Raw genomic sequence first — 134,730 nt, 5'->3', positions numbered from 1 at the left:
TGCACTCCGGCCTGGGCAACCAGAGTGAAACTCCCTCTCAAAAAACAAAGAAACAGGCCGGGCGCGGTGGCTCAAGCCTGTAATCCCAGCACTTTGGGAGGCCGAGACGGGTGGATCACGCAGGTCAGGAGATCGAGATCATCCTAACACGGTGAAACCCCGGCTCTACTAAGAAATACAAAAGTAGCCGGCGCAGGTGGCGTGGCCTGTAGTCCCAGCTACTCGGGAGGCTGAGGCCGGAGAATGGCGTGGAACCCAGGAGGGCGGAGCTTGCAGTGAGCTGAGATCCGCCACTGCACTCCTAGCCTGGGCTTACAGAGCCAGACTCCATCTCAAAAACAAAGAAACAAACGCACAAAAAAACTCCAGGCTATATCCCTGGAGGAGAAGAGAGCCCACGGTCCCCGGAGAGTTCCCGGAAGAGGCCCCTGTGTGTCCGATGAGGTCACAAAGCCCCTCCACCAGAGGCTCCTCCCCCCAGCCCCTGCTGTCCACCCTGGCAGGGCCATGGCCAAGGCTCGAGTCTCCCAGCCTGGGGCATCTCCACGCTCTGTAACTCTGAGCTCCAGGCACCCGTGAAGCCCCAGGGGCCAAGGCTGGTGGGCCGGGGCTGGGAGGCCTGCACACCTGCGTTCTGGGTCCCTAAACCAGCACCCACCGCCACCATGATCTGGCTTCGAAACAGGAGGCGCCCTGAGCCGCTCCAGGGCACCCCGAAGTGGGTCCCTGTTCTGGGGGAGCTGCAAAAGACCCTCCAGAAGGGCGAATACCTGCCCCTCCGTCCACTGCCCATGTTCGAGAGTAACTTTGTTCAGGTCTCCAGCTCCCAGTGCCCTGGGGCTGAGAGGGGCAGAGGGGAAGCGAGGCCACCCGGGCTGGGGGATTTTGAGAGGGAATGGGATTTAGCCGTCCCTGTGTAGGGGACGATCAGGAGGGAGGCTCAGGCCGCGGGTGCTGGAGGAAGGAATGGTTCCAGCACCTCTCCCTGACTGCCCCAGGTGACCCATCAAGGGGGCCCAGTGTTCGTGAATCACAGAACCAACCGGCTGGCCATGGGCGTGGCTGCCTCCCTGCCAGGCCTGGTGTTGCCCGACATCTTGCTGATCGGCCAGCCTGCCGAGGACGGGGACTGCTCGGGCCTCGTGCTGACCAGGTGCCGCATCCCCCAACCCCTTGGCCGCCCCCTCTGCCCTTCCTGCTCTAGACGCTCCCTTCTGCCTCTCCCAGGATGATCCCCCTGGACCTCGTCCACCTCTGCGTCCATGACCTCTCTGCCTGGCGCCTGAAGCTGCGCCTGGTCTCGGGCCGCCAGTACTACCTGGCTCTGGACGCCCCCGACAACGAGGCAGGCTTCCTGTTCCATTGTTGGATCCGCCTCATCAACCTGCTTCAGGAGCCGCCTCCCACCTGGGCCCCCAGGACCATGTGCACGGCCCCCCTGGATGTGCCCCTGGCCAAAGCACCTGCCTCCACCTGGCACCTGCAGGTGGGACCCCAGCTCCACAGCCCAGGGCATGGCAGGCCCTAGGAACTCCCCGGGCACCTGCAGGTGGGACCCCAGCTCCACAGCCCAGGGCATGGCAGGCCCTAGGAACTCCCCGGGCACCTGCAGGTGGGACCCTAGCTCCACAGCCCAGGGCATGGCAGGCCCTAGGAACTCCCCGGCCAGATCCACAGGGGACTGGGACCAAGAGCCCAAAGTCTAGGTCGGGGGTCTGGGCCCCTGACTCAAGGGAGGAGGGGCTGGGTCTGGACACCTGAGTCGAGGGAGGAGGGCCTGGGGGCCTGGACTCCTGGGTCTGAGGGAGGAGGAGCTGGGAGTCTGGACTCCTGGTTCTGAGGGTGGCGGGTTGGCAGTCTGAACTCCTGGGTCTGAGGGAGAAGGGGCTGGGGGGACTCCTGGGTCTGAGGGAGGAGGGGCTGGGGTCCTGGACCCCTGGGTCTGAGGGAGGAGGGGCTGGGTCTGGACTCCTGGGTCTGAGGGAGGAGGGGCTGGGTCTGGACCCCTGGGTCTGAGGGAGGAGGGCTGGGTCTGGACTCCTGTCTGGAGGGAGGAGGCTGGTCTGGACCCTGGCCCGAGGGAGGAGGGGCTGGGTCTGGACTCCTGGGTCTGAGGGAGGAGGGGCTGGGTCTGGACTGCTGGCTCTGGAGGGAGGAGGGGCTGGATCGCAGGGTCCTGGGAGCAGGAGGGGGCCTAGACCTCTGGCTGGGTAGGTTATGGAGATGTGGAAGCCCAGGCCCCTCCTGCCTCCTTCTGTCTCCGCAGGACCAGCCCGTCAGCAGACATGCAGGTGAGCAGGCCCTGCTGTTCTTCAGGACCTCTGGGTGTCGGGTCGTCTCCCCCAGCAGGGACGGAGTTGCACCCTTTGGCTCTTCCCCCTCCCTTGGTCGGGGCCTGCACAAGCTCCTGGGGTAGGTCCTCATGCCCTCCCCTGGGGTCCCTGATCCAGGATGTTTTCTCTCTTCCCAGTCAGGGTTGCTGAGCACAACTTTCCTTGTAAGAAGTCTCTGGTGGCCACTCGGAGACAGAGGAAGGCCAAGGTGAGCTGGCGGGGCGGTGCGCGCCCTAGGGGCTGCCCCTGTCTAACCGTCCCTTCCTCACCCGTGCCAGGCACTCAAGCGCAGTTTCAAGTCTCAGGCCGTGGGCGACTCTGTGCCCCTCATCTGGTCGCAGCTGGAGCATGCCGACGTCGGGAAGAAACCTGCAGAAAAGAAGTGGGCGTGGGGTCTTGTTGCTGGTGGGTGGGTGGGTGGGAGAAGGTGGGAGACCCCAGCCCAGATGCCACCAAAGTCCCACGGTATTGCTCCTGCAGGTCCCACCCAGACTTCCACCCCGACAGAACTCACACCCAAGCCCACTTTTCTGGTAAGATCAACCCACCCCACCCCCTGCCACACTGCGTGGCTCTGGTTCCCGCCCCAAAGGGCTCAGACTGCTCCCCCATCCAGAGAAGACCAGCATCACCATCTGGACCATCTTCAGCATCATTTCCAGCACGGCCAAGCAGACACAGTCCTCTCCAAAGGCCAGCCTTATACCCGGGCCGGGGCCCAGGCCCCAGAGCTGAGGGAGGAGGGCTGGGGGCCTGGACTCCTGGGTCTGAGGGAGGAGGGGCCGGGGGCCCGGACGCCTGGGTCTGAGGGAGGAGGGGCCGGGGGCCCGGACGCTGGGTCTGAGGGAGGAGGGGCCGGGGGCCCGGACGGCTGGGTCTGAGGGAGGAGGGGCCGGGGGTCTGGAAGCCTGGGTCTGAGGGAGGAGGGGCCAGAGGTCTGGACTCCTGGGTCTGAGGGAGGAGGGGCTGGGGTCTGCTCTCCCGGGTCTGGGATCTCCATGCATCCTGACCATGCATCCTCTCCCCTCTGTCCATCTACAGGCCTGCACAACTGCATCTGAGGAGGCCACAGGCCAGGGACCTGTGGTTGAGAGCCCTTCGTACTGTGTCTCAGCTGACAGCCCTGATTGCTTCTTTCTGGGCTCCTGCAGCTCTCTGGACCCGTGCCTGTGGCATCAGGACATGGAAGACCTCATGGATTCTGAGAGCAGCACTTTGTCATCTGCTACCTCTGGCCTGGCTCCCTATCCCCCAGCTGCCCGCCTCTCCACACCCTACTCTTCCATCCCCAGGGGCAGGGAAAAGGCCAGGTCTATGGGCTCCCACCAGGGGCAGGGGCCACCACCCTGCCAGAGGGGCCCTGTCACATCTTGCAAGGCACCATTCCTCGTTGACCAGTCCCAGACGCTCCCAGCTGTACCTGCTTCCTCGTGGACGCCCCCACCTGGATTGGCTCCTCCCCAGAAGGTCTCAGCTGCATCAGCTCCTCCCTGGAAGGCCTCAGCCGTACCTGCCCCACCCCAGAAGACCCCACCCCCATCTCAGAAGGCCCCATCTGTACCTACCATTCCCCAGAAGGCTGTGTCCCCCACTGCTCCAAAGAGGAAATCTCTGCTTCTCCCTGTCCCGTCCCAAAAGGCTCCACAGACCTCACCTCCCCAATACCAGATGGCACCGGGCTTGCCTGCCTCACGGGGGAGGCTCCCTGGCGACGTGTTGCCAACAGGAATTCCTGGAAGAGCTGCGCTGGAGAGAAGCCCGTCTGGAGGGAAACCGGAGCCAGCGGTGACGGTGGGCACCCAGGAGACAGACGTGGTGATGACGACTCAGGTCAAGTCCCTGGAGTCGCCCTTCACCGTGACCAAGAAGGAGTCCAAGGACATCCTGGTTAGCAAAACCCAGGAGGTGACCCTGGAGGCCTTCAGGGGCCAGGGGAAGTTGGAGGACCGGGCCCACTTGGCGAAGCTTGAAGAGAGGTCCCTGGACCCGCCTGGCACGAGATCCAAGGAGCTGGAGCAGCGGAAAAGATGGGTCGAGACAAAGGAGCGGGCCGTCGAGGGCCCCTCCCAGGAGCTCAGCAGACCCTTCTCCGTGGAAACGCTCACCCTCGCCAAGCTCACGATCTTGGCCAACTCCAAAGAGCAGCGCGTGAAACCCTCTCTGGTCTCACTTCCCTCCTGGCTCTTGGCGACTTCGCAGGCGTCCGCCACGTCAGTGATGGCTTCAATGCCCTTCCACCCAGGCCAGCTGTCCTCACCGGAGGGGAAGCCAGTGGTGGTCAGAGAACAGCCAGAGTCGCACACTTGGGTGAAGGAGGGCAAGCAGCAATGGGGCGAGAGTAAAGGGTCACCCTGGGACCCCGAGGGGCCGCCGCCCAAGGTGCCCCTTCGCTCCAAGCCCACCTCTGCCAGTCCCAAGAGGGAAGGAATCTCCCAGGCGCCTATCCCCCTGCCCGCCTCACGGTGGGAGGGCTTACCGCCATCCCCCCTCTCGGAGACCCCCATCTCAAAGACGGAGGCCACAGCCAAGGCGTCCCAGCAGCCCAAGAGACTGTCGCAGGAGCCCGTGAAGATGCCAGCCCAGCACCCCCTGGCCACTGTGGGGTCGTCTTCAGAAATTCTTTTGCCCATGCTCTTAGAACTTGAAACTGTGAGGAACACGGCCACCAAGGCAGAGGAAATACAGGAGGAATCGGGTGTCTTTAACCTTCCACCCAGGTAGCGGGGGTTAGCAGCTAGCATTTACTGTGAGCTCTGCTGTTTATGAGATAGAGACGATCACTCCCTCCTTTCCCGTTTTTTTTTTTTTTGACAGGGTCTCACTCTGTCACCCAGGCTGGAGTGCAGTGGTATGATCTTGGCTCACTGCAACCTCCACCTCCTGGCATCCTGCGTAGCTGGGATTACAGGCGTGTGTCACCATGCCCGGCTAATTTTTGTATTTTTAGTAGAGACGGGGTTTCACCATGTTGGCCAGGCTGGTCTTGAACCTGACCTCAAGTGATCTGCCCGCCTTGGCCTCCCAAAGTGCTGAGATTACAGGCGTGAGCCACCACGCTCGGCCCCCTTTCACTCTGATACATAGTGAGTGCCGACTCTGTGCCAGGCATTGTTCTAGGCAGTGGGGATACAGCGTCTGACCATGGGGCTGGTGGTGGTGGGATGTGCTCTTGGCTTCTAGCAGGTAGAGACCAGGGATGCCGCTCAGCATCCTATAGTGCACAGGACAGCCCCCACCACAGCCCAGGTGGTCTAGGGAGGCCTCATTGAGCTGGAGTGGTTTGTGTGAAGACTTGGAGGAAAGGACGGAGGAAGCCATGAGGCCATCTGCAGGGAAAGCATGCCAGCAGAAGGAATGGCCACTGCAAAGTCCCTGAGGCAGGAGTGTTTGTAATGTGCTGGACCACGGGGATCCCAGGGTGGAAACTCGGTCAGAGGCGCAGCAGGGGGACGCCCATCACGGAGGACTTTGCAGACAATTTTAGGAACTTTGGCTTTGACTCTGAGCGAGCTGGAGGGTTTGGAGCAGAAGAATAATGGGGACTGATTTATGTGTGAAGAGGCTGCCTCTGGCTGGGGCGTGGAGGATGTAGAGGGGGCAAGAGTGGGCGCCTGGAGGACAGGGTGGAGGCGGCTGCAGGAACCCAGGTAGGAGATGATGGTGGCTTGCACAAGACGGGAGGTGATGGAGGTGTGGAGAAGCGGGGGACTCTGGAGATGCTTTGAAGAGTGAGCCAATAGATTGCTTCACGGATTGGGGTTTGTGATGTGAGAGAAAGGCTGACTTGAAGACGGCTGGGAGGATGTGGGTTCGAGATGCCCAGAGCAGGCGGCGGCAGTGCAGGGGAGTAGGTTCTGGGAGGCGCTCGGGAGCACCTCTCTTTCGGACACCTTGATTCTGAGGTGTCAGGGAAGATGCAGGGTAAGCAGTTGGACACGAGTCTGGAGCTCAGGGGAAGCAATTTGGGGAGTCACTGGTGCACAGACAGGTTAGCTCAGGCTGTGAGATTGGAGGAATTCACCGGCGAGTGAGTGGAGATGGAGAAAAGTCTGAGGTGTTTGGGCAAAGAGGAGCCAGAGTCAGGGAGAGCAGAGCAGCCAGAGACGGGGGCATCTCAGCACCATGTGGAGACAGCGACAAGGCAGGGAGGGAACGTCGGTGTCAAACGCTGTGGTCAGGTGAAGGAAGCGGGGCCTGGGGTCACACCTCTGGATTTACCAGTGTGGAAGTGATGTGGGGGCTGGGGTTGAAGTCCTGATGGCAGCAGTCAGGAGAGTGTGGAGAGAGGGGCGTCTCTAGGCTACAACACCTCAGAAACACCATGCCAAGTGAAAGGGGCCAGACACAAAAGGCCACAGAGACCCCATTTCCATGAAATGCCCAGAACAGGCCAACCCGTAGAGACAGAGAGTGAATGGCTGGAGGCCAGGGGCCTGGTGTGGAGGAAGGGGAGTGGCTACTCATGGGTTGGAGGTGAGCGCTCTCACCAGGCTAGAGTGCAGTCCCTCTAGAGACAGAGTCTCTTGCTCTCTCTCCCAGGCTAGAGTGCAGTGGTGTGATCATGGCTCACGGCAGCCTCAATCTTCCTGGGCTCAAGTGATCCTCCTGCCTCAGCCTCCAAAAGCCCAGCCAAATTTTTGATTTTTTGTAGAAAAGAGGTCTCTGGGGCTGGACGTGGTGGCTCACGCCTGTAATCCCAGCACTTTAGGAGGCCGAGGCGGGCGGATCACAAGGTCAGGAGATAGAGAGCATCCTGGCTAACACGGTGAAACCCCGTCTCTACTAAAAATACAAAATATTCGCCGGGCATGGTGGCGGACGCCTGTAGTCCCAGCTACTCGGGAGGCTGAGGTAGGAGAATGGCGTAAACCCTGGAGGTGGAGCTTGCAGGGAGCGGAGATGGTGCCACTGTACTCCAGACTGGGAGAGAGAGTGAGACTCAGTCTCAAACAAAACAAAACAAAACAAAACAAAACCGAGGTCTCACATGTTGCCCAGGCTGAAGTGCAGTGATGCCATCACAGCTCACTGCAGCCTCAACCTACCCAGGCTCAGGTGATTCTCCTGCCTCAGCCTCCTGAGTAGCTGTAACCACGGGCATGCGCCAACGCGCCTGGCTAACTTTGGTATTTTTTGTAGAGATGGGGTTTCACCATGTTGTCCAGGCTAGTCTCAAACTCCTGGGCTCAAGCAATCCTCCCGCCTCCGCCCCACATACTGCTAGGATTACAGGGATGAGCCACCGCACCTGGCCGGGATTCTTAATTCCTACATTTGGCTGCCAGTGTGACCAATCCTGAGTCAGGCCTGATATTAACCAGGCAGGAGGGAGAGAAGCTTAGCAGGGTTCTAGAGGTGAAACCACCTGCCCAGATTCCTAAGCCAGGCATCTGCAGCTCTTTTTTTTTTTTTTTTTTTTTTTTTTTTAGTAGAGACGGGGTTTCACCGTGTTAGCCAGGATGGTCTCGATCTCCTGACCTTGTGATCCGCCCGTCTCGGCCTCCCAAAGTGCTGGGATTACAGGCTTGAGCCACCGCGCCCGGCCCATCTGCAGCTCTTAAAGCCCTGGGCACCCCTCTCTCCCTACCCTGTCCCCCAAAGTTCTCTCTGCTTGCTTTCTCCCTGCAGCCTGCAGCACTCCCAGCACTTTGAGTAGCTGGATGCGGGGGGTGGGGCTCAACCCCAGTCGGAAACTGTCCGGAGGAGCCCAGCGCTGCCAGGTACCCTTTAAGACCCTGGAGGTGGGGGGGGGGGGGGGGGGGGGCGGGGGGGGGGCGGGGGGGAGGAACGGGGGGGAAGGGGGGGTCCCAGGAGCCCTGACCCCACCGCCACTCTTTCCTCTTAACTCCACAGGCCCCCAGGGTTCTGTGCGCACCGACTGTAAGAAGCGGAATGTTGAAAGGCCGCTTGGGGGGATTCGCCCCGTCCGGTAGATACCAGAACTATCGATATGCCTTTATATATTGGGGGACGGGGGCGGGGGCGGGGCGAGCCCGTGGAGCCGCCCAACTTCGCAGAGATTAAAGCTTGAGTCTGAGACTCAGCAGGTCGCACCTCAGTGCCTGTGCGCGCGGGTCCCCGAGGGGGCGTCAGGGAGCGAGGGGTGGGTGGGGGCGCCCCTACCAGGCCCGCGGCGCACGACTGCTCCCATTGGCTGGGGCTCGGGCGTCCGAGCCAATCTGGCCGCGGGTGCGTTTCTCCTGAGCCGGGGGGCACCGCACCCCGCGGACTCAGAAGCCAGCGGCACCCGGGGACCGTCCTACAGCAGATCCAGTGGCCGCCGACGTCAGGCTGGTGAGGGCACGACGGGTGGGGTTGAGGGGCGGGGGTCCGGATGGGGGGACGGGTCGGAGCGAGGGCGCCCCCTCGGCGGCACGGAGTCCCCGTCCCGTCCCGCAGAAGTTGCCTCCTTCTAGGATGTTGGATGTGGAAGCCCAGGAGCCCCCCAAGGGGAAATGGTCGACGCCGCCCTTCGACCCGCGCTTCCCCAACCAGAACCAGACCCGTAACTGCTACCAGAACTTCCTGGGTGAGACCTGCTCAGCCAGGTTATGGGGGGAGCAGGGTGTGACGAGGGAAGGCAGGGAGGGCCACTCCCACCCGAAGTCCCGTGGAGACCGTTAGGGCGGGAGGCAGGGCGGGCCTGGGCTGGTGGGGGCGGGGCTGAGCTGGGAGGGGCGGGGAGAGGTTGGTAGGGGCGGGGCCGGGCCGAGAAAAGGCGGGGCTGAGCCGGGAGGGGCGGGGCGGGGCGGGGCGAGGTTGGTAGGCGCAAGGCCTGATTTGGAAGGTGTGGGGCGAGGTAGGTAGGGGCAGGGTCTGGCTAGGAGGAGCAGTGTGAGGGAGGTAGGGGTTGGGGCATGGCTGGGAGGGGCGGGATGGAGGCCTCGGGGGTAGAGGGAGGCGGGGCGAAGCGGGGAAGAACTGGGAGGGACCCAGTAGTGGAAGGGCGGATCCTGTCCTGGAATGGGCGTGGCTTGTCGCGTGACCCCGCCCCCCACAGACTACCACCGCTGCCTCAAGATCAGGACCCGCCGTGGGAAGAGCACGCAGCCCTGCGAGTACTATTACCGCGTGTACCACTCGCTGTGCCCCACCAGCTGGGTGAGTCGGCAGAGGGGGCGCCGGGCCAGGCGTGGGGAAGGCTCGGCTGAGGCTGAGCCGGCGTCCCGCTCCCTGCCTTTCTGCTTCCCAGGTGGAGAGCTGGAATGAGCAGATCAAGAACGGGACTTTCGCCGGCAAAATCTGACTGCCCCGGCGCGGCCTCCTCTGAAGATGCAGTGACCCTGCATCTTTTTGTCTCGCGGAGGCCCGGCCTCGGTTATCCACCCCTACCTCCCAGTGTCTAAGCCACGAATAATGTTATGCTGTTGCTGATGTTCCTTCTTCATGCCCAGCCAGCGGTGCGTCGTGGTGGTGGTGGGGATCCTCCCTGTGCCTGTGTCCGGGCTAACACTGCTTTTTCTAATAAGGGGCAGGTGAAGGACTGCTGCTCCATCAAGCAGAGACGGCAGTCAGGGCCCTAAGATAGGAAGCCGAGTGCCTCCCGTCCTTTTCCCTCTCCATTCCAGCAGGTAGATGCCTCATGTTGACAGCTGTGAGCCAGCTCAGGGTCCCCAGTTCTCAACACTGTCCCACCTAGATGACTCCAAGTGTTCCTGCCTCTCAATCACCACACCTACCTCTCACCTCAGTCTTTCCCCTACTCCCTTCCTGCCTGCACCATCTCCCCAGGCTCCTTCCCCATCCCACCCCGATCCATCCCATCTGGGATCCTGAGGGGTCTTCTTTGTACCACCCAAAGCTGACTCCATCCCTCCCTCCCCCACTCTCTCTGGACTCTCCACCACTCCCTTCCCACCTGGCTCATTCCCCTCCCAGAACATCGAGAGCCCCATCACGGGAGCCAGCTTATTCCCAACAGAGTCCCCTGGTGTCCACCCTTTTGGCACCCACACCCACAGCCAGGAGTAGCAGCCTGCTCGGTTCTCCAGTGCATCAGGCTCACCCCGCACCCCCACCCCGCAGAGGCCGCTGTCGGTCTCTCCTACCACACATATCGCCGCAATTTCTCCCGTGACCCCCGCCAGACTGCCAGCACCCAGAGGACGCTCAGAGCTCCCTCGGAATCATTCTCTACTCCTTCCCCATCCTGGCACAGATCCCTAGGGTTCTAGCCTGGTCCTGCGGAGGGAGCTGTGAGACCAGTCAGCCTGGGGTGCTGGTTTTCCCAACTGGTGCTCCCTGAACTATCAGCCTCCCAAAGGGGCTCTTAGGAGGGGGAAGTCCCAACCTCTGACTGAAGCGGCCCTCTGAGGCCCTGTTCAACCCCAGGGTTCAAAGGTGACTACAACTAATCATGACAACTTGCAGGGTGACCCTAGACAAGCTTCTTGACCTGTGTGAACCCAAGGTTCCCCAAGGCAAGCTAAGATGGCTCAGGGCCCCATTATCAGAGGAGGTGGAGCTGGGTGAGCTCAGAGGACTGACTCCATCCTGCTCCCTGCTCCATGATAACCTGTCCATCACCTGCCCTCCACGCTGCCCAGGACACACCCTAGACGGGCCATCTCCCAGGATGACGCCACCTCTGAGATCTTGGCCTCCTGACTCCGTCTCTGACCACAACCCGAGAATGGGGTGAGGGTACAGGGTGTGGACTCAGCTACAGGAGGGCTTCCTGTTCATGCAACGTCCCCAGAGCCTTGCCGCAGGCACAGAGGCGCTGGTAGAACCACGGGGGCAGGACCCCTCTCTGAGTCACAGAATGGAGCTAAGTTGGTGAGGTCACCCAGGTAACATCCCAAGCACAGGGCACCACACCTGTGCAGCCACAACTGCCTCGTGACCTCCCCAGAGCCGTGTCTAGAACCCATTTTTGCGCTGTTGGCCAGCCTTCCTTCTTCCTCCCCCTCCCATCTTCTCTTCACTGCTTCCAGACCTCATCTCAGCACATTCTCACACTCCCGACCCCTTCTGCAGCTGCCACTGCCCCACTGATGCCTGAGCCAGGGGCAGGGGCAGACCTGCCCGGCCTGGCCTACAGCCTGGTGGACCATCACATGTGCAAACTCCAAACACCTCCAACATGTGCTCCAGCTGGCTTTCCCTGGTGTCTAGCAGCCGCGTCCTGAGACCCCTAATGCCAGCCTCACAGTCTCGGCAACCTCCCAGGTCAGAGAAAACTGAGGCCACTCCACTTATTCCTGCCCCCACCCAGAACACCTGCATCCTTGTTCGCTCAACCTCCTCCTCCCCACTTCTTTCTCCTCCTCCAGCCCCATCTCTTCAATCCTGCCATCATCCCCTCCCTCTGCAGTTCTTCCCTCAGAACCTGCTCCGTCCTCCCAGCCTCCAGATCATGGATCCTGAAGGCCACCTACTCTGCCTCTCCTACTCACTGTCCCTTGGCTCCTAGGGGCGCAGCTTTGCCCCCTCTCTCTGGGTTTCCCTCTTCCCCATCCTGAAGGTGGCAGAGCCCAAACGGTTCTGAAAATGAGTTCGGTCCAGGCCCTGAAGCTTACTAACCATGTGGCCTGGGACGAGTTCGCTAGCCCCTTCGCACTGTGGTCTTTTCATCTGAAATATGGTAACAATGACATAATAATGACACCTCCACTTCCTAGGGCTGTGGGGAGGACGGCGATGTGAAAACATACCAAGCAGAACGGTGTCTGGCTCTGGCTCTTCTCAGTGTGTGGGGTCTCTAGCCAGAGAGACAATCTGAGTCACTCGAATCAGCATGTCGGCTCAATTCTGGTGCCCCATCTCGTACTGGACAGTGGGACTGATCGACCGGACAGACAGCCCAGGGATGGCCCCAGAAACCGGTCCTGGAGCTCTTGGAGGCATCTGGTTGACTAGCTTGCAGTCAGAGCGCGCCCGCACAGGGAGACACGGGGTCAGGGTGGGGAGTCCTTGGCTAGGGCCCTGGCTGCCTGCCAGCCAAACGCTGAGAGCAGTTCTAGTGCCACACACCCAGGTCAGCCCTGGTTGTCAGGGTTTCCTGTTTCAATACACTTCCTTCCACCTTCACCTACAGCCACCAGCCTCCGAGTTCCTTGTTTCCCTTGCTCTGGCCTCCAAGTGTATGACGGGGTTCTCAGGCCCAGGCTTCGACCAGAGGACCCTCCGCCACCACCGTTTCTTCCCGTCCTTGAGCTACCTTGGTGAACTCATGACCCCAGGCCCCGGCTGCACCAGGATGCCCCCAGGTCCTGCCAGCTGGGAAGTGCCAGCATGAATTCCTCAAACTTCGTGGAAGCCAGGGTCCCCCGCAGCTGAGGGACCCTCCCCAGGCCGGCTCCTGTCTGCGTGGGTGACATGACTCTGAGAGCGCCCGAGCCCCTGAGGCTGTCCCGACCATCATGCTGCAACAAGGATAGGGAATGATCACTATGGTCCTGGCGTCTCCCCTCCCCCACCACTCCCCAAGCACCACTTGAGCTGCTGCCCGGCTCAAGCCAGAAGCTGACTCTGGCCCCCATGGGGACATCAGGCAAGGTCTGGAGACATTTTTGGTTGGGACGGAGGGATGTTCCTGGCATCTAGTGGGTGAAGACTAGGGAAGCTGCCCAACATCCTGCAATGCATAGGAGAGGACACGCCCTGCCCAGAAACACCAGCTCGGCATGGCAGCAGCGTGGAGGCCGGGAAACCCTGATCGCCAGTTTCTTAACGCCCTCCGCCTCCCGGGTTCAAATGATTCTCCTGCCTCAGCCTCCCGAGTAGCTGGGATTACAGGCATACGCCACCATGCCTGCCTAAGTTTGTATTTTTAGTAGAGATGAGGTTTCTCCATGTTGGTCAGGCTGGTCTGAAACGCCCAATCTCAGGCAATCTGCCCGCCTTGGCCTCCCAAAGTGCTGGGATTACAGGTGTGAGCCACCGCACCTGGCTTGCCCCTGGTTTTTAGCCCTTTTTGTTGGGGGTGGGGCGGGGCAGATATAGAAACTTGTGAGAATGTGATGAACGCTCTGAACTCCCTGTAAAAAACGTGCACTGAAGATTTCCGAAGGTTCCGGGAAGTTCCGACGTCCACCCATGAGTCCTCAGCTAAGACTCCCTGCTCTGCTGCCCTCTTCTTCTAAGAGCTGTTGCAATAGCACCTGAATTTCAGAAACAAAAGGCCGGGCGTGGTGGCTCACACCTGTAATCCTAGCACTTTGGGAGGCGGAGGCAGAAGGATTGCTTGAGCTCACGAGTTTGAGACCAGCCTGAGCAACACAGTGAGACACAATCGCTACAAAAAATTTTAAAAATCAGCTTGACGGGGTGGCGTGCGCCCGTGGTCCCAGCCACTCGCGAGGCTGAGGCAGGAGAATTGCTTGAATCCAGGAGACGAAGGTTGCAGTGAGCCGAGATGGCGCCACTGCATTCCAGCCTGGGCCACAGAGCGAGACCCTGTCTCAAAAACAAAAAACAAAAAACAAAAAACAAAAAAAAAAGGAAAGAAACGAACGGCATGGCTTCAGTTCATTATTCAGAGACAAATCCCTGGGGACTGCTACTGGAGCCATCTCTCTGCCGTTTAACTTTGACGACCTGGAGCTCTCTCCATCCTTATTTTTAACATGAGAAAGAAAACAAACAGGGTTTAGCAGGATTTGCACTACAAGAAAGAGGAATTTTCTCCCTGCAAAAGAAATAGAACAGGCCATATTATCCAATGTATCTAAACGAGTTTTAAAGTAAACAAGGTTTGACCCGTTCTCAACTGCCCCCTTGTCCCCACCTCCCAGGGCCACTGCAGAGGTGCTCATATGGGTCTCGCTGTGGCCTCTCCTCCCCCGTTGCTCCCTCTCCACCAGGGGCAAGGAGAGTTCCCTGATACCTGCGGCCTGGCCTCGTCCACCTCCACAGTAAGCTTATTCAAGGCTGGCAGATGTGGAGGTGCACAGGGGGGTCCTGGAGCCAGCAGGTGACCTGTAGCTGCCCAAGTAAGACGGGCTCGGTGGCCCCAATGAGAAAAGTGTCTGTGAGAAGCTGGAGGTACCTGGGATCAGGGAGTGCTCACGGTCAGCCACTGTTAGTCCTTTTGCAAAACAAGATTACAAGGAGAGTTAAGACGCCCTGGCAAAATCCAGATCCTGGATTGGACCTGAAGAAACAAGATTCATCATCCTGGTCTCAGACACCACAAAGTCCAAGATGCCACAGCTGAGGAAGGCCCCATCAGCGCCGCCTCCCCCAGGCCTGGCTCTGGTGTCCTGGGCAGCCCCCACACCCCCACTCAGCCAGCCCCCACCAGTCTCTCTCTGTTTGGACTGAGATGTGGGAGGGGCCTCTCACTGAGAAGTGCCAGAAGGGAGAAGGGCCCTCAAAAGCCCTCAAGTCCCCATGTGGCCTTGACAAGTCACTCTGCTTGCTAAACCTTGTTGGCCTCGCCTGGAAAATGGGAGGACCCGCTCCCAGGAGAGGATGGGTCTGAAGGCATTTTTATAAGCACAGCCCGAGTGGGGATGGGGCTCCAGCCTCAGTCCCCCTAGTCTGTCACCCTCCCAAATCCCTCTCCCGACAGCTCTCAGGGCCGCAGACGTGGGCTGCCTCTTCCCCTTCTCACCAGCACAGCTGACGGTCCCACCCTCCCCATATCCCTTGAAAACGTAAGCCAAAACAAAACACCGCCAAGGGTGCTACTTATAACAAGGTTTTAATAAAATAAAAAGTTCAAGTGCTTCCAATCCCCCAACATACCCCTTTCTGGTGTGGGGGAGGGGAGGGAGCCCCCCACCCCGATAGCACCAGGATAGCACCATGAGAAAGATGAGGTCGCACCCGGCCTCCCTGAGACCCACAGGGGGTGGTGAGGGGAACATGCCCCCAGACACCCCCCAACCTTCCCCCCCACTGTAGACAGCTGCAGAGCTGAGAGCGAACCCAGTCCCCTCGTGAGGACAGTCTCCGGGGAGTGCCACCCCCCGTCAGTTCCACCTCCTCCTGAGGCCTGTACTTTCGGGGAGATGCCGTGGGTGGCCCCTGCCCCTTATGGCTTAGCTCCCTGGGGAGGAAGGGGCTGAGGGAGGCGGACGGCTCCTGCAGTCCTGAGGCTGGGGCAGGGGTGGGAAGGGCAGCAAATGGCCAGGGCTCCCTGTGGGAGTGGGGGTGGCTCAGGGGTCAGCAGTCACAAAGGGTCAGGGGTCAGATCCCTGGGGGCATCCAAACCAACCCCGTTCCAGGGTCAGAGCTATGCTGGAGTCAAGGGTCAGCTCCCTCCCAGAGGTCCAAGGGCTCCTTCTGAAGGTCCTGGGGAGTAGCTAGGAGAGGGACCCTCTCTCCCTGCTGGGCCTCCCCGTCCGGCCTGTCACAGCTCTTCGCCGTCGACATCTAGGTCGATGGAACCGTGGCTGACCACCAGCCGTAGGCGCTTGGGTGGGGAGAAGGGGGCGAAGGCGAGGGCCTGCTTCGGGATCAGGATGGGGCCTGGGGTCCCAGCAGGGGCTGGGGTGGCTGGTGGGGCTGGGGCCAGGCGACGAAGGTCCACACGCACCACGTAAGGCAGCCCATAGCGCCGGGCCCAGTGCCAGTCCTGCTGGGGAACCCAGCGGGCACGGGGGGGCTGGCCCAGGGCCACCAGAGCCTCTCCTCGCAGGCGGCAGTGGGGGCCACAGCCTCCCCATCGGTGCAGGGAGATGCGGGCGGCGTGGTGGGTGGAGAGCACTGGGGCCCTCCGGGGCCGGGGGCGTCGGCGCTTCCGGGGCCGCACTCGGGGCTGGGGCTGAGGCAGCCACTGGAGCCAGAGGGGTGAGGTGTCTGGGCGGGCGCTACAGGCTGGCAGGCGCAGGGGTTGGCAGGCAGCTGTGAAGGTCCAGGTAGCAGGGAGAGGAGGAATAAAGGAGAGGTGAAGTCAGTGCAAGCTGGGCCGGTCCTCCTCTGGACAAGGAGGCGGCTCTGCCCTGCACTCCCCAGAGGAACCATGTAGGCAGAACTGCTCAACAGCGAGGCCTGCCAGGGGCTGAGGGTGGGAGGGAGGGTGCCAGGCTAGGCAGAGAGCTCAGAAGAAAGGAGACAGATGACCAAGAGCACACAGGGTAGGGGCTGCCGGGATAGCAGGGAGGGGTGCTCACCACAGAACGGGTCCCGGCGCAGTGGGGATGGGTGCAGGCAGACCCGAGAGCCCAGCAGGCCCTGTCGGCCGCCGCTGTCCAGGCCTTGCAGCCGCCGCTTGGTCTCACGTAGCTGGTACTTGTCCAGGGGCCGTGGTGGCAACGCAGGCTCCCTAGGTCTCGTTCGGAAAGCTCCTTCGCCTTTCCTGGGAGATCGAGTGGAGGGGAGATGAGAGGCTGGGGTTGAACACACTCAGGGATGGGCCCCGAGGGTGCATTTCTGGGCTCAAGAAGCCCAGATGCCTGGGGCAGCCAGCCTGTCCTGAACCCACCCGCCCTTTGCCTGGTCCCCACCTCTCACAGGTGTAGCATTCACAGTGCTCATTCTTCTCGCCGAAGAAGCCATCGCCGTAGAAGCACGTCACCTCGTCCCCAGGCTCGATGTCCCGGAGCACCTTCACACAGGCGGCGTTCCCATCTGCAGGCACAAACTGAGGGCAAAGCCCACTCAGCGCCCTGGCCCAGGGCACAGGGGAGGGCTCACCCATGCCCCACGCCTGGCCGGACACCCTGGCCCTGAGCGTCCTCTTCTGGAATGGGGCAACAGCCGAGCCCCTAAAAGTGGCATTCGGAGGCGGCTGCCTTGCCCAGGGCCTGTCCTTTGCCTGTAGCCCCTGGACAATCCACCCACTGGCTGGTTTCCACCCCTCCCTGCAGGACGATGATCTAACCTGACCTTCTGGCAGCATGCCGTGCCAGCAGTGCTGACCGCTCCCTCCAGCCTCTGTGGCCTTGTGCCAAGCCCCACCTCTTCTGCCACACCCAAGCCCATCCCCTCCTGAGCTGCCTGCCCCCCACCAAACTGTTCCTTGGCAGCTGAGGTCTGAGCTCTGCCTGCCATGGGCTGCCCCCACTTCTCTGAGGCCCGCCTCCACTCCACAGCCCAATCCGTGTGGGCTCTGGCCCTGCCTTTGGGATCATTCACCCAGGAGCTGCCCCACAGGCTCCTCCCGGGCCCCACACAGCTGTGCCTCCCTCCCTGTTCCCCGTCTAGAAGGGGGCATGACCACTGTCCACCCAACTGTCCATTTATCCATCCACTCAAGACTGACATTTGCCTGGGAGTAGCCCTCGCCACCTGCCTGCCTGACGGCCCCCAGACCAACCGGCCACTACCTCCTAAGTGCGTCACCTCCCACATCCTCATCCTCCTTGCCTCCCTGAAACCCCTACTTGAGTCAGCCCCTCATCACCTCTCTGTGGCCACCCTGCCTCCAGCCTCTCCCCTTTCTGCCAAGCCTCTTGCACATGGGCCTCCAGGGTGACCTAAAACCCAAGCTTCCCATTAAACACCCTGGGGGGAGCTTCCGTGGCTCCCTGGCCCGGGCCACAAGGCCTTGCTGCCCGACCAAAGCTGTCATTGGGCACCCCCAGCCCTCTGGTGTGCCGTGTCCTGCTAGACGCCCTCCTTTGCCCCTGATTTCCTTTAACACCTAGGGAAATTCTGCCTCTCTGTCGATGCCCAGCATGGCGTCGCTTCTGTGAAACCAGATGGTTCTAGATCGCTGGCGAGCTGGCCGCCCTCTCCTGTGCTCAAGGTGGCTAGCGCACACTCGCCCTGCAGAGCCTCTCCAGGTACCGCCTTTTGTTTCCATCCCACCCAGCGTCTGTGTGTGGTGCCAGATCAGGGCCGCGCATTCACTGTCCAAAACCCTCTGGCACACCTGACCAGCCTGCAGTGTTCCTGGGCAACCAACCCCAACCGAGATGAAAAACCAAAGGCCAGGGGTAGCATAGCCAGGACCCCAACTCAGTTCTGACTCTGGAGCTGAAGATCTGGACCCCTTTGTCATGCCTCCCGGGGCGCCCCCCCGAGGTCTGCGCTCCAGAGGGTGCGCCCTCAATGCCTTCCTGGAGCCGACCCTCCTCATTCCTTCCGCTTCCCGGCTATAGGACAACCAGCGGCCTCTCCTCAGTATGTCTGGACAGCATCCTGAGTCGTGACCCCTGACCCCTGGGGCGCTCTGGCCTCCCTGCTCCTGACACCACAGCTGCCTGTGTTGCTCCCTGCAAGGCTGGGAGCTCCCACCACAGGGCCCTGCCTCACTGCCACACTCCCTGCCCAAATTGGCACAGCTCCCAGCTCAGTTTTCAGAGAAGAAAGACGGCCAGCAGCTGGCAACCAGGGTTCCAGCGCAACTGCACAAATAGCCAGGCAACACTGGCCAAGCTGGAGCCCCTTTCTCCTTTTTGGTAGCCTTGTGACCAGATACCCACTCTGCTCCTTCCAGGACCCGTGGGAAGCCGTGGAGACAGGGGGCAGCATTTGGCTCTTTTTTTATTTTTATTTTTGAGACAAGAGTCTCACTCTGTGGCCCAGGCTGGAGTGCAGTGGCGCGATCTCGGCTCACTGCAAGCTCCGCCTCCCGGGTTCACGCCATTCTCCTGCCTCAGCCTCCCGAGTAGCTGGGACTATAGGCACCTGCCACCACGCCTGGCTAATTTTTTGTATTTTTAGTAGAGATGGGGTTTCATCATGGTCTCGATTTCCTGACCTCATGATCTGCCTGCCTCGGCCTCCCAAAGTGCTGGGATTACAGGCGTGAGCCACCACGCCTGGCGAGCATTTGGCTCTTTACTGACCAAAAACCCTTTCCCCAGGCCACAGGCACCCTTTCTTCCCACGTGGCCACTCCTCCCGAATCCCAGGGCCTTACCTTGCAGTTGGGTTTGCAGTCTGGAGCCAGTCGGGGCAGGAGAGAGAAGAGAGGTGGGTGAGCTCAGAGCTCAGTCGCCAAACCCTCCCACTACATCCCTCCAGCTCCGCTTGGCCCCATCCCATCCCGCCCACCCACCTGCCTGACCCTCACCATGGTTGATGAAGGCGGCTGGGCCCAGCCACAGCTGAGCACTTCGCTTGCGGGTTGAGTACATGATGCTGAAGTCATTCTCACCAGCCCTCAGCAGCCCCTCATCCGCCTCCCGCAGCTCTGCGATGCAGCCCACCAGCAGCTCCAGCTTCTCATTCTTTTTCCTGCCAAGAGGCCAGGGGGCGGGGCTGTGGGCAATGCCTGGCCTCCTGCAGGTGCTCAGGGGACTCGGGCCTCCGGCACAGAGGCACCCAGGGAGCAGGGACTCCTGTGCACTGGTGCTGGCTACTGGCGATCCGTCTTCCAGATCCTCCTCTTCCCCTCCCGCCTGGGTGGGCTTCCCTGCTCCAACCTCACAGGACCCTTCTGCTGAAAGCCTTCAGGACAGCACACACACAGCAGATACAGCCCCCATTCTCCCCCCTCACTCTCATAGCACCTCCTGCTCCCAATTCCCTCCTGTCTGGACTCCCCGCTACTCGCCCCACCAGACCCTCAGGCTGGTGCTTCCCCTCTCAGTGTGAGCCTCGCCCTGGGAGCACTTGCTCATTCCTCGCAGCTCCCCTGCAGCGTGTACCAGCCGGGACCAGCGACTGCATGTTGACTTGTCTGCCACCCGCCTCCTCACCAGACTGTGAACCCCGCAGGGGCAGGGTCTTCTCACTGCACTCAGGGGTGTTTAACATGTGGTGGGGGCTCAGGTCACGATGAGGTAAGGACAACGCACCCCTAAGCAGAAGCCTAGTTCTTTCCTGGAAGCCCCAGGAACCCTGGGGTCACATCTGGGGTCTCCCGCTCCAGCAGCACCCTGGTATCCACAAAGGGGTTCCAGGATTAGCCCCACTACCTTCCTAGGATGCCCGGAGGACCAAGCACCTCTCTTTTCCCCGGTTGGCCAGTCCATGAACAGAGGGTCTCTCATCCCCTCTGAGCCCTGTCTCTTCCAAGGAGGCCCAGAGGGAGTCCTGCCCTCTTACCAAGCACGAGTGGACACGATCTTGGCCCCGTTGGTCTCCATGGAGTAGCGCGTGCAGGGCAGGATGGTAAAGCCACTTTCCGGCAGGAAGGCACGGAGGTAGCGATAGACCTGGTGAGGGTGAGGGTGGGGGTGAGGAGGTGGGGCAGGGGCATCTTTGGCCCTCTCTCTCCAGGAATCTAGGCCTGCTCTGCCACTGACTCACTGTGTGGTCTCGGGGGCCTCGTGTTCCCTCTCGGGGCCTCAGTTTCCTCATCCGTCAAATGAAGAGGTTGGAGTACATCTCAGAGGGCCCCCCCCAACTCTCCTCTCCTAGGATTCTCTGAGCCTTGCCTCAGATGGTCCCAAGGGCTAGGAAGTCAGGGGGCCCCAGGGGCTGCCCTGAGGGACTCTAGAGCGTCTGCCAGGCAGGACCAAGCCCGGTGAGCAGGGAGGACACGCGGTGAGGACGGGGGAGGGGAGGGCGCCCTCACGTGGGTCTTGAGGGCAGCCTCCTGCCGCGGGCCCCGGCTCTGGAAGTAGTGGGCCGTCCAGCCTCCCAGCGTCAGGGCCCGGTACGCAGCCTCCAGGTCCCGCTGCCTCAGGAAAGTTTCCAGCGCTGAGCGCAGGTGCTGCTGTCGCCGCAGTGGGGGCACAGGGCTGGGGGAGAGGGCATGCCTGGGTCCCAGGGCCTTCCCGGGCCCCGGCCCCAACCCCCAGTTGGAGCTGAGGGGAGGACCAGGCTGAGGAGAGGGCTGAGGGGCGGCAGTGGTGCAAGGGGAGGGGTCCTGACCCCTCGGGCCCGCCCTCGCCCCCAGGCTGCCTCACCTGACGTTCATCTTATGGGTGCGGAAACCGAGGTAGGGGTCCAGGACGAGGCTGGTGGCCAGGTCGTCGTTCTCGCACAGTTCTCGTGCTGTCACTCTGTCCGGCCCCATGGTGCCCTGCGGACCATGCTGCCTCTGGCAGAGAGCAGGAACAGGTGAGGGCAAGGCAGGCGCGGGGAGCCTGGCGTGGTGCTGACTCCACTCCTGAGCTACTCAGAAGCCGTGGGGGACGCTGGCGAGCCCCACAATCTCATCTGCAAAATGGGGAGAAAAGCAGTGCAGACTTCACCGGGCTGCTGGCGAAGATGGAACGCAACAAGTACTTCTGAGAGTAGGGAAACCCCAGAGCCATGTCAGCCATCACCTTAGCATCTGTATCCCCTCTTGCTCTGCAGGGCAGACACAGGCCCCGTAAACACACAACCCCACGTGCACACGCACACGGGCACCAGGCACACCCATGCACATGCAGACTGACACACGCAGATGCCCCTGCCCATGTGCACAGAGACCCCCCACACACACCCATCTCTGTGGGCCCAGGGAAGGCTGACTGACTGGCAGCCGGGATCACCCTAAAGGCTTAGCAAGGTGGGGAGCCGCTTCACCTCTAGCCCTCAAGGAGGAAAAGTCAAAGCTTCCCGCCAGCCCGAGGTCCCGCCCTCCACCCCCACCACGACCCAGCCTCGGTCTCCGCCCCCTGCCTCCCCGGCAGCCTTCGGGAGTGGTCAGGAGGCTCCGGGTGAAGCCCCAGGCAGCCTGGAGGCGGGTGAGGGGAGGGAGGGCAGGGGAGGGATCCCAGCACCTGCTCCCTCTCCAAGGATTCCAGGGGAGGGGGCTCAGAGGACAAAAGCAGGGGTGGGGTGGGGAGCAAAGGAAGACTATGGGGAGGCAGCACAGGTCAACATTTACAAAAACATGCTTTTAAAGCGGAGCCAGGAGAGAATGGAGAGATGAAGGAAACCACCCAAACCCCTAACCCGGACGGAGGCCAGCCTCGTCCCCGCACCAGGGCACCCCAGGCTCATCTGCGCCAGGGAGGGGAGGAGAAGGAGCGGGAGCTGCAGAGACGGCTGTAGAGGGGTCGGGGACAGACTGGGAGGCTGCAGAAGAGAAAGAGGGGGCGCTGCGGGAGGGCGCCAGGGACGGCGGGGAAGCTGGAGAGGGGACTGGGGGCAAGGACAGAAACGCACATCGGTGGGCACGGTAGGAGGCCAGGCGGGGCAGAAGGCTGCAGCCAGGCCTGGGGGCGCTCAGAGGGGTGTGAGGAAGGGAAGGGGGTGCCAGGGAGGGCAGAGTGCGGGGAAAGGCCTAGGGACCTAGGGAGGAGCCAGATGGGAGACCTGGGGGGGGGGGGCGACCCAGGGACGGTGGAACAGATCCTGGGTGTCCAGTGACTGAGGGGCCTGAGAGGGCCGACAGGGGCCTAGGGATCCAGACGGGGCTTGGTGGGGTCCTGGGGAATCCAGGAAAGGGAGACCCTAGGGAAGGGCCTGGGGGCCCAGGGAGGGGCCTGGGTGGGCGGTGAGAGCCCAGGGCAAGGGACCTGGAGGGTCAGAGGCCAACCTCAGGGTCCAGGGAGAGCCAGGAGAGGGGGAGAGGGGTTAGAGAGAGGTTCTAGGGCACAGAGAGACCTAGAGGGTCCAGGAGGAAGCCTGGAGGGTGAGAGGAGGTCAGGGATTGGCCCTGGGGGTGCAGGGAGGGCCCAGGGGTGACAGAGGGGTCAGGGAGAGGCCCTGAGGGTGCAGGACGAGGCCTAGGGGTGCAGGGAGAAGCCTGGAGGGTGAGGTCAGGGAAAGGCCCTGGGGGGTGCAGGAGAAGGCCTGGGGGTGCAGGGAGAGGCCTGGAGAGTGACAGGAGGTCAGGGAGAGGCCCTGAGGATGCAGGGAGGGCTGTGGACGTAAGAAGGGGGTCAGGGCCCGGGTGAGGAAGCACAGGAAGGAGGCTGCGGTGCCGCGAAGCCCGAGGCCCGGCGAGGGGCCGGGAGACGTGGGTGCCTGGACACGAGGAGGGGCCGGGCGGGGTGGGGGGCAGTCGGGGCAGGGGGCGACTGGGAGCCAAGGCGGCGCGGGGCTGGGGCCGTGAAGGGGCTCAGAGATCGGGCCCCGCGCCGCCCCTCACCCGCTTCTCCTCCTCCTCCTCCTCCTCCTCAGGCGCCCGCGCCGCCGCCGCCAACACCTCCCACTGCCTCCTTCAGCTCTCGTCAAACACTGTCGCCGCACCTCCCATCTGCTCGCCGGGCCCGCCCCGCCAAGGCCACTGAAGTTTCTATTGGTCACGGCTACCGCCACTCCTCCGTTGCTACGAAGCTCCGGCGCTCCCATTGGTCAAGCCCCACTCTTTCCCCGCCCGGTCCTCCTCAGTACCCAGATAAAATCCCGCCACGCCCCCGCCGCCGTCAAACGCCGCGAACTGTTGTCAGTGGATGACATCGCTGTCCCTCAGTCTCTCTCACAGCGACGTGTCCCGCCTCCTTTCCCACTGCGGCCTGAAATCGACGCACTCATTGGCCGAAAGCGCAGTCGCTCCGGGCGAAACTCGGGTTGGGTCGGGTTATTCAGGTCCAAGTGGAAAGAGGGCGGGCTCTGCCAGCACCAGCAGTCGTATATGACTGGCTGGCCTTGGGACAGCTCCTCTTTCCATTGGGTAAGGCATCCGTCCATCACCATAGAGTTGCGGCCTCCCTATTCTCTTTCTCCGAAGAGAGCTTCAGCCGCAGGAGGGAGAAAGCCGGAGCGGGCGGGAGGAAGGCGGTGACTGTGCGCGCACCGCCATCCCTCTCCCCTCCCGCGCCGCGAAGCCTGCGGTTACTAAGGCGACGAAACTTTATTGACAGCTCTGCCTGGCTACAAAGGGCTCTTCAGTCTCTCTCCCTCCCAGACCACTGTCTCTCTCCCTCCCTCCCCGTTTACACCGCTGCGTTTCGGGAGTATCCACAGCCACTCTGTGGGACCTTCCCGCGATATGAACGGGGTCGGATGGAGGGGAGGCTGAGGGAGGAGCAGGGGCTTTTGAGACAAGCCCTGACTCCTGGGGCGCTCCCCTGGGGCACCCCCTAATTGGGATCACCCCCTACCTCAATCCTGCAGGCAAACGTAACTAACAATTCATCATAATTACGCCCAGAATAATAAGCTCCGCACTCAGAACAGGCGGTCTTTGTTTGCTTGTTTGTTTGTTTCGCCACAGCCATCCTTCGCTTAACGACACTGATACCATCTGGGCAGTGTGTGTTCAGGCGATGTCGTCATCCTGCCAACATCCTAGAGCAACATCACTCACACCTACGTGGCAGGGCTGCGGGCACCTGGGCTGTAAGGTGGCCGGCGGCTCCTGGGCCACACAGCTGTGCGGCAGGTTACTGGCCGGTAACACAATGTAGGCGCTTGTGTGTCTACTCATAGAAAAGGTACCGTAAAAATTCGGTATTACAATTTTATAGGATCACTGTCAGACATGCGGTTCACCTGTATAGCTATAAATAGTGGGCCCTTAAAACAATGCATGGCACAGAGTAGGTGCTGTTTTTGGGGGGTGTGTGTGTGTTTGAGACAGAGTATTGCTCTCTTGCCCAGGCTGGAGTGCAGTGGAGTGATCTCGGCTCACTGCAGCCTCCGCTTCCCAGGTTCAAGCGATTCTTCTGCCTCAGCCTCCCAAGAAGCTGGGATTACAGGCATGCGCTACCACACCCGGCTAATTTTGTTTTAGACGGAGTTCCCGCTTGTTGCCCAGACTGGAGTGGAATGGTGCGATCTCGGCTCACTGCAACCTCCACCACCCAGGTTCAAGCGATTCTCCTGCCTCAGCCTCCCAAGTAGCTGAGATTACAGGCATGCACGACCACACTCGGCTCTTTTTTTTTTTTTTTTTTTTGGAGACGGGGTTTCACCATGTTGGTCAGGCTGCTCTCGAACTCCTGACCTCAGGTGATCCACCTGCCTCAGCCTCCCAAAGTGCTGGGATTACAGGCGTGAGCCACCGTGCCTGGCATGTATTGTGTTTTGAGACAGGGTCATCCTCTGTGGCCCAGGTTGGAGTGCAGTGGTGGAATGATGGCTCACTGCAGCCTCAACCTCCTGGGTTCAAGCAATCCTCTGCCTCAGCCTCCTGAGTAGCTGGGACCACAGACACATGCCACCATGCCCAGTTAATTCTTTAATTTTTTGTAGAGACAGGGTCTCTCCGTGGGCTTATTCAAGTGATGCTCCCTTCCCTCTCTCTCTCTCTCTCTTTTTTTTTTTGAGACAGGGTCTTGCTCTGTCATCCAGGCTGGAATGCAGTGGTGTGATCTCGGCTCTCTGCCTCCCAGATGCAAGTGATTCTCCTGCCTCAGCCTCCTGAGTAGCTGGGATTACAGGTGCCCACCACGATGCCCGGCTAATTTTTGTATTTTTAGTATAGGTGTGGTTTCACCATGTTGACTAGGCTGGTCTTGAACTCCTGACCTCAGGTGATCCATCTGCCTCAGCTTCCCAAAGTGCTGGGATTACAGGTGTGAGCCACTGCGCCTGGCCTAGGCACTTTGTTAATATGTACCAAATGAATGTATGAATGACCAACCAATAAGGATGAAGCTGATAGTCTCTGCGTTGCTCTGTGACTTTGAGGAAGTGACTTGCCATCTCTGGGCTTCAGGTTCCCATCTATAAAACAGAGACCATACACTTGTTTGGCTTCCAGCTTCCCACCCTTTGTTCATGCTATTTCTTCTCCAACAAGGACTATCCCTTAGCCCCATGCTTTACCTCCCTAATCTCTCGTGAGCTCTGAAATACTCCCTAACTCAGGCAGGCACCACTACAGCTAAAGTCGACCACACCTTTCTCAGGACCATCACTTTGGCCAGGACCATGCTGGCAGAAGGGAACTGGGGCTGGAGACTTGCCATGGAGCAGCCAGAAGAGACAGAGGTAGACAGAGGTGGCCGTACAAGGGAAAGGTGATGCCTGCTGTAACTCTCTGTTCATCAGTGGGGAGAGACAGGTGACCAGCTCCAGAAGAGAAAAGCAGCCTTACCCAGGGAGGGGGAAATGGCAAGCATAAAGGACTCCATAAAAACCTCAGCTAACTGGAAAAGTCGTATCAGTGTGTATGAAGTACAGTCCTTCTGCTAGTGGGTGGGCGTACACTCTAGAGAAACTCTCCGACTTGGAATAAAGAGATAAACGCAAGAATGCTCGCTATCCTGTTTGTAACAGTGAGGAACTGGAAATGGTCTCCGTGTCCATCTCCTGAACAATGGATACATGGGTCCTGGTGTATTGATACAGGGGAACACCATAGGTCAGTGAAAGTAGATGCACCAGCATCCCATATATTACCAGAAGTCTACAATGGCATTGCAGAAGTCTACAATTGCATTGACACGAAGTTTTAAAACACATAAAATGGTCAGGCACGGCTGCTCATGCCTGTAATCCCAGCACTTTGGGAGGCCAAGGCAGGTAGATCACCTGAGGTCGGAAGTTCGACACCAGCCTGGCCAACATGGTGAAACCCCGTCTCTACTAAAAATACAAAACTTACCCAGGCATGGTGGTGGGCGCCTGTAATCCCAGCTACTTAGGAGGCTGAGGCAGGAGAATTGCTTGAACATGGGAGGCAGAGGTTGAGGTGAGCTGGAGGTTGCAGTGAGCCAAGACTGCGCCACTATACTCCAGCCTGGACAACAAGAGCGAAATTCCATCTCAAAAAACAAAACAAAGCAAAACAAAACAATGGTTGCATATGGATACATGTTGCAAAAGGATACACACATGAAGGGCGTGACTAACACAGGATGGGAGAGGGAAGCTGCGGCCCTTGAGGTGGAGAGGAAAGAATGCAGTTGGGAAAGCTACACAGGACATTGGAATTTGTAAATTTTGTTTAAGCCCTGCGGTGGAATCCATGCGTTCATTATATTTTTCTTTTTTCTCTATTTTTTTAACCACACCTATAACAAAACTGCATTTCTTTCTTTTTCCCTTTCTTTCTTTCTTTTTTTTTTTTTTTTAAGGAGTCTTGCTCTGTCACCCAGGCTGGAGTGCAGTGGCACAATCTGGGCCCACTGCAAGCTCCGCCTCCCGGGTTCACGCCATTCTCCTGCCTCAGCCTCCCGAGTAGCTGGGACTGCAGGTGCCCACCACCAGGCCCAGCTAATTTTCGTATTTTTAGTAGAGATGGGGTTTCACCATGTTGGCCAGATTGGTCTCGAACTCCTGACCTCAGGCGATCTACCTGCCTCGGCCTGCCAAAGTGCTGGGATTACAGGTGTGAGCCACCGCGCCTGGCCTACTATCTGTTCTTTTCTGTTTTTGTTTGTTTGTTTTTGTTTTTTTAAGAGATGGAGTCTCACTCTGTCACCCAGGCTAGAGTGCAGTGGCATGATCTCAGCTCACTGCAACCTCTGCCTCCCGGGTTCAAGCAATTCTCTGCCTCAGCCTCCCAAGTAGCTGGGATTATAGTTGCCCACCACCACGCCTGGCTCATTTTTTTTGTATTTTTAATAGAGGTGGGGTTTCACCACCTTGGCCAGGCTGGTCTTGAACTCCTGACCTCATGATCCACCTGCCTTGGCTTCCCAAAGTGCTGGGATTACAGGCATGAGCCACTGCGCCTGGCTACTGTCTGTTCTTTTCTACAAGTCAGAAATATTTCATAATACAAATAAAATTTGACACATCAATTCCACCTCCAGGGTTTTATTCTTTTTTGTTTTATTGACACGAAGTCTCATTCTGTTGTCCCGGTGAGCCAAGATGGTGCCATTGCATTCCAGCCTGGGTGACGACGACGACAAGAGCAAGACTCTGTCTCAAAATAAATGAATAAATAAATAAAATAAAATAAAATAAAATAAAACCTTCAGACCTCCTGAGAACTCACTCATTATGATGAGAACAGCATGGGGGTTCACCATGATTCAATTTCCTCCACCTGGTCCTGCCCTTGACGTGGGGGTTATGGGGTTTCAAATTCAAGGTGAGATTTGGGTAGGGACACAGAGCCAAATAATCTCACTCAGCATTGTTTAAAAAACAGAAAAGTAGGTCGGGTGCGGTGGCTCACGCCTATAATCCCAACACTTCGGGAGGCCGAGGTGGGCGGATCACCTGAGGTCAGGAGTTTGAGACCAGCCTGGCCAACGTGGCGAAATGCTGTCGCTACTAAAAATACAAAAATTAGCCAGGCGTGGTGGCGGGTGCCTGTAACCCATCTACTCAGGAGGCTGAGGCAGGAGAATCATCTGAACCCGGGAGGCGGAGGTTGCAGTGAGGCGAGATCACGCCATTGCACTCCAGCCTGGGCAACAGAGCAAAATGTCTAAAAAACAACAACAACAACAAAAAACCCAGAAAAGAATGTCCAACAATAGGAGATGGTTGAACCAATTCTAGCATATCTCACAACATGGAATAATATGAAAGCTATTACTGAACTCTCTTTTTTTTTTTTTGAGACGGAGTCTCGCTCTGTTCCCCAGGCTCTGGGGTGCAGTGGCGCGATCTCGGCTCACTGCAAGCTCCGCCTCCCGGGATCATGCCATTCTCCTGCCTCAGCCTCCTGAGTAGCTGGGACTACAGGTGCCCACCACCGCGCCCGGCTAATTTTTTTTGTATTTTTAGTAGAGACGAGGTTTCACCGTGGTCTCGATCTCCTGACCTTGTGATCTGCCCGCCTCGGCCTCCCAAAGTGCTGGGATTACAGGCGTGAGCCACCGCGCCTGGCCAGTTTTTACTGAACTCTTACCACACAGCAGCCGCTTTGCAAATAGCCCTGTGAGGGAGGGGCTGTTGAATGCTCATTGTACGGATAAGCAAAGTAAGGCTTACAGAGATGATGTAAGTGGCCCAGAGTTAACATCCAAGTCACAGGACTCCAGAGTCTGGTGCACTTTGCACTCCCGATCTCCGGGCCGCACTGCCCAGAAAGAAACCAGCTGCTGATAGCTGGCGGGGTGGGTCTCAGACTTCAGTTGGCATAATAAAATAAGAAGGAATGACTCATGCTGGGACACGGATGGCCCCTGAGAACATCACGCTAGGCGAAGGGGGCCAGAGACGAAAGGCCACATTCGGTACGACGCCATTTCTGTGAAATGTCCAGGATAGATAAATCCATAGAGACACAAAGCAAATTCATGGTTGCAGAGGCTGGGGCAAGTGACTGCTAACAGGTACGGGCTTTCCTTTTGGGATGATGAAGAAGTTCTGCAACTAGACAGTGGTGATGGTTGTACCTAATACCACTGAATTGTACACTTTAAAATAGTTAAAATGGGGCCGGGTGTGGTGGCTCATGCCTGTAATGCCAGCACTTTGGGAGGCTGAGGTGGTTGGATCACCTGGGATCAGGAGTTTGAGACCAGCCTGACCAACATGGCAAAACCCCGGCTCTACTAAAAATACAAAAAATTAGCCGGGCACGGTGGCAGGCACCTGTAATCTCAGCTACTTGGGAGGCTGAGGGAGGAGAATCACTTGAACCCAGGAGGCGGAGGTTACAGTGAGCCGAGATCACACCATTGCACTCCAGCCTGGGCAACAGAGAGAGACTCTGCCTCAAAAAAATAATAAAATAATAAGTAAAATAAAATAGTTAAAATGCCGGGCGCGGTGGCTCAAGCCTGTAATCCCAGCACTTTGGGAGGCTGAGACGGGTGGATCACGAGGTCAGGAGATCGAGACCATCCTGGCTAACACGGTGAAACCCCGTCTCTACTAAAAAATACAAAAAATTAGCTGGGCGAGGTGGCAGGCGCCTGTTGTCCCAGCTACCTGGGAGGCTGAGGCAGGAGAATGGCGTGAACCCGGGAGGCGGAGCTTGCAGTGAGCTGAGATCCAGCCACTGCACTCCAGCCTGGGCGACAGAGTGAGACTCCGTCTCAATTAAAAAAAAAAAAAAGTTAAAATGGTGTGTGTGTGTGTGTGTGTGTGTGTGTATATATATATATATATTTAGAGACATATATAAGTGTTTCTCTGTTACCCAGGTGGAAGTGCAGTGGTGTGATCATAACTCACGGCATGGCCTCACGACATTGCTCATGTACCTACCACTGAATTGTACAGTTTAAAATAATTAAAATGAACATTCTAATCCATTAATTAATTTTTGAGACAGGGTTTCACTGTGGAGTGACACAGTCATGGCTCACTGCAGCCTTGCTCTCCTGGGCTCAAGCAATTCTCCCACCTCAGCCTCCCAAGTAGCTGGGATTACCAGCACATGCCACCACACCCAGCTTATTTTTAAATTTTTTGTAGAGATGGGATTTCCCTATTCTGCCCAGGCCAGTCCGGAACTCCTGGCTTCAAGCAATCCTCCAGCTTCAGCCTCCCACACACTGGGATTATAGGTGTGAGCCACAGTGTCTGGCTGTAAAACGGTGAATTTGATGTTTTTTGTGTTGTACCACACACGCAAAAAGAAAAAAAGGTAGGGTGTGGGGAGTCAAAGTCACCTTGAGAATGTGATTAAAATACAGATTCCAAGGCTCAGCCTCAGGGGAGACCTGGTCAAATATTCAGTCATTTTTTTTTTTTTTAAACAGGATCTCACTCTGTCACCCAGGCTAGAGTGCAGTGGTGTGATCCTAGCTCACTGCAGCCTTGACCTCCTGAGCTCAAGCCATCCTCCTGCCTCAGCCTTCTGAGTAGCTGGGACCACAGACATGCACCACCACATCTGGCTAACTTTCTTATTTTTTGTACAGATTAGGTCTTTCCATGTTGCCCAGGCTGGTCTTGAACTCCTGGGCTCAAGCAATCCTACTGCCTCAGCCTCCCAAAGTGCTGGGATTACAGGCATGAGCTACTGTATCTGGCCCTATAAGTATACTTATTGTATACTATATAGTAATTTATATACACACAAGGACCTATATAGCTATATCTATATACATATATGATTGCACAAACACACACACACACACCTCATCGTTCTCCTGCTCAGATTTTGCAATGAATTGATATTTTGTGGTAGCCAGCTCCCAAAATTGTCCTCAATGACCCCCTAATCTCCACTTTTTCTTTTTTTTATTGAGACAGCGTCTCGCTCTGTTGCCCAGGCTGGAGTGCAATGGTGCGATCTCTGCTCACTGCAACCTTTGCCTCCTGGGTTGAAGGGATTCTCCTCTCTCAGCCTCCTGAGTAGCTGGGATTACAGGCATGCGCCACCAAGCCTGGCTAATTCTAGAATTTTTAGTAGAGATGGGGTTTCACCATTTTGGTCAGGCTGGTCTCAAACTCTTGGCCTTGTGATCCACCCACCTCAGCCTCCTGAAGTGCTAGGATTACAGGCATGAGCCACCACGCCCAGTCCCCCATCCTCCACTTGTGGGATTCATATCCTTGTGTAGCTCTTTCCACCTCGAATAGTGCTGAGCTGTGTAACCAACAGGATATTGCAAAAATGATGGCGTGTCAAAAGTTAGATCCTAAAAAAAGGTCTGTGACTTTCACTTTGCTCTCTCTGGGATGTCCACATCAAGAGGACGTTGCAGGACTGGCACGGTGGCTCACACCTGTAATCTTAACACTTTGGGAGGCTGAGGTGGGTGGATCACCTGAGGTCAGGAGTTCGAGACCAGCCTGGCCGACATGGCAAAACTCTGTCTCTACTAAAAATACAAAAAATAAAATAGCTGGGCATGGTGGCGGGTGCCAGTAATCCCAGCTACTTGGGAGGCTGAGGCAGGAGAATCATTGAACCCGGGGGGTGGAGGTTGCAGTGAGCCAAGATTGCACCACTGCACTCCAGCCTGGTACGAAGAGCGAAACCACATCTCAAAAAAAATATATATTAAAAAAGAGGACATTGGAGCTGCCCTGCAGAGAGGTCCATGTTTCGAGGAACTGAAGCCTCAAGCCAGCAGCCAGAGAGGAGCCGAGGCCTCCCACTAGCTCGTCAGCCATGTGCTCGGGCCACAACGGCAATAATCCCCCGGCGTCCATCAAGTCTTCAGGTGGCTGTGCAGCCCTGGCCCATGTCTTGACTGCAACCTTCGAAGCACCCCAAAGCCAGAATCGCTCAGCTAAGCCGTTCCGAAATTTGTGACCCATAAAAACCAGGTGAAGTAAGTGTTTATTGTTTTCTGGAGTTGCTGTGGTTAATTAGTACACACCTAGATTAAAATCTAACTTTCTAGGCTGGGCGCAGTGGCTCACGCCTGTAATCCCCAGCACTTTGGGGGGCCAAGGCGGGCAAATCACAAGGTCAGGAGTTTGAAACCAGCGTGGCCAACATGGTGAAACCCCGTCTCTACCAAAAATACAAAAATTAGCCGAGTGTGGTGGTGGGCGCCTGTAATCCCAGCTAGGTGGGAGGCTGAGGCAGGAAAATCGCTTGAACCCAGGAGGCGGAGGTTGCAGTGAGCCGAATGTACCACTGTACTCCAGCCTGGGCGACAGAGCGAGACTCTGTCTCAAAAAAAAAAAAAATCTAACTTTCTTACAATGGCCCCCTGGCCCCACCCAGTTTCCCCCCTCATTACCTCTCTCACCTTATTGGAACTCTTCTTCCCACCACTCACCCTGGTAAGGTCCCATCCACCTCCTCGCTGAAAGCTGCACTTTCCACATTTCAAGGCCTCCCCCGTTCTCTCTGCATAGAAAGTGCTGTCCAAAGATATCTGCAGGGCTCACTCTCTCACCTCCCTTAGGTCTCTGCTGAAATGTCACCTTACCTGGGAGGTCTCACCTGACTGCTCTGACTAGAAGAGTCCACCCACTGCCAGCCAATGCAGAGCCCCTTGTTCAACAATTATTAAGGGCCGGGCATGGTAGCTCACGCCTCTAATCCCAGCACTTTGGGAGGTCGAGGCAGGTAAATCACCTGAGGTCAGGAGGTCGAGACCAGACTGACCAACATAGTGAAACCCCGTGTCCACTAAAAATACGAAATTAGCCACGCATAGTGGCGCACGCCTGTAATCCCAGCTACTTGGGAGGCTGAGGCAGGAGAATCACTTGAACTCAGGAGGCGGAGGTTGCAGTGAGCCGAGATCATGCCACTGCACTCCAGCCTGGGTGACAGAGCGAGACTCCGTCTCAAAACAAGCAAGCAAACAAACAACAAAAAAACAATTATTAAGAATTTCAAGCTGGGCACAGGGGCTCACGCTTGTAATCTCAGCACTTTGGGAGGCCGAGGTGGGCGCATCACAAGGTCAGGAGTTCAAGACCAGCCTGACCAACATGGTGAAAGCCCGTCTCTACTAAAGATACAAAAATTAGCCACGCGTGGTGGTGCACGCCTGTAACGCCAGCTACTTGGCAGGCTGAGGCAGGAGAATCGCTTGAATCCGGGAGGTGGAGGTTGCAGTGAGCTGAGATCGCACCACTGCACTCCAGCCTGGGTGACAGAGTGAGACTCCGTCTCAAAACAAACAAACAAACAAAAAAGAATGTCAGGGCTGGGCACAGTGGCACACTCCTGTAATCCCAGCACTTTGGGAAACTGAGGCAAGCGGCTCACTTTAGCTCAGGAGTTCTGAGACCAGTCTGGGCAGTTGACGAAACTCTGTCTCTACACACATTAGCTGGGTATGGTGGCACGTTTGTAGTCCTAGCTACTGGGGAGACTGAAGTGTGAGAACGTCTTGTGCCCTGGAGGTTGAGGCTGCAGTGAGCCATGTTGATGCCACTGCACAGCAGCCTGGGCGACACAGTGAGGCCTTGTCTCTAAAAAAGAAAAAAAAAAGAAAGAAAGAAAGAAAAAGAATTTTAAGATGACGATAGTAGAGGTTTTTTTGTTTTTTTTTTTTTGGGTGTTTTTTTTTGAGACACAGTCTCACTTAATAGCAGAGCTTTATTTATTTACTTATTTAGTTATTTATTTTGAGATGGAGTCTCACTCTGTCGCCAGGCTGGAGTGCAGTGGCATGATCTCAGCTCATTTCAACCTCCGCCTCCCAGGTTCAAGCAATTCCCCTGCCTCAGCCTCCCGAGTAGCTGAGATTTCAGGCACCGCCACCACGCCCGGCTACTTTTTTGCATTTTAGTAGACATGGGGTTTCACCTTGTTGGCCAGGATGGTCTCAATCTCCTGACCTCCCGATCCACCCGCCTCGGCCTGCCAAAGTGCTGGGATTACAGGTGTGAGCCGCCGCGCCCGGCCGATAGCATAGCTTTAAATAGGGCAAGTCGCTTCTGGGAATGGGACCCCTGGTGGCTACACAGGTTGCCAGCCCACGAAGTTGGAGCTGTGTAGGACCTCCCCCTGGCTACCACTACCTATCTATTTATTCGTTTGTTGCTGGAACATAAATGCCAGGAGGGTAGGACCTTTGTCTTGTTCAGAGTCGAGTCTCAATATCAAAAAGCAGTGCCTGGCATATCATTGGCATTAGATAGAGATTTGATGAATGAGGCCGGGTGCGGTGGCTCACGCCTGTAATCCCAGCATTTTGGGAGGCCGAGGTGGGTGGATCACGAGGTCAGGAACTCAAGACCAGCCTGACCAAGATGGTGAAACCCTGTCTCTACTAAGAATACAAAAAGTAGCCGGGTGTGATGGCAGGCGCCTGTAATCCCAGCTACTAGGGAGGCTGAGGCAGGAGAATTGCTTGAACCCAGGAGGCAGAGGTTGCAGTGAGCCAAGATTGAGCCACTGTACTCTAGCCTGGGTGACAGAGCAAGACTCAGTCTCAAAAAACAAAACAAAACAAAAAAAGATTTGCTGAATGATTCAATGACGAACCCAATGCAAGTATTCAGATCCTGAATAAAAGAGGGAATATTAGGTCAAAAGAGGATGGCTATCCATTGAATGGGAGAAAATATTTGGAAATCATTATATCTGATAATGATCGCCTTATAATCCAGAATATATAAAGAATCCTTAAGCCAGGGACGGTGGCTCACACCTGTAATCCCAGCACTTTGGGAGGCTGAGGCAGGCAGATCACCTGGGGTCAGAAGTTTGAGACCAGCCTGGCCAACATGGTGAAACCCTGTTTCTATTAAACACACAAATACACACACACACACACACACACACAAGCCTGGTATGGTGGCAGGCGCCTGTAATCCCAGCTACTCTGGAGGCTGAGGCAGGAGAATCATTTGAACCTGGGAGGTGGAGGTGGCAGTGAACTAAGATCACGTCACTGCACTCCAGCCCGAGCGACAAAAGGAGACTCAGTTTCTTTTCTTTTTTTTTTTTTTTTTTATTTATATATGTGTCGGAGTTTCATCGTCTCTCCCAGGCTGGAGTGCAGTGGCGCGATCTCGGCTCACTGCAAGCTCCGCCCCCCGGGTTCACGCCATTCTCCCGCCTCAGCCTCCCAAGTAGCTGGGACTACAGGCGCCCGCTACCGCGCCCGGCTAGTTTTTTTTTTTTTTGTATTTTTAGTAGAGACGGGGTTTCACCATGTTAGCCAGGATAGTCTCGATCTCCTGACCTTGTGATCCACCCGCCTCGGCCTCCCAAAGTGCTGGGATTACAGGCTTGAGCCACCGCGCCCGGCCAGGAGACTCAGTTTCAAAAATATATATATATATATACAAAAAAAAAAAAAAAATTAGCCAGGTATGGCGGCAGGGGCCTGTAATCCCAGCTACTCCGGAGGCTGAGGCAGGAGAATCATTTGAACCTGGGAGGTGGAGGTAGCAGTGAACTGAGATCGCGCCACTGCACTCCAGCCCGGGTGACAGAGCGAGACTCCATTTCAAAACAAAACAAAACAAAACAAAACAAAATTAACCTGGTATGACAGCAGATGCCTGTAATCCCAGCTACTCCAGAGGCTGAGGCAGGAGAATCACCTGAACCTGGGAGGTGGAGGTGGCAGTGAACCGAGATCGCGCCACTGCACTCCAGCCTGTGTGACAGAGTGAGACTCCACCTTAAAAAAAAAAAAAAAAAAAAAAAAATTATTATGACTCAATAATAAAAATACAGACAACCTAATTTCAAAAATGAACAAGGATCTGACATTTCTCCAAAGAAATATGCAAATGGCCAATGAACACATGGAAAAATGTTCAACATCGTAAGTCACTAGGGCAACATGAATTAAACCCACAAGGAGACGCCACTTCATACCCACCAGAGTGATCACCATCAAAAAGACACATCAAGTGGAGGACGGTGGCACAGGCCTGTAATTCCAGCTACCTGGGAGGCTGGAGGATCTTTTTTTTTTTTTTTTTGAGACAAAGTGTCGCTCTGTCACCCAGGCTGGAGTGCAGTGGCGTGGTCTCGGCTCACTGCAACTTCCGCCTCCCGGGTTCAAGCCATTCCCCTGCCTCAGCCTCCCGAGTAGCTGGGACTACAGGCATGTGCCACCATGCCCAGCTAATTTTTGTTTTTGTTTTTGTTTTTGTACAGATGGAGTTTCGCCACGTTGGCCAGGCTAGTCTCCAACTCCTGACCTCAAGTGATCCGCCTGCCTCAGCCTCCCACAGTGCTGGGGTTACAGGCGTGACTCCCAGCCAGGCAAAGGGATCTCTTGAGGCCAGGAGTTCAAGGCTGTAGTGTGCTGTGATACTACCTGTGAATAGCCACTGAACTCCGGCCTCGGCAACAAAGCCAGATCCCGTCCCTGAAAAAGACTGTAATTTAGTTTTAAAGAGACAGATAATAGGCTGGGCGCGGTGGCTCACACCTGTAATCCCAGCACTTTGGGAGGCCGAGGCGGGCGGATCACAAGGTAAGGAGATTGAGACCATCCTGGCTAACACGGTGAAACCCCATCTCTACTAAAAATACAAAAAAAAAAAAATTAGCTGGGCGTGGTGGCGGGCGCCTATAGTTCCAGCTACTCGGGAGGCTGAGGCAGGAGAATGGCAGGAACCGGTGAGGCAGAGCTTGCAGTGAGCCGAGATTGTGCCACTGCACTCCAGCCTGGGCGACAGGGCAAGACTCCGTCTCAAAAAAAAAAAAAAAGATCATACCAGGCACTGTTGCCGATGTGGAGAGATTGAAACCCTCATGCATTGCTGGCGGGAATGCAAAATGGTGTAAATGGTGTAGACATTGTGGAAAGCAGTTTAGCGGGTCCTAAAAATGGTACTATATGACCCAGCAATTCTACTTCTAGGTGGAATGGTGGCAGGTGCCTGTAATCCCAGCTACTCAGGAGGCTGAGGCAGGAGAATCGCTAGAACCTGGGAGACGGAGTTGCAGTGAGCCGAGATGGCGCCACTGCACTCCAGGCTGGGCAACAAGAGCAAAAGTCCATCCCAAATAAATAAATAAATACATAAATAAAAGAACATATGAGCAAATGGCTGGCTAGACAGGCAGGTGGATGGATGAGTGGAGAAATAAGTAGTTGGAGGAATGCACAAAGGCATGAACATATGCACAGATAAATGGATGTTTCAGGAGAAAGTTGGATGGGTGAAGATAGGGATGGATATTCAAGGGCATTGCATGGCACATAGGAAGGAAGCACTTTTTTTTTTTTTTTTGAGGCCAGTCGCTCTGCTCGCCCAGGCTGGAGTGCAGTGGCGGATCTCAGCTCACTGCAGCTCCGCCTCCCGGAGTTCACGCCATTCTCCTGCCTCAGCCTCCCGAGTAGCTGGGACTACGAAGCGCCCGCCAACTCACCCAGCTAGTTTTGTATTTTTTTAGTGAGCGGGGGTTTCACCGTGTTAGCCAGGATAGTCTCGATCTCTGACCTGGTGATCCACACCGCCCGGCCTCCCAAAGTGCTGGGATTACAGGCTTGAGCCACTGCGCCCGGCATTGAGATGGAGTCTGGCTCTGTCACCCAGGCTGGAGAGTGCGGTGGTGCGATCTGGCTCACTGCAAACTCCCGTCTCGAGGGTTCCGCCATTCTCCTGGCTCAGCCTCCCAAGTAGCTGGGACTACAGGCGCCCCCACCACACCCAGCTAATTTTTTTGTGTTTTTAGTAGAGACAGGGTTTCACTGTGTGGCCCAGCCAGGATGGTCTTGATCTCCTGACCTCATGATCCGCCGCCTTGGCCTCCCAAAATGCCTGGGTTACAGGCTTGAGCCACTCGCCCGGCCAAAGGAAGCAAATTTTACGTCAGACAGACTCCAGCCTCACTCAGTAGCTGAGTGACACTGGGCGTATGGTAGCCAGGGTGGCTCTCTCCCTTCCTGAAAGGACTTGATCAGTTGGGAGGACTTCAGCTGGTCTCAGGCTCAGCGGTAGCACCTTCAGCAGTGTTTGATTTGGATTGATGTTACACCTTCTTTTTATACAGCCTTGACCAATGACTAAGCGTGGGGTAGGGACTAGAGCCTGGCCATTTCTTCCCAATGAGACACCTCTAAAGTCAAATATTGCTAAAGTGTTTGTTTATTCAATTTAATTTTTGGCCAGGTGCAGTGACTCAGAGGCCTGTAATCCCAATGCTTTGGGAGGGCTGAAACGAGGAAGGATCATGAGTCAGAATAGCATCTGACTAACCTGATGGCTTCTCATCTACTAAAGCTAAAAAAAAAAAAAAAAAAAAAAAAAAAATTAGCGAGTGGTGGTGCAGCTAGCACATTAAACTACTCTGGAAGAGCTGAGGCAGGAGAATCGTTTGAACTTCGGGAAGTAGGAGGTGCAGTGAGCTGAGATCGCACCACTGCAGCGATCTCAAGTGGAAGGACTTAATCTCAAAAAAAGTAAATAAAAAAAATTTTTTTAAATTATTTATTAATTATTTATTTATTTATTTTGAGACCGAGTCTCACTGTGTTGCCCAGGCTGGAACACAGTGACACGATCTCAGCTCACTGCAAGCTCTGCCTCCCGGGTTCACGCCATTCTCCTGCCTCAGCCTCCCGAGTAGCTGGGACTACAGGCGCCTGCCACTATGCCCGGCTATTTTTTTGTATTTTTAGTACAGACGGGGTTTCACTGTGTTAGCCAGGATGGTCTCGATCTCCTGACCTCGTGATCTACCCACCTCGGCCTCCCAAAGTGCTGGGATGATAGGCGTGAGCCACCATGCCTGGCCCACTCTAAGCATTTTGAAGTACAATTCGGTGTAGTTTAGCACATTCACAATGTTGTGCAATCATCGCCTCTATTTAGTTCCAAAACAGTTTCATAACCCCATAAGGAAACTCCAATTAAGCAATCATTTCTCATCCTCCCCTCTTTCCATCCCTTGCAACCACTGACTTGCTTTCAGTCTCCATGGACTTGTGTATGGGTGATCTTTGCACCACATCTCCCAGCTGACCTGACTGGGGTTCTCAGAACTGCACATGGTCTGTGATTCTTCCACTCTGCCCTTCTCCAGTGTCAGACCCAGACCCACTCACGTCACAATCTGAAGTCTCTTCCAGCCACTCCTGGTCTTTCTCTTCCTTTTTTTTTTTTTTTGTATTTTTAGTCGAGACGGGGTTTCACCATGTTGCCCAGGCTGGTCTCGAACTCCTGACCTAGCGATCCGCCCACCTCGGCCTCCCAAAGTGCTGGGATTACAGGCTTGAGCCACCACGCCTGACCTTTCTCCTCCTTTATGCTTCACCAACCTCATCCCCAATCAATCTCTTGCATTTCTTTTCTCTCCTTCCTTCCTTCCTTCCTTCCTTCCTTCCTTCCTTCCTTCCTTCCCTCCCTCCCTCCCTCCCTCCCTCCCTTCCTTTCTTCCTTCCTTTCTCTCTCTCTCTCTTTTTTTTTTTTGACAGAGTTTCGCTCTTGTCGCCTGGGCTAGAGTGTAGTGGCATAATCTCAACTCATGCAACCTCCACTTCCCGGATTCACGCGATTCTCCAGCCTCAGCCTGTTGAGTAGCTGGGATTACAGGTGCCTGCCACCGCGCCCAGCTAATTTTTGTATTTTTAGTAGAAACGGGGTTTCACCATATTGGCCAGGCTGGTCTTGAACTCCTGACCTCAGGTGATCCACCGGCCTCAGCCTCCCACAATGCTGGGATGATGGGTGTGAGCCACCGAGCCCGGCCAGACAGGCAGCCTTTTAGGGTCTCACGTGGATAACCCCAACAAACCCTCACAATTGCCTGAAGGCAGACCATCACGATCCTTGTTTTTCAGACAGGAAAACAGAGGTCCGAGACCCTCTATCCCTAGAGGTGTACATCCCCTCCCTGGGGAAGGTTCTGAGACCTCTGTGTTCCTAGACTTCTACATCCCCTCTCTGGGGAAACTTCCAGGCAGGGGACGTAGACATCTAGGGATACAAAAATAAAAATAAAAACCAGTTCCCACCACCAGCCAGAAGCGGTTTCCTCAATATGAAAGTGCAATGTCATCTTTCTTAGAGGAAAAGCACAGCCTCTTCCCCTCGGCTGAGCCAGGCCAGCAGCCTAGCTTCCGGAAGGACCCTTAAGGCTCCAGATACCCAAACTACCCGTGGCCAGTGGTGACAGGGGCCTAATTCCCAACTTGAAAGTAGCCCGACAGGCTGGAGCCCTGTCCCCTAGCCTCCCCGGGAGGGCCCAAGCAGGTCACATAAGCACCATGGGGACACCAGTGAGCCAAACCCATCTTTGTGCCAGGACACCGAGTTGGGTATGGAGACTCAGAGCAGGGACAAGTCTTCCTTAGGATCACCTGGGCTTTTTCTTTTTTTTTTTTTTTTTGAGACGGAGTCTCGCTCTGTCGCCCAGGCTGGAGTGCAGTGGCCGGATCTCAGCTCACTGCAAGCTCCACCTCCCGGGTTTACGCCATTCTCCTGCCTCAGCCTCCCGAGTAGCTGGGACTACAGGCGCCCGCCACCTCGCCCGGCTAGTTTTTTGTATTTTTTAGTAGAGACGGGGTTTCACCGTGTTCGCCAGGATGGTCTCGATCTCCTGACCTCGTGATCCGCCCGTCTCGGCCTCCCAAAGTGCTGGGATTACAGGCTTGAGCCACCGCGCCCGGCCCACCTGGGCTTTTTCATCTTTATTATTATTAATATTTTGGAAGAGGAGTGGGACTCAGCCAGGTGGCAAACACAGGGCAGGGCAGGAGAACAGTGTCCAGGGCTGACGGAGGAGCAGGTAGCATGGACGCCTCCCTCCCCTGGGCTCCCTCATAGCCTTGTGTGACTTCCTCTAGGGGAGTTGTCACCTGCTGATTATCTGTGTTGCCCACAGACAGGGACCCCACTGAGGGTCAGATTCATGTCTGGGCAAACGGAGACTTCCGGAAAAAGAAGCCAAAGGAGGATGACCAGACCCAGAGGAGAGGCGTTTGGGGGCAGAAGGGGTGAGGGGAACTTGGAGACCTTTGCTCTCTAGCAGCCCTACTGGGACAGGATTTATTTTTATTTTATTTTATTTTATATTTATTTTACTTTATTTTATTTTATTTTATTAATTTTTGGAGATGGAGTCTCACTCTGTCGCCCAGGCTGGAGTGTAGTGGCGCGATCTCGGCTCACTGCAAGCTCCACCCCCCAGGTTCAAGCGATTCTCCTGCCTCAGCCTCCCGAGTAGCTGGGACAACAGGCTTGCGCCATCACACCTGGTGAATTTTTGTATTTTTAGTAGAGACGGGGTTTCACTGTGTTGGCCAGGCTGGTCTCAAACTCCTGATCTCATGATCCGCCTGCCTTGGTCTCCCAAAGTGCTGGGATTACAGGCGTGAGCCACCGTGCCCGGCCACCCAGCTAATTTTTTTGTATTTTTAGTAGAGATGGGTTTTCACCATGTTGGCCAGGCTGGTCTCGAACTCCTGACCTCAGGTGATCCGCCTGCCTCAGCCTCCCAAAGTGCTGGGACTACAGACGTGAGCCACCTTGCCCAGCTGACCCTGGCTGTTTAAAAAATTAAAATAAAAAATAAAGGAATGAGGCCAGGCGCGGTGGCTCAAGCCTGTAATCCCAGCACTTTGGGAGGCCAAGACGGGCAGATCACGAGGTCAGGAAATCGAGACCAGCCTGGCTAACCCAGTGAAACCCCGTCTCTACTAAAAAGTACAAAAAAAAAAAAAAAAAAAAAAAAAAAAAAACCTAGCCGGGTGAGGTGGCGGGCACCTGTATGTAGTCCCAGCTACTCGGGAGGCTGAGGCAGGAGAATGGCAGGAACCCAGGAGGCAGAGCTTGCAGTGAGCTGAGATCCGGCCACTCCATCTCAAAAAAAAAATAAAAATAAAAAAATAAAGGAATGAAACACTAATACATACTGCAACATGGGTGAATCTCAAAAACATTACACTGAGCAGAAAAGACACCAGAGAGGGGCTGGGCACAACGGCTCCCATCTGTAATTCCAGCACTTTGGGAGGCTGAGGCAGGTGGATCACTTGAGGTCAGCAGTTTGAGGGCAGTCTGGCCAACATGGTGAAACCCTGTGTTTATCAAAAAATGCAAAAATTAGCCAGGTATTGAGGCAGGCACCTGTAATCCCAGCTACTTGGGAGACTGAGGCATGAGAATCACTTGAACCCAGGGGTGGGAGGTCCCGTGACAAGATTGCACCACTGCACCAGCCTGAGCAATAGGAGACTCTGTTTCAGGAAAAAGGGCTTGGGGCACGGTGGCTCACGCCTGTAATCCCAGCACTTTGGGAGGCCCGGCGGTGACGGGGTGTGGCTGGGATCACCTGAGGTCAGGAGTTGAGACCAGCCTGGCCAACATGGTTAAACCCCATCTCTACTAAAAATACAAAAATTAGCCAGGTGTGGTGGTGCATGCTTGTAATCCCAGCTACTCAGGAGGCTGAGGCAGGAGAATCACTTGAACCCAGGAAGCAGAGGTTGCAGAGAGCTGAGATTGCACCACTGCACTCCAGTCTGAGTGACAGAGGGAGACTCCATCTCAAAAAAAAAAAAAAAAAAGAAAAGAAAGAGGCGATGGTTGCATAACATTGGGAGTGCACTAATGTCGCTGAGTCGCACATTTTTTTTTTTTTTCTTTTTTCTGAGACAGAGTTTTGTTCTTGTCGCCCAGGCTGGAGTGCAATGGCATGATCTGGGCTGACTGCAACTTCTGCTTCCCGGGTTCAAGGGATTCTCCTGCCTCAACCTCTGGAATAGCTGGGATTACAGGCGCCTGCCACCACACCCAGCTAATTTTTGCATTTTTAGTAGAGATGGGGTTTCACTATGTTGGCCAGGCTAGTCTCAAACTCCTGACCTCAGGTGATCCGCCCGCCTCGGTCTCCCAAACTGCTGGGATTACAGGCATAAGCCCCAGCGCCCGGCCAAATCGTACACTTTAAAATGGCTAATGTTATGTGGATTTTACATCCATTAAAAGAAACGAGGTGGCATACTGAGGGAGGAGGTGGCTGGGACTTCTATGTCTAAGGGAAGAGTTCTGGGGGCCTGGACTCCTGCATCTTCGGGAAGGAGGAAGGAGTTGGAGCTTGGACTCCTGGGTCCCCAAGGGTGGAGGCTCAGATCTGAGTCCAGGGGAGGACAGGGCTGAGAGTTTGGATGTTGAATATACAAAGCTGGAGGAAGGAAGTTAGGGGCCCCCAAAGCTAAAGTGCTGCCTGTTAGGTTCTAAGGAGACAGGACACAGTGGTTTGGGGATAGACAGCCCTTAGGAAGTGGCCGCCAGACCAAAGGACCCAGGCAGTCCTGCAGCCTGGACTTTGCCTCTGCAGGATGTCTGCCTGAGCCCCACCCCAAATGCCAGCCCTTCTTCCCCAAGCTCACCCAGCCCCACCCCCAGGACTGAGAGCCCCAGGAATCTTGGAGAGGTGAGCATCCCGGGGAGGCCCTGGAGGCTGGCAGGTGCACGGAGGGGCTGGGAGAGCAGGGAGAAACTCCCCCAGCAGGAGAATGTGTGAGCTAAGACTGAGCACTGAAACAGGTGGAGAAATTGCCTGGAGTGGAGGAGAGCTGGCCGATTAGATCAGACCCCCTCCCGTGACTTCTGTTTGAGAGCCAATGGGGGCCCAGAGGCCAGGGCCACAATCTCATGCACCTGGGCCCTCTTCAAGGGGCTGGTTCTTCAGGTGTGAAGGGGAGGAGAGAGAGAGAGAGGAGAGAGAGGAAAGAGAGGGGCCCAGCTCCAGCCCCTCGTTCCCCTGCAGAGCCCAGCATGTGAGGCTTACCTGTCCCTGTCCCTGTCCCTGCTGGCTGGGCTATCTCGGGGTTTGGACCTCATGAATGTCAGAGGCAGGAGGGACTCCAGAGTCTAAAGAAGGAGGGCCTAGAGGTCTGACCCTGGGTTTGAGGGAGGAGGGACTGAGGGACTGGACTCCTGGGTCCTGGGAAGAAGGAGGAGGCCATGACCCCAAATCCCTAAGTACCAAGCCGGGAGGAGGTCAGAAGCTGAAGGTGGCTGTTGGGAGAGAGAAGGAAAAGGGTCAGGTGGCAGCAGCAGTCTTTGTCTGGCTGGAGGGATTTTCGGATGGAGATGTCATCGCTGAGAGCTCCCTTCCCACCCACGCTCAGCCTGCCTGGGGAACTCCAGCAGGGAAAAGGGGAAGGGTGAGAGGAAGGAGAAGGAGAGCGGAGGGGAGGAGGCGGGGTCATCAGGGCTCCGTATCTCACAGACCAGAAACAGAAGCTGCACCCAGAGAGCAGGCGGACCTCAGGCCCTCACTCTTGGGTACCCGAGTAGGTAAGAGCTGGGAGGTTGGACCTCAGAAGCTGGAGAAGAATGTCTGTATTCTAGGAGGAACTGGGGCCCTGGAATTCTGGGTCTTCCAGGTTGGAGAGAGCTGGAGGCTCAGATTCCTGGTTCCTGGGGAGGGAAGGGCTGAGACTTTGGACGCTGAACCCACAAAGCTGGAGGAAGGAAGTTAGGGGCCCCTGAAGCTAAGGTGCTGCCTGCTAGGTTCTGAGGAGACAAGACATGGCGGTTTGGGGGTAGAGAGCCCCTCAGGAAGTGTGGGTCAGACCCAAGGCCCCAGGCAGCCCTCCAGCGCTCCAGCCCGGACTTTGCCTCTGCCTTGGCCTGCCTGAGCCCCATCCCGAATGCCAGCCCTTCTTCCCCAAGCTCACCCAGCCCCAGTCCCAGGACTGAGAGCCCCAGGGAGCTTGGAGAGGTGAGCATCTCAGGGAGGCCCTGGAGGCTGGGAGGTGCAAGGAGGGGCTGGGAGGACAGGGAGAAACTCCCCAAGAAGAAGAATGCGTGAGATAGGGTTGAACACTGCGGTATAGGTGGGGAAATTGCCTGGAGTGGAGAGCTGGCCAATTAGATCAGACCCCCACCCGTGACTTCTGCCTGAGAGCCAAGGGGGGGCCTAGTGGTTGGGGCCACAATCTCATGCACCTGGGCCCTCCTTGAGGGCTGGTTCTTCAGGTGTGAGAGAGACAGGTGTCCTGCCTCAGCCCCGCTCCTTCACCTGCAGAGCCCGGCATGTGGGGCTACCTGTCGCTGATGCCCATCTTCCTAGCTGTCTGGGCTATCTCTGGCGTCTGGATCGTGTGAGTGTCAGAGGCATGATGGACTCCTGGGTCTGAGGGTGGAGGGGGCTGGGGCCTGGATTTCTGGGTCTGAGGAAGGAAGGGGTTGGGGGCCTTGACCCCTGGATCTGAGGGAGGAGGGGCTGGGGGCCTGGACTCCTGGGTCTGAGGGAGGAGGGGCTGGGGGTCTGGACTCCTGGTCTGAAGGAGGAGGGGCTGGGGGTTCTGAACTCCTGGTCTGAGGGTGGAGGGGGCTAGAAGTCCTTGTTTGTTTGGTCAACAGAAGGAAAAGTTGTTGGTGGGAGTCGCCCACTCACTCTGATCTCCCCCCGTAGTTTTGCCATTGCAGTGACCAACAGGACGGTGGACCTCAGCAAAGGCTTTCCCTACATCAGGTAGTCCTGCCCGAGGGTAGGGATTTGGGGGTACTGCCGCTGCAGGAAAGTGAGGGCCCTGGCTTGGACTGCCCAGGATGACCCCTTTGTCTTCCCCAGCATCTGCGGATCCTTCCCCCCTCAGAGCTGTATCTTCAGCCAGGTGCTCAATATGGGAGCTGCTCTGGGTAAATATTGCTTAGCCCTTTGGTTTAGTGCTCCCCAGCCCAGCCAAGCGAGCTCCGAGACGGCTCCTTTCTCAAACTCAGGAGTCCATGCCCCAGGCCCCTCCTTCCCCCAAATCCGGGAGTTTGCCGCCTTCTCCCTCACTTTGCTCCCCTCCCTTCCCTCGCTGGGTCCCAAGAGTCCCGGGTGGGTCGCCCTCCTACTTCCTTCTCCCCTCTCCTCCCAGCCGCGTGGATCTGCATTGTCCGTTACCACCAGCTCCGGGACTGGGGCGTCGGAAGGTGGCCTAACCAGCTGATCCTATGGACGGGTCTTCTCTGTGCCCTGGGCACCTCCGTGGTAGGCAATTTCCAGGTGAGACCCAGTCGGTGCCCAGGGTCTGCCCTCTCCGGCATCTGGAACTACAACTCCCAGCATGCCCCGCGGCCATAGGCTTATTGTCTCGCGGCTGGTTCCCGCGCGGCCTCCTGGGACTTGTATTTTTCTTTGGCCAGTGGCCTTGGACCGGCTGGATTCCTTTGCTTTCAGAATGGGGCACTCCGAGCGAGGCTGTTTGTATGTCGGACTTCTTTGACTTCGAGGAGGTTGGGATAATTTTCTGCCAGCCCCTCTCCCCAGCTCATTTAATGATGAAATTACTGGGCCAGGCGCAGTGGCTCACGCCTGTAATCTCAGCACTTTGGAAGGCCGAGGCGGGCAGATCATTTGAGATGAGGAGTTCGAGATCAGCCTGGCCAACATGGTGAAACGTCCTCTCTACTAAAATATACAAAAAGTAGCCGGGTATGGTGGCAGGCGACTTAGTCCCAGCTACTTGGGAGGCACAGGCAGGAGAATCATTTGAACCCGGGAGGTGGAGGTTGCAGTGAGCCGAGATCGAGCCATTGCACTCAAATCTGGGGGATAAGAGTGAGACTTCTCTTAAAAAAAAGATGAAATTACTGGCTGGGCTCTGTGGCTCATGGCTGTAATCCCAGCACTTTGGGAGGCGAAGGCGGGTGGATCACCTGAGATCAGGAGTTGGAGACCAGACTGGCGAACATGGTGAAACCCTGTCTCTACTAAAAATACAAAAAATTAGCCAGGGGTGGTGGCAGGTGCCTGTAATCCCAGCTACTCAGGAGGCTGAGGCAGGAGAATCGCTTGAACCCGGGAGGCGGAGGTTGTAGTGAGCCAAGACCATGCCATTACACTCTAGCCTGGGCCACAAGAGTGAGACTCAGTCTCAAAAAAAGAAAAGAAAAAAGAAAAAAGAAAGAAAGAAAAGAAAAGAAATTACTGAGGCTGGGCACAGTGGTTCATACCTGTAATCCCAGGACTTTGGCAGGCAGAGGCTTGAGCCCAGGAGTTCAAGACCAGCCTGGACAAAATAGCAAGACTCTGTCTCTACAAAAAATAATTAGCCAGGTGTGGTGGCGTGACCTGTAGTCCCAGCTATGCAGGAGGCTGAGGTGGGAAGATAGAGGATTGCTTGAGCCCAGGAGGTCGAGGCTGCAGTGAGCTGTGATTGTGTCACTGCCCTCCAGCCTGGGGAACAGAGTGAGACCCTGTCTCAAAAAAGAAATGACTGAGATTTACTCATTCTTCATGTTAGGCAATTGACTGAACATTTGGCAGCCATTGGCAGCAGGCTTTCCATTTTGTACATGACTTCATTCCATCTCCATAAAGACTCTAGCTAGGTCTGTCCTTATTGCCCGTGGACCACAGAGAATATATATATATATGTGTGTGTATGTATATATATGTGTGTATATATGTACATATATGTGTGTATATATATGTACATATATGTGTGTGTATATATGTACATATATATGTGTGTATATATATATGTACATATATATACACACACACATATGAGATGGAGTCTTGCTCTATCACCCAGACTGGAGTGCAGTAGCACGATCTTGGCTCACTGCAACCTCCACCTGCCGGGTTCAAGTGATTCTCCTGCCTCAACCTACCAAGTATCTGGGACTATAGGCACCCACCACCACACCCAGGTAAATTTTTTTTTTTGGTAATTTTTTTTTTTTTTTTTTTTGAGACGGAGTCTCGCTCTGTTGCCCAGGCTGGAGTGCAGTGGCCGGATCTCAGCTCACTGCAAATTCCGCCTCCCGGGTTTATGCCATTCTCCTGCCTCAGCCTCCCGAGTAGCTGGGACTACAGGCACCTGCCACCTCGCCCGGCTAGTTTTTTGTATTTTTTTAGTAGAGACGGGGTTTCACCGTGTTAGCCAGGATGGTCTCGATCTCCTGACCTCGTGATCTGCCTGTCTCGGCCTCCCAAAGTGCTGGGATTACAGGCTTGAGCCACAGCGCCCGGCCTTTTTTTGTATTTTTAGTAGAGACGGGATTTCACCATGTTGGCCAGGCTGGTCTTGAACTCCTGGCCTCAAATGATCCACCTGCCTCAGCCTCCCAATGTGCTCTGCAACTATTTATTTATTTATGTATTTGAGACAGAGTCTTGCTCTGTGGCCCAGGCTGGAGTGCAATGGTACGATCTTGGCTCGCTGCAGCCTCTGCCTCCCGGGTTCAAGCGATTCTCCTGCCTCAGCCTCCTGAGTAGCTGGGATTACAGGTGCCTGCCACCACGCCTGGCTAATTTTTTGTATTTTTAGTAGAGATGGGGTTTCACCATGTTGGCCAGGTTGGTCTCGAACTCCTGACCTCAAGTAATCTACCTGCCTTGGCCTCCCAAAGTGCTGAGATTACAGGCGTGAGCCACCGTGCCCGGCAATATTTGTATTTTTTGTAGAGACGAGATTTTGCCATGTTGCCCAGGCGGGTCTCAAACTCCTGAGCTCTAAGTGACCCGCCTGCTTCACGTTCCAAAGAGCTGGGAATACAGAGGTGAGCCATCATACCAGGCCGAAATTTTAAGTATTTTAAAATTTTAATGGAATATTATGCTGTGTATCTGTGAGTCACATACAACTGTTAATATTTGAGAATTTTTCACCTGCAAGACCAATTTTTTGGGGAAATATCTGTCCTCTGCTTTGAGAATGCAAGATTTATTCCACTCATATTTACAGAGCATCTGCTATGTGCCAATCACTGTCCTAGGAATTGAGGCTATAGCATGAACAACAGATTTAAACGCCTGCCCTTGTAGAGCTGACAGTAGCCGACGTGCTTAACCAGCCCATCGCTGGGTATGGAAAGTTGGCGATCACTGTCTACTACGTTGGTGAAAGGCCCTGGCCCTCTGGTGCCCCTTACCCTCCTCCCTTCTCCTCCCAGGAAAAGAACCAGCGGCCTACGCACTTAGCAGGGGCCTTCCTTGCCTTCATCTTGGGTAACGCCTACTTCTGGCTGCAGCTCCTCCTGTGGAGGCTGAAGAACCTACCCCAGCCCGGGGCTCCCTGGATCGGGCCACTCCGTCTCGGCCTCTGCAGCTTCTGCACCGTCCTCATTGTGGCCAGTATCCTCCTTGTATCGGGGGTAGGGGTTGGGGGTGGCTCTTCACCGGAATCGGTCTTCCTGTCTGGCTGTGTGTCACTGGGGACGTCTCTTCCTTTCTCTGGGCTTCAACATTTGCACAGGATTATGGCTTTGTTGTCGAGAAGGCCGGCTTTGGGGTCACGTTGCCCAGGTTGGAATGCCCTGTCCTCCACACACTAGCTGGGGGACTCTTCTGCGGGCTGTTACTTCTTGGTGTCAATGGTTTCCTCGTCCCTCAAATGTGGATAACGACAGGCTGACCTCAGGGTTGTGAGTGGATAGGATAATATGCACACGGTGCTTAGATCTGTGCCTGGCATATAGTGAGTGACCAGTAAATACCGGAAGAATGATATACCAAGAACAGTCCCACGCCGGGCGTAGTGGCTCACACCTGTAATCCCAGCACTTTGGGAGGCTGAGGTGGGTGGATCACAAGGTCAGGAGTTCGAGACCATCCTGGCTAACACGGTGAAACCCCGTCTCTACTAAAAATACAAAAAATTAGCCAGGTGTGGTGGCGGACGCCTGTAATCTCAGCTACTCGGGAGGCTGAGGCAGGAGAATGGCGTGAACCCGGGAGGCGGAGCTTGCAGTGAACCGAGATCACGCCACTGCACTCCAGCCTGGGGGACAGAGCGAGACTCCCTCTCAGAAAAAAAAAGAGACCAGGTCTTGCTCTGTTGCCCAGACTGGTCTTGACCTCCTAGCCTCAGGCAATCCTCCCACCTTGGCCTCTCACCTTGGCTGGGATTGTAGGCATGAGCCACCACTTCTCAGCCCCCTTAGAAATCCCTGAATGAATGGAATACACTGTCTGGGAGGGCTGAGGTGATGAGTGGCTCCAGTGAGAGAAGTTCCAGAAAGCAAGAGCTGTCTCTACTAGGCTGGAGCCTGGAGCCTGCAGGAGCTGGCAGAGCAGGAAAAGGTCTTAAGAAGCTGGTGGAAGGCGAGAGCCAGAGAAGGGATGGGGCAGACCAGGAGAGAAAGGTGCAAGACAGGAGGAGAGGGCTGGAGAGAGGCAGGTAAGGCAGACAGGACAAGACTTGGGGTGACCAGCTGGCCAAGAGGGATGAAGAGGGGGCCGGGAGTGTCTGCTGGGGCACATGAGTGGATGGTGGAGTTGTCATGGAAGAAGGGACACTTGGAAAGAGAAATAGATTTTACAGGGAAGAGGGAAGAGATTAGACTCTGGGAGTGAGCAGGAGGTGCCTGTGGGCCTTGGGTAGCAGGGTGGATGTTCAGGAGAAAGTTGCAAAACACAGTCTGAGGCTGGCGGTGGGGAGGGAGGCGTATTTAGGAAACCCTGTGTGTTTGGAGGGAGGAGCAATGGCAGCTGGGTGTCCTGGACAAGTAGGGAGGCAACCAGGCCCTTCCCTGGGTCAGGGAAGGGAGAGAGAAACTTTTTGGGATACTGGGAATGCAATAGTAACACGGGGGTGCATGCAAAGGAAAGTGTGTGCAAGCAGCTTGAGATAGAGACAGGGACTGGACAGCATCGGAGTTATGGAGGAAGGTGAGAGCTGAGGATGGGGACACCCAGAGATGTCCTCCGCCCAGCGCGAGGGGGCACAGAGACCAGGCTGGGATCCCCGTCTGTCATGGTAGCAGTGTGGCCCTTGACCCTGGGCAGTGATCGTCCTCCACGCCTGCTCGCTGCGCAGTGTCTCTGCGGCCTGCGAGTGGGCCGTGGCCATGCTGCTCTTCGCCCTCTTCGGTCTCTTCGCCGTTGACTTCTCCGTCCTGGAGAGCTGCACCCTGTGTGTTCAACCGTGGCCCAGCCTCAGCCCCCCACCGGCCTCCCCCATCTCCCTGCCAGTCCAGCTGTAGCAGCCACCCTGACCTGGGCCTCGCCCTCACCAGTGAAGCAGGAAAGATGGGGCCAATCTCAGTGCCCCGCACGCAGCAAGATGAGCCACTGGGGATCTCTCCAACCGGCTGGGGCTGCCGCTGACTGACCTGGAGCCGGAGGACCTGTGTGCCAGCGCGGAGGGCCTCTGAACGGCTGGTGGCAGCCAGCATCCCCGTCCCCGCCTTCGGGCCCTGCCCCTGCAATTGGGCACCCAGGAAGTGAGAGGCCAAGGCCAGCCAGCTGTCCCTGATCAAGGCTATTTATTATTATTATTATCTTTTTTTTTTTTTGCCGCCGGCGGAATCAGAGACACGGACGCAGGCAGGATCACGCGAAACCAGAATTCCTTCCGGAGAGCAAATCCGTACAGAAGGTCGTGAAGGGGAGGACCAGGGGAGGAGGGGCCCAGGAAGAGGGGGTTGGGGACGACACAGGGACAGAGGGCCCTGTCCGGATCTGCTAAGCCACCCCAACCAGCTCCCGTCCCTCCCCCACCCCACCCCGCAGAGAGATTGATCCATAAATAAAATAATAAATTAATCAATAAATAAAATAGAAACAGCTCCCCCGCCCCCTGTTCCCCTAGAACCACCCCCAGTTGGGCACGGCCCGCGGAGCCCCATCCCTGCAGGGCAAGGCCGGTTTTTGTGTCCACCCCCCTCCCGACATGTTCCTTGGGCCTTATTTACAGATTCACAGTTGGGGGGCAGGGAAGGGGGGTGGGGGGGTCCCCTCCCTCCCCGGCCCCCTGGGGTCAGGGCAGAGGGGTCCCGTTGGTGGCCAGGAGCTTCTTGTCCTTGGGGGGGCCTCGGCGGGGAGAGCTGCTCAGCTCTGAGTCTGGGCGGCCGGGCGGGGGCTGCAGGCTTCGGGGTGGGGCACCAGCAGGCCGGGTCTGGGCCCCATTTTTCTCATCTGCAAGGGAGGAAGAGGTTTTTCGTGGGTTCCACAGCCCAGGGTTGGGGTTCCCATTACCAGGAGATGGGGGCAGAGTCTCCTTATCAGTCAGTCTCAGTGACCCTGAGGCTCTAGCTCCAATCCCCAGTAAGACCCAGTCCCTCCACCACCTGGCTTTGAAGCCTCCAGACTTGGTTACTCAGAGGACATACCCCAGGTGACAAGGCCTGGCTCCCCTAGGATGGGGGCTGCACCCTATGCCCCTGCAACCCTGGGGCCAGGTTAGTCCAAGGGAGACCTGGGCTGGGCCTGATTTTAGGAGACTCTCAGATTCTGGTTCTGACACTATTTGTTAAGAAACAGCTCGCCAGGGTAGTGCTCGAAGTTCATAGCCAGAGGGCCCCCGACTCCTACCCTGGTTGTTAGAGAGACGTGTACATGGAAATGGGCTCAAGGGAGCCTCCTGGTGGTGGGGGTCTCAGGCCCCTCATGCTGGGCCAGCCTGACTCAGGTCACTCTCTCCTGGGTCCTGAGGCCACCTCCTCTTGGGGACTGGGGTGGAAACACTGGTTGCTGGGTGGTCTCTAGCAATTTCCATGGGACCCAGCATGTTACCTGAGGTCCCCTGGCAGAGACCTCATTTTTCTTTTAAGACAAACTGAGGGGAAGGGCTGGGTGGGGTAGCTCACGCCATGTAATCCCAGCACTGGGAGGCCAAGATGGTGGATCACAAGGTCAGGGGGTGGAGACCATTCATCAGCTAACGGGTGACCTGTCTCTATAAAAATACAAAAAGCAGGGTGTGGTGGTGAGCCTGTGGTCCCCAGCCACTGCGAGAGGCTGAGCAGGAGAATGATGTGAACCCGGGGAGGTAGACTTGCAGTGAGTGACCTGAATGGCCACTGCACTCCAGCCTGGGAAGCTGACACAGCGAACTCGTCTCAAAAACTGAGGGGTGGCTGGAAGTGTGGCTCATGTAATCCCAGCACTGGGAGGGCGAGGCAGGCAGATCATTTGAGGTCAGGAGTTTGAGACCAACCTGGCCAACATGGTGGCTCCCATCTCCACTAAAAATACAAAAATTGGCAGACAGTGGTGAGGGCACCTGTAATCCCAACTACCGGGAAGGGAGGCTTGAGGTGGGAGAATCACTTGAAACCCTGGGAGGTGGAGGTGCAGTGGCTGGTCAGCCACTGCACTCCAGTCTAGGCGTGGGGCAGACTCCTGTCTCAAAAACAAAAACTGGGGGAGCCCCCTGTCACTTGGCAGCCACTGACTTGATCTGCCCCCTGCTCCATTCTCCTTTATGAGACGGGTGGCTGAGCCCCCGGGGTGCCTGTTAGTCCTACATCTTCGAGGGTGTGCCCCTTTTGAGACCCCTGGTTGCTGAGGCCAGCTTTCCTTGGCAATGGGGTCCAGTGGACCTAATTTGCTTTCTGGTTGCCCCTAGCAACCATGAGAGGAGGGTTTCTGCACCTCAGCATGACTGCCATTTGGGACCCAGCGGTCGTGGGGGGCCGTTCTGTGAACTGTAGGATGTTCTGCAGCATCCCTGGCCTCCACCCACAAGAGGCCACTGGCATCCCCCTGCTTTCCCCATTTGAGATGAGGAAAAGCATCTCCAGACATTGCTAAATGTCCCTGGGGGGTTGTGCTAGGCTGAGTAACGGCCCCCTCCGAAGATGTCCACATGCAAGTACCGAGAACTTGTGATGTGTTCCCTGATGGAGCAGAAGAGACCTTGTGCTGTGGGGAAGGTTAGGGACCGTGAGGTGGGGGGTTATCTTGGAGGATCTGTGCAGGTCCCACCGAGTCACCTTTTCCCAGCTAAGTTCGGTCAGAGGGAAATATGGCGTCACTGGCTTTGAAGATGGAGGAAGGGGCCTTAACCAGAGGAGTGTGGGCAGCATCAAGGAACTAGAACCCACAAGGAAACAGACTCTGCCCAAGAGCCTCCCGGAGGGAGCGCAGCCCTCCAGGCACCCTGTGTTAGCCTGCGGAGACCGGGTTGGACGTCTGACCTCCAGGACTGTACAATAATCACCACTTGTGTTGTTTCAGCTCCCGAGGCTGTGTCATTTGTTGATGGCAGCCAAAGTAAACACACAGGGGCGAAACCAGCTCCCCAAGTTGAGAAGCATGGCTGCAGAGCCAAAGCCCTGACCCTGGCACTCAGAGTTTTTGGTGACAAGGTCAAAGCTGCCCTGGCCCCTGGCCTCAACACTGGGCCCTGTTTCCCTTCGACAGGGGTCCGGGGTCCAGGAAGAGGCCTGGGCCCCATGAGGCTGATGCTGCCTGACTCCCCTCAGAGCAGACGGCTGTCCACGTGCCCTGCAATGGGGCCCCGTACGCTGTTTCACCGCATCCCCCGCGACCTTGTTCCTAGGGGAGGGACTGCCGTGGTCTCAGGAATGAGGGCTGATTTCCGGGGCCGGCACTCTCTTCCCTCGAGAATTCTGGCTACCTCTGGTTGCTTGGGCGGGCGCACCCCATGCTGTGGACTGAACACGTCATCCTCCCAAATTCATGTGCCAAAACCCAACCCCTGGGTGATGGTATTAGGCGGTCAAGTTGGGAGGTGATTAGGTCATGAGGGTGGGGCCTTCATGAATGGGGTTAGTGTCCTTAGGAAGGAGGCTCCGGAGACTTCCCTTGCCCCTTCTGCTATGCGAAGACACAGCACAAACGTGCTGTCTGTGACGCAGGAAGCAGCTCTCACCAGACACCAAAGCTGCCGGCGGCTTGATCTTGGACTTCCCAGCCTCCAGAATTGTCAGCAATAAATTTCTGTTGTTTGTAAGTTACCCAGTGTACGGTATTTTCTTATTGCAGCCTGAACATGCTAAGACACCTTTACAACGAACCTCTGCTGTGCCCTGATTGCTAGAGGATTTGAGTCTTTGATGACCAGGACTGGGAGCCCGGGAAGGCCGGATCCCCCAGAGCAAGATCTTGCACATTCTCATGAACTCAGCTTAGAATTCTGATTGTTAGGGACCATTCGGCCCCAGCCCCAGAGTGAGGTGATGTCTGAGACCTGCAGAGAGTGGCCAATTTGTCCTGGGTTTAGACTCAAAGCCCTGCATCCCAGAAACACCCTTCAGTCCCAAGCAAACCAGGACGGTGGGTCACCCTCCTCCCGGACAGAGGTCCAGAACCTCTGTTGGCAGGATGTTCCACGACCCCCAACACAGAGCCTGTCGTCTTCTTAGGGACCCCTGGGAGCCAGTCCTCAGGTTGCTAGGGAGACCCTCCTCAGGCCCCAGCCTCTCGGGGAACCTGCTCACAACTCAGCAGATGAGACCTCAGCTGTGACAATGGTGAAGGAGCCCACTAGCTGGGCCTCCTCTGCAAACCAAACCCCAGAGCACCTGCTCATGCTGGACCTCTTCCCACCACCCACGGTCCCCACCACCCACGGCCCCCTCCACCCACGGCCCCCACCACCCACAGCCCCCGTCCCCCACCTGCCAGGGCCTGCACGGAGGGCTGGTCATGCGTGCTCAGGAGCTGTGCCTGGATGGTCTCCACCACTCGCTTGAACCGACGGCTGGGACCTGGAGGGACAGGCGGGCAGAAAAACACTGACTGGGGGTCCAGGGCCGGGAAGGCCATCCCAGCCTGCAGAACCCAGTCCCTCCACCAAGCAAACCACCCTCCCACTCTGCGTCTCCATCTCCCCTGCTCCGCCGGGGCCACATCAATCCATGGTTTGCAAATGGGTCTGTGCTGCTATTTAAGGAACACAGTCAAACTCACGTACCTTCAACTTCAAATAACAGGTGTTGGTTTCTATTCAAATAGATACTATTGCTGGAGTTAAAAGTTTCTGAGGCTGCCACTGAGCTTAGCAGGAATAAGCACTGCCATCAACTGGTGATGTCTGCTCTGGGCCGACTGATATTAGACAGCAGTGTGCTGTGTCTTCACGCTTTGGCTCTACCATCGTAAAGTAATAGGAAGAGCAGGGCTCTCTCCTCTGAAGTCGAGAGGCCTGGGTTGGGCTGCAGCTGTGCCACAGTGTATTGTGTGACTCTGGCCAAGTCCATTGACCTCCCTATGACTCAGTTTTCTCCTCTGTAAAATGGGTGATTACTAACACCTCAGAGGCTGCTTGGAAGCTTCAAGGAGATCATGCATTCATTATTTACACTGTAAATGCCGGGGAAATGCTGATGAGACTGGGGAAATAGAGGATGGGGTTGTGGGGGGGTCTGTGTGGGGAGGAGGAGCACAGAGAGTCAGCCCCAGCTGAACGCCATCTCCTCCTCTTGTAGCTGCGCTCCTGGGCTCCTACACTATCTGAGCTGTCATGAACGGTCCCAGCTCTGGGCTGAGGGCAGCCTAGCCAAGAGACTCACCCGAGATGAGAGTGAAGGTGACGGAGTAGATGCCGCCGCCTCCACTGCCGTCCCGTCGCGGGGAGGGCTCTGGACCCTCAGAGGAGCTGATGTCCACCTGGAAGCGGACTGGCTTTTGGAAGACAGAGGGGCCGCCACTGGCCTTGTACTCGGCCCTGAAGCTGGTCTGTGACAGCACACTGTGACTCAGGCTGGGGATCTGAGCGAGGTGGGAACACAGGAAGGGGTGAGCCCAGGGAACGGATACCCAGCCCCGCAACCAGCTGTGGCCAAGGAACTACAAGTCCCACGAGCCACTGGAGGGAAAGAAGGACAGGAAATGCACTGGGAGGCCCCACTGCCTGCAAGGACTTGTAGCTTTTTCTATCCTATCAGCGAGTAATGGAGGAATGGCTGGACAACCCAATCCTAATGTCACGAGGACTCTGATAGCTAGGTGACAGCCTCAGACTCCAAGACCACATGAAACACTGCTTGCTCCTTTTACAAATGCTTCCCATAAGCCATATCTGTCACAGAAACTCTAAGTCCCATCAGCCTCTAGGCAAAAAACCACCGACCGGCAATGGGGCAGCCTTAAAATTGCCTGGGAAGTTTCTTTCGCTAGTTTCAAAGCTCGCAGTAGGGGAATGGGAACTCAACAATCCTTGGGGACAGTGCAATTCAGGATCCTATCTCCCCAATTCCAGGCCTCTGGCCATGATAAATCTTTCCTGCCTACTGACTTCTACCCAGCTCTGGCCATAAAACTACAAATCCCAGGAGCCCCAGGAGGAAGCCAGGCCTATGCTAAGGTGGTTAACTGGGACTTGTAGTTCTGCGGTGGCCAGGATCGACGGGGACCCAGGCCCCTCACCGACAGAAAGGCATGGACGATGTCTGCTTTGATGCTGCTGAGAGGTTTGTCTTTTAGCACGAGGAATATTTGTTCTTCTTTGTCCAAGGAGATGAAGTTCCCGAACCAGGAGCGTTTTGCCAGCCTGAGTGGGAGGGGATGGTTTGGAGGAGGGTTAGGAAGGCGCCAAGGGCATGAATCTCCTGCATCCCCACTCTTTCCTTCCCTGTTAGACTCACTCCGGGGAGGACTCTGGCGTCAAGCTGGACATCTCCTCAGCGGTAGGGACTGGTAGGGGGAAGGCAGAGAACGTGGTCAACACCTGTCCACCGTCCCAGTTGCCAGCACACAGGCCTGCACTCACCCCCTCCCAGGGTTCCAGAGCCTGGAGTTGCAGCCTCAGCCAAGCCATCCCTCCTGGACGGGGCTCACAAACCACGGGCCAATGGGAGGTGATCCAGAGCCCCAGAGGGGCGTGCCCTTCAATCGGGGTGCTCCTCCAGAACTAGAGGCCCCACCTCTCCCCCCAACAGGTGCACCTCTGCTCCAAACCCCCTCTTCTCTAGAACGTGGGAATCCAGGCCCCCAGGCCTTTCCTCTCTAGACATGCCAGAAGGACATCCCTGGGACCAGATTTTTAGCCCCTAGCCCTCTCCACACATTAGGACTCAGCAGTTCCTGCCCCCATACCCTGCATCTTGCGCCGGTGAAAGCGAGGGGAGCCCAGGAAGCTGTTGCGGATGGAGTTGAGACGACTCCTCCAGGCGGCTCCCCCGACGCCACCGCCGGGGCTGGGGGGTGGTGTTGTCCCCGGGGTCCCAGTGGGACTGGCCCGGGGCGTGTGCAGAGGCGAGTGCAAGGGGGTTCCGCCAGAGGAGCGCGGGGAGCCTGGGGGGCCGGGCAGGGGTGTGGAGCGGGCACTGGGGGGTGGGGGCTGCTCCCCGGCGCCCCCACCCCTGGGGCCCCGAGAAGGCAGCGTCTGCGTTTTGGAAGTCGGGGAGCCCCCGCCTCGGGCCTCATCTCCAGCCCCAGGCTCCGGTGAAAAGGAAAAGACCGGACTCTGCAGAGGAGAGGAGACTGAGATGAGCAAGGGGACCACAACTCCCAGGAGGCGCTAGGAGACACACACACACACACTCACGGAGGCTGGCCCGGTGCATGCTGGAACTTGTAGTCCAACTATCCTCCTTCCCAGGCACCAGTGCAAGGATGACAAAAGACTTTCTATCATGCTGTGGGCTGAAAACCCAGCCGTGCAGAAACTAGTACACAATGGGCACTCAACTAACTTCTGTAAAATCCCTTCAGGCATGCAATCCTAAGGAGGCAGAAATGGCCAATGGACCAAAATACTTTGGAGGCCTTGGGTCTTTGGCCCTCCAGGGACAAGGAAGCAAGTCTCAAGACTGCACAGGAATTGTAGTTTCTGCTACTCAATCTTTGCTCCATGTCTCCACCCCTTTCTCCTTCTTAAATCCCACTGGGGACCTGGCCTTACCCTTGGGCTGCTTAGAGGGCTGGAGGACAGACCCGTGGAGGCTCCACTGACGCTACGGGATCTGTTTCCAGGATAGATTAAAAAAAAAAAAAATCAGATGGGAGGGTTTCAAAAACCACAGATGTTCCCTCACTTCTACAATCCTTCCAGGTGAGGAAATGAGGCCCAGAAAGGGGAGGTGAATTGTCCCAAGGACACAGCACATTTGAGGTAGAGCTGGGGTTAGAATCTTGAACTCCGAGACCCAGGGATTGTGGATCCGCCTGGAGGGACAGGGGCTCCCACCTCTGGCTGTGCTGGGCCATCTCCAAGGCCCGTCGGGTGGGTACAGGGGAGCCACCACCCCCGGCATCGGTGATGCTCAGGACTTCCATGGACTTCCGCTCTGGCCGCCGCTTCCCGTGACGGCTCAGCATGGGGGAATCCACGCGCTTCCGGGGTGGGTCTGAGGGACAACGGTTTCAACCCAATCAAGAGATGGTTTCACCCAGCTGTGCACACTTACAACTGCCTTGGAAACTGCACAGATGGTGAAACAGGCCTAGAGTGGACAGGGGTTTTGACAAATGTCAAAGAGCAAGTCAAGCAGTCTAAACCTGGAAGCTCAGAGCCTGCAGCCCCTTCTTTCCTTGGGAATCTGGGGTCCTGGTACCCAGCCTCTTCCCCTCTCGAGACCCAGGTGTCTGGTCCCCCAGCCCTGCCTTCTCACCAACATCATTCCGGGGAGGCAGGTCCTGGTCCTCACAGCTGGGATACCGCTCCTTCCGATCCAAAAGCAGATAATATATCATCTTTTCTTGGTTCTCCCTAAGGCGGGGGTGGGAAAGGTGGAAAGAGGTAGAAGAGGGCTGAGGTCGGAAATCAATGCTCAGAGGAGGTCTCCTCTGCTCCCCGTATTCCTTTTTCTAGGTGTCAGTATGGCCAGTTTCTCTGGTTTAGGGTACATCTCAGCTGTGTTTCACTCAATTATAACAACACTGTAACACCTAACATCCAGGCACGTACTATTTGTAACTACTATGTCTATGTAAGTACTATGTGGCAGCATCTATTAATACTTTCTCAGCGTGTTTCTGGGTCGTTTTCCAGCTGGTTCCATCACTCCCAGGCGGGAGCTTCAAACCACGCCCCACGAGAGGCCAGGGTGCCTTGGCCAGCGCTCTGCATGTGCGCAGGGCACTGCTGCAGCTCGCCCCACATGGGTACATGGGTGCAGGGGTCTCGGGGTCTTACTCCTCACTGCGCAGCTCGCGATGCAGCCTCTCGCGGTCCCTGAAGCAGCCCAGGGACGCCATGCTCTCCAGGACGTCGGGATCTAGCTCTCCATTGGATGGCAGGCTCCGCATGGCTACCCGGCGGCCTGGGGCTGGCTCCAGGCACGGGTCTGGCTCGTGTTTCCCGCCTCTGCGAAAGAGGAGAAACACCATTGGGAACCAGGCTTCTGAGATTCAGCATTCTTCATTCTAGACTCAAGGGTTCCAGACCCCGAAATCTGAGTCCAGGCCCCGGCCCCTTCTCTCTCATACCCAGGAATCGAGACCCCCCCTCTCAGATCCAGGAGTCCAGACCCCCAGCCCCTTCTCCCTCAGACCGAGGGGTCCAGACCCCCGGCCCCTCCTTCAGACCCAGTAGTCCAGGCCCCCAGCCCCTCCTCCCTCGGATCCAGGAGTCCAGGCCCCCAGTCCCTTTTTCCCTCAAACTCGGGAGTCCTGGACCCAAGCTTCGCCCCTCCTCCCTCTGACCTCTAGACTCCTTCTCCAGCTGTGTCTTCTTCCCCAGGGCCCATAAGTCCGAGTCCCTAGCCCCTTGCCACTCAGGAGCCCTGGCATCCCACCCCTCCCAGCCGCCTCTACTACTTTGGCCCCTACTCCTACTTCCGCCAGAGACCCAAGAGCCCAGTTACCCCATACTCACAGGTACCAAGGATGTTTCTGAATTTGCTCCAGCTGTGAGGGTGGTGAGTCGTAGAGAAGCAGAAGTGAGGTCGCACGCACATGTAGGCGCGCAAAGAAAGTTGACTGGGGCGGTTTTGGGGTCCCTGATCGTCTCCCCGCCCACCCCACCGGGGGCAGGATGACATATGACGTCGCCCTCTAGTGGCGACTGAGTGCATCGCCCCGCGCACGCGCAGTCTCCGTGTACCCGGACCGGCCGCATTACTTTGCCGCATGCGCAGTGGCATCCTGTGTCTTAGTCCTGCGCCCCCCTGCTGCCTGGGACGCCCCGCTCCAGTCTTGCGTAGCCCCCTCCCCAGTTTGGAGCGGCACTTTGCTGGACCTTGGGTTGCGGCTCAGCTGGCGATCCCAGTCACCCTGGGGGCTGATGGGCAGGTTCCGGAAACCCAAGCTGGGTCTCCCCCATGACTTTTCTAGGGGTTCTCTCTTCATCGGCCACTGTTCCCCCCTCCGCCAGTGCCCCCACAACTCACACTGAGCCTTTTCTCGGGCTCCACTTCGATCATGCCCCTCAGGAGGCTCTGGCAGTCTGGAGGAATGAAGTGGGGCATGTGGAAGACGCCCCGTTTCACCTTCTCCAGCAGCTGGCGGAGGTTGTCGTCATCAAAGGGCAGAGCCCCCTGAGCAAGAGATAACCAGGACCCCTCATTAGCACATTTCACCCTCACCACAAGCACTGGAGGTGGGGAACTACGGTGATCTCCACCTTACGGGCAGGGAAACTGAGGCACAGAGAGGCTCAGCAATTTGCCCAAGGCCCCTAGCTCGTCCGTGGCAGAGCAGGCACTTGGCAAGGAGCAGCTTGGAGCCCCGCTTACGAGGCTAGAATTGCAGCGTGGAGGCTGTTCCTTTTAGACAGGTTTCCCCCCACAGCAGTTTCGAAGGGGTTGTCAGTCATTCACTCATTCAACAAAAGGTGAGCATCCGTTATGGGTCAGGGATCCAGCAGTGAACAGGCCTCTGGCCTTGCACAGCTCCAAACAAATAGCTATACAATGACGAGCAACTGAGTGAGGCTTCTCCCAGGAGATGTAATGGGAGCAGAGACCTGAATGAGGCTGAGCCCTAAATCAATGACTGGTGTCCTTATAAGAGGAGAGGAGGACGCAGACACAGAACAGTCATGTGATGATGCAGGCAGTGATGGGAGTGAAACAGCTGCAACTGAAGGAATGCCAAGGACACCAGAAGCTAGAAGAGGCAAGGAAGGATCCTTCCCTAGAGCCTCCAGAGGAAGCAGGGCGCTGCTGACACCTTTTCTTTTCTTTCTTTCTGTTTTGAGATGGAGTTTCGCTCTTGTTGCCCAGGCTCGTGTGCAATGAGGCGATCTTGGCTGACTGCAACCTCTGCCTCTCCCAGGTTCAAGCGATCCTCCTGCCTCAACCTCCTGAGTAGCTGGGATTACAGGCACATGCCACCATGCTCGGCTAATTTTTGTATTTTTAATAGAGTCGGGGTTTCACCATGTTGGCCAGGCTGGTCTCGAACGCCCAACCTCAAGTGATCCACCTGCCTCGGCCTCCCAAAGTGCTGGGATTACAGGCGTGACCCACCACACCCAGCCTAATTTTTGTATTTTTGGCAGAGATGGGGTTTTGCCACGTTGGCCAGGCTGGTCTTGAACTCCTGACCTCAGGTGATCCACCCGCCTCAACCTCCCGAAGTGTTGGGGTTACAGGTGTGAGCCACTGTGCCCGGCCCCCTGCCTTGCTTTGAATCTTTGCTCTGGGGCTTATACCTGCATGACCTCAGGCAAGCCACTGCTCTGAAAATGGCAATAGGTTGTCACAGCAGCCACCTCACAGGCTGCAGCAGAATGAACTGACCTAGCACATGACAGTGCCGGGCCCACAGTCAGGACTGTTACACGCTGGCCGCTGTGATGCATTGACCAGAGACCCCACTACATCCTGCATTTTGATGTAGCCACCAGCAATGAAGCAGGGCACTAAATCACATCCCTGCTCTCCCGGAGTTGGCCTGGCACACTGCCTGACACACACTGGATGCTCAAGTCATCAGCAAGGGCGGTGGAATGAGCAGAGAAGTTGCATTCCAGAGGGGACAGGTAACAAACAAATGAACATATCATATGGGACGGGAGGGAATGCTTCCAATTGCCAGGCCAAGGGTTGGAGGGAAGCCATGGTGACCCGCCATGGAGGAGCTGCCATTGGACAAAGAGTCATGGGAGGTGACGATGTGAGCCTTTGAGGGCTTTTCCAGGTGTTGCAAGCTCCCAGCTGCCCCTGGTATCTAAGGCCTATGGACGGAGAATGGGGAGATACAGAGAAGGCACCTCTGAATGCCGATCTTGGGGTACAGAAGCCTGGGTTTGACTTCTGGTTGCCTGATGCTCAAGCACGGAGCCTCAGTTTCCTCTGTGAAATGGACACAATGATCCTGCCAGGAGGGGTACGGTATGGATTAAATGTTGTAATAACAGGCTGGGCACAGTGGCTCACACCTGTAATCCTAGCACTTTGGGAGGCCAAGGGGGGAGGATCACTTGATATCAGGAGTTTGACACCAGCCTGGCCAACATGGTGAAACCCCATCTCTACTAAAAATACAAAAATTAGCTGGGCAAAGTGGCGGGCGCCTGTAATCCCAGCTGCTCGGGAGGCTGAGGCAGGAGAATCGCTTGAACCCGGGAGGCGGAAGCTGCAGTGAGCCGAGATCACGCCACTGCACTCCAGCCTGGGTGACAGAGAAAGGCTCCATCGCAAAAAAAAAAAAAAAAAATTATAACAACAATACAATTGATTCTTGTTATTCTCGAGAGTTCTGTTCTATGAAGTCACTGCAAACTCTCAACTACTGAACAAGTCACGGCTACTGGAGGAACTATAGTTAGTTAGGTTCCTTTGATCCTCTCATCACATTTTTGTCAACCAGTCATTACATAACCTTGTTTGTATGTGTTTCTGTTTAAAGACACTTTTCTCTTTTTTTTAAGACGGAGTCTAGCGCTGTAGCCCAGAGTATAGTGGCACAATCTCGGCTCACTGCAACCTCCGCCTCCCGGGTTCAAGAGATTCTCCTGCCTCAGGCTCCCGAGTAGCTGAGACTACAGGCGCCTGCCACCATGCCTGGCTAATTTTGGCTAATTTTTGTATTTTTAGTAGAGACGCGATTTCGCCATATTGGCCAGGCTGGTCTCGAACTCCTGACCTCATGATCCGCCCGCCTCAGCCTCCCAAAGTGCTGGGATGACAGGCGTGAGCCACCGTGCCTGGCCTCAAGACACCTTTCACATATACTGTGTCATTGACGCCGAACTCACGGCCAGCAGCACTGCAAATCATTCCTGAACAGAGCACGCCCATCACGGGGGCTTTCTCCAGAAGGGACATCACGGCTTCCCGTGCTTAGGAACACCAGAGGGTACTTCAGAAGCACTTGGCTTCACGGCCACTTTAAACAGCGAAATCGCCACCAACACCACAAAAATGCGAGAAACGTGACACAAAATAGGTGGCGACAGGGGGATTGTTTACAGGATGAGAGCTGAAACAGGGTCACTTTGACCTCAGCCAAGAACCTGCACCTTGGGTGGCGGCTCAGGTCTCCCCTGCTCTGGGCATGTCTGCCAATGACTGTAAAAGTACCTCCGGGACTGATTTTGGGTTACAGATACATTTTGACAGGTAGGCAAATTTGCAAATATGGAATCCGCAAATGATGAGTAACTACTGGAACAAGAATAAATTACTAGACCAGGCACGGTGGCTCATGCCTGTAATCCCAGCACTTTGGGAGGCTGAGGTGGGCAGATCACTTGAGGTCAGGAGTTCAAGACCAGCCTGACCAACATGGTGAAACCCCGTCTCTACTAAAAATACAAAAGCTAGCCGGAAATCACTTGAACCCAGGAGGTGGAGGTTGCTGCGAACAAGATCGAGCCATTGCACTCCAGCCTGGGCTACAGAGCAACACTAAGACTTCATCTCAAAAAACAAAAACAAAAAAAAAAATAAATAAAAGAAGAAGAAGAAAAAGAAAAAAGGAATAAACTACTACTAATAATCATCCAGCATTGTGCCGGGGGCTTCACGTGCAGCATTTAATTTTAAACCCTCACAATGGGCCGGGCGCAGTGGCTCATGCCTGTAATCCCAGCACTTTGGGAGGCCGAGGCGAGTGGATCACCTGAGGTCAGGCGTTTGAGACCAGCCTGGTCAACATGGAGAACCCCCCCCATCTCTACTAAAAATACAAAAAAAATTAGCCAGGCATGGTGGCAGGTGCCTGTAGTCCCAGCTACTAGGGAGGCTGAGGCAGGAGAATCGCTTGAACCTGGGAGGCGGAGGTTGCTGTGAGCTGAGATCACACTATTGCACACCAGCCTGGGTGACAAGAGCGAAACTCCGTCTCACAATTAAAAAAGTAAATAAATAAAATAAAAATGAAAACGAAACCCTTACAATGATAGATATGATGTGTATTCCCATGCTGCAGATGAGGACACTGAGGGAAGGTGACTGGCTTGCTCAGGGAGAGGGAGCAGGGATTGGAACTCGGCTGGATGGGCTCGGGAACAGGGCTTTTAGCCACCAAGTGAAGAAGGGCTGAGTTCTGAACGTTCTGAGCTGGTCCCCAGAGCACCTCGGCTGCTCTCCCCATGCAGTGGTGAGCCCCGGGAAGGCAGCTTGGAGCTGGCCTCATTGCCCTCAGTATCCGTTATGTAGCCTGGTGGTGAAGAGACCAAGGACTGACCAACCCCAGGCCTGCCGCTTAGCTGCGTGCCCGTGGGCCAGTCACTTCCCCTCTCTGGGACTGCTGAGATAATTATGTGAAATAACATTCTCGGAACAGTGCCTGGCATAAAAAAAAAAGCTGCTTATGGCCGGGTGCGGCGGCTCACACCTGTAATCCCAGCACTCTGGGAGGCTGAGGCGGGCAGATCGCCTGAGGTCGAGTTCGAGACCAACCTGGCTAAAATGGTGAAACCCCATGTCTACTAAAAATACAAAAATTATCCGGGCATGGTGGCACATGTCTGTAGTCCCTGCTACTTGGGAGGCTGCGGCAGGAGAATTGCTTGAATCCAGGAGGTGGAGGTTGCAGTGAGTTGAGATGGCGCCACTGCATTCCATCATGTGTGACAGAGCAAGAATCTGTCTCAAAGACAAACAAACAAAAAACTTATGTATTCTTTTTCTTTTCTACTTATTTTTTATTTATTTTTATTTTTTATTTTTGAGACGAGGTCTTACTCTGTCATCCAGGCTGGAGTTCGGGGGCATGATCATAGCTCACTACAGCCTTGACCTCCAGGGCTCGAGCAATCTTCCCACCTCGGCCTCCTGAGTAACTGGGACTACGGGCACGAGCCACCACACCTGGCTAATTTTTTTTTTTTTGAGACGGAGTCTTGCTCTGTTACCCAGGCTGGAGTGCAGTGGTGCGACCTCAGCTCACTGCAAGCTCCGCTTCCTGGGTTCACGCCATTCTCCCGCCTCAGCCTCCCAAAGCACTGGTATTACAGGTGTGAGCCACCGCGCCCGGCCATGCCTGGCTAATTTTTTAACTTTCTTTTGAGATGGGGTCTTGCTTGCTATGTTGCCCAGGCTGGTCTTGAACTCCTGGGCTCAAGCAATCCTCCCACCTTGGCCTCCCAAAGTGCTGGGATTACTGGCGTGAGTCACTGCGCCCGGCCAATTCCTTATTTATTCTCGCTACAGGTGTTTATTGGGGTCTTACATGCATCAACTTTAGGTTTGCAAAGGCCAGCCAACAAAATGAAATAAAACACACAAAGAGAAATGTCCCAGACATTGGCCCTGACCTCCGGGAGCTGATGATACAGAAAGGAAGGGAGATGCCACTCAAAGAAATAAGCAACAAAATGCACAGCAGCAACTCTGATCGTTGCCAGGAAAAGGGAGCCTACCACAGGGGGGTCTGACCTCACAGGAGGGGGGAGGAAGAGCGGGGGCAGGCAAAGCTTCCTGGAAATGTGACAACTGAGCAGAGAGCTTGAAGAAGTCTAGATATGAACTAGGTGAACAATAAGGCTAGTAGGTAGCAGAGTGTCCCAGGCACAAAGGCCCTGTGGTAGGAGCAGGGCTGATAGCCTATGATCTAGCTATACATATATTTTTTTAGACAGGGTCTCACTCTGTCACCCAGGCTAGAGTGCAGTGGCACAATCTCGACTCACTGCAAACTCCACCTCCCGAGTTCAAGCGATTCTCCTGCCTCAGCCTCCTGAGTAGCTGGGACTACAGGCATGCGCCACCAAGCCCGGCTAATTTTTGGACTTTTAGTAGAGATGGGATTTTACCATGTTGGCCAAGCTGGTCTCAAACTTCTGGCCCCAGGTGATCTGCCCCCGCTCGGCCTCCTGCAGTGCTGGGATGACAGGTGTGAGCTTCCGCGCCTGGCCTGGTTATACTTGTTGTCACAGTATTGCAATGCTCTAGAATCAGCTGGTAAACGGTCATGGTATCAAGCCCTCCAGGTGCTCCTGGATGCCTCGTTCCTTTCTGGGGTTCCTCCTGGAGACTATCCCATAGTTCTTTTATCTTTTTATCCCACAGTTCTGTGAATGAAAGGTTGGCTCTGCACAGAGTGGGGGAGCTCCAGAATCTTGGTCTGTTGGTTAATGTAATATCTTTCCCATTACCAGTGAAATATTCGAGAGATGGGCTGGGCTCGGTGGCCTCACGCATGTAATCCCAGCACTTTGGGAGACTGAGGTGGGCAGATCGGCAAGAGCCTATAATCCCAGCTGCTCGGGAGGCTGAGGTGGGAGGATTGCTTGAACCTGGGAGACTGAGGCTGCAGTGAGCTGTGATGGTGCCACTGCACTCCAGGCTGGGTGACAGAAACCCTGTCTCAAAATAAATAAACAAATAAATACATACATACATAAATAAAATAAAATAAAATAAATTCAGCTGCCGGGCATGGTGGCTCATGCTTGTAATCCCAGCATTCTGGGAGACTGAGGAGGGTGGATAACTTGAGGCCAGGAGTTCGAAACCAACCTGGCCAACATGGTGAAACCCTGTCTCTACTAAAGATACAAAAATTAGCCAGGTGTAGTGGCGGGTGCCTGTAGTCCCAGCTACTCGGGAAGCTGAGGCAGGAGAATAGCTTGAACCCAGGAGGCGGAGGTTGCAGTAAGCCAAGACTGCATCACTGTACTCCAGACTGGGCAACAGAGCAAGATCCTGTCTCAAAATAAATAAATAAATAGGATGGGCACGGTGGCTCACACCTGTAATCCCAGCACCTTGGGAGGCAGAGGCGGGTGGATCACCTGAGGTCAGGAGTTCGAGACCAGCCTGGCCAACATGGTGAAACCCTGTCTCTACTAAAAATTCAAAAATTATCCGGATGTGGTGGTGGGCGCCTGTAATCCCAGCTACTCAGGAGGCTGAGGCAGGAGAACTGCTTGAAGCTGGGAGGCAGAGGTTGCGGTGAGCTGAGATCGCGCCACTGCACTCCAGCCTGGGTGACAGGGCAAGACTCTGTCTCAAAATAAATAAATAAATAAATAAAATACATAAATAAGTTTAGGAGATGACCCCCGGGTGAGGATGGAAGGTACTGTCCTACGCTCCCACCAGATGGGATTGATCTAGAAATGGCAGGAGAGGTGAGGGCGCCTTACCACGAGCAGGGCGAAGAGGATGACTCCACAGCTCCACATGTCTGCCCGGCGGCCGTCATACTTTTCCCCCTGGAAGGGAGGGCCGGTTGTGACTTCATCGCTCCTCCCTGCTGCCTCCACCCGTCTCCCCTCCATCCGCCCCTCACTCACCTTAATCACCTCTGGACACGCATAATGGGGGGACCTGAGGGAGAGAGCTGATGTGAGCCTCCAGCCGGCTTCTAAGCCCCCGCCCAGGGCCTCGGGAGCCCGGCCCCCACTCACCCGCAGCTGGTCTCCAGGAGGCTGTCCCCCACCTGCAGGGACGCCATGCCGAAGTCTGCAATGCGGATGTTGTTTTTCTCATCCAAAAGCAGGTTCTCGGGCTTTAGGTCTCTGTGGCTGAGACAGCCAGGTGGGGCTCAGGCCTCTTCTTCCTCCCAGGAGGCCCAGGCCCCACTCACCGGCTCTCACAGTGGAACGCTTCTGCATACTTCTTGGTTTTTTAGGGGGTGAGAGACCATTTATTATCCTTCATTTATTTTGGTCTTAAAAAGTTTTTTTTTTTAATTGTATTTATTTATGTATTTATTTATTTTTCGAGATGGAGTCTCGCTCTGTTGCCCAGACTGGAATGCAGTGGCACGATTTCGGCTCACTGCAACCTCCGTCTCCTCGGTCCAAGCGATTCTCCTGCCTCAGCCTCCTGAGTAGCTGGGACTACAGGCCGCACCACCACGCCCAGCTGATTTTTCTATTTTTAGTAGAGACAGGGTTTAATTATGTTGGCCAGGCTGGTCTCGAACTCCTGACCTCGTGATCCGCCCGCCTTGGCCTCTCAAAGTGCTGGGATTACAGGTGTGAGTCATAACGCCCGGCCCTATTTATTTATTTATTGAGATGGAGTCTCATTCTATCACCCAGGCTGGAGCGCGGTGGCATGATCTCGGCTCACTGCAACCTCCGCATCCTGGGTTCAAGTGATTATCCTGTCTCAGCCTCCCGAGTAGCTGGGATTGCAGGCGTGTGCCACCATACCCAGCTAAGTTTTGTATTTTTATTTTTTTTGAGACGAAGTCTCGTTCTGTTGCCTAGGCTGGAGTGCAATGGCGCAATCTCGGCTCATCACAACCTCCGCCTCCCGGGTTCAAGAAGTGCTGGGATTATAGGCGTGAGCCACCGTGCCAGGCCTAATTTTTGTATTTTTAGTAGAGACAGAGTTTCACCATGTTGGCCAGACTGATCTTGAACTCCTGACCTCAGGTGATCCGCCTGCCTTGGCCTCCAGAGTGCTGGGATTACAGGTATGAGCCACTGCACATGGCCTATTTTATTTTTTATTTTTAGAGATGGACATCGCTTCTCGGCCGTTTGGTTAGGATCAAGTGTAGTTTTAGAGATGAGGTCCCTTTCTGCTGCCCGGCCTGGAGTGCAGTAGCACGATCATAGCTCATTGCAGCCTTGACCTCCCCAGCTCAAGTGATCCTCTGGCCTCAGCCTCTTGAGTAGCTGGAACCACAGGCATGCATCACCGTGTCCGGCTTTGGAAACTCTTTTTTTTTTTTTTTTTTTGAGACAGAGTCTCACTTTGTCCACCAGGCTGGGGTGCAGTGGCACGATCTCGGCTCACTGCAACCTCTGTCTCCCGAGTTCAAGTAATTCTCCTGCCTCAGCCCCCTGAGTAGCTGGGATTACAGGTGTTTGCCACCACACCTGGCTAATTTTTGTATTTTTAGTAGAGATGGGGTTTCACCATGTTGACCAGGCTGGTCTTGAACTCTTGACCTCAGGTGATCCACCTGCCTTGGCCTCCCAAAGTGCTGGGATTACAGGCGTGAGCCACCGCGCCCGGCCTGGAAACTTTTTATAACACACAATCACAAACGTGCCTAAAACTGGAGAGAAAGTAAGAGGAAGCCTCACTTATCCATCTCCCAGCTTCATCCATGATCAGCTTAGGGCCAATCTCATCTCATCTCCGTCCCTTACATACTCCTCCCCAACCCCGATTAGTTTGTAGGAGATCCCAGACGTTGTATTAGTTCATCCATAAGTATTTGAATATGTACAAAGTGAGATATTTTGAGGTAAAGCTGATATGGAGCTGGTTCTTAAAATCTTTGGTCCCTGTCTTGGGACCTTCCCACCCCGAACCAAACCCCTCAAGGTTTAAGGGTGGATGTCTGGGGAGAGAGGGAGTGTCGGATTCTGCAGTTTCCATTTGGCCTGTCCGTTAACTGGGTCATACTTTTTTTTTTTTAGACAGAGTCTCGTGCTGCCACCCAGGCTGAAGGTGCAGTGGCTGGATCTCAGCTCACTGCAAACTCCGCCTCCCGGGTTCACGCCATTCTCCTGCCTCAGCCTCCCGAGTAGCTGGGACTACAGGCGCCCGCCACCTCGCCCGGCTAATTTTTTTGTTTGTATTTTTTTAGTAGAGACGGGGTTTCACCGTGTTAGCCAGGATGGTCTCAATCTCCTGACCTCATGATCCACCCGCCTCGGCCTCCCAAAGTGCTGGGATTACAGGAGTGAGCCACCACGCCCGGCCAACTGGGTCATACTTATTAAATATGTTGAATATCTCCCCCTAGAGGCCAGGGTTTCAATATCAGGGTTTTGACAATCTTGTCAACAGGAAGGTGTCGAAAATTTAAACAGGGTCAAGTGCTGTGGCTCACACCTGTAATCCCAGTACTTCAGGAGGCAGAGGTGGGTGGATCACTTGAGGTCAGGAGTTCGAGACCAGCCTGGCCAACATGGTGAAACCCTGTCTCTACTAAAAATACAAAAAATTAGCTGGGCGTGGTGGCACGTGCCTGTAATCCCAGGTACTCAGGAGGTTGAGACAGGAGAATCGCTTGAACCTGGGAGGTAGAGGTTGCAGTGAGCTGCGATTGCACCACCGCACTCCAGCCTGGGTGACAGAGTAAGACCCTGTCTCAAAAAATAAAAAAAGACAAAACCTGAAAATTGAAATAAGTGGCCTTTTTATCAATAAGCTTTACCCCAAGTCTGAGTCCCTCTACCCTGATCCCCACCCCATCTCTAAAACACATCTTAGTGGGAGAGAGGTGCAAATGAAGGAGGCTCAAAGATGAAGGCGTTCATTTTGTACCTTAACGGTTATAAAAATATCGCACATTTAATATCTTATTTGGAGGCTAAAGTCAATTCAATGAAAAAAATAGTAACTTTTTTTTTTTTGAGACAGGATCTCACTCTGTTGCCTCACTGCAGCCTCAACCTCCTGGACTCAAGCAATCCTCCTACCACACCTTCCCAAGTAGCTGGGACCACAGGCACACGCCACCACACCCAGCTAATTATTTTTATTTTTTGGAGCGATGGGGGTCTCACTTTGTTGCCCAGGCTGGCCTTGAACTCCTGAGCTCAAGTGATCTGCCCATCTCGGCCTCCCAAAGTACTGGCATTACAGGCATGTGCCACCATGCTCAGCCAAAAAAAAACTGTTTGAAAGTGGACATATGGGCCAGGCGCACTGGCTCACGCCTTGAGCCCAGGAGTCTGAGACACGCCTGGGCAACATAGCAAGACCCCGTCTCAATAACTAAACTAAACTAAAAATAAATAAATAACCCTTACACAACCCTTACTTCACACGATATACAAAAATTAACTTGAAATGGATCCCAGACCTAAATGCAAGACCTAAAACTATACAACTTCTAGAAAACATACAAGAAAATGACATTTCTTTCTTTCTTTCTTTCTTTTTTTTTTTTTTTGAGACGGAGTCTCGCTCTGTCACCCAGGCTGTAGTGCAATGGTGTGATCTTGGCTCACTGCAAGCTCCGCCTCCCAGGTTCACACCATTCTCCTGCCTCAGTCTCCCAAGTAGCTGGGACTATAGGCGTGCGCCACCATGCCCGGGTAATTTTTTGTATTTTAAGTAGAGACAGGGTTTCACCGTGTTAGCCAGAATGGTCTTGATCTCCTGACCTCGTGATCTGCCCGCCTCGGCCTCCCAAAGTGCTGGGATTACAGGCGTGAGCCACCGTGCCCAGCCAGGCAAAGATTTCTTAAATAGGACAGAAAAAGCATGAGGCATAAAATAAAAAAATCAACAAACTGAAATTTATCAAAATGAAAAATCTTTTGCTTTTCGTAAGACTGTTATAAAAATGTAAAAACATGGCACAGACTTGGAGAAAAATGCTTTAAAAATGTATACTGATTAAAGACTTGCATCTAGAATAAAGAATTCCTTTTTTTCTTTGTTAAATTTTCCTCCTCGTTCTTGCTGTCATCATACAGAATAATTTTTAGGAGTTATTCCTAGAGTAATCTCTTCTTCCTATAATAAAAAATTGTTACAAATCAATAATAAAAAGACTAAATCAAATTTTAAAAAATAACTGAATTAAAGATGGGCAAAGAGGCAGGGCGCAGTGGCTCATGCCTGTAATCCTAGTACTTTGGGAGGCCAAGGCGGGTGGATCACCTGAGGTCAGGAGTTCGAGACCAGCCTGGCCAACATGGTGAAACCCTGACTCTACTAAAAAAATACAAACGTAGCTGGGTGCAGTGGCATGCACCTGTAATCCCAGCTACTCGGGAGGCTGAGGCAGGAGAATCAATTGAACCTGGGAGGCAGAGTTTGCAGTGAGCCAAGAACACACCATTGCGCTCCTGCTGGGCAACAAGAGCAAAACTCCATCTCAAAAACAACACAACACAACACAATACAAAAAGGGCCACGTATTGGATGATTCCATTTATATAAAATGTCTAGAATAGGTAAATCCACATAGACAGGAAATAGGTTGCCAGGAGCTGGGGGCAGGAGGGGAATGGGGAGAGACTGTTCACTTAATGGGTGCGGGGTGATGAAAATGTTCTAAAATTCCATAGTGGCAGATGTATACCACTGCAAATATATCAAAAACATATATCACTGAATTACACACTCTAAAAGGAGGAATTTTCTGGTATACGAGTTATGTCTCAATGGGATAAAGGTTTGGGGGCCGACCACATGGCTTTTGCTCAGCCCTCCCCATGCCCCCAAGGGCCTGACTGCTGGGCAGCCCTCAGCCCTGCCTCCCCTTCAAGCTACCCACTCACCAGATGGAGTAGCTATGGCAGAAGTCCAGTGCAGACACAATCTGGCGGAAGAACTTCCTGGCCTCCTTGGGCGTCAGTCTCCCCTTCTTTACCAGGTAGTCGAATAGCTCACCTCCCGAGACGTGCTCCAGAACCAGGTACCTAAAGGGTATAGAGGGGGCAGAGGGCTGGAAGGGGCATGTGGAGGACCAGAGGGCCTGGTCTCCCACTTCCATTGGCCCCTGGAGGCAGAGAACTCCAATTCCCATGATCCTTGGGAGAAAGAGACTCCAATTCCCATGGGTCCCTGGGAGGCAGAGACTCCAGTTGCCATCAATTCCTGGGAGGCAGAGACTCCAGTTCCCATCAATTCCTGGGAATAAGAGACACCAGTTCCCATCAATTTCTGGGAGGATGAGACTCCAATTCCCATCACGCCCTGGGAGGAAGTGACTCCAGTTTCCACCAGCCTCTAGGAAACCAAACTCAAGTCCCATTAGCCCCGGGCAGCAGGGAGCCTCCCATGTCAGCTTCGGAGAGGAATCAACACTATGACTCCTAATGGTTTCAGGAGATAAGGCAGTTCTATTAGCACCTGAAAGACAAAGACCCCAATTCTTACAGGACCCTGGGAAGTGAAGATACCCCCACTCCTATTAGCCCCTAGAAAGCCCAGCCTCTAATTCCCTCTGGGATGAGGAAACTCAAATTTGAATTCATTTTCAGGTATTGACGATTGCAAGGTGCACCAGTCCGAGCCAGCTTCTGTGAGGCAACAGACGACAACTCCCATCAGCGCCTAGAAGTTAAAACCCCCCACTTCTGGCCGGACGTGGTGGCTCACGCCTGTAATCCCAGCACTTTGGGAGGCCGAAGTGGGCGGATCACTTGAGGTCAAGAGTTCGAGACCAGCCTGACCAACATGGAGAAACCCCGTCTCTACTAATACAAAATTAGCCGGGTGTGGTGGTGCATGCCTGTAATCCCAGCTGCTCAGGAGGCTGAGGCAGGAGAATCACTTGAACCCAGGAGGTGGAGGTTCTGGTGAGCCGAGATCGAGCCATTGCACTCCAGCCTGGGCAACAAGAGCAAAACTCTGTCTCAAAAAAACAAAACAACCAAAAAAACCAAAAACCCACTTCCCATAAGCCTCTGGGACACGGGGTTCCAGTTTCCATCAACTATTAGGTTTTTGTTGTTGTTGTTGTTTAGTTTTTTTTTTTTTTTTTTTGAGATAAGAGTCTTGCTCTGTTGCCCATGCTGGAATGCAGCGGCACGATCTTGGCTCACTGCAGCCTCTGCCTCCCAGGTTCAAGCAATTCTCCCACTTCAGCCTCCCAGGTAGCTAGGACTGCAGGTGTATGCCACCACACTCAGTTAATTTTTGTATTTTTAGTAGAGACGGGGTTTTGCCATGTTGGCCAGGCTGGTCTCGAACTCCCAACTTTTATAGTTCTTTTTTTTTTTTTTTGAGATGGAGTCTCGCTCTGTCACCCAGGCTGGAGTGCAGTGGCGCGATCTCAGCTCATTGCAACCTTCACCTCCCAGGTTCAAGCAATTCTTTGCCTCAGCCTCCCACGTAGCTGAGATTACAGGTGCCTGCCACCACACCTGGCTAATTTTTTTGTATTTTTAGCAGAGACGGGGTTTCACCATCTTGGCCAGGTTGGTCTTGAACTCCTGACCTCGTGATCCACTGGCCTCGGCCTCCGAAAGTGCTGGATGACAGGTGTGAGCCACTGCGCCCAGCCTCCATCAACCATTTGGATTCTAGACTCCAAATCCCATCAGGCTCTGGGAGGTTAAAACTAATTCCCATCAGCTTCTGGGAAACAAAAGCTCAAAATTTTTTTTTTTTTTGAGACAGGGTCTCACTCTGTGCTGGAGTGCAGGGGCACAAAAATGGCTCACTCCAGCCTCGACCTACCAGGATCAGGCAATCCTCCCACCTCAGCCCCACTTCAGCTGGGGCTACAGGTACGCACCACCACACCGGGCTAATTTTTGTATTTTTTGAAGAGACAGGGTTTTGCGATGTTGCTCAGGCTGGTCTCGAACTCTTCAAGCAATCTGCCCATCTTGGCTTCCCGAAGTGTTGGGATCACAGGCTTGAGCCACCGTGCCTGGCCCCAAAAGCTCAATTTCTATGAGCTCTTAGATGGCTAGATTCCCGCCCAAAGCATCAGCTCCCATGGCCCTGCCACCCTACACCAAGAGTGGAGTGGGAGTGACCGCCAAGAGTGGAGAGTGCGCTGGTCCGGACAATAGCCCCTTCCTACCGCCACACCTGGGGAAGCCTGAGAGCAAGCCTCATGAGCGCCAGGCAGACAGCTCCCTGTGTGTGAAACCTGCACCGGCAGTGATGACCTGATGTCAGTTCATCCTGGGGACTGGGTGCGGGGACGGGGTGGGGCACGAGGGCTGTCCCCTCTCCAGCTTCCCAGTCCAGCTGTCCTTTGGGTCACCAGAGTTTGGACAAAGAGGCCCATTCTCTAGAGTCTGGACAGCTGGACCGCCACCCCCATCCTTCCTGGCGGGTAATTGACTTTGAGATACTGACTCAGAACTCCTAAGGCGGCCCATTGTTGGAGTGTCCTGCCACGGCACCCGCGGTTATGCCGGGGGAGGAGGGGGGCTCTCCGGTGCCTCAGAGTGGGGGTTTGGGAAGATCCTTTGGGCTTTGCTAGGCCCCTTGCCTTACATACAGGAGGCCTCTGCCCATCAGCGCCTAGAAGTTAAAAACCCCCACTTCTGGCTGCACATGGTGGCTTACGCCTGTAATCCCAGCACTTTGGGAGGCCAAAGTGGGCGGATCACTTGCAAACTGGGTCTGGTCGAGGGCACCCTGCTTATCTAGCAGAGGGCATTCCATGTAGTGCCGCGGGCCAAGGAGCTGGCGCTGGGGACACAGTAGGAGGATGGTTGCCCTTCGCCTCAGGCCCAACACAACGTGAGAACAGTAGTTGGGAGCTTCCCTGTGCAACAGGCGAGGGACTGGGCCTTCAGCAGTCCAGCCTGGAGAGCTCCAGGTCCCCCAGGTCCCCCTAGGCCCTGTTTCTGCAGAAGTCCCACCCTGGTAACCTGGAGAGGGAGGATGGGGTAGGGCTGGGTGTCTATAAATACCTACAAATATTTCTTGTTCTCGTAGACGTCGTGGAGTTTGAGGACATGTGGGTGTTCGATGAGCTTCAGAATGGCGATCTCTCGCTCCACCTGAGGGTCAAGAGGGGCGCAGACACAGGAACAGAGGTCAGCAAGGCCCCCTGCCTGCCCTCAGCCCCACAGGCTCCCCCGCAGACACGCTAGCAGGCGTACACACCTTCATCAGCACCGACTCCGACAGCTTCTCCCGGTTCACGATCTTGATGGCGACCTTCTGACCCGTGATGCAGTGGACCCCGAGTTTAACCAGCCCTGGGGGAGCAGGGTGAAAATGTGGGGTGTTCCGCCAGGTAACCTGCATCCCCAGCACCTATGTCCTCCCTTGGCCACCCAGTTTGCTCCTTCCTCCCGGCCTGGCTTTTTAACAATGGCCTGAACACATCGGACCTGAACTCCTGGGGTTGACAGTCCGCACTCCCACAAAACCAGCCTTCCCCTCCCTCCTGCCAGTCCGTTCCTCCTGACTGTCCATCCAGCCAGGTGCCCCTGTCCTCTGCCAGCCACCCCCGGCCCTCACCCTCTCCGTCCTGGGGAGCCCGCCTGTCACGCATTCTTTCCTCACCGTGTTTCCCCGAGTCTGTCTCCTCCAAACCCCCCCGCGACTTTCTCTCTCCCCATCACTTCCTTATATTCTCTGTTTTTCAGTCTTTTGAAGACCCTATGACTCCCAAAGAATCTAATCTCACATCTGCCCCCACCCCAGACCACCCTCCGCCTCCTCCCGAACCCCCAGCCCCAACGGCCTTCCTGTGTCTTCATGGCAGCCCTAACAGGCAGCACACAGACACCAAGGGTGTGTCCTGTCTCCTAGCCCACACCTCTCCTCAGGACCCTCGACTCCAGGACCTGAGCCCCCAAAGCTAAAGACCCAGCCCTACTAGCCCCTAAAGCCATAGGCCCAGGCGTCCAGACCTCCAGCCCCTCCTGCCTCAGACCCAGAAGTCCAGGCCCCATTCTCTCCTCCCTCAGACCCAGGAGTCCAGGCCCCGAGTCCCTCCTCCCTCAGACCCAGCAATTCAAGACCCCAGCCCTCCCCTCCAGACCCAGCAATTTGGGCCCAGCCCTCCCTCCAGACCCTTAATTCCATTTAGCCCCCTCCTCCACTGAACCAGTCCAGGCCCCAGCCCCCTCCTCCCTCAGACCCGAGTCCAGACCCCCAGCCTCCTCCCTCCAGGCCGGTCCAGGCCCCCCAGCCTCCTCCCTCAGACCGGGGAGTCCACAGACCCCAGCCCCACTCCTCCCTCAGACCCCGGGCCGGCCGGCCCTCAACCCAGGAGTCCAGTCCCAGCCCCTCACCTCAGACCCAAGTCCAGGCCCCAGCCCTCCTCCCTCAGACCCAGCAATTCAGACCCCCAGCCCTCCTCCAGACCCAGGAGCCCAGGCCCCCAGCCCCTCCTCCCTCAGACCCAGGAGTCCAGGCCCCAGCCCCTCCTCCCTCAGACCCAGGTCCAGATCCCCAGCCCTCCTCCTCAGACCAGTCAGACCCCATTCCATCCTCCCTCCAGACCCAGAGTCCAGACCCCATTCCATCCTCCCTCAGATTCAGGAGTCCAGACCCCAGCCCCTCCTCCCTCAGACCCAGGAGTCCAGACCCCATTCCATCCTCCCTCGGACCCAGGAGTCCAGACCCCATTCCATCCTCCCTCGGACCCAGGAGTCCAGACCCCATTCCATCCTCCCTCAGACCCAAGAATCCAGCCCCCAGCCCCCTCCTCCCTCAGACCCAGCACTCCAGACCCCCAGCCCCTCCTTCCTCAGACCCAGCACTCTAGGCCCAGTCCCTCCTCCCTCAGACCCAGTCCAGCTCTGACCCCTTCTTCTCCTGTAACTCAGGAATTCAGGTCAGCAGCACCTTCACACTCTCACCACTCAGGACCTGGGGCTTTGACCTTCTCCTTTTCCCTAAGGTCTCAGCTCTCAGTCACAGCCCAGTCCCCACTCCTGTTGGCTCTGGCCCTGAGCTTCATAGAGACCCTGGGCGTTCAGCTCCCATGTCACCTCCACCCACCATCCATCCGGCAGGAAGGAGGCCGCAGCCGGTGGCCAGCGTTTAGCAACAGCAGAGGATGAACGCCCTTTCCACAGCCGCTCCGGGAGACGTGCCTGCTGCAGCCCACCTTCCCACCCTCCATCCTGTTTGCCACTCTGAGCCAGCATGCCAGAGAAGGGGAGAATGTCCCAGGCCCTACAGCCCCTGTCACCCCAACTCGCTGCCTGGAGAGCGGGAGGCCAGAGGACGGTCCGGAGGGAAGAGGCTTCCCAGGACGGATGCGCTCCACCCCAGTCTGCAGCTGTACTGCAGCAAGAACCTCGGCTCCCAGCCTGGCTCCACTCCGCAGGCCGCCTCCATCCCCTCCCCGGCCCTGGAGCCCCTCCAGCCTCTGCCCCTATGGGGGCTGGAGCATGAGGGCCCCAAACTCCCTGTCCCAACACTCAAGGTTCCGACCGCCCTCCTCCCTCAGACCCAGGAGTCCAGACCTCAGACCCTCTTCCTTCATACTCAGGAGTCCAGGCCCCCAGTCCCTCCTCCCTCAGACCCAGGAGTCCAGACTCCCAGCCCCTCCTCCCTCAGACCCAGGAGTCCAGACCTCAGACCCTCTTCCTTCCACTCAGTCCAGTCCCTTCTCCCCTCCAGACCAAAGTCCAGGACCCCAGTCCCTCCTCCCTCCAGACCCCAGAGTCCAGGCCCCCAGCCCCTCCTCCCTCGACCCAGAGTCCAGGCCCCCAGCCACTCCCTCAGACCCAGGTCAGGCCCCAGCCCCTCCTCCCACTCAGACCCAGTCCAGGCCCCCCAGCCCCTCCTCCCTCCAGACCCGAGTCCAGGCCCCCAGCCCCTCCTCCCTCAGACCCAGGAGTCCAGGCCCCCAGCCCCTCTCCTCCAGGACCTCAGAGTCTGCGCCCCCAACCCCCTCCATCCTGGGACCCAGGAGTCTGAATCCCAAGTCCCTTCTCTATGAGGGGCCCAGGGGTCTGGGGAGCCAGCCCCTGCCATTTGAATACCCTGAGTCCCGCCTCTGCCGCCACCTCAACCCTGCCCCCCAGGTGTCCCCTTCTGCTGGACTCACCTGTCTGTCCTTTGCCCAGCGTCTTCTCCAGCCGATAGGGGCCCACATATTGGGCGTGCTGCGGTGGGTGTGGGTGGGGGTGGGGGAGGTGGTAGGCGGGAGAGCCCCCGCCTCCCTCCTTGGCCCCGGACGACATGGTGCCCTTGGTCCCGGCCCGACCGGTCCCCCGGCCGCCCCCCCTGCGGCCGGTCGCCCCGTCTCTCCGGTGGGGGCCGGCGACCGCTCCGTCCCGGCCCCCCCGGCTGCCCCCCACCTCTCCCGGGGGTCCCCAGGGGGCTGGGCTGGCCCCCCCCACTCGGCGGGCGCAGGCTGGGGAGGGGAGCTTCAGCCGGGGGTCAGGCCCCGGGAGTCAGCATGGCCCGGGGGGGCTGCGGGGCCCCCCCTCCCCAGCCCGTTTCTGGCCCGGCCCCCACTTCGCCTCCCCGCCAGAAGTCTGAGAGTGCGAGGCCGGCGGGTCCGCCGAGGTCCCCCGCCCCCCCACGCGCCCTCTCTCCTCCGCCTCCTCCTCTCACCTCCACCTCGTCCTTTCTCTACGGCACGCTGACATCACCATCCGGGGACTCCGGGCCCTTCCCCAAAGTTAACCCTTTCGGAGGGGGGAGGGGGAGCGCGGGGGGGGGGGGACAGGGGCGGGCCTTCAGCTGGAGGGATGGAGAGGAGGTGGGAGGATGCAGGAGAGAGGATGGAGGGAAGGATGGAGACAGAGAGGACCCAAGGGATGGGGCAGAGATGGAGATACACAAAGAAAGATCCTGGCTGACACAGACGAGAGACAGGCAGAGACGCAAGAGGGATGGAGACCACCAGAGACAGGCTGAGGCAGAGAGGGAGGGAGGGCAGAGATGGGCAGGGACAGAAGAGAAGGAAGGTATGGCAAGCCGGGAAAACAGACAGGGAGAAGGAGAGAGAACTGCTGGAAGCCGACAGAGGGATGGAGAGACTCAGAGATTCGGAGAGACAGAGAGAGGAAGGCCAGCCAGAGAGGTGGGGGAGAGGGGGGCGCAGGTGGAGCTGCAGGGAGGGGCCAGGGGGTGCACACAGGTGGAGGGACATGTGCTGGGGAGAACTGCGGACATATCGAGGGAGACAGAGACAGAGAAGGGAAAGAATTCTTGGAGTTGCTGGCCCCAAACTCATGTCTCTTTCCCCAGCCCCCTAAGCCCACCCATCCAGGGTGAGGGTAAGTCTATGTCCCCACCAGTGTCAAGGCTGCATATCTACCCACAGCCCAGAGTGATTTAGGATTCTCTTTACTTCTACAGAGAAGCTTCCAGAACCCCCTGAGGTCCCTGTGTATGTTTTTAGACCCCCATATATTCTCTGTGCTCATGATAGGGTCCTTTATACCTTCATGTGGGCCCCAGTATAGCCCATACATCCCCACTGTAGCATGTCCACAAGCCTGTGCTCTGCCTGTGAGTGACCCACCTGCCCCCATTAGCTTTCCACATAAACCATAGATCCCTCTATGTCATGTAACCGAAAGTGTTAGACACCTATTTAATTCTCAAATCCTCTATAAAGCACACCCAGGACTGGGCAAGGTGGCTCATGCCTATAATCCCATTACTTTGGGAGACCGAGGTGGGGAGATCAGCCTTGGCAACACAGCCAGACCCCATCCCTACAAATTTTTTTTTTTTTAAATTAGCCGGGTGTGGTGGCATGTGCCTGTAGTCCCAGCTACATAGGAGGCTGAGGCTTGAGCCAGTGAGTTCGAGGCTGCAGTGAGCTATGTTTGCACCACTGCACTCCCACCTGAGCAACAGAGTGAAGCCCTGTCTCTAACAAAAATAAAATAAAATGAAGTGTACACAGGAGCCTTTTGGCTTCTGTGATATTTCCAAGTCCCCTATTCAACACCTTAAGTCCACAAATCTTTAATGAGTGCCAAATCTCAGCCAGGCACTGTTCCTGTTGGTGAGAACATGGCAGTGACCTAAATCAGCAAAAAGGCCTGTCCTGTGGAGCTTCCATGCAGGTGGATGAAACAGATGATCAACAAGGTCAATAGGCAAAATGTATGGTGTGTTAGATAATCATGTCCGTGCTGAGGAGGTGACCACAGCAGGGAAGGGGGTTAAGAGGGGCCTGTTGAGCAGGGTGCAATTTTAGGCACCCAGCTTTTTTTTTTTTTTTTTTTTTTTTTTTTGTATTTTTGGTAGAGACGGGGTTTCACCCTGTTGGCCAGGCTGGTTCTGTAACTTTTTTTTTTCTTTTTTTTTTTTGAGATGGAATCTTGCTCTGTCACCCAGGCTGGAGTGCAATGGCGCAATCTCAGCTCACTACGACCTCCACATCCCAGGTTCAAGCAGTTCTCCTGCCTCAGCCTCCCGAGTAGCTGGGATTACAGGCACCTGCCACTGTGCCAGGCTAATTTTTGTATTTTTAGTAGAGATGGGATTTTATCATGTTGGTCAGGCTGGTCTCGAACTCCTGACCTAGTGATCTGCCCACCTCAGCCTCCCAAAGTGCTGGGATTACAGGTGTGAGCTACCACACCTGGCCTGGCTCTGTAACTATTAACAGGAGGGATCTGCCTCCTGGTTCTGGAGGCAGTAATGGGTCCCTTTTTGCTCTCAAGTGTCTTGCTGTAGATGAAAAATTATATGATTACCCTCTTTTTATTTTGTTTTGTTTTGTTTTTTTGAGACAGGGTCTTCCCCCTGTTGCCCAGGCTGGGGTGCAGTGGGGCAATCATAGGTCCCTGCAGCCTCGTCCTCCCGGGCTCAAGTGATCCTCCTGCCTCAGCCTCCTGCATAGCTGTGACTATAGGCAGATGCCATCATACATGACTAATTCTTGTATTTTTTTGTAGGGATGCGGTCACACTATGTTGCCCAGGCTGGTCTCGAACTCTTGGGTTCAAGTGATCCTCCCACCTTGGCCTCCCAAAGTATTGAGATTATAGACCTGAGCCACTGCCCTCAGCCATGTATTATAAACTGATAGACGTGTACATAGATGTCCGCATCCTAATTCCCAGGATCTGTGCATAGGTTACCTTGCATGGCTGAAGGGACTTTGCCCATGTGACTGAGATAGGGAGATTATCCCAGTTATTTGGGTGAGCTCGATGGAATCACAAGAGTATTTGTGAGAAGGAGGCAGGAGGAGCAGTCAGTGATGGAGACGGGAAGATGGAAGCAGAGCTTGGGGTGATGGGGCCACCTGTCAAAGAATGAGTGTGGCCTCTAGAAGCTGGAAAAGGCAAGAAAAACATTCTCCCCGAGAGCCTCCAGAAGCGATGCAATCCTGCTGACAGTTTGATTTCAGTTCTGTGAAACCCATTTTGGATTTCTGCCCTCCAAAACTGCAAGATAATAAATGTGTGCTGTTTTAAGCCACCACATTTTTAGTAATTTGTTAACAGCAGCAATAGGAAACTAATATAATAGCACATCCACAGGCCCAGACGCATCTCACAACACAGTGCTGGAAACACCATACACACACACACACATACACACACACATGCACACACACAGCCTATCTGTTGGGTCTTCCTGTTTCTGCCCAAAATATCGCCTTGCACAACCACGCCCAGCAGGTGCTCGATACGTTTGTGACTGCGTGCCCGTTTTGCGTTGAGCACAACCTTTTCCTGGGGGAAAAGGCCTCCTATCCAGCACCAACATGAGACTTTCTTTAAGCCCAGTACAGGGCCAACACCTCTGCAGACTGGGGCCGCATCAGCACGTGCCCAGGCCTAAACCCCACTTCTGGAGCACGGAGGCCTCGGGCCTCCCCACCAAGCTGGCTCCTCTGGCCCTCTGAATCTTGCTGGGCTCTGGGGCACTTTGCTTTCCGGCTCCAGGTCTCAAGAATCCTCTCCTCTCCACCTGGCAGGACATGGGGAAGAGTCCATGAGCGAGAGGCTGGGTGATGAGACGGGTCCATGCCGCAGCTCCATTTGACAGATGGAGAAACTGAGGCCGAGAGAGGGGTTGCCGGGGGCTCAAGGCTCACAGGCCAGCCATTACAGTTGCGACCCCAGGGCTCCAGTAGATGGGGTGGTGGCCCCGGTGGAGGCGAAAGTCAGATTAGGGGGGCGAGGCCCCAAACCTTCTAAGGATGACCCACAGCAATGAGTGGGAGGGGCCTGGAAAGGGGGCGGGGCCTAACTGGGAGAGGCTGAAACACCTAGAACAGGGGCGGGAATAGTAGTGTGGGCGGGGTCAGACCTGGGGGCGGGGCACACGTTAGAACAGGGGTGGAGCTTGCAATAAAGATCGGGGGCGGGACTCGCTGAGGTGCGAAAACTGGGCCAGGGGAGGAGCTTTGACCAGCGACTTGAGCGTGAAGGGGCGGGGCCCGCACGAAGGTGCGTCCTAGCTTGGAGGCGGGGCCTGGATGGGAGGGGCGGGGCCGAGGGCAGTATCCGGCCAGGTGAGAAGAGAATGATAGTCTGGCAAGCAGCTTCAGCGGCATCCACGGCACGAAGTTGGGTGGGTACGCCAGGCACTTCCGGGTGAAACCGTGCGTATTTCCGGTTAAGATGGCGGCGCCCAGTAGAGTCAGGTGCGGACGACTTTGTCCGTAGGAGCAGCGGCGGCTTGAGGACCCGGGGAGGTGAGATCCGCCCTATTCCGGCGCCCCTCTTCGGAGAGGAGGGAGAAGACTTGTTGCTAAGGAGACCAAAGGGCGGGCTTGTTGCTACGGAGGCGGGGCAGTGGGGTTGCTAAGAGACGGGACGCACGCATTGGAGATGGGGAAGGGGGGTTGTTGCCAGGGAGAGTGGGTGGGGCGTGTTGCTAGGGAGAAAGGAGGGGCTTATGACTTTGGGGAAGGGTCCTGTGGGTATGAAGGAAGGAAAAGGGGCTGTGGTTGAGTGGGCTGGGGACAGAGTCGTTTGGGGTCATGGGGGGGCGCCGAGCTCCCCTAAAACGCCACCTTCTCAGCAGACCCTCAAGAATCGACCCATCAGGACGCCAGAGCTGCTTCAGTGGTGACCACCTTCTCCCCCTAACACGTTCTTCCCTTCTTCACAAACGGCCCATGTCAGACGAAGGCTCAAGAGGCAGCCGCCTGCCCCTGGCGCTGCCCCCGGCCTCCCAGGGTTGCTCTTCAGGGGGCGGCGGCGGCGGCGGCGGCGGCGGCTCCTCCTCGGCTGGGGGCTCGGGCAATTCCCGGCCCCCACGCAACCTCCAAGGCTTGCTGCAGATGGCCATCACCGCGGGCTCTGAAGAGCCAGACCCTCCTCCAGAACCCATGAGTGAGGAGGTAAAAGATGGGGACCCAAGAAGCTGGGGTGAGGGGCCTGGAGACAGATAGAGGTGCTTTGGGAAATGTGACTTGGGGAGCCACAAGAAGACTAGGGTCTTCTTGGGTGGGTGGCAGGAGTCCAGGTGTGGAGGCATTGTAGGCTATAATTTGTGCTAGATGGGGTCGTCGTTGACTGAAGGTCAGATCTCAAGAGAGTGGGAGAGGGGGACATATCCTCTCCAGAGCCAGACCGACCTGGATTCAGCATTGTCCACCTGTGTGACCTTGGATATATTACTTCATCTTTCTGAGTCTCAAGTTCTTCATTTACAAATTGATAATAATAATAACTACGGTATAGGGTAGTTCTGAGGTTCTACTTTAAGTAGGGCTGCACACAGTGTCCAGCATACAGACAGTGCTTCTGAAGACAGCAGTATGTTTTCATGAAGAGCACAGGCTCTGTAGTCGGACTGCTTGTTTTTTTTTTTTTTTGGTGGGGGGTAGGGGTGGGGGACACAGTCTCTGTTGGAGTGCAGAGGCGCAATCTTGGCTCACTGCAACCTCTGCCTTCCCGGTTCAAACAATTATCGTGCCTCAGCCTCCCTAGTAGCTGGGATTGGAGGCATGAGCCACCATGCCTGGCTAATTTTGGTATTTTTAGTAGAGAAGGGGTTTCACTATATTGGCCAGGCTGGTCTCGAACTCCCGGCCTCAAGTGATCCATCTGCCTCAGCCTCCCAAAGTGGTGAGATTACAGATGTGAGCCGCCACGCCCAGCCTAGACTGCTTGGGTTTGATTTCAGGCTTTGTCAATTGCTGACTGTGTGACCTTGGGTAAGTCTCAACCTTTCTGTGACTCAACTTTCTCGTCTGTGAAGTGGGGATAACAATAATAAATATACGTCATAGAGTTGTTTTGCAGATTAATAGGAATAGTTATTATATATAATGTTTAATTGGCAATTACTGTATACAGAGCATTATGCTAACCCACTTACGTACATGACGTCATTGAACCTTTACGACAGTGAGGCATGAAACAGGCACAGAAACATTAAATAGCTCACTCAAATTTACTTAGAACTGTGACTAAGGAGACCTCTGCTCCCCTCCCTCACCCCCCAAAATTCCAGCAGTCACTTATTAGCGCTCATCTCCTTTTTCTTTGAGATAGAGTCTCACTCTGTTGCCCCGGCTGGAGTGCAGTGGTGTGATCTCAGCTCATGCAACCTCTGTCTCTCAGGTTCAGGCAATTCCCTTTGCCTCAGCCTCCCGAGTAGGTGGGATTACAGGCATACGCCACCATGCCTGGCTAATTTTTGTATTTTTAGTAGAGACGGGGTTTCACCATGTTAGCCAGTCTGATCTCGAACTCCTGACCTCAGGTGATCGGCCCGCCCCAGCTTCTCAAAGTGCTCGATTACAGGCGTGAGCCACCGTGCCCGGCCTCATATTGTTGTAAGGCTTTATTCTGACAAGTCTCAAATTTATATCTCTAGGCCAGTGATCCTTCACTGGGGGTGATTTTTATTCCCCAGGGGACAATTGGTGTGGAAACATTCTTGGTTGTCACAACTGGAGGAAGGGGGATACTGGCATCCAGTGCGTGAAGGCCAGGGATGCTGCTCAGCATCCTGTGGTTCACGGGACGGACCACGGAGAACTATCTAGCTCAAAGTGTCAGTAAAGCTGAAGTTGGGAAATCCTGGTCCGGGCTGCACCTCTGCCTGGGCTTCAGGCAGCTTCCTCAGTCTTTTGCCTTGGGTGTGTAATAGATCCCTCAAATTTGACACATTTGAAAATGAGCTGAAATCCCTGCTCTTCTCACCCCAAACCTGCTTTTCACACCATTTCTCCATCTTTTCCTGGTTGCTCAGAACAGAGACCTCGGAGTCATCCTTGACCTCTCTTTCTGTCACACCTCGTATCTCACTAAATCAAACGGGCTCTCTTTTCAAAATAAGTGCAGGGTCTGACCGTTTCTCCCCACTCCTCTCTCCTTCCCGCTCCACACCACTTTCTCTCCTGCCTGCTCCCAGCTGTAGCCTCCTGTTTCATATTCCTGCACCTGCCGTTGCCCCTCCTCCATCTGTTCTTAATCAACAGCAATGCAGGTGTCCCCGCTCCTCTGCTTAGAGCCCTCCGGCAGCTCCCACACCTATTCAGAGGGAAATCCCAGGTTTTTACAAAAGTTTGCAAGACCTAATATCACCTGCTCCCCTCCCCGCTCCCTTTCTCCTTGCTCACTCTGCCTCCACCACACTGGCCTCCTGGTGGTTCCCTCTGCCTGCAACCACTTCTAGATGTGGCCTGGCTCAGTCCCTCACCTACTGCTTTTCTCGCAAGTCGCCTCCCTGGGACCCTCAATGACCAACCCATTTCTTTTTCTTTTCTTTTCTTTTTTTTTTTTTAGAGACAAGGTCTCACTCACTGCAGCCTTAAATTCCTAGGCTCCAGCCATCCTCTCCACTCAGCTTTCTGAGTAACTGGGACCACAGGCATGTACCACCATGCCCAGCTAATTTAAAACTTTTTTTGTGTGGAGATGGGGTATCGCCATGTTACCCAGGCTGCTCTTAAATTCCTGGGCTCAAGTGATCCTCCTGCCTCAGCCTCCCAAAGTGCTGGGATTACAGGTGTGAGTCATCGCACCCGGCCCCGACCTGTTTAATTCTGTAGCCACAGTTCGGCACTCCAGATCCCCCACTGTGCTTAATCTTACTTAACCCAGAACGCTTATAATCTCACCATGTCAAATGCCACACTTTTGCTTATTTTCTTTATTGACTGTTCTTCAACCTGAATGTGAGCCCCACCCCCAGGGTAGGGGTTTCTGTCTGGCCCAGGGCTGCCTTTAGTACCTACAAAAGTGTCTGTGAAAAAAATAGATGTTCAGTTGATTCTGTCGCCCAGGCTAGAGTACAATATTACGATCTCGGTTCACCTCAACCTCTGCCTCCCAGGTTCAAGTGATTCTCGTGCCTCAGCCTCCGGAGTAGCTGTGACTACAGGCTCGGACCATCATGCCCGGCTAACTTTTTGTAGTTTAGTAGAGATGGGGTTTCACCGTGTTGCCCAGGCTGGTCTCAAACTCCTGAGCTCAGGCGGTCTGCCCACCTTGACCTCCCAAAGTGGTGGGATTACAGGCGTGAGCCACAGCGCCCAGCCAATATTTGTTGACTGAAGGAACATCAGCCCTCAGTTGGCTGTCTTTATTAATGGCTGTTCCTTTTTAATTAATGACTGATCTTCTTTCTTCCTCGCCTTGGTCCCCAGAGGCGTCAGTGGTTGCAGGAGGCCATGTCGGCTGCCTTCCGAGGCCAGCGGGAGGAGGTGGAGCAGATGAAGAGCTGCCTCCGAGTGCTGTCACAGCCCATGCCTCCCACTGCTGGGGAGGCTGAGCAGGCAGCCGACCAGCAAGAGCGAGAGGGGGCCCTGGAGCTGCTGGCCGACCTGTGTGAGAACATGGACAATGCCGCAGGTACCCCACTTCCCCCACCGGGACGTCCTGCCTCTCTGTACATGTCCTGCTGCCTCTCAGCTCTTGCCCCCACTCTTGGGGATCACACCATCAGCCTCCCTGCTGCCCTCTCACCATCAGCCTCTCTGCCTCCATTGCCATAAGGAGCAAGGCTCTTCCTCGCCCTCATGGCAGGTGGGGTCCCCCACTTCCCTGATCAGTTCTGAGATGGCTGTTTCTCTCCTAGTCCTCTGGGTGTCCACTGCCACTCCCCAGAGTACAAGAGAGAAAGTGGCATGGGTGGGGTGGCAGAGAAGGCCTCTCCGGGGCGACATTTGATCAGAGACCTGAAGTGAGGTGCGAGTTGTGGGATGATCTCTGGGAAAAACATTCCAGACCGCGGGAACAGCCAGTGCAAAGGCCCTGAGGCCAGAGCGCACCTGGTGTGTTCAGGAACAGCAGCCAGGCCCTTGAGGCAGAGTAGAGTGAGTGAGGGGCCAGGCGTAGGAAACAGCGTGGGGGTGGGCAGGGCCTTGCAGACCGAGTTAAACGCCGTTTTACTGCAAGCAGCAGAGCTGACAGAAGGTTTGAGGAGAGCCCCCTTCCATTTGGAGGGGTTGTGTGGTGTAGCCATTGAGGGTGTGGATTTGGGGTGTCACTTCCTTGGTTCATAGTTCAGGCTATGCTGCTACATGGCAGTCTGGTTTGGGCAGGTCCTGGTGACTTCCTCTTGTACACAGGCTTGTGAGGATGGGCTGAGAGAAACCCCCAGGCCCGCACAACCCCAGGCACAGAGTACACGTAACATGTCAGGCATGGGAGTCAGGTGTCTTCATTTTGGACAGGGGCTGAACAGCGTTTGTGAAGCCCTCCTCTGGGAGTGCATTTAGTGCCCTGAGAACACCCGCAGTGCAGTTGCCACCCCCCAGCTTACTTCTCCCCAGTGTTTCCCAGTCTTAACCCGGCAGAGAACTCCCACTCCAGTCCACAGGATGGCTTTTAACGACTTTGCTCTTTCATTCATTTTTTGCTTGTTCAGGAAATATCTGTTGAGCAGCTGCTGTGTGCTAAGCACTGTGCTGAGTGTCCAATCACAGCAGCAGCAATTTTACACCTTATTAGTAATCAAATGAGAACGAAAGCCAAAGATACCACTTCCTCCCTGGCCTAGGTGCCGTCTCTGTATATAAATATAAATATATATGTGTATCTTTTCTGTTTTAATGAGGATGCACAGGGCTGATGAAGGTGGGCTGAGGGGAGCATCTTCCCACATGGCCGTTTCTACCACTTACTGTCAATTCACAGTGTTGTGCAACACCACCTCTATTTCCGGAACTTTTCCATTGCCCACAAAGGAGACCCAGCACCCATTAGGCAGGCCCTCCCCCGACCCCCTGGCAACAACTAATCGGTGTTTTGGGTCTATGAATTTGCCCATTCTGGACATTTCATATAGATGCCTATAACACGTGACCTTTTGTGTCTGGCTGATTGTGCTAAAGGCGTGCCCATGTTGTGGTGTGTGTCCGAGCTTTATTCCTTTTTTTTTTTTTTTTTTTTTGAGTCAGTCTGCCAGGCTGGAGTGCAGTGGTGCAATCTCAGCTCACTGCAACTTCCACCTGCTGGGTTTCAGTGATTCTCATACCTCAGCCTCCCAAACAGCTGGGATTACAGGTGCGTGCCATCAGGCCTGGCTAATTTTTTTTTTTTTTTTTTTTTCCCTGAGACGGAGTGTTACCCTGTCGCCCAGGCTGGAGTGCAATGGCGCAATCTCAGCTCACTGCAACCTCTGCTTCCTGGGTTCAAACAATTCTCCTGCCTTGCCCTTCCGAGTAGCTGGGATTATAGGCGCCCGCCACCACGCCCAGCTAATTTTTCTATTTTTAGTAGAGATGGGGTTTCACCATGTTGGCTAGGCTGGTCTCGAACTCCTGACCTCCTGATGCACCCGCCTCGGCCTCCCAAAGTGCTGGGATTACAGTCATGAGCCACCGTGCCTGGCCAGGCCTGGCATTTTTGTATTTTTAGTAGCAACGGGGTTTTGCTATGTTACCCAGGCTGGTCTGGAACTCCTGGACTCAAGTGATCTGCCCACCTTGTCCTCCCAAAGTGCTGGAATTATAGGCTTGAGCCACCACGCCCAGCTGCTTCATTCCTTTTTATGGCTGAGTAATACTCCATTGTATGGCTAGAGCAGTTTTCATTTATCTCTTTATCCTTTAAGGACATTTGGGTCATTTGTGAATGATGCTGCCATGAACCTGAGTGTGTAAGTATCTGAGTCCCTACTTTTGGTTCTCTTGAGTCTGTACCTTGGTGTGGAATTGCTCGGTCACGGAATCTGTGTTTCACTGTTTGAGCAACGGCTACGCTCTCCAATGCCACTTTATTTATAAAAACCAGAGGTGGGCTGTGGTTTGCTGACCCTGGGGACATTCAGATTGTCACAAAAACCAGGATCAGTCCTGGCATTTAGTGGTCTGGAGCCTGGGGCCCTAATGCCCCAAGTGCCGATGGAATCGAGTTGTACTGGGCTTGGAGGGACCTCTGGTTGGGTGTTTGGAGAGAACCAGGTCCCTGTGGGAGCCAGCCTGGCTCTTCCGGCCTTAGCAGCTGTGGTAGTCGGCTTAGGGCCACCTTAGCCAAGCACCACAGACTACTGGCTTTAAAAACAGAAATGTATTTTCTCACGGCTTTGGAGGCTAGAAGTCTGAGATCAGGGTGTGGGCAGGGCTGGTTTCTCCTGAGCCCCTCTCTCCTTGGCTTGCAGAAGGCATTTTTTGTGTCCTCCCTCTATGTTGTCCCCCTGTGGGTGTCTGTGTTCTCATCTCCTCTTATCAGGACAGCAGTCAGATTGCAGTAGGGCCCACCCTGAGGACTTCATTTTACCTGAATTATCTCTTTGAAGATCCCATCTCCAAGAACAGTCACATTCCAAGGTCCTGGGGGTCAGAGCATCAACCCATGCATTTTGGGGGGCACAGTTCAGTCCCTAACATCTGGCCTCTCTCTGCTCCCCTCTGTGGCACAGACTTCTGCCAGCTGTCGGGCATGCACCTGCTGGTGGGCCGGTACCTGGAGGCGGGGGCTGCGGGGCTGCGGTGGCGGGCGGCACAGCTCATCGGCACGTGCAGTCAGAACGTGGCAGCCATCCAGGAGCAGGTGCTGGGCCTGGGCGCCCTGCGTAAGCTGCTGCGGCTGCTGGACCGCGACGCCTGCGACACAGTGCGCGTCAAGGCCCTCTTCGCCATCTCCTGTGAGTGTCCGGGTGGGGCTGGGGGCAGGGGTGCTGGGGGGGTGTTGGGTGGGCCCTCGGGATCTGCTGGGGCAGAGGGAGAGGCATCGCCTTCACTCGTTTATTCCCATGCTTGTTGGGCCTCTGGCCACTGAGTGCTGCAGGCAGAGTGAGTGGTGCACTCGGCCAAACCCCCTGCCAGCCACGAAGCAGACATGACCACTTTGGGAGGAGACTGCCCGGCCCTCAGCGTGAACGCTTTGCGCGCAGCAGTTTTTCAGCTGGGCACTGTTCACACTGGGGCTGGTTCACTCTCTCAGGGGCCATCCTATGTACTACAGGACATTGAGCAGTATCTAGTGGGTGGCCTCCATGCCATGGAGAGATACTGTCACCCCACCTACCACAGCGCAGATGCCCCCAGATGTCATAGAAAGCCCTATGGTCAGAACCCCTGCTGTACATGAATTCTTCTTATTATTTTCTTTTAAATTTAACCTATATAGAGACAGGACTTGCTTTGTTACCCAGGCTAGTCTTGAACTCCTAGCCTCAAGGGATCCTCCCGCCTTGGCCTCTGAAAGTGTTGAGATTACAGGTGTGATCCACCATGTCCAGCCACAAATTCTTTTTATCCTAATGGCCTGTGAAGTGGGACCGTTTGCATCCTCATTTGACAGGGGAAGAAACTGAGGTGTGGGCAGAGGGACATGGCCAGGTTTGTGCAGCTCCACAGGGCAGAGCTGGCCAGGACTCCCCCATGCACTGCCTCCTGGGACACAGGGGCCAGGTCAGGGCCAGGGATGGGACAAAAACCAACATCTGTGGGGCAGTTTCTCCATGCCAGGTGTTGCTTGGCTGAATCCTTATGCACACCTGCTGAAGTTGGGCTCACTGGGGGTCTGGAGAGGACACACAGAACCAGGGTCCCAGCCCGGGGAGCTCTTCGTGTGTACTGGATGCCTGCCTGCATGTGCTGCACTAGCGCCCCTACTGGGCTGTTTCCTTTTATTTTCCCTGACAGCTTTATTGAGATGTAATTCACAGGCCACACAATTCATCCTTTTAAAGTGTGTAACTTGGCCGGGCGCGGTGGCTCAAGCCTGTAATCCCAGCACTTTGGGAGGCCGAGATGGGTGGATCACGGGGTCAGGAGATCGAGACCATCCTGGCTAACACAGTGAAACCCCGTCTCTACTTAAAAAATACGAAAAACTAGCCGGGTGAGGTGGCGGGCGCCTGTAGTCCCAGCCACTCGGGAGGCTGAGGCAGGAGAATGGCGTAAACCTGGGAGGCGGAGCTTGCAGTGAGCTGAGATCCGGCCATTGCACTCCAGCCCCGGTGACAGAGCGAGACTCCATCTCAAAAAAAAAATAAATAAATAAAAATAAAATAGTGGCCGGGCGTGGTGGCTTAAGCCTGTAATCCCAGCACTTTGGGAGGCCGAGACGGGCGGATCACGAGGTCGGGAGATCGAGACCTCCTGGCTAACACGGTGAAACCCCGTCTCTACTAAAAAAAAATACAAAAAAAAAAAAAAACTAGCCGGGCGAGGTGGCGGGCGCCTGTAGTCCCAGCTACTCGGAAGGCTGAGGCAGGAGAATGGCGTAAACCCGGGAGGCGGAGCTTGCAGTGAGCTGAGATCCGGCCACTGCACTCCAGCCTGGGCAACAGAGTGAGACTCCGTCTCAAAAAAAAATAATAAATAAAAAAAATAAATAAATAAAATAAAGTGTGTAACTTAGTACTTTTGGCCAGGCATGGTGGCTCACATCTGGAATCCCCACAGTTTGGGAGGCCGAGGCAGGAGAATTGCTCAAGCCCAGGGGTTTGAGACCAGCCTGGGCAACATAGGGAAACCCCTGTCTCTACAAAAATTAAAAAATTAGCTGGATCTGGTGGTGCGTGACTGTAACTCCAGCTACTCAGGAGACTGAGGTTGTAGGATCACCTGAGCCTGGGAAGTTGAGGCTGCAGTGAGCCATGATTGCACCTCCAGCCTGCGTGACAGAGCAAGACCTGTCTGAAAACAAACAATAAAACCAAAAAACAACATAGTACTTAGTATATTCACAGTGTTGTGCAGCCATCATCACTCTCTAATTTTAGATGAGATCAGGCGCGTTCGGGTGGTATGGCTGTCGGCAGTCACTAATTTCAGAACATTTTCTTTTTTTCTGTCTTTCCTTTTTTTTTTTTTGAGACAGAGTCTCACTCTTGTCACCCAGGCTGGAGTGCAATGGCGTGATCTTGGCTCACTGCAACCTCCTCCTCTCAGGTTCAAGCAATTCTCCTGCCTCAGCCTCTCAAGTAGCTGGGATTACAGGCGCCTGCCACCACGCCTGGCTAATTTTTGTATTTTTAGTAGAGACTGGGTTTCACCATGTTAGCCAGGCTGGTCTCGAACTCCTGACCTCAGGCAATCCACCTGCCTTAGCCTCCCAAAGTGCTGGGATTACAGGTGTGAGCCACTGCGCCTGGCCAGAATTTCAGAACATTTTCATCCTCTCCCCCAGGCAGAAATTCTGTACCCGTTAAGCAATCAGTCAGCATCCATCCTCTCCCCCAGCCCCTGTAACATGAATCTACTTACTGCCTCTAAGGATATCCGTCTCCGGGACATTTGTACAAATGGAATCCCACACTGTGAGGCCTTTTGTGTCCGGCTCCTTTCATACAGCGCAAGGTCCCCGAGTGGTGGTGGGTGGCAATGCCGCTGGCTCCTTTCATACAGCGCAAGGTCCCCGAGTGGTGGTGGGTGGCAGTGCCACTGGCTCCTTTCATACAGTGCGAGGTCCCCGAGTGGTGGCGGGGGTGGCAGTGCTGCTGGCTCCTTTCATACAGTGCGAGGTCCCTGAGTGGTGGCGGGTGGCAGTGCCGCTGGCTCCTTTTGTACAGTGCGAGGTCCCCGAGTGGTGGTGGGTAGCAGTGCTGCTGGCTCCTTTCATACAGCGCGAGGTCCCCGAGTGGTGGCGGGTGGCAGTGCTGTGCTCTTTCTTGCGGCTGAATGTGTCCTGTTGTGTGGGTCCACCAGGCCCTTCCTCTCCTTCCGCCTGTCTGCTGACAGTCCCTGGTTTCCATCTCTCTCTGGGCTCTCGTGCTCCTGTGGACATGGCTGCACAGGTCTTTTCGTTGACATTTGTTTTCCGTTCTCTTGAGTGTATACCTAGCAGTGGAGCTCCTGGGTCATATTGTAACTCTGCATTTAATCTGTCCGAGGTTGGCTTTTTTCCTTTCTTTTTTTGTTTTTTGAGATGGAGTCTCGCTCTGTCGCCCAGGCTGGAGTGCAGTGGCGCAATCTCGGCTCACTGCAACCTCCACCTCCCTGGTTCAAGGGATTCCTCTGCCTCAGCCTCCCAAGTAGCTGGGTTTACAGGCACACACCACCATGCCTGGCTAATTTTTTTTTGTGTGTGTGTTTTTAGTAGAGGTGGGGTTTCACCATGTTGGCCAGGCTGGTCTCAAACTCCTGACCTCAGATGATCCACCAGCCTCAGCCTCCCTAAGTGCTGGGATTATAGGTGTGAGCCCCCGTGCCTGGCCTGAGGTTGGCTATTTTTTTAACTCCAGCAGCCTATGTGGTCATTGAAATGGGGATTGCGAGGGGGGTCCAACACCCCCTTTCTCTCCCTCACCCCCATGTATCCTGAGCCCTGGAATCAGTGTTGTGTTCCCGGCAGATGGTGGCCCCAGCCATGCAGAGGCTGGGAGGAGAACAGGGAGGATTTGGGTAGGAGGAGATTCCGAAAGAAGGAAGCATTCTGATGAGGTGAGGAAAGGAGCTTTGGAGGAGGTGGCACTTGGAAAGTCGCAGCCAAAACCAGGGAGATAGAGGGACCGACAGACATGGGGCAGCTTGGCCACAAAGGGCAGAGAGAAGGACATGGTGTCCCTGAGGGCCAGAGCAGGGTAGAGAGGGGCTGGCAGAGTTTTCTTCCAACAGCTTACATTAAAAAAGAAGTCTTGCCGGGCGCGGTGGCTCACGCCTGTAATCCCAGCACTTTGGTAGGCCGAGGCGGGCAGATCACGAGATCAAGAGATTAAGGCCACCCTGGCTAACACGGTGAAACCCCGTCTCTACTAAATATACAAAAAATTAGCCGGACATGGTGGCGGGTGCCTGTAGTCCCAGCTACTCGGGAGGCTGAGGCAGGAGAGTGACGTGTACCCAGGGGGCGGAGCTTGCAGTAAGCAGAGATCATGCCACTGCACTCCAGCCTGGGCGACAGAGCGAGACTCCGTCTCAAAAAAAAAAAAAGGGGGGTGGGGATGTCTAGGAAGCCTTTAGGCCATCTTGGTGGCTCACACCTGGTCCCAGCTACCTGGGAGGCTGAGGAGGGAGGATCATGTGAGCCTGGGAGGTGGAGGCTGCAGTCAGCTGAGATCGTGTCACTGCACTCCAGTCTGGGTGACAGAGTGAGACCTTGTCTCAAAAAAAAAAAAAAGTCATTACATATTTTAAAAAATCTGTGAGACAGTCACGTCATTCACCAGGTACAAAAGAGTACATAGCAAACGGTCCCTGTCCTCAAACCTGGTCCCCATTCCAGAGAAAACCACTGTCATGCCAGTTTCTGCTTCCAGAGATTTTGATAAATCTGTAAGGACAAATGTGGGTGTGTGTGGTGTGTATGTGTAGTGGGTGTGTGGTGCATGTGTAGGGTGTGTATGGTGTGTCGTATGTATGGAGCGTGTACATGGGGTGTGTGGTTGTGTGGTATAGATGTGGAGGTGTGTGTGGTATGGGGAGTGTGTGTGTATGTGTGTGGGATGTGTATGCTGGGGGTGTGTATGTATATGTGTGGGGCATGTGCAGTGTGTGGGGTATATGGGGTGCATTTGGGGTGTGTGTGTGTGGTGCGTATGTGTGGTGTGTGGATGTGCATGGGGTGTGTGGGATGTGTGTATGTGGTGGGTGTATACGGGGTGTGTGGTGTGTGCATATGTGGAGTGTGCCGTGTGTGGTATGTGCACACATAGACACACAGATTCATCTCTTTTCCTCGGATGTGCACGGCTGGGGCGGACCATCCTGACTGTTGCACACATTGACCTGCCTCTGTCCTTTTTTCTGAAGCCACAGTAGCTTATCTTTCCCCTTCCTGTGGGTTAGGAATGCAGGAGTGGCCCCCATCAAGGAGGGCTGCTTCTGGCTTTGTGTCTTCATGAGGTTGTGGTCAGCCGTGAGCCGGGCCGCGTTACCCGAAGGTCTGACTGCACTCAGCCTTGTGCGCCGCACCTCGTTAATCCCTCACAATCCTCCTCCGAGGGAGGGGTGCTAGAGATGGGCTTCCACCGTGGCTTGCCCCGGGGCTAGCAGAGTTTTACTGGCTGTTGGCAAGAAGCTCGGGCTGCTTGAGCGACCTCAGCACATGGTGGTCGGCTTCCCCAACGAAAACTGTCCATGACGCAGGGCAAGAGCTCTGGGAGCTCGGATGCCCTTTTTTTTTTTTTTTTGCTTGGGGGTAAAATTCGCATGAAAATGTTAAAGTATATGATTCAGTGGCATCTGTCCTTTTTTTTTGGTGGCTGCAGGGTATGCCATTGTGTGGCTGTCCAGTACCATTACCGGAGTTCTGTGCTGGGAGCTACTTGCAGGCTACATCCCCTCAGCTCCCGCTGCCCGAGGCGGCGGTGCCACTGCCCTTGCCAGCAGGACAGGAGGGGATGGACTCGCTCCCCCTCTGTTGAGCCACTCCAAAGTGGTCCCTTGTTACAGTCTACCAGAGTGGCACATTTATTACAATCGAAGAACCTGCATGTACACAGCATTGTCACGCAGAGTCCACAGCTGACACCGGGGCTCACTCTTGATATTGTACATACTGTGGGTTTGGACAACTGTATCATGACATGGATCCCCCCCCGTAGTATTATACAGAGGAATTTCACTGCCCTACAGATCCTCTGAGCTCCAGCTAGTCATCCCACCCCCGAGCTTTTTACTGTCTCCATAGTTTTGCCTTTTCCAGAATGTCATATACTTGGAACCATGCAATCTGCAGCCTTTTCAGACTGGCTTCTTTGGCTTAGTAATCTGCTTTTAAGGTTCCTCCATGTCTTTTCCTGGCTTGATAGCTCATTTCTTTTTAGCGCTGAATAAGCGTAACTTTTTTAAGGGAGATGTGTGGGCTGCAGCGATGACTTTGGCTTTCTCTCCAAAAATGACGGCAGCCACACTGTGATCCCTGCCCCCAACTGCTGCACAGAGAAGAGGGTGAATGTGGCGAGGGGGGGTGGAAGGTGGGCGGTGAGCCAGGGGGTTATGGCGATAACCTAGGCAGGAGATCAAGGTTGTGGTAGGGAGCAGTGGTTCTCAAACGGGGGCAATCATGTCCTCCACAGGATATTTAGACAAATGTCTGGAGACATTTTTAGTTGTCGCAGCTGGGAGAGAGGGACTATTGGCATCTACTGGGTAGAGGCCAGGGATGCTGCTCAACATCCTGCAATGCACAGGACGGGCCTCCCAATCCAGAATGATCTGGCCCCAGATACCAACCGTGCCCAGGTGGAGAAACCCTGGCGTAAAGGGGACAGGTCTCTCCTGGGTATATTTTGAAGGCAGAGCTGACAGGCCTCGCTTACAGATTAAATGAGAGAAGTCTTCGTGTTTTCCACTCCCTGCATGCCTGTTCTCTTTTCTTTCTCTAATTAAATAACATTTGGCCAGGCGCGGTGACTCACGCCTATCATCTCAGCATTTTGGGCGGCCGAGACAGGTGGATCACTTGAGGCCAGGAGCTCAAGACCAGCCTGGCCAATATAGTGACAGTCCGTCTCTACTAAAAATACCAAAAAATTAGCCAGGCGTGGTGGGGCATGCCTGTAATCCCAGCTACTCGGTAGGGTTGAGGCATAAAATTGCTTGAACTGGCGGGCGGTGGCACAAGCCTGTAATCCCAGCACTTTGGGAGGCGGCGGGTGGATCCACGAGGTCAGGAGATGAAGGACCATCTGGCCACGGTGAAACCCGTCTCTACTAAAAATACAAAAAAAACAGCCAGAGGCGTGGTGGCGGGGAGGCCTGTAGTCCCAGCTACTTTCCGGAGGCTGGCCCGGGAGAATGGGTGGCAACAAGCCGGGCTGAGCTTACAGTAGGTGGGGTGTACCCACTGCACTCCCAGCCTGAGGCTGACACAGGGAGAAGTCCGTCTCAAAAAAAAAAAATTGCTTGAACCCAAGAGACATATGTCACAGTGAGCCAACTGCCACTGCACTCCAGCCTGGGTGACAGAGTGGGGCCTCTGTCTCAAAAATACTATAAATAAAATAAAATAAAATAAATGTGGAAGGCGGGTAGCGGTGGCTCAAGCCTGTAATCCCAGCACTTTGGGAGGCCGAGGCAGGCGGATCCGCGAAAGGTCAGGAATCCCGAGACCATCACAAGCTAGCTGCGGTGAAACCCGATCTCTATTAAACACAAAAGCCTGCCCAGGCGAGGTGGCCAGGCGCCTGTAGTCAGCCTTTCGGGAGGCTGAGGCGGAGAATGGCGTGAACCGGGGAGGCGGGCGCATTGACTGAGATCCGGCCACTGCATAACAGGCGACAGAAGCGAGACTCCGTCTAAAAAAAAATAAAATAAAATAAAATAAATATTTTAACCCAATGTGTCCAAGCTATTATAATTTCAATGTGTGATTAACATGGAATATTAATGAGACACTTTATATTTTTTGCCATGCTAAGTCTTCAAAACCTAGTGTGTGCATTTTACAAATAAAGCACATCACAACTCAGATGTGAATTTTCAGTGGTGGTGTGGAGTGTACCAGAGCAACAACGTTGTGTATATTTTTCTTTTTGGTTTTCTCTTTTTGTGTGTGTGAGATGGAGTTTCGCTCTTTTTGCTCAGGCTGGAGTGTAATGGTGTGATCTCAGCTCACTGCAACCTCCACCTCCCAGGTTCAAATGATTCTCCTGCCTCAGCCTCCCTAGTAGCTGGGATTAGAGGCGCCTGCCACCATGCCTGGCTAATTTTTTATTTTTAGTAGAGATGGGGTTTCACCATGTTGGCTAGGCTGGTCTTGAACTCCTGACCTCAAGTGATCTGCCCACCTTGGCCTCCCAAAGTGCTGGGATTACAGGCGTGAGCCACCACGCCTGGTCAACGTTGTGTTTACTAGAGAATATTTTACACTGTTTCAGTTTTTCATTTTAAGTTTAAATGAATTGAACTTAAATGAAATGAACAACTATTTTCCTTAGTTGCACTGGCCACATATCAGGTGTTTAGTGGCCACAAGCTACTAGTGGCTTCTGTTCTTCTTGGGCAGCCCAGACCTAGAGCTTACCAAGGAGCGAGCACCTTACTGGAGGTGCCCCCCAAAGGTCAGTTCTCATCCTGCTGGGAGGCCTTCCAGAGTTCTCATTGCCCTCTGGATAAAGGTCATGCATGCTGTGTAGCCTGGCTCTTTTGGGCCTCAGTTTCCTCATCTGTAAAATAGAATTCTGAAAGCCCACCCTCCAGGATAATTGTGAGGATTAAAAAGATGGCCGGGCGCGGTGGCTCACGCCTGTAATTCCAGCACTTTGGGAGGCCGAGGCGGGCGCATCATGAGGTCAGGAGATGGAGACCATCCTGCCTAATGCAGTGAAACCCCATCTCTACTAAAAATACAAAAAAAAAAAAAAATGTGGACTGGACACGGTGGCTCATACCTGTAATGCCAGCACTTTGGGAGGCTGAGGTGGGTGGATTATGAGGTCTGGAGTTCAAGACCAGCCAAGCCAATATGGTGAAACTCTGTCTTTACTCAAAATACAAAAATTAGCGGGATGTAGTGGTGCACGCCTATAATCGCAGCTCCTTGGGATTCTGAGCCAGGAGAATGGCTTGAACCCAGGAGGCGGAGGTTGCAGTGAGCCGAGATCTTGCCGTTGCACTCTAGCCTGGGCAATAGAGTGAGACTCTGTCTCAAAAAAAAAAAAAAAAAAAAAATGATGCAGCTGGGCACAGTGGCTCACGCTTGTAATCCCAGCACTTTGAGAGGCCCAGGCGGGTGGATCACTTTAGGCCAGAAGCTTGAGACCAACCTGGCCAATGTGGTGGAACCCTATCTCTACTATAAATACAAAAATTAGCTGGGTGTGGTGGCAGGTTACTGTAATCCCAGCTACTTGGGAGGCTGAGGCTGAAGAATAGCTTGAACCAGGGAGCAGAGGTTGCAGTGAGCCAGATCACTCCACTGCACACTCCAGCCTGGGCAACAGAACAAGACTGCATCTCAAAATGAATAAATAAGTAAGTAAATAAATAAAATTAAAAAATAAAAAGAGATGATGCTTCCATCAGTGGAGGAATGGATAAAACGTGGTATATCCATACAATGGAATATTATTCAGCCATGAAAAGGAATGAAGTGTCGATACCACTTATAACATGAATGGATCTGGAAAACACCATGCTGAGTGAAAGCAGTCAGACACAAAAGGTCACATATTTTATGAACACATTTCTATCAAGTGTCTGGGACAGGTAAATCCACAGAGGCGGAAAGCATGTCTGTGGTTGCAGGGCCCAGAGGGAGGGGAAATTGGGAATGACTGCTCATAGGTATGGGGTTTCCTCTGGGGGTGATGAACATTTCCTAGAGTTAGTGGCGATGGTTATACAGCCCTGTGAATATCTTTAAAAGACTGAACTGTGTGGATTGTGAATTATGTCTCAAAAACATACTTCAAAAAAAGATGATGCTTGCATATGCCGGCCCTTGGCAAGTAATGATGGTGGTGGTTCGTGGTGATGATGACTGACGGCCGAATATAATGTGGTGGTGGTGATGGTGGTGGTGATGGTGATAGTGGTGATGATGGTGGTAGTGATGGAGGTGATGGTGAGATGGTAATGGTGGTGATGATGGTGGTAGTGATGGAGGTGATGGTGATGGTGGTGATGGTGATGGTGGTGATGATGATGCGTCATCATCGAAAATGTCGTAAAATCATAAATAAATGTCATGTCATGCATGTCATGTCGTAAAATCGTATAAAGTAAATATTAAATGTCGTAAAATAAAATATCGAGAAATATCAATAAAATAATATATAAATGCGTATTAAATGTCGTAAATAATAATAGAAAATGTAAATATGTCGTAAATATCGGCAATAAAGTAATGTCATCATGTCGTAAAATAAGTAATAAATGTAATAAATGCGTAAAGATCATGTCAAAAATAAGTAATAAATGCATGTCGTAAAGATAATATCAAAATACGTAAGTAATAAATAAATGCAAAAGATCTCGTAAGTAATGTAAATAATGTCGTAAATAAAATGCGTAAAGATAAGTAATAAAATAAATAAATTACTTATCCGAAATAAAGATAAATGTATCCCGTCATGTCATCGTAAAATAAGTAAAGATAATGGTGGTGGTGATGATGTGGGTGGTGATGGTGATGATGGTGGTGGGGATGATGGTGATGGGTGGTGATGATGGTGATGGTGGTGAGGATGAGTGATAGAGATGGTGGTGTGATGGGTGGTGGTGGTGAGGATGGTGGTGATGGTGGTGAGGATGGTGGTAGTGGTGATGTGGTGATGGTGGTGGTGGTGAGGATGGTGGTGATGGTGGTGATGGTGGTGGTGGTCGTGATGATAGTGGTGATGATAGTTCAGGACTCTGTCCCCCTCTCCTAGGTCTGGTCCGAGAGCAGGAGGCTGGGCTGCTGCAGTTCCTCCGCCTGGACGGCTTCTCTGTGTTGATGCGGGCCATGCAGCAGCAGGTGCAGAAGCTCAAGGTCAAATCGGCATTTCTGCTGCAGAACCTGCTGGTGGGCCACCCCGAACACAAAGGTGTGGCAGCCCTTGAGTGAGGGCAGGAGTGGAGAGCAGACGCCCTGGGGTGGGTGCAGGTGTGGGAGCAGGGGAGGAACAGGCATCCCGGGGAGGGCATAGGAGATGGGTGGGGCTGCCCCTCTGACCCCTGCAGCCCTCCCGCCAGGGACCCTGTGCTCCATGGGGATGGTCCAGCAGCTGGTGGCCCTGGTGCGGACAGAGCACAGCCCCTTCCACGAGCACGTGCTTGGAGCCCTGTGCAGGTACTTTGGCTCCTTGAGAGGATGGGGCCTGGGGTGGGTGCCCCATGGTGGGGGTGGCTCAGGAATCAGCCCGTAGGGACTCAGGAGTCAGGACCTTCCCTGTGGAGAGGAAGGGTGTGGGGCCAGAAAGAAGTAGGAGTCAGGGAGCCTCAGTTTCCTCACCAGTAGGGCTGGCACAGAGGCCTGGGGGAGGGAGAGAGGCTTTTGTACACGCCCCCACCAGTGAATTAGTGTCTAATCAGATGATGCTGGTGCTCTGAACAGCATACCAGAGTTGACACACATCAGGTCCTATGCTGAGCCCCTCAGCACCACCCTGGGCCAGGAGCAGCGTGAGGTCCGTTCTGCAGATGGGGAAACGGAGGCCCACTGTGGGGCAGCGACTTCTCTGGTCTCCTGAGTGAGCCAGGGGACGGGGCGGGCGATAGGGTGGGGTCAGTGAGGCCTCTAGAGAGAGGTCCTAAGGGTTGCTCTTATGTCCCTCACAGCCTGGTGACAGACTTCCCGCAGGGCGTGCGCGAGTGTCGGGAGCCAGAACTGGGCCTGGAGGAGCTTCTCCGCCACCGCTGTCAGCTGCTGCAGCAGCATGAGGAGTACCAGGTATATGGGGAAGGGACGGGGTGCAAGGAGGACCAGGTGTGAGGGGCAGGGGACAGGGGCTCCAGGAGGACCAGGTGTGTGGGGAGGGGATGGGGTTCAAAGAGGATCATGTGCCGGGGGAGGGGACAGCAGCTCCAGAAGGGCCGGGTGAGCTGGGGAAGGGACAGGGTGTGAGGAGGATCAGGTGTGAGGGGGAGGGGCCTGGGGGTGAGGAATTCCCCAGGTTAGACCAAGTGTGGTAGTAGGGACCCTAGTAGGGGCAGAGCCAGCCAGTCCTTGCCCTTGGGGGCTCTTGGGTCCTCTGGTTCAGGCTTTCATTTGCGTTCTTGTGCGTTTCACTCATCCTGCATTCAGCAGACATTTATTTCATGCCTAGCATTCGTCCCGTGCTGTGTCAGAGTAGGAGAGACAGCAAGGAGACAGGAGCTCTGAGACTGTTAAAGGGTTGACCAAGTCACTGAATTATTATCTAAATTACCTAATACAGTTGTTTATATTAAATAAATGTAAATTGAATATAATATCACTCAAATGTCTTAATGATTAACTATTTCCTTAAATTGACAAGATATAATTGCCATTTCTAATCAGATGATGCTGGAGCTCTGAATAGCACACCAGAGTTGACACATATCAGGCCCTGTGCTGAGCCCCTCAGCACCCACCCTGGGCCAGGGGCAGCGTGAGGTCCGTTCTGCAGAGGGGAAACAGAGGCCCATTGTGGGGCAGTGACTTGCCCGGGCTCCTGAGTGAGCCAGGGGATGGGGCGGGCGATAGGGTGGGGTCAGAGAGGCCTCTAGAGGGAGGTCCTAAGGGCTGCTCTTAGGGTGACAAGATATAATTGCCATTATAATGGCAAATAATAAACAGTTATTTTAGGTAAATAACAAGTGACAAATAACAAGTCATCAGATATTTAATTAAATAGATAAGGGGCAAATAACTCATTTGATAACTAGATAAGTAACAAATGCTAAATCACAACTAATTAAAATTCAGATGCTTAATTGATTGAGTAATGTATTACTTTATTGAAGCGAATGAATCAATGCTGGTGCTTCAGCAAAGCCGAGCTTAGCAAACGCACTCACCTCCTTGGGACATTCTATTCTATTGAGTTCATTCCTGTGTAGACACTGTGAAGTGTCTGTACATATTGAGAGTGTACTACATGGCCGGGCATGGTGGCTCACGCCTGTAATCCCAGCACTTTGGGAGGCTGAGGTGGGCGAATCATGAGGTCAGGAGTTCGAGACCAGCCTGGCCAACATGGTAAAACCCCATCTCTACTAAAAACACAAAAAATTAGCTGGGCGTAGTGGCAGGCGCCTGTAATCCCAGCTACTCAGGAGGCTGAGGCAGGAGAATCGCTTGAACCCGGGAGGCGGAGGTTCCAGTGAGCCAAGATGTGCCACTGCACTCCAGCCTGGGCGACAGAGCGAGACTCCGTCTCAAAAAAAAAAAAAAAAATAGTGTACTACATAAGAAGTTTTGACTTATGTATACACCCGTGGAAACATTGAAATTAGATTTATAATAGATTTTACTAATGCTTTCTGAGTGGGTTCCGTAGTCACATGGTTGAAAATACAAGACCCACAGGAGGGTAAACAGTGAAAAGTCTCTTTCCTGCCCCTCCCTCTAGCTACCCAGTTGCTCAGGTGTCCTTCCTAAGATATTAGGTGCACACGAACAAAGGTGCATACGAATTCTCCTTTTTCTCTGTGTTATCTAAAATAAGCTCGCCACGCTGTGATGGCTGTTCTGCCCCTTGCTCTGCGGGCATTGCATGTCTCGCTTGCGGCTCTTTTATTTTGCAGCTGTACAGTGCGGATGGCCTCTTTTTTGTAGTGTGGTTATGCAGGTTGTTTCTACACTCTCACTGTGACAAACACTGCTAAAAGAATAACCTTTTGTATATGTTATTTCATATGTCTGTAGAACAATTTCTACGAGGGAAATGGCTGGGGTCAGGTATGTTAAAGGGTTAAGGGCCATTTCATTAGCTATCACGAAGCTCCTTTCCACAGAAGTTCAACCATTGACACTCCAGTCATAAGGGTGCCCAACTCCCCAAATCTTGGTCAGGATAAAGTGGCCTCGATGAACCATTTGACCTTTTTTCAAGCCGACTGTTGAAAAGTAGTACTCCAGGCCGGGCGTGGTGGCTCAAGCCTGTAATCCCAGCACTTTGGGAGGCCGAGACGGGCGGATCACAAGGTCAGGAGATCGAGACCATCCTGGCGAACACGGGGAAACCCCGTCTCTACTGAAAAATACAAAAAACTAGCCGGGCGAGGTGGCAGCGCCTGTAGTCCCAGCTACTTGGGAGGCTGAGGCAGGAGAATGGCGTAAACCCGGGAGGCGGAGCTTGCAGTGAGCTGAGATCCGACCACTGCACTCCAGCCTGGGCGGCAGAGCGGGACTCCATCTCAAAAAAAAAAAAAAAAAAAAGAAAAGTAGTACTCCAGTCCAGTTTACATTTCTCCCATGAGTGAAATTTGGCATCTTTTCTCTTTCTTGTGAACTGTTTGTTCTCATCCTTTGCCCACTTATCTATTTATTGGGTGATGGTTTTTGCGAATGATTTTTTTAAGCTCTTTAAGTGTTAAGTATATTAGCCATTTGTGCTATGAATCACAAATATTTTTCCCCAACCTCGTTTTCTTTCTTTTTTTTTTTTTTTTTTTTTGCCCTGGGAGTATCTTTTATATTACGTAGTTTAACCTGTCAGTGCTTTCTTTCATGGTTTCTGGGGTTTGTATCTGTAGAAAGTTTTGAACAGTGGTCAATATCTGGGAGTTAGAAAGAGCCCAAGAGTGCTGATATGAGGCAGACCAATGGAGTGAGACGAGTCTGGGGGACTTCGGGTTCTAGTTCAAGTAGTTCAGACACCAGTGTGAAGACAGTGAATCATGGATCTGAGCAGTGATTAGAGAACCCTAACCTCTGGTGGCGGGGGGTGGGTGGTGGCCAGGAGAGAAGAGGAGTCACCTCTGGGTGCCAAGAATGTTGGAGGCAGGGTCTGGCCTCTGCACTCAGGCCGCTTGCTCCCTGCCCCTGCCCAATCCAGGAGGAGCTGGAGTTCTGCGAAAAGCTGCTACAGACCTGTTTCTCCAGCCCGACGGACGACAGCATGGATCGGTGAAACCGGGTGGCTTCTTGCCCCTTTCTCCGTGGGAACCCCAGGCCTCTTGCCTCCCTCCCCACCTACAAGGCCCTCTCCCAAGGGATCGCACAGCCTAGGTTCCTGGACCCAGGGCGTGCCAGCCCGTCTCTGTGCAGTCCCTGGAAGGGCTGCTGAGAAAGGCACCAGCTCCTTGGATCCCACCTCCCATGCTCTCACTCTCATCCCCGTTCTCTTGTCCACACAGCTCTTCCAATAAAGGTGTTTCTCTTCCTTCTCCTCCTCCTCCACTGCCGCCTTTGTCACCTCCTTTGGAGGGTGCATGGGGGACGGGAGGAGGGGCACGAGTTTAAGGGACTTGGGGAGCCACTGGAGGAATAATAAAAGTGTTGCTGTTTATCATCTACAGAGCCATTGTGTCATTTAATCTTCCCTGCCTTTCCTGAGCAAGAGTGCGTGGGACATCTGTCCTTTTTCGGCCACCTGGCAAACCTGAATTCTAGGTTTGAGGAATTTCCCAGGTTAGACATCTAAATCTTCCCTAGGGTAGCCGCCATTTCCCCTCCCAGCATCCTTTGCTGTAGGGTAGTCATGTGACATTAGCTCCACAAATCAGAACTCTCCCTGCGAATATGTTTCGTACACCAATCAGAATCCACTGGTGGTCTAGCTCCTCTACCAATCAGAGCCCGCTGGTCTTCGGGCCAAGAGCTGGCGGCGGAGATGCCCACGCCCAGGTTCCGTTCTGGCTAGCGCAGGAGCAGACACACCTGGCTTCTGGAGGGGGCTGGCACAGATTCTGGCGGGAGTGTCTGAGCCAGGTGCGGGTGATGGAGGCTGCACTGTGTCTCAGGAGCAGGCCTGTGGCTGGGTGTGGGCTTCATTCTTGACTGCAAAGCGCCAAGTGGATTCTGTAGCTTTCTCAAATGTGGGATTGGGGTGGGAGGTGGGGGTGTCGAGGGCTGCCTCCTTTAATAAATTGCTTTTCTGTTTAGCTACAAGAAATTTTGTCATCTGCAGACAAGAGCTTTGACTGCTGTCGTTTTTCAAGAGAGGAGGCTGAGCTCAGAGGAGGCTGAGCCCTGACCAAGTTCACAGCCAGGATTCACACCTGGGCCAATTCCAGAGCCATCCTCCTTTTTCTTTCTCTTTTATTTTCTTTCTTTCTTTTTTTCTTTTTCCTTTTTTTTTTGAGACGGAGTCTCACTCTGTCACCCATGCTGGAGTGCAGTGGCTCGATCTTGGCTCACTGCAACCTCCGCCCTCCGAGTTCAAGCAATTCTCCTGCCTCAGCCTCCCGAGTACTGGGATTACAGGCGCCTGCCACCGTGCCCGGCTAATTTTTGTATTTTTAGTAGAGACCAGGTTTCACCATCTTGGCCAGGCTGGTCTTGAACTCTTGACTGTGTGATCCACCCTCCTTGGCCTCCCGAACTGCTGGGATTACAGGCGTGAGCCACCGCGCCCGGCCAATCCTCCTGTTTCTTGTGTACTGGTTTCCTAGGACAATTTGATGTCAGACTCATTACTTTTGTGTAGATTGTTCTTGTGCATCTGGGATTTTTGGATTGGTTTTTATCACCCCTCTTCCTAAATCCAGGATAAATTGAGAGGTAGATGCAGGATCTGAGATCCTGTCTCAAGAAAAAAGTTCCAATTGTAGTCCCAGCTACTCAGGAGGGTGAGGCGAGAGGATTGCTTGAGCCCAGGAGTCCGAGGCTGCAGTGATCTGTGATCGTGCCATGCACTCCAGCCTGGGCGACAGAGCCAGACCCTGTCTCTTAAAAAAAAAGTTCCTGGCCAGGCGCGGTGGCTCAAGCCTGTAAACCCCACTTGTTTATCTGTGAGTTCTGCTGGGTCACGAGGTCAGGAGATCGAGACCATCCTGGCTAACATGGTGAAACCCTGTCTCTACTAAAAAATACAAAAAAACTAGCCAGGCGTGGTGGCGGGTGCCTGTAGTCCCAGCTACTCAGGAGGCTGAGGCAGGAGAATGGCGTGAACCCGGGAGGCAGAGCTTGCAGTGAGCCCAGATCGTGCCACTGCACTCCAGCCTGGGCGACAGAGCAAGACTCCGTCTCAAAAAAAAAAAGAAAAAGAAAATAAAAAGTTCCAATTCTAATGCAAACACAATTGTTTATCTGTGAGTTCTGCTGGGTGGAAATCCAGACTTCAGTCCTTAAAGCCCCCACAACTTCCCAGCTTCCATTTGAAGGGTAGGGACAATAGCCATATCCCTATCCCTCAGTTCCTGACCTCTGTGTTAAAACAATGTGGCAATGATGCCATCACATTGTGGAGAAAAACAAGGAAGCCAAATGCTGGTAAAAGACAAAACATCCCTATAGAAAAAAAGGAAAAGGAAATGCCTCTCTGTGATGGTTCATTTCAGGTGTTGACTGGGCTAAGGAATGTCCAGATAGCTGGTAAAACATTATGGGTGTGTTTATGAGGGTATTTCTGGAAGAGACTAGCATTTGAATCAGCGGACTGAATAAAGATCTTCCCTCACCAATGTGAACTGGCATTATCCAATCCATTGAGGATCTCAATAGAACAAAGAAGGCAAAGAAGGGGTGAATTTGCTCTTTTTTTTTTTTTTTTTCCTCTCGAGATGGTGTCTCGCTCTGTCACTCAGGCTGGAGTGCAGTGGCACGATCTCGGCTTGCTGCAACCTCCGCCTCCCGGGTTCAAGCAATTCTCCTGCCTCAGCCTCCTGAGTAGCTAGGACTACAGGCGCCTGCCTCCGCGCCAGGCTAATTTTTGTATTTTTAGTGGAGACGGGGTTTCACCATGTTGGCCAGGCTGGTCTTAAACTCCTGACCTCATGATCCACCCACCTCGACCTCCCAAAGTGCTGCAATTGCAGGCGTGAGCCACCGAGCCTGGCCGGATTATGTGACTTTGTTTGATCAACGGACAGTAGCAGATGGGAGGCCACTGGAGACTTGAAATATGCTAACACAGTTGGGCTTCATTGATGTGTACCTGCCTTTTATTATGAGATGGTGCATGAAAGATGGGGAGCAGAACCAGTCTTACCAACCTTCATACCTGCAGCTCCGAACTGTGCACATGACACACGCTACTGAGACTGTCATGCAACAATAGGTAACACAGGGACCGAACAACACTGTGTTCAACAAAAACTCTAGAAATAGCAGAGACCGGAAGAGACATGGCTGAAAAACCAAACTGCTGACGTGTTCATTAGTGAATGCTGGTGAAAGTGACAAAGGTTGAAGCAATTACGGCTGGGGACGGCGGTTCATGCCTGTAATCCCAGCACTTTGAGAGGCCGAGGCAGGCGGGTCACGTGAGGTCAGGAGTTCGAGACCATCCCGGCCAACATGGAGAAACCCCATCTCTACTGAAAATACAATAATTAGGCCAGGCGCAGTGGCTTATGCCTGTAATCCCAGCACTTTGGGAGGCGGAGGCAGGCGGATCACAAGGTTAGGAGTTTGAGACCAGCCCAGCCAACATAGTGAAACCCCGTCTCTACTAAAAATACAAAAATTAGCCGAGTGTGGTGGTGAGCACCTGTAGTCCCAGCTACTCAGGAGACTGAGGTGGGAGAATCACTTGAACCCAGGAGGCAGAGGTTGCAGTGAGCTGAGACCACACCATTGCACTCCAGCCTGGGTGACAGAGTGAGACTGTCTCTCAAAAAAAAAAAAAAAAAAAGCCAAGAGTGGTGGTGCATACCTGTAATCCCAGCTACTCAGGAGGCTGAGGCATGAGAATTACTTGAACACGGGAGGCAGAGGTTGCAATGAGCCAAGATCATACCACTGCACTGCAGCCTCCGTCTCAAAAAATAAATAAATAAATAAAAATAAAAGGTAACAGATGTGAAGGACAAATGGATTGTATTTTTGTTGTTGTTGTTGTTGTTTTTTGAGGCAGAGTCTTGCTCTGTTGCCCAGGCTGGAGTGCTGTGGCGTGACGGCGCGATCTCGGCTCACTGCAAGCTCTGCCTCCCAGGTTCACGCCATTCTCCTGCCAGGTTCACACCATTCTCCTGCCTCAGCCTCCCGAGTAGCTGGGACTACAGGCGCCTGCCACCACGCCCGGCTAATTGTCTTGTATTTTTTAGTGGAGACGGGGTTTCACTGTGTTAGCTAGGATGGTCTCCATCTCCTGACCTTGTGATCCGCCTGCCTCGGCCTCCCAAAGTGCTGAGATTACAGGCGTGAGCCACCGCGCCTGGCCTTTTTTTTTTTACTGCAACATCTGCCTCCCAGATTCAAGCAATTCTCCTGCCTCAGCCTCCCGAGTAGCTGGCATTACAGGCGCACACCGCCACGTCCGGCTTTTTTTGTGTATTTTAGTAGAAACGGGGTTTCACCGTGTTGCCCAGGCTGGTCTCGAACTCCTGAGCTCACGCAATCCGCCCTCCTCGGCCTCCCAAAGTGCTGAGATTACAGGCGTGGAGTCTGGAACTCCTGAGCTCAGGTACACGCCTGAGCCACCGCGCCAGACCCTTTGTTTGTTTTTGAGACAGGTTCTCGCTCTGTCTCCTAGGCCGGAGTGCACTAGTGCAATCCAGCTCACTGCAGCCTGGGCTCAAGCGATTCCCCTGCCTTAGCCTCCCGAATAGCTGAGGCTACAGGCGCGGGCCACCATGCCCAACTAATTTTGTAAATTTTCTTTTGTAGAGACGGGGGCCTCCCTAGGCTGCCCAGGGTGGTCTCGAATTCCTGGGCTCATGCCATCCTTCTGCCTTGGGCCTTCCAAAGTGTTGTGATTACAGGCGTGAGCCACCGCGCCTGGCCAATTTGCAGTCTTTAAAAAAAAAAAAAAAGTTCCTCGCGCCCACACGATTTTTACAGTGGGCCTCTAACATGGGCAGGGAGGGGGGGCTATTAAAGTTGGGGAAACTGAGGCTCAAAGCCAGATGGGGCCTTCATCAATCTAGACACAAGGTCTAGGAGGTCTCTTCCAGTTGATGCTATTAGAGGCGGCTTTGGGCGGAACTGGCAACACTAGCGACCCGGCCGGGACTATCGCCAGCAAATGGAAAGGACTGAGGGTTCCTGAGGCTCGCAGGCCGCTTAGCACGAGAGCCGGGCGGGACTAAGGCGCCTGGCCTCGGCTGGAGTGAAACCAGGTCTGGATCTCACAAGAGCCCGACCCTGGAGCCAAAGCCGGACTATGATTAGAGGAGACAGAAGAGCGAACGGATTCCCAAACGGAGCGAGTGGGAAGGGAAATCCTGGGGCGGAATATTCACGGGGACTTGGAACGGAGCCGGTGCGCAGCTCCGGCTCATTGCGCTGTCTGGGTTTATTCCGGGCCAGACCGTTGGCACCAACCGGCGCAAGCGCGTCTACGGCGGCGGGGTTCAGGAGTGGGCGGGGTCTGAAGCACGCGGGCGCACGCGCACTGCACCGCCCAGGCGTGCGGCCCCTCCCGCACCTGCGCACCGAGACCGCCGCGGGAGGGCGGGGCCTCCTGCGTCGTCCTGCGCTAGGGGGATTGTGGGATAGTGGCGGAGGGAGCCGGGCGTCGGAGGCCCTGAGGCGGGCCGCAGAGCCCGGAGACTGAGCGGCTTTGGGGAAGGGGCGGTTAAGGAAGTAGGCCTCGGCTTCCGTCGGTCGCTGCTCGGCTCTGCGGCCCGTTTGGACCGCGGAGGAGGACGTCTTCCCCTCCCGCGGGGCGCTGGGTTGGACTGTGGAAACCGAGGCAACTTCCCCCGTCTTCCCGGCTGAGGCGCCTGCGCGGGCCTCGCGACCGGGCTCGCCCGCAACCCGCCTTGGTCGGCGCGCCCACCTCGCCTGCGGACCCCGGAGGCGCCTACGCGGACTCGTGACACCCCCAGCCCGCCGGCAACCCCACCCGGCTCTGACCCCCTCAACTCTGCAGGACCCGGCGCGCGAGGACCCCACGACCCGCGGGCGCCTGCGCGGACCCCGCGAGCCCCGGCGCCTGCGCAAGTCCCCGACGCCGCCCCCGCCCCTACTTACCGGGCCCCGCAGCAGGGGCCGGAGCCGCCGGCGGCGGGGCGGGGGGGGCGCCCCGATGAGCCCCGAGTGCGAGGAGCCGCCGCCCCCCCTCGCAGGTGAGCGGCCCGTGTCGCCCGACCCTGCCTTTCCAGGACCAGGCCCCCACGTCTTCCCCTCTCCGGACCCCCGCCGGTCTTTTCTGCTTGGGATCCTCCTTCCTTCGGGTTCCCTCTCCACGGGCCCCCGTTTCTTCTCCCTCGACCCTCTCCAGTCTCTTAATCTCTCCTCAGCTCCCCCGCCACCCACGTCTCAGTTTCTTGCCCTCGGGCTTTTCCCACCCGCTCTCTTTGCAGCTGCGCTCCCCAGTCCCTGAGCCTCAGCTCCGCTCTCTTGCCTCTCTGGCCGGCCCCCCGGCTCCCCAGGAGTCTTTCCCCCTGGTTACCCTGGACTTTGCCCGCTTACACCCATCTCTCTTGCCCCAATCTCTGCCCCACCGCCTCTTCCGCGGCGCAGCCTCCTTAGATCCGTTGCCTGTCACCCCGGAGCTCAGGACTGGGGGAGCGGGGCTTGTCTTCACCTTGACCGACCCTCTCCCGCCTCCGGTTTCTTGTGCGAGGGACCTGGGAGCGGGGCTTCTCTGGAGCAGCCACCACTCCGGCCTGCTTCAGTGAGATGAAGCCTGCTGAGGGCAGGCAGGGCGCCTGGCGCTGGGCTCCGAGGAGGGGTCATCAGTCCTAGGCCCTGCCCTGGAGGTGGGGCCGGTCCCTGGAGGGGGGGGGGACAAAGGCAGAACCGGACAGTCACAATTCCTGTGTGTTGTGATGGAGGTGACTTAGGGAGCTGCAGGGGGCCACAGAGCGCAAGGCACTGGTGAGACTGGCTGGCTGGATGGCTTTTTCTGTCTAGGAAGGATGAGTAGGAGGTGACAGATGGAGAGTGGGAAGAAGGGCCTTCCGGGGGGGAAGGAGCAGCACGTGCAGATATGTCAAGGAAGGAAGGTCGGAGGCCTGAGTGGAGATGTGTTGGGAGGGTGAGGGGCAGAGTAGCTCGGCCTGGGCTGCTTGTCCAGGCCTTGAATGGGACCTCTGGTTGGGGTCTTTCTTGCTCACTCTTTGTACACACAGACATGACCATAAACATCCGCCTGAAAAGCAAGATGTTTCAGTAAAGGCAGCTGCGTAGACTGTCAGGCGCGGTACTGGGTTCACAGTTGTAGAGAAACTGCAGTGGGATTTCATCCAACCCCAGGGCGAGGATCTAACCATCACCGTGCCCTGCAAATGCAGCAAGGACTGGAGATTGCCTGAGTAACCCGCGATGAGGACTTGGTTTACATCCATGCACAACACACGTGGAAATGCTCACGGCACCCGGCCACGTGTGCTTACTAGTGGTGGAAGGGCTGTTGGAGCTGCTTGTGCTGTTTAAAATGTTATGCTTTTTTTTTTTTTTTTTAAAGTTTTGCCCAACATGTATCATTTTGCATAAGTTACATGAGACCACCTAACTCTAGTTCTGGGATTGGGATCATGAGAAGGCAGTCCAGCTAATTGTTAGAGGACCTTTTGTCAGACAGACCTAGGCCGAGTCTGGCTTCTGCTTTTCCAAGTGGTGAGACCTTGGACAAGTTGTTCTTCATCTGTAAGTGGGGATAGCAGACTGCTCTCCTCAGAGGGTAGTTCTAGGGATTAAGTGCAAGGTTTGTAGAATGCAAGGTACATTGTGCTCTGCAATCAGTAGCTCTTTGGATGACGGTGATGATTTTGAGACTGAGTTTTGCTCCTTTGCCCAGCCTGGAGTGCAGTGGTCATCTAATCATTGCTCACTGCAGCCTTGAACTGCTGGACTCAAGTGATCTTCCCACCTCAGCCTCCTGAGTAGCTGGGACTACAGGCACGTGCTGCAATGCTTGCTCAATTTTTGTATTTTTTTGTACACGCCCGGCTAATGTTTGTATTTTTTGTGAAGACTGGGTCTTGCTCTGGTGCCCTGCCATGGTGCCCAGGCTGATTTCAAACTCGTGAGCTCAAGCAGTCCTCCTGCCTAGCCTCCCAGAGAGCTGGGATTATAGGTGTGGGACACCATATCTGGCCGTTCTTTCGATTGTTATTTGATTTGGGAGTGTCTGTTGCAGTGGTTCTCAGCTGGGGACAGTTGGCGATATCTGGAGATGTTTTTGGTTGTTCCAACTGCGGGGAGTGCTGCCAGTATCTGGTGAGTGGAGGTGGAGGCCAGGGATGTTGCTAAGTGTCCTCCAATGCACGGGCAGTCCCAGCACCAAAAAGAACTGTCCAGCCCAAATGTGGGCAGCGCAGAGGAGGAGAGCTTTGCTCCACTGCTGGGGTGCTGTGTGTCGTTGTGGCTCATTTGCTCTGTTGTGACTCCTGAGCTGTGTGTTGGTGAGTTGTGTATTGCGAGTTGCCACCATCTTTGTGGCCGTTACTTTTGTTGGTTAATCTACTGTTTCTTTCCGTTTGAGGAGAACCTGCTTGTCTGGTGCCCCTCCCCATTTTTTTTTTCTGGGATGTGTGGCCCAGTGATCTTAACAGAACGCCTTCCTCCGGCTTCAGTTTTCATTAATTCAACAAGTAGCTTTAGTTGGGTCTGGCCTTACGCTAGATCCTGGGAAGGCAGCATGTTTCAGGGGGAGGCAGATGACTGAACAGGTACCTCCTGTCACAGAGCCGAGGCTCACGTGCTGTCCTAGGGTGACTGTGGGATGCTGTGGAAGCAGTGTGGAGCAGGCCCCTGACACAGATGCAGTGGGGAGGCTCCCTGGAGGAAGTGGTGTCTGTGTGGGGGCCTGAAGGACCCAGGAGGAGCTAGTCAGGCTCGAAGAGCTCAGGGAAGGAGGAGGGAGTAGCCCAGTCTGGGCCGAGGGCAGTCAGGTGTGGCACCCACGCGGGAGATAGCAAGAGATGAGGTGAGAGAGGCCTGGGAGCTTTGGTGAGAGTGAGGGGCCTTCCCAGAGTAGGAATCACTCGGCACCCGGCTTGGTGGGGCTCACCCGCCTTTCCATGCCAAACCGTGGTTTTTCCTTTGCACGCCAGTTTTGTGGGTCTTTCTCCACAGGGTGCTGCCTTACAGTAGCCCCATCTGTGAGGTATTTCCCGGATAAGGAAACTGGGGCTCTGTGGGTGAGACCCTTGGTCTGGGCCACAGAGATTTCAGTTTGGGGAGGTAAAATGGGAATGCACGCTTTTCTGACTTCGGATCCCAGTGTAACGCTAACTCTGCCCCATTCTGTTTTTCCAAAGAGCTATTTCAAAATCTGTTTGTTGATCTTTTCCTTTTTTTCCTTTAAACCTGTGGCTAGTTCAGGAGACGATCTGAATGTGGGCGTTCAAGTCCCCGTCCCAGTCCTCGGCCAGTGTTTCTAGACTCTTCTGTTTCCCAGTTATTCCATTCCCTGGGGTTGGACCAGGGCTACCAGCTCCCTTGGCAGGGTGTGCTTCTGGGGCCAGAGGGGGAGCCACTGAGGGTCCTCTTTAAGTGGGGACCCTCCCCAAGGCTTTCCCAAGCCACAGGAAAGCCCTCGCTCATCATCTTGTTGGGTCTTGGACAGGTCCCCTTCTACCAAATTGGTGTCCCTGATTCCTGCTTGCTGAGTGGGTGGTGCTGGGTTCTGCAGCTGGCACACCCCGTAGGTCCTGCTCAGAGATGGTGGGGTGGCCATTACTGTCGCTGCGTCCCTGGAATTGGGTGTTCCCAAACCCCTTTCAGATTTGGCTGAGAGCTGACGGAGGCTTGGGAGATATTAGAGGGAGATGGTCTTGCTGTCCTTGGGACTCTGGGCCCTTTAAGGAGCTGGGTGCTGGCCAATCTGCTGCTGGTAGCAGGCTCTTTCTCTTCCTGGGGTACTGGCCAGGGGGCCAGGCGTTGGAGCTTCCGCTGAGCATGGGGGCAGCTCAGGCGGCTGTCTCTGGAGGCCCCCGGGGCCTTTGTGCCCTGGCCTCCATTTCTGGGTGCTCATGGGTCAGCGCGGGTTGAGGAGGGGTGACAGATGAAGCGTGGGCCCGTCAGTCCCCTGGCGGCAGAGCTGTGTTTGGACGGATGCCTGCAGCAGTGGGGATGGCTTTGTGGGAGCCGCCGTTAGTGCCTGTCCAAGCAGGGGAAGGAAGGGGCTGTTAGGCCCTTGAGGGGTGGCTGGTGTTGAAGGCCCTAGAACACCACAGCAAAATAAGAAACCAGAGGCAATAGTGCAGAGCTGGTGGAGGGAGAACGGCAGAGGTAGTTTTCGTTTTTAATGGCTTCCTTTCTCATTTACAATTTCCCCTTCTTCCGTTTGCAGCCAGACTCTTGGTTTTCAAACGGTAGCTAAAAACTAGTGGTAGTCACTTCCGCTTTCTTGAAGTTGCTAAAAGTTGCAAAGAATGGGGGTGGCGGGGTGCACAGTGCCTGCAGTAGTATCCGAATGGTCTGAGAAAAAGTGCTTGAGTCACTTAGGCAAATGGGTAGAGTCTGTCTCCTGCTCCTCTGTGTTTAGCACCATCACCTTTGGGGTAGTGACGGTTCCTACCTGTCCTGCCAGGAAGCGTCTGGACGTGGCCTCAGGGTTGGACCGAAAGGGACTTGCACCTGCCAAGCTCCTGCTGTGTCAGGGCCACCTGCTTTAGCTCTGTGCCTTTCCACAGCAGCCCGCCCTGGTGGGCTGTGTCTCGTTTTCACGGATGAGGAAATGAGACTCAGAGAAGTCCAGTGTCTGCCCAGGTTCACCTAGTTAGAGAGTGAGCGTGAAACCCACCTCTCCTGCCCCATTCCCAGGGGTTCTAGCAGGCTTCATTAAGTTGGGAGAGGGGACTGAGAGGGCTTCAGGCCATAGTGCATTCAGAGTTTGTGGTGGAAGAAAGTTTTTTTTTTTCTCTTTTTTTCTGTTCTTCCGTATTTGCATCTTCATTCTGTTTAGAGCCTGAGAATTGAAGTTTGTAGTGTCGACCACCCGATTGCGTTTGAGCCTTTCAGTCTACTCTGGTTTTCAGAGGAGCCACTTGAGGGGGAGAGTTCAAGGGACTGTCTGGGTTCTCGGGGCCAAGGTTCTTGGATGCCACGCACCAGCAAGCACCCTCCTGTCTCGTTCTGGCAGCCCCTGCCCCAGTTCTCTGGGGAGCTGGGTTTGGAGGGGAAGCCTGATGCTTAACCATCCCCGAAGCAGAGGGTTAGTCTGTAGCAGGGGTAGGGGGTTTGGGGGCCGAGGGCTATGGCCTGTGCCCTTTAATCAGGTATCTTAGAAGTGAACGGTGGGCCTCAGTATGAGAATTTCTGCCTCTTGTTTAGAGACTAGGGCATACTGGAAGCCCCTTGCTAGCCATGTGGCTCTGCCACTCTGGGCCCCTTTTCAACATGAAACTGTCGGAATAATAAGAATTCTTCACTTGGTCTTGCTGTGGAGCTGAGACAAGTGTCTGCAAGTGCGGGTCCATGGATTTTCTACAGATGTGGGCTTGGTGCTGCTCCTATCCTGCCCCCATGGTGGAGGGGCTCACCTAGCTTAGGGCTGTTGGTGGTGAGGGATGGGGAAGGGGTAACCTGGGTGAGTGCCCCAGGGCGGAGCCTTGGCAGCTTCAGCTCTGCCAGGCTGGCCGGCATCTCGTCAGCTCTGTGGACGCTGGGGCATAGTACAAGGCCTGAGCCTGGCCCGGACTCTGGCCCTGCCATGGCCGATGGCCTGAGGCAGTTGTTTTTTTTTTTTTTTTGCAACAGTTTTTATTGAGGTATTCCATACAGTTCATCCATTTAGAGTGCACAGCCAGGAGTGGTGGCTCACGCCTATAAGCCTAGCACTTTGGGAGGCCGAGGCAGGCGGATCACTTGAGGTCAGGCATTCAAGACCAGCCTGGCCAACATGGTGAAACCCCATCTTTACTAAAAAAAAAAAAAAGTACAAAAAAAAAATTAGCTGTGCGTGGTGGCGCATACCTGTAATCCCAGGTACTCAGGAGGCTGAGGCAGGAGAATTGCTTGAACCCGGGAAGCGGAGGTTGCAGTGAGCCGAGATTGCGCCACTACACTCCAGCCTTGGTGACAGCGCGAGACTCTGTCCCCAAAAAAAAATTAGCCAAGCACCGTGTTGCGCACTTGTAGTCCCCACTACTCGGGAGGCTGAGGCAGGAGAATTGCTTGAACCCGGGAACTGGAGGTTACAGTGAGCCCAGATGGCGCCATTGCACTCTATCCTGGGCAACAGAGCGAGACTCTGTCTCAAGAAAAACAATAATAAATAAAGTATACAATTCAGTGGTTCTTAGTATATTCACAACATTGTGGAAACATCACCATGATTGATTTTGGAACTCTTTAAATCACCCTTTCCTTTCAGGAACTTCCCCCAATCCGCTCCAGCTCCTGAAAGCCTATAATCTGCCTTCTGTCTCTATGGATTTGCCTGTTCTGGACGCTTCACATAGGTGGAAGTCTGTGGCGTGTGGTTCCTTGGGACTGGCTTTGCTGGCACGGCGCGGTCAGCCTTTCGGCCCGCCTGGTCTCCCACGGAGAAAGAGCCTCTGTGTGTGTGCTTGCCACGTCTCGGTGCTTCGCTCGCCACAGCCTTAGGCCGGAAATTGGCAGAGTCATGATGAATGTGGCGGTTGCCCCTTGAGATTATTCTGGTCCCAGGTACACCCAGATCAGGAAATCCATGCCCCCGCTGCCGTCAGCACGCTGGTGAGTCACCTTTGCTGAGCCTGAGTTTTCTCCTCTGTGACATGGACACTCGGTGGTCGGCCCGTCGCATTCCTTGTCAAGTGGGATGGGAAGTAGGGGATGGTCCCTCGAGGAGGTCTAGCATCTGGGCAGAAGTGGCGGTGAGGAGTTACCGCTGTGCACACAGAGGTTCTCAGAGCAAGGAAAGGACATAGTTATATTTCCTTGTGAGGTGGTGGTGCCTTCGTCACGGGAAAATACACACCCATTGCCTGCCTGGGTCGGCCCTGAGGGCCAGCCCCAGCCTCCCCAGCCTGCCCAGGGCGGTCTTGCACTTTCCCCCACCTCCTGATTCAGGCACCCTGTAGGAGTGGCTGGGAGGGGCCAGGGTGGGAGTGATTTCACTTTGTCCACGCCCTGAGAGGTACGGCAGCCTCCTTGCCTGGGAGGAGCTAGGGCCTTGTGAAAATGAGGTTTGCTTTTCAGCTAATATTTCTGAGCATTTATTGCCAGGGCCAGGTTCCGTGCTAGGTGCCGCCCTCAGGTGCCCATGGTAACCTAGGAGGAAGGTTCTAGAGGAAGCCTTGTAGAGCCACGAGTGTGCACCTCCAGCGCTTCATTGCTGTGTCATAGAGATGCTTCCGGGCGGCAGGTCAGAGTGCACAGCTCGGGGAGACGGAGACAGTGGTGACAAAGGCGGGGCTCGCTGCTTGAGCCAGGCAGGCCAGGGAAGGCCCTTCTGTGAGGTGAATGCTTGGTAAGAGATCCGAAGATGAGAAGAAATGAGACAAAAAGAAGACAGAGTCGCTGAGGTAGACCCAAGCTTAGTGTGTTCTGGAAACAGAAGGCCAGCGTGGCCAGGGCGAGTAGGAAGTGGGAGGCCATTGAGAGTCCCAGGCGCTGACCTGACGAGAGGGCGAGTCTGATTTTCCCGTCAGCAAGCTCTGCATGGCTGTGGGGAGGGGGATGAGCAGGGGGCACCTCCGGTCGAGTGGGGGGGGCCTGCTGTCACCTGGTGGTCATGCAGGCAGAAGGGGTGGAATGGTTATGTTTGGGGAGGTCAGTGGTCCCTGGGTCGGGGTGGGAGGCCTGAGAAGTCCCTAGATTTCTGGTGGTGCCTGGTTGGAGGAGAACTCAGGTCTCTGGCCGAGCTGTGCTGTCACAGCTGGTCTGGGAGGGACCTGAGGACCACAGCCCTCCACCCTGAATCCAGGGGTGTCTGTTGAGTAAGCACTAGGAGCTGGGACAAGGCGGACAGGGAGCTTACCATCCAGACAGGTCCCTCCAGGGTGGGCCTGGAAATGACAGGTTCCTCCCTGAGATGAGAGTCGGGGTCACTGTGGCCAGGGCTAGTCCCTCAGGCAGAGCGAGTGCTGGAGCCGGCCCAGCCGGAACTCGCTCATTCATCCCATAAGTGTCCACTACACAGGCCCTGTGCTGGGGCTCTGCACCCTGAGAATTCAACTTCTAAAGGCTGAGAGTGCCGGCTTCACTGCCCACCAACCCCTAGATCAGGGCATGGGCGTTTACTTTGGTGTGCCTCAGTTTCCTCTCCTGTAAAATGAGGCCATTCCCTGGAGGGTGGTTGTGAGAGTTGGTGGAGGTAATGGCTGTGAAGTCCTGTTTAGAGCAGTCAGCACAGTGCAGGTGCCAGAGCGCCCCGGCCGATACCATTGACATCATTGCCTGGAGTGCCCGGGATGCCCCCATCCACCCAGACCTGCAGGGCCTTCTGGACATCCATCCAGCACTGTGCCTCAGGCAGCCACGGGCTGTGCAGGAAACACCTGAAGTGGCAGCCCCAGGAGCACTGGCGAGGTGGTGTGGGGCACGGCCTCCCCAGGGCACTGGGGTCACCGTGGGCACGGAGGTCAGTCGGTGAGCTAGCTGGGCAGGGGCATCGGAGCCTGGATGCAGGCTTGGTGGAGTGCACATCACTGAGCAGGTGGAGATACTCATGGTTGTGCTTTAAAAGAATTTTTTTTTTCCCGAGACTGAGTGTTGCTCTGTCACCCAGGCTGGAGTGCAGTGGCGCAATCTTGGTTCACTGCAACCTCCACTCCCGGATTCAGGCGATTCTCCTGCCTCAGCCTCCCAAGTAGCTGGGACTACAGGCACCCAACACCACACTTGGCTAATTTTTGTATTTTTAGTAGAAATGGAGTTTCACCATGTTGGCCAGGCTCGTGTCAAACTCCTGACCTCGGGTGATCTGTCCGCCGGGGCTTCCCAAAGTTCTGGGATTATAGGTGTGAGCCACTGCGCCCGACCTTAGAAGGAATATTGGGAGTCTGGGCGTGGTGGCTTACGCCTGTAATCCCAACACTTTGGGAGGCCCAGGTGGGCGGATCACCCACGGTTAGGAGTTCGAAACCAGCCCGGCCAACATGGTGAAACCCCATTTCTACTAAAATACAAAAATTAGCCGGGCGTGGTGGCGGATGCATGTAGTACAGCTACTGGGGAGGCGGAGGCAGGAGAATCGCCTGAACCCGGGAGGCAAAGGTTGCGGTGAACCTAGATTGTGCCACTGCACTCCAGCCTGGGCGACAGAGTGAGACTCCGTCTCAAAGAAAAAGGATTATTGGGAAAAGTGGACTGGTGAGGGGTAAGAGGTGAGTCACTGGGTGCTGCGGACTGGGACCTGGCAGACCCCCCAGAGGAGCAGGGGTTCAAATGCCTGGAGGCTGCTGCTGTCTCCCCCAGTCCTCCCGCTGCCGCCATGACTGTCGTTGGTCACAGAGCTCTTCCCTCTGCTCCACTCTCAAATGTCATTGGCCAGGTTTAGGGACCAGGTTTAGGGACCTATAGTGTCATATCAAGGTTGTTGCCAGCCTGGAGTCACCGAGGCAGACCGGCAGCCTGGGAGCGAGGTCTGGACTGCAGCCTCCCGAGCTGAGCCCAGCCTTAGGGTGGTCAGGGTGGATGAGCGAGGAGATCCTGGCCCCAGGCTGGCCTGGCTTCAAGTTAGGCGGGAAGGAGAGGAAAGGAGGCCCAGGCGGCGTTTGACCTGCCTGAGGCCATGTGTGGGATTCTGTCCTGCCCGTTGTCAGCCTGGACTGCTCGCCTAAGCTTGGATGAAGTCTCTTCCCTGGGCCTGGTGCTCCATGTCTCCCTGTCTCTTCCCTGGGGTCTGGGACTGAGTCAGGCCTGGCGGCTGATGGGCACTGAGGTGACAGGTCAGAGGGGCTCGAGGACATGGTGGAGGCCTGTGCTAAGGGAATGAGGGAACTGGAAGAAGCTGCAGAAAGGCGTTGAAGGAAAGGGACTAACATCTGTGCCTGGGAGTGACGGCGGTGAAGGGCTGTGGGAGAGGCACCCCGGCCTCCCGTGCCGGCTCTGCTCTGTTCCCAGCATGCTTTGTGGTGAGTTGGGGGCAGCAGTGGCCTTAGCTGGTGATATGGTTGTCAGGAGGCCGGTGACGAGCCTGAGCTCTGGTCAGTGTCTTAACTGATGAGAACTCCACAAAGGCTGTCTGCTGGGACCAGATGGCCTTTGAGATGCCAGGATGCTGCCTGATTTACCGGGCTTTGGTTGCCCCTTGTCCTCTGTGGCGGGGTGATGGCAGCTTGCTTGGGGGCTGCTGGTGGCTTGGACATCGTGTGTACAGCACACATGCAGAGCCAGGACCATTGTCACCAGGTGCCGAGAGCACACGTCGCAGGTGAGCTCTGCAGTGGACGGTCTGTGTGGAGGCTTTGTAGGGCCCTGCGGAGCAGTGACATAGTACAGGGCAGGGGCTCAGAATGGGGTTGCCTGGCATCTTGTTAATGCTCTGTGTATGTGTCCTTATTGCCAGTGAGTTCCTGTGCAGGAGTGTTTAGGGGCTGGAACCAGGCCGAGGAACCAGACGCTGTCCTCCAGAAGGCGGGAGCCAGCTCCAGATGGGGACAGGGTCAGGGCTGGGTGTTGCTGGCTTTGTTCTTCCTCTGCAGAATTTGTCTATCCCACCCTGGGTTCCTTCAGGTCCTGGTCAGTGACTGTTCTGGGAGCCCCTCCCTTCCAACTTTTCCTCTTCCTCGTTCCAGCCCAGGTGCTGGGTGAGAGGATGGTTGGGGTGTGTTTGTGTGTGAGTGGTGTCCAGGCAACGGCCACAGCCTGGAGACGCACAGACTTCCTCTCTTCCCCCTGCCACCGCCCCATGCCTCCCACGCAGCCTCGGGTGATTTGCTGGGCCAAGCAGCAGCCGTGTGCTGAAAGTCATCGGGCGTTTGAGTTTGTTGAACAAATACAGGTTGAAGCAAATTTGAAGACAGAGGTTCAGGCCCCGCCCCTGCAGTGTCCCACCCAAAAGTAGGGATAGTGGACCCAGACCCTCATGGGGAGACAGGGCCTGAGGCCTCTCAGTGCACAGTGTCCAGCCTCTACTCGCATGCCCTGCACACAGTCCACACTGGGGACTTCACCAGGCCTGAGGCCTCGGGTGTGAAGTGACCCCCCGGACCTCAGGCGAGGCAGCCTGGAGGCTGGAGGTGGGGAAGAGGGGTGGGCTCGAGGGCAGCTGTAGGAGCCTGGTACTCAGTGGGAGCCTTATTAAGCATGAGTGATGGAGGCACTGAGCCTGCGGGCAGTCCCAGGGTGGGGCTGGGCTCAGTGTGAGGGAGAGGGCTGGGTCTTGGGGAGAGGCTGTGCCCAAGGTGGGCACTCAGTGCCTGTGGTCAGTCCGTCTAGCAGGGACTCCCCTGGGGCGTCTGACGCGGCGCTGGTTGTGTCCATGCCTGTAGGGCGCCATGTTTTGGAAGTTTGACCTGCACACAAGCTCACACCTGGACACGCTGCTGGAGCGGGAGGACCTGAGCCTGCCGGAGCTGCTGGACGAGGAAGACGTGCTGCAGGAGTGCAAGGTGGTCAACCGCAAGCTGCTGGACTTCCTGCTGCAGCCACCCCACCTGCAGGCCATGGTGGCCTGGGTCACCCAGGAGCCGCCCGCTAGCGGTGAGGAGCGGCTTCGCTACAAGTGAGTTCCCTAGCTCCTGGCCAGCCCGTCCCTATCAGCATCACACATACCTTCACTACGCAAGCCTCACAGCTACCCTGAAATGCGTCAGTATCAGTAAACTCCGGTTTGGGGATCAGGAAAGCGAGGCAGGGAGCAGCCAGGCCCCTGCACAAGGCCTCACAGCTCACTGGGTGCAGACCAAGGAAGGCAGTGGCATAGTCACAGGAGCCACAAAGTCATGGGCCCAAGCGATCCTCCCGCCTCAATCTCCTGAGTAGCTGGGACCACAAGTGTGTGACAACATCCCTGGCTGGTTTTTCTCTTTATTCGATGCTTTTTATTTTATTTATTTTTTATTAAAAAAATTTTTTGTGTGTTTGTGAAACATTTGTCTGCTATTGAAGACACTTTAAGATTACTTATTTTTTGGCCAGGCGCGGTGGCTCAAGCCTGTAATCCCAGCACTTTGGGAGGCCGAGACGGGCGGATCATGAGGTCAGGAGATGGAGACCATCCTGGCTGACACGGTGAAACCCCGTCTCTACTAAAAAAATACAAAAAACTAGCCAGGCGAGGTGGCGGGCGCCTGTAGTCCCAGCTACTCGGGAGGCTGAGGCAGGAGAATGGCGTGAACCCGGGAGGCGGAGCCTGCAGTGAGCTGAGATCTGGCCACTGCACTCCAGCCTGGGTGACAGAGTGAGACTCCACCCCAAAAAAAAAAAAAAAAAAAAAAAAAAGATTACTTATTTTTTAATCCAAGTGATACTCAAAAGACACTTTTTTTTTGTTTTTGGAGACTCACTCTGTCACCAGGTTGGAGTGCAGTGGCATGATTGGCTCACTGCAACCTCTGCCTCCCGGATTCAAGTGATTCTCCTGCCTCACCCTCCTCAGTAGCTGGGACTATAAGTCACCACACCTGGGTAATTTTTGTATTTTTAGTAGAGACGGGGTTTCGCCGTGTTGCCCAGGCTGGTCTCAAACTCCTGACCTCAAGTGATATGCCTGCTTTGGCCTCCCAAGGGGCACCTCCCCACAGTCCTAGAGCAGATTGTGGTCCCTCAGGGCCTTGAATGGCATGCTGCTGGGGTGGCTCTTGTCTTGGAGCTGTCAGGCACCGTGTGAGAGTTTGGAGAAGGGAGGCAGGAGGTGGGGCTGGAAGTTGAGCAAGGTTCCAGGAGTCAGCGGAACTGGGGCAGTGTACGGGGCCGCAAGTGAAGCCGCTGAGAGTCAGAAGGGATGAGCGTTAGCTGTTGGGGGATTGGGAAGCACAGGAGCTTCAGGACCAGGCTTGTCTTGGGGGTGGTGAGGAGCCTAGGATGAGACAGCTGGGTGTTAGCAGGGTAGGGGAGGCCTGGTGTGGGCCCTTATTTCTGCGTCAGCCTTGTCCTCTGCCTTGTCATGCCCTTTCCCCTTCCGGGATGGGGTCTCTGCGGCCCCAGGAACCCAGTGCCCGGTGCAGAGAAGAGGGTAGAGCCTTGCCCCCTACCCCAACCTGAGCCCCCACCCACTTGTGCTTGCCTCCCAGGTACCCCAGTGTGGCCTGCGAGATTCTGACCTCAGACGTACCGCAGATCAATGACGCCCTGGGTGCTGATGAGTCCCTCCTGAACCGGCTCTACGGCTTCCTGCAGAGCACCGGCAGCCTCAATCCGCTGCTGGCCAGCTTCTTCAGCAAGGTCATGGGCATCCTCATCAACCGCAAGACGGACCAGGTGCCCTGGCCCCCACCCTGATGCCACCGTGGGGTTGGGGGTGGCGGCTGGGCCAGGCCCTGTGCGTGACGCAGCCCATGCGCCCCCAGCTTGTGTCCTTTCTGCGGAAGAAGGATGACTTCGTGGACCTGCTGCTGCAGCACATCGGCACCTCGGCCATCATGGACCTGCTGCTGCGCCTGCTTACCTGTGTGGAGCGGCCCCAGCTGAGGCAGGACGTTGTCAATGTGAGCAGGGCCGGCTCCTCTGGGGGTAGGGGGCTGGACACGGTGGATGGTGATGCAGCCCCCGCCTTCTCACCCTCAGTGGCTCAACGAGGAGAAGATCGTCCAGCGGCTGATTGAGCAGATCCACCCGTCGAAGGATGAGAATGTGAGTGCTGCCAGTGCCCCTGCAGCTTCCCCTTAGAGTCCTTTCCCCATGCCCAGCTCCCCGCTTTTAAAAGAGGAATTGGGGCTGGACGCGGTGGCTCGAGCCTGTAATTCCAGCACTTTGGGAGGGCGAAGTGGGAGGATTCTTGAGCCCATGAGTTTGAGACCAGCTTGGGCAACATAGTCACACCCATTTCTACATAAAAACTTATGTGTGTTGAGTGTGGTGGTGCACACCTGCAGTCCCCGCTACTTGGGAAGCTCAGGTAGGAGGATTGCTTGAGCTGGGAGGTCAAGGCTACAGTGAGTCATGATCACACCACTGCACTCCAGCCTGGGTCACAGACCCTGTCTCAAAAAAGGAAAAAAAGAAATTGGTGAGAAAAGAGAGCCTTGAGAACCAGGTATATCCATGCCCTTTGAGAAAAGGAAGGAAACTTGACTCAAATGATTCTCCCACCTTGGCCTCCGAAAGTGCTAGAAAGGTTTTTTTCATGACCCAGGAACTTGGCACATAATGCCTTGTAGGGAGGGGCCCTCCTCATCACCTGTCCCAGCCCTGGCCCCACATCCTTCCCTGCCCACCCTGACCTGTGCTGTTGCTGGGCCTGGCAGCTTTTTCCCTGTCTCCTGCCTGATTGAACCCCTCCATGTCCTTCTAAGGGTCCATCCAGCAGCCTTGCTTTCAAGGACCCTCACATCCTCCCCTTTAGTTCTGTGGGGGGGGGCCCACATCCATGTGTTTCTCCAGTTTACGTCTCCATCTCTGTCCTGGTGCCCAGCACAGGGCCTAGTGTAGAGTAGGTGTTTGTCAAGAGCCTCCGACGTCCGAGGCCCCTGGGAGCAACGTGTCCCTCCCCATGCCAGCTGCTGCCTCTGAGAGGCGTACAGGCTTGCAGAGCAGAGATGTGGCTCTGGGCTCACCCAGGCTAGGGCCTGTCCCTGTGAGGGCCCTGAGGCATGGCCCAGGAGCAACACAGCCAAGCCCTGCGGCTGCCCGTTGGGTTAGACTCAGCTCTGCTTATGCTTTTCTCTTCTGTAGCAGCTTTACTGAGATATAAATTACACAGCATACGACTCACCCACTGAAGCTTACAGTTCAGTGCTTTTAGTGTATTCACAGCGTTGTTTATCATCATGTTGAATTTAGATTATTTTTTATCACTCCAAAAAACAAGTCCTGCCTGTAATCCCAGCGTTTTGGCAGGTGAGGCTGGAGGATGGCTTGAGCCCAGGAGTTTGAGACTAGCCTGGGCAACATAGCAAGACCTTGTCTCTACAAAAAATTTGAAACTTAGCTGGCATTGGTGGTGCACACCTGTAGTCCTAGCTCCTCAAGAGTCTGAGGCGGGAGGATCTGTTGGGCCCAGGAGTTCAAGGCTGCAGTGAGCTACGATGATACCACTGCACTCCAGCCTGGGGTGATGTAGAGGCCGTATCTTTTTTTTTTTTTAGACAGGGTCTTGCTCCGTTGCCCAGGCTGGAGTGCAGTGGTGTGATCCCAGGCTGGAGTGCAGTGGTGTGGTCTTGCCTCACTGCAGCCTTGACCCCCTGGGCTCAAGCGATCCTCCTGCCTCCGCCACATGAGTGGCTGGAACTACAGGCGCGTACCAGCATTCCTGGCTAATTATTTTGTACTTGTAGAGATGGAGTTTTTGCCATGTTGCCCAGGCTGGTCTCAAACTCCTGGGCTCAAGTGATGCTCCCACCTCGGCCTTTCAAAGTGCTGGGATTATAGACATGTGCTGTCACACCCAGCTGAGACCTTTTCTCCAGAAAAAAGAAAAAAAAGATACCCTGTATTCATTAGCACCCCCTCCCAATTTTTCCCTTTCTCTTCTCAGCCCCTGGCAACCACCAGACTATTCTGTCTCTGGATTTGTCTTTGGACATTTCATAAAATGGGATCATACACCATGTGGTCTGTGTCTGGTTTCTTTCACTAGCATGGTGTTTTGTGGCTCATTCACGTGGTTGCGTGGATCAGTTTCCCTGTCTTTGTGGCTCATTCACGTGGTTGCGTGGATCAGTTACACTCCTTTTTTTGGCTGATTAGCCCTCCCCTGTGCGGACAGACCAGGTTGGGCATACCCACTCGTCAGTCGAAGCTGTCTGGGTCGTTGCGGGCAGTGCTGCCGGCCCTGTGTGCGAGCTCGCGGGCCTTCTGTGGATGCCTCCTGTCCTGGGGAGCCTTCCTGGGTTCCTGTTCTCTCCACCATTTTCCCTCCAGCAATTGGTGCTTCTGTGCCCTCTTCTTCTTAACTCGTGTCCCTGTGTCTGGGTGACCGTTTTTCCCTGGATGGTCAGCTCGGGGGAGGGGCTTCCAGCACCAGGCTGCACCGGGCCCGACCAGGATCCTCACCTGTCTCTCCCCATCCCAGCAACATTCCAACGCGTCCCAGTCCCTGTGTGACATCGTCCGCCTGAGCCGGGAGCAGATGATCCAAGTCCAGGACAGCCCGGAGCCTGACCAGCTGCTGGCCACCCTGGAGAAGTGGGTGTGCGGGCGAAGCTAAGGCTGGGGGGAGCTGACTTGGGGATGCCCTGGGCCCCTGGCCCCTCACCCTGACCCCCGCCCCCACCCCCACCCCCATAGGCAGGAGACGATTGAGCAGCTCTTAAGCAACATGTTCGAGGTGGAGCAGAGCCAGTCTGTCATCGTCAGTGGGATCCAGGTGCTGCTGACCCTGCTGGAGCCCAGGAGGCCGAGGTGAGGGATATGGGCCGCAGACCATGCATGCTGCCCATCCCCTGGGGCTCTCTGGCCCCTCAGAGGCGGGTCTCGGTGTCCACCAAGTGAAACTGCCGCCTCCAAGTGGCGCCTTGCTCTGGTGGCCGCTTGTGCTCCCTGTGCAGTGGACAGTATGGGCCCAAGGGAGGAATCTTCCTGTCTTGTTTGACAAATGAGGGCGCTGAGGCTGAGGCCACTGCTGCAGCTTGTGTTGGGAGGGACCTCAGGCCTCCGTGCCCCTGCCTTACCATAAAGGCCTCTAGCTTGTTGGGTGTGCCTTCCCGCCCTCATCCCTTACCGGTGCCCCCACAGTGGACTGCCAATGCTGCCACCTGGCGAGCTCCCCACCCCACCCCACCCCACCCCACCCCCCCCCCCCCCACCCCACCCCAGCCAGGTGTAGTCTGAAGGGCCTCAGAAGAGAGCGGCGCCGGGGACCTGTGGCTTCTCGTCTTCCTCCAGACCCTGCAGACTCGGTCCTTGCGCCTGCTGTCGTGTGGGCACGCAGGCCGTCTAGGCTCACTCTGCCTTTGACACTGCCCTGCTGCAGGTCCGAGTCCATGACTGTGAACAACTTCTTCAGCAGTGTGGATGGGCAGCTGGAGCTCCTGGCCCAGGGAGCCCTGGAAAGCACTGTGTCCAGTGTGGGCGCCTTGCACGCCCTGCGCCCGCGGCTCAGCTGCTTCCACCAGCTCCTGCTGGAGCCTCCCAAGGTCAGGGGCGGGGGTTGTGGTCCTTGGGGAGGCGGGGGAAGCAGGAAGTGCAGCCCTTGGGAACCAGGGCTCCCTGTATCTGCAGCTGGAGCCGCTACAGATGACGTGGGGCATGCTGGCTCCGCCTCTGGGCAACACGCGGCTGCACGGCTCTACAAATGGAAATAATGATGAAATGGAAAGCCTGGAGACTGGACGTGCCTAACAATTATGCTGGGAAAGTGGACTGGATCACAAGGGGCTGGACTGGACCGGAGCGGGGCCCGGGGCTGGGGGGCTCAGGGGCTGGACCGACTGGCTGGGGCTCGGGGCTGGGGTGGGGAATGGACTGGGCAGGGTGGACTGGACTGGCTGGGGGTCGGGGGGCTGGGATGGGGCTGGCTGACCGGAATGGGGCTGGGGTGGGACCTGACTGAGCTAGGGGCCCGGGCTGGGGGTTAAGGGGCTGGGGTGGGGACCGGACTGAGCTAGGGGCTCGGGGGCTGGGGGTTAAGGGGCTGGGGTGGGGACCGGACTGAGCTAGGGGCTCGGGGGCTGGGGGCTAAGGGGCTGGGGTGGGGACCGGACTGAGCTAGGGGCTCGGGGGCTGGGGGCTCAGGGGCTGGGGTGGGGACCGGACTGGGCTGGGGGCTCGGGGGCTGGGGTGGGGACTGGTCTGGGTGGGGGCTCAGGGGCTGGGGTGGGGACCAGACTGGGCTGGGGGCTCGGGCGCTGGGGGCTCAGGGGCTGGGGCAGGGCCTCTCTGGTACCAACCCTGTGTCCTCCCATAGGACCTCTTCTTCCACTATGTCTTCAACAACTTCCTGCATGCCCAAGTGGAGGGCTGCGTGAGCACCATGCTGAGCTTGGGGCCGCCTCCTGACAGCAGCCCTGAGACGCCCGTCCAAAACCCTGTTGTGAAACATGTGAGCTGGGACTCCCTGATCCCCTCCTTCTGGGCCCATCCCCTGTGGGCGCACCCTCTCCAGAGGCCTGTCCCTCACGTCTTCCTCCCACAAGTGTTCGTTGGGTAGTGTTAGGTGCCAGCACCCAGATGGGATGTGGGAGGCATGGCCAGGGAGAAACGGGGATGAAACATGCAGGTGCAGGGAGCAGTGGGCCCCTGACTTGAACTGAAGAGCTAGGGGTGGGCGGGAGCAGACCTTCGAGCGGCTGTGTGTGCATGAGTGTGCACACATGAGTGTGTATGTGAGAGCACGTGTCTGTTAGTGCATGCATGTGTGTGAGCATGTGTGTGTGCGTGTGCACGCATGAGTGTGTGAGCATGTATGCATGTGTGTGCATGCGTATGAGTGTCTGTTAGTGCATGCATGCGTGTGTGAACACGTGTGAGTCTGCATGCATGAGTGTGTGTGAGCATGTATGCATGTGTGTGCACGTGTGTGAGCATGAGTGTGTCAGTGCATGCATGCGTGTGTGAGCATGTGTGAGTCTGCATGCATGAGTGTGTGTGAGCATGTATGCATGTGTGTGCACACGTGAGTGTGTGTGCATGCACCACATACTCTTCATAGAAAGACCAGAGAGACTTGGCTGGATGCCAGGGTCCCAAGCCCCAGCTTCCACCCCTCCTTCCCACTCCCATGTGGATGAGCTGGGGCCTGGTGAAGCGTCTGCTGAGGAAGGGACCCCTGCCGCAGTGCAGAGCTCCCCATACGTGTGCAGACCCCCCCAGGCCATCCTGTCCTGCTGTCCCACAGCTGCTGCAGCAGTGCCGCCTGGTGGAGCGGATCCTGGCTTCCTGGGAGGAGAACGACCGTGTACAGTGAGCACCTGCTGCCCTTTGTGTCTCCAGGGGCTGGGACTGTCTGGGTGGGGGGCTGGGTCGGGACTAGGACTGTCTGGGTGGGGGGCTGGGTCGGGACTGGGACTGTCTGGGTGGGGGGCTGGGTCGGGGCTGGGACTGTCTGGGTTGGGGGCTGGGTCGGGACTGGGACTGTCTGGGTGGGGGGCTGGGTCGGGCTGGAACTGCCTGGGTTGGGGGATGGGTCGGGGCTGGGCATCGTTGGGTCCAGTCCTGGCTTCTAGCCGTGGCCTTCACTCTTGCCAGGTCTGCGGGAGGCCCTCGGAAAGGCTACATGGGCCACCTGACGAGAATGGCCAACGCCCTGGTGCAGAGCACAGAGAAGGGGCCCAATGCAGAGCAGCTGGGACAGCTGCTGAAGGGTGAGGGTCCCCAGGCCAGCCTGAGGGGTACGTGGGGGGCTTGAAGCCAGGGGATGCCTCACGTCTTCACCCCTCTCACCTACGCAGAGCTGCCCAGCGAGCAGCAGGAGCAGTGGGAAGCCTTTGTATCGGGGCCCCTGGCGGAGACCAACAAGAAGAACATGGTGGACCTGGTGAGGCCCGGATTCTCCTACCGCTTCTCTCTCGGGCCAGTCTTAGCCTCCCCGTCCTCATAGCTGCCTGCCCACCCTCGTCTGGGGGCTCCAGCAGGCCCTGACGCCCCGTCCTCTCCCCAGGTGAACACCCACCACCTACACTCCTCCAGTGACGATGAGGACGACCGGCTCAAGGAGTTCAACTTCCCTGAGGAGGCCGTGCTGCAGCAGGTGGGCCTGGGGCTGTGCGGGGCTGTGCTGGAGTGGGGTCCCGTCCAGCTCCCTCCAGCCCCAACCTCCGCACCCCCACAGGCCTTCATGGACTTCCAGATGCAGCGCATGACCTCCGCCTTTATTGACCACTTTGGCTTCAATGATGAGGAGTTTGGGGAGCAGGAGGAGAGTGTGAAGTGAGTGTCTCTTGCGCAGGGTCAGAGCCCTGTCCTGCCTCTGCAGCAGCAGGCGCGCCTACTTGTGTCTGTCCCCCACACCCACCTGCATGCCCTGTGAGGCTCAGCCTGCAGCTATGGCTGCTGCTGGGCACACGTTGGCCATGGCCTTGTGTGCGTGTCTGCAGCCTCGTGTGTCTGCCTCCTCTTACATGAGTTCCGGCTCTGCAGTCTCTTCTCTCCGAGGGGCAGGCCATGAGGGTGGGGCACAAACATCTGTGCTGGGGACACAGAGCAGGTCCCTCCCACTCCTGGAGCTAGCCTTAGGGGTCCCAGGCGGGAGGGGCTCAGGGTAGTGGGGACCAGCAGGTCCTGGCGTAGGGACTGTGAGGCAAAACTGCGCCTGCACGAATGCCCTCTGGGTCACGAGTCCGCCAGACACGAGGGTCCACTTCTCCCCTCCACAGGCCTCGAGGTGACTAAACATTTTTTTCCAATTACCAATTCTGCTTGTTTTGATTTGTGGGGCAACATCATCTTAACATCAGTCACTTCTGGGTGTTGTGATCATAAACTTTTCTGAGTTTCTTGCCACAAGCGTGTGTTGCTTCTAGAGTCAGAAAAAAGTGACTGGACGGAGTGGCTCATGCCTGTAATCCCAGTACTTTGGGAGACTGAGGCAGGCGGATCACCTGAGGTCAGGAGTTCAAGACCAGCCTGGCCAATATGGTGAAACTCTGTCTCTACAAAAAATACAAAAATTAGCCGGGCATGGTGGCATGTGCCTGTAGTCCCAGCTACTTGGGAGGCTGAGTTAGGACAATCGCTTGGACCCGGGAAGCAGAGGTTGCAGTGAGCTGAGATTGCGCCACTGCACTCCAGCCTGGGCAACAGAGCGAGACTCCATCTCGCTCTCCACAATGAGCTCATTTACGGCCAGGGAGACTGAGTCCCCAGGACATAGCCGGTTAGTGTGTGGGAGCTGGATGGCTGCCTATGGCTGCCCCGGGGTTCCCGTACAGCACAGCATGAGGGGCACCATGATGAGGGATAGTCAGCTGTGCCTCGCTTAGTCCACAGCTGGACAGAGGTCCTCTCAGATGCAGACATGAGACCCCGTGTGTGCTGCCTCTGTGCCCGGCATGGAGACTTGCAGAGTGAGTGTTGGTCTTTGTGGGTCAGTGGCCTGTGCCGAGACCCCTGGAGAAGATGCTTAAGTGAAAACTGGGCTGGGCACAGTGGCTCACATGTTAATCCCAGCACTTAGGGAGGCCGAAGCAGGAGGATCGCTTGAGTTCAGGAATTTCAGCCCAGCCTGGGCAATGTTGTGAGACCATCTCTGCTTTTTTTTTTTTTTTTTTTTTTTTTTTTTTTTTTTTTGAGACGGAGTCTGGCGCTGTGTCACCCAGGCTGGAGTGCAGTGGCCCTATCTCGGCTCACTGCAAGCTCCGCCTCCCAGGTTCAGGCCATTCTCCTGCCTCAGCCTCCGAGTAGCTGGGACTACAGGCGCCCGCCACCACGCCCGGCTAGTTTTTTGTATTTTTAGTAGAGACGGGGTTTCACCGTGTTAGCCAGGATGGTCTCGATCTCCTGACCTCGTGATCCGCCCGCCTCGGCCTCCCAAAGTGCTGGGATTACAGGCTTGAGCCACCGCGCCCGGCCTGCTTTTTTAATTAAAAGAAAAAAAAAAAACAAAAACCCATCCTGGCATGAGGATGAAGGGACTGACTGGTAGATGGCATTAGTATCACCAGCTGCCCTTTTGGGATGAAACTATTAGCACTTCGTCTACCAAGAAAATTCCAGAGAGGTTAAAAAGTTAAGCGAACAAAACAAAACCTAGGAAGAGTTCCGGAATGGAAAGTGGATGACTGGTTTGAGCACCTCAGGGCTGAAGATGCTGCCCTGCAGAGCTCCTGTGGCAGGAGAAGCCAGGTCAGCTGAGGCTGCCAGTGCCGCGGGGACATGGGCTGCCCCGCCCTAGATCCCCTGCGTGCCCAGCGTGATCTCTGCTCCTCTGCTTCTCAGTGTCTAGGAGGGACTAAGGACACTTGCCTTGGAAGGTGGTTGGGAGAATGAAGTGCGTGAGTGATGTCTGTCAGATGCCTAGTGTCCTTTATTAATAATTAACTGCCCTTTATCCGTTGATCTTTGTGGCACAATTTTTCATGAATTTGAGACAAATGATCCCCGAAGTGTCCCTGACACGTGGGAAGGAGGCGGACCCTCATGTTGAGGGAGGCGGGGTCCTGGCAGGCTTAGTTCAAGTTCTGATGTGATTCTTTTGCCCAGAACTTAGAATTTCAGCCACAGACCATAGACATCTTGAGGTTAGGGGATGTGCTTTACTGGGCTGTAGCCTCACATGCTGCTTGTGCCTGGCTGGTGTGAGTGTTAGCCTCCCACAGATGCCCCAAGGATGGGGACAAGGGCATGGGTCTGAATCCCTCTCTGGCACCTGTCCTTGGAGAAGCCTGAGGAGAGTCACTTAACATTTCTGAGCCCCATTTTCTCACTTCTAGAGCCAAGGGAAACAATTTACCTCAATGAGTGGTTTTAAGGATTTAAAGTGATCATCTGTGTGAGATGTTGATATTCATATATACATTGCTCCTTAGGACCAGTGGCTTGGGTTGTGCGTGAATTTGCAGATACTGACTCTGCAAGTAGTGAGGGTCAGCTCTACGTTGAGTGAAGAAAGGAATGTGGCCTTGTCCTGTGCTGCCCCCACCCCCAGGTGTACCCTCTCACCA

The 134,730-nt window shown here is 55.2% G+C and overlaps 7 protein-coding genes across 27 annotated transcripts in view; 5 read left to right on the top strand and 2 right to left on the bottom strand.

Moving 5' to 3' along the window:
• The first annotated feature begins 487 nt into the window (after nucleotides 1-487).
• Nucleotides 488-8,386, top strand: FAM71E2 (family with sequence similarity 71 member E2). The gene is made up of 11 exons (XM_003916126.5): nucleotides 488-815; nucleotides 999-1,153; nucleotides 1,228-1,486; nucleotides 2,267-2,291; nucleotides 2,471-2,541; nucleotides 2,612-2,715; nucleotides 2,814-2,866; nucleotides 2,950-3,026; nucleotides 3,375-5,050; nucleotides 7,962-8,053; nucleotides 8,187-8,386. The coding sequence occupies exons 1-10, from the start codon at nucleotides 666-668 to the stop codon at nucleotides 7,987-7,989; spliced, it is 2,598 nt and encodes an 865-aa protein (XP_003916175.3). The 5' UTR covers nucleotides 488-665; the 3' UTR covers nucleotides 7,990-8,053; nucleotides 8,187-8,386.
• A 104-nt stretch (nucleotides 8,387-8,490) lies between these two features.
• Nucleotides 8,491-9,707, top strand: LOC101018921 (cytochrome c oxidase subunit 6B2). The gene is made up of 4 exons (XM_009195359.2): nucleotides 8,491-8,627; nucleotides 8,750-8,862; nucleotides 9,334-9,434; nucleotides 9,526-9,707. Exons 2-4 carry the CDS (start codon nucleotides 8,751-8,753, stop codon nucleotides 9,577-9,579), a joined length of 267 nt encoding a protein of 88 aa, XP_009193623.1. The 5' UTR covers nucleotides 8,491-8,627; nucleotide 8,750; the 3' UTR covers nucleotides 9,580-9,707.
• A 5,256-nt stretch (nucleotides 9,708-14,963) lies between these two features.
• On the bottom strand, nucleotides 14,964-23,268 carry KMT5C (lysine methyltransferase 5C). 4 transcript variants are annotated; one of them, XM_009195358.4, is made up of 9 exons: nucleotides 23,149-23,268; nucleotides 21,029-21,281; nucleotides 20,695-20,878; nucleotides 20,223-20,332; nucleotides 19,246-19,409; nucleotides 19,093-19,112; nucleotides 16,730-16,866; nucleotides 16,397-16,581; nucleotides 14,964-16,127 (listed from the first exon to the last, which is right to left on the bottom strand). In XM_009195358.4, the coding sequence occupies exons 2-9, from the start codon at nucleotides 21,136-21,138 to the stop codon at nucleotides 15,634-15,636; spliced, it is 1,404 nt and encodes a 467-aa protein (XP_009193622.1). In that variant the 5' UTR covers nucleotides 21,139-21,281; nucleotides 23,149-23,268; the 3' UTR covers nucleotides 14,964-15,633. The 4 variants fall into 4 exon arrangements, with proteins under 4 accessions (XP_009193622.1, XP_003916173.1, XP_017808184.1 ...); XM_003916124.5 differs by having other exon boundaries at nucleotides 20,695-20,860; XM_017952695.3 differs by lacking the exon at nucleotides 23,149-23,268 and having other exon boundaries at nucleotides 21,029-21,675.
• A 5,407-nt stretch (nucleotides 23,269-28,675) lies between these two features.
• TMEM150B (transmembrane protein 150B) lies at nucleotides 28,676-51,500 on the top strand. Of its 12 annotated transcripts, XM_031659294.1 has the most exons (8): nucleotides 28,681-29,185; nucleotides 31,822-32,086; nucleotides 45,129-45,253; nucleotides 45,568-45,627; nucleotides 45,727-45,794; nucleotides 46,019-46,146; nucleotides 49,044-49,224; nucleotides 50,878-51,500. In XM_031659294.1, the coding sequence occupies exons 3-8, from the start codon at nucleotides 45,186-45,188 to the stop codon at nucleotides 51,072-51,074; spliced, it is 702 nt and encodes a 233-aa protein (XP_031515154.1). In that variant the 5' UTR covers nucleotides 28,681-29,185; nucleotides 31,822-32,086; nucleotides 45,129-45,185; the 3' UTR covers nucleotides 51,075-51,500. The 12 variants fall into 12 exon arrangements, with proteins under 12 accessions (XP_017808181.1, XP_031515153.1, XP_017808175.1 ...); XM_017952692.3 differs by lacking the exon at nucleotides 50,878-51,500 and having other exon boundaries at nucleotides 28,676-29,185; nucleotides 45,178-45,253; nucleotides 49,044-49,720; XM_031659293.1 differs by lacking the exon at nucleotides 50,878-51,500 and having other exon boundaries at nucleotides 28,678-29,185; nucleotides 31,822-32,081; nucleotides 49,044-49,720.
• BRSK1 (BR serine/threonine kinase 1) lies at nucleotides 51,340-80,088 on the bottom strand. 3 transcript variants are annotated; one of them, XM_003916120.3, is made up of 19 exons: nucleotides 79,534-80,088; nucleotides 76,626-76,720; nucleotides 76,434-76,519; nucleotides 73,328-73,468; nucleotides 68,528-68,644; nucleotides 68,414-68,447; nucleotides 68,264-68,332; nucleotides 61,113-61,259; nucleotides 60,599-60,630; nucleotides 59,918-60,088; nucleotides 59,394-59,491; nucleotides 58,970-59,129; nucleotides 58,685-58,745; nucleotides 57,877-58,246; nucleotides 57,426-57,474; nucleotides 57,208-57,331; nucleotides 56,352-56,550; nucleotides 55,458-55,547; nucleotides 51,340-52,008 (listed from the first exon to the last, which is right to left on the bottom strand). In XM_003916120.3, exons 1-19 carry the CDS (start codon nucleotides 79,667-79,669, stop codon nucleotides 51,851-51,853), a joined length of 2,337 nt encoding a protein of 778 aa, XP_003916169.1. In that variant the 5' UTR covers nucleotides 79,670-80,088; the 3' UTR covers nucleotides 51,340-51,850. The 3 variants fall into 3 exon arrangements, with proteins under 3 accessions (XP_003916169.1, XP_009193618.1, XP_017808171.1); XM_009195354.4 differs by lacking the exon at nucleotides 79,534-80,088 and adding an exon at nucleotides 78,477-78,751; XM_017952682.2 differs by lacking the exon at nucleotides 79,534-80,088 and having other exon boundaries at nucleotides 76,430-76,519.
• A 3,654-nt stretch (nucleotides 80,089-83,742) lies between these two features.
• On the top strand, nucleotides 83,743-106,619 carry HSPBP1 (HSPA (Hsp70) binding protein 1). Of its 5 annotated transcripts, none has more exons than XM_003916117.3 (8): nucleotides 83,743-84,105; nucleotides 84,438-84,756; nucleotides 88,018-88,222; nucleotides 91,236-91,460; nucleotides 102,084-102,239; nucleotides 102,388-102,484; nucleotides 102,973-103,084; nucleotides 106,158-106,617. In XM_003916117.3, the coding sequence occupies exons 2-8, from the start codon at nucleotides 84,532-84,534 to the stop codon at nucleotides 106,230-106,232; spliced, it is 1,095 nt and encodes a 364-aa protein (XP_003916166.1). In that variant the 5' UTR covers nucleotides 83,743-84,105; nucleotides 84,438-84,531; the 3' UTR covers nucleotides 106,233-106,617. The 5 variants fall into 5 exon arrangements, 4 of the variants coding, with proteins under 4 accessions (XP_003916166.1, XP_009193613.1, XP_009193614.1 ...); XM_009195349.3 differs by having other exon boundaries at nucleotides 83,756-84,105; nucleotides 84,435-84,756; nucleotides 106,158-106,498; XM_009195350.4 differs by having other exon boundaries at nucleotides 83,898-83,981; nucleotides 106,158-106,498.
• Nucleotides 106,620-123,522: 16,903 nt separating this feature from the next.
• The window catches only part of PPP6R1 (protein phosphatase 6 regulatory subunit 1), a 17,466-nt gene continuing 6,258 nt past the window's right edge, over nucleotides 123,523-134,730 (top strand). The window contains 15 exon segments of the mRNA XM_031659291.1: nucleotides 123,523-123,755; nucleotides 125,266-125,452; nucleotides 125,542-125,679; nucleotides 125,759-125,824; nucleotides 128,205-128,317; nucleotides 128,420-128,533; nucleotides 129,105-129,267; nucleotides 129,353-129,456; nucleotides 129,458-129,488; nucleotides 130,038-130,172; nucleotides 130,968-131,032; nucleotides 131,318-131,433; nucleotides 131,521-131,606; nucleotides 131,730-131,819; nucleotides 131,901-131,998. Of these exon segments, the coding sequence (XP_031515151.1) occupies nucleotides 123,529-123,755; nucleotides 125,266-125,452; nucleotides 125,542-125,679; nucleotides 125,759-125,824; nucleotides 128,205-128,317; nucleotides 128,420-128,533; nucleotides 129,105-129,267; nucleotides 129,353-129,456; nucleotides 129,458-129,488; nucleotides 130,038-130,172; nucleotides 130,968-131,032; nucleotides 131,318-131,433; nucleotides 131,521-131,606; nucleotides 131,730-131,819; nucleotides 131,901-131,998 (1,733 nt within the window). The 5' untranslated portion in view covers nucleotides 123,523-123,528.

This window comes from Papio anubis, chromosome 20, assembly GCF_008728515.1.
Source record: "Papio anubis isolate 15944 chromosome 20, Panubis1.0, whole genome shotgun sequence".
Classification (NCBI taxonomy): Eukaryota; Metazoa; Chordata; class Mammalia; order Primates; family Cercopithecidae; genus Papio; species Papio anubis.
This window is presented reverse-complemented; position numbering and strand designations above follow the sequence as displayed.

What these genes read in the sequence shown, in the direction of transcription:
- FAM71E2 (XM_003916126.5), top strand. Translation starts at nt 666, where the DNA reads ATGATCTGGCTTCGAAACAGGAGGCGCCCTGAGCCGCTCCAGGGCACC. An exon ending in AAGAAACCTGCAGAAAAGAA is followed by an intron (nt 2,716 to 2,813) that starts GTGGGCGTGGGG and finishes TTGCTCCTGCAG; the next exon opens with GTCCCACCCAGACTTCCACC. An exon ending in AGACACAGTCCTCTCCAAAG is followed by an intron (nt 3,027 to 3,374) that starts GCCAGCCTTATA and finishes GTCCATCTACAG; the next exon opens with GCCTGCACAACTGCATCTGA.
- LOC101018921 (XM_009195359.2), top strand. Translation starts at nt 8,751, where the DNA reads ATGTTGGATGTGGAAGCCCAGGAGCCCCCCAAGGGGAAATGGTCGACG. An exon ending in CTGCTACCAGAACTTCCTGG is followed by an intron (nt 8,863 to 9,333) that starts GTGAGACCTGCT and finishes CGCCCCCCACAG; the next exon opens with ACTACCACCGCTGCCTCAAG. An exon ending in CGCTGTGCCCCACCAGCTGG is followed by an intron (nt 9,435 to 9,525) that starts GTGAGTCGGCAG and finishes TCTGCTTCCCAG; the next exon opens with GTGGAGAGCTGGAATGAGCA.
- KMT5C (XM_009195358.4), bottom strand. Translation starts at nt 21,138, where the DNA reads ATGGGGCCGGACAGAGTGACAGCACGAGAACTGTGCGAGAACGACGAC. An exon ending in AGGCTGCCCTCAAGACCCAC is followed by an intron (nt 20,333 to 20,694) that starts GTGAGGGCGCCC and finishes CACCCTCACCAG; the next exon opens with GTCTATCGCTACCTCCGTGC. An exon ending in ATCGTGTCCACTCGTGCTTG is followed by an intron (nt 19,410 to 20,222) that starts GTAAGAGGGCAG and finishes GCCTCTTGGCAG; the next exon opens with GAAAAAGAATGAGAAGCTGG.
- TMEM150B (XM_021931453.2), top strand. Translation starts at nt 43,988, where the DNA reads ATGTCAGAGGCAGGAGGGACTCCAGAGTCTAAAGAAGGAGGGCCTAGA. An exon ending in CAATATGGGAGCTGCTCTGG is followed by an intron (nt 45,795 to 46,018) that starts GTAAATATTGCT and finishes CTCTCCTCCCAG; the next exon opens with CCGCGTGGATCTGCATTGTC. An exon ending in CCGTGGTAGGCAATTTCCAG is followed by an intron (nt 46,147 to 49,043) that starts GTGAGACCCAGT and finishes TTCTCCTCCCAG; the next exon opens with GAAAAGAACCAGCGGCCTAC.
- BRSK1 (XM_003916120.3), bottom strand. Translation starts at nt 79,669, where the DNA reads ATGTCGTCCGGGGCCAAGGAGGGAGGCGGGGGCTCTCCCGCCTACCAC. An exon ending in GCTGGGCAAAGGACAGACAG is followed by an intron (nt 76,721 to 79,533) that starts GTGAGTCCAGCA and finishes CTGCTCCCCCAG; the next exon opens with GGCTGGTTAAACTCGGGGTC. An exon ending in ATGGCCCAGCACAGCCAGAG is followed by an intron (nt 58,746 to 58,969) that starts GTGGGAGCCCCT and finishes TCCTGGAAACAG; the next exon opens with ATCCCGTAGCGTCAGTGGAG.
- HSPBP1 (XM_009195348.3), top strand. Translation starts at nt 84,394, where the DNA reads ATGGGGGGGCGCCGAGCTCCCCTAAAACGCCACCTTCTCAGCAGACCC. An exon ending in GAACATGGACAATGCCGCAG is followed by an intron (nt 88,223 to 91,235) that starts GTACCCCACTTC and finishes TCTGTGGCACAG; the next exon opens with ACTTCTGCCAGCTGTCGGGC. An exon ending in GGGCCACCCCGAACACAAAG is followed by an intron (nt 102,240 to 102,387) that starts GTGTGGCAGCCC and finishes CCCTCCCGCCAG; the next exon opens with GGACCCTGTGCTCCATGGGG.